The sequence below is a fragment of the Gobio gobio genome (genome assembly GCF_949357685.1).
Source record: "Gobio gobio genome assembly, chromosome: 10".
NCBI classification, from domain to species: domain Eukaryota; kingdom Metazoa; phylum Chordata; class Actinopteri; order Cypriniformes; family Gobionidae; genus Gobio; species Gobio gobio.
Window position 1 is genome coordinate 57289011 of NC_137116.1, and position 144179 is coordinate 57433189.

Here is a 144179-nt window from a genome sequence, read left to right on the forward strand (position 1 = left end):
TATCTATCTATCTATCCATCCATCTATCCATCCATCCATCTATATATCTATATATCCATCCATCCATCCATCTGTACACCCTTATCTATCCATTCTATCTATCCATCCATCCATCCATCCATCCACCCACCCATCCATCCATCTATACACCCTTATCTATCCATTCTATCTATCCATCCATCCATCCATCCATCCATCCATCTATACACCCTTATCTATCCATTCTATCTATCCATCAATCCATCCATCCATCCATCCATCCATCCATCCATCCATCCATCCATCCATCCATCCATCCATCCATCCATCCATCATCTATCTATCTATCTATCTATCTATCTATCTATCTATCTATCTATCTATCTATCTATCTATCTATCTATCTATCTATCTATCCATCCATCCTTCCATCTATCTAGCTATATATGCACCCTTATCTATCCATTCGAATCTATCCATCCATACACCCACCCACCCATCCATCCATCTATACACCCTTATCTATCCATTCTATCTATCTTTCCATCCATCTATCCATCCATCCATCCATCTATCTATCTATATATCCATCCATCTATCTATCTATATATCCATCCATCCATCTATCCATCCATCCATCCATCCATCTATCCATCTATCTATCTATCTATATATCCATCCATCCATTTTGTCCATTAGATTGAAAGATCTGGAAAAGCCCACACATTTACCCGCCCATAGACCCTCCCCATCGAAGAAATCAGGACAGAAGTGTTTGAGAGTGGACAAAAGAGACGGATGAAAACACCAGGTGTAAACGAGTCTCCCTCGTCTACTTGTGATCCGATCGACCAAACACATCCAGAAGTACACAGGACTGATCATATCCCCTCGCGGTCTCCATATTCATCAGCCCATTACAACTAGCAGCTCACTTTAATAAAAAGCATTTTAGTGCTTCAACACCACCCTAGAAATTATGTCTTTATTCAGCGACAATTACCGCCATTTCCTCCAGTGCATTGTTTATCATTTCAGCACTGATCTGATGATACAAGAGCTCGGCAGAATAAAGCAAATAAACCTGATGAACTCCGCCTCAGACTGGCTCAGAGATATGAGTGAGTCTGGCTGAGCTGAGTGAGGTGTGGTCTGGGTGCAATGCAGTGCTGGACTGACCCTGAGAGAGAGAGAGAGAGAGAGAGAGAGAGAGAGAGAGAGAGAGAGAGAGAGAGAGAGAGAGAGAGAGAGAGAGAGAGAGAGAGAGAGAGAGAGAGAGAGAGAGAGAGAGAGAGAGAGAGAGAGAGAGAGAGAGAGAGCACTGCAGATTCTGGGTGTGGTCTGTCAGGGAGCGAGAGGGTAAAGGTCAGGTGACACTGACAGCGATGGGCTACAGAATGCAGCATCTTTTGCACCAAATGCATGGTAAATAATTCACATGCAACCCAGGATCGTCCGGCTTTACTGGTTGCAGGGAAACGGCATTATGGGATGGGAGTGAGGCAGGTGTCCTGATACAGTCGTTTAATGATATGACAATAAAAGCCGGCGCAGATCTAGAGGATATTAATCATCTCGGCTCAGTGGCCTTACTTCTACCTGTGTGTGTGTGTGTGTGTGTGTGTGTGAGAGTGTGTGTGAGAGTGTGTGTGTGTGAGAGTGTGTGTGTGTGTGTGTCGGCCACACATGCATTTGTGGGAGATTTATATCCACTGCAGTAATGAAGTTACACTCGTTCTTTGGCAGAGGCATCACACATCTAATAAGAGCTCTGCAGCAGAGGATGATGGTCTTACCTCAGACTGCACCACATCACACACACACACACACACACACACACACACACACACACACTGCTCATTACACCTAGAGTATATTTACACTGATAAACGACAAGATCATCTATCTATCTATCTGTCTATCTATCTGTCTATCTATCTATCTATCTATCTATCTATCTATCTATCTATCTATCTATCTATCTATCTATCTATCTATCTATCTATCTATCTATCTATCTATCTATCTATCTATCTATCTATCTATCTATTGGTATGTCCATCCATCCATCCATCCATCCATCCATCTATCTATCTATCTATCTATCTATCTATCTATCTATCTATCTATCTATCTATCTATCTATCTATCTATCTATCTATCTATCTATCTATCTATCTATCTATCTATCTATCTATCTATCTATCTATCTATCTATCTATCTATTGGTATGTCCATCCATCCATCCATCCATCCATCCATCCATCATCTATCTATCTATCTATCTATCTATCTATCTATCTATCTATCTATCTATCTATCTATCTATCTATCTATCTATCTATCTATCTATCTATCTATCTATCTATCTATCTATCTATCTATCTATCAAATCAAGAAATCAAGTTTTTCAAGAGAGATCGGGGGCAAATCAAGAGAGCATTAAAATAAACGATGATGAAATTAAATAAATTATTGTTATTATGCCTAATAGTACACTGTAAAAAAAAAATCAGGTCTCCAATTGAAAATTTTCTAGCGACCGATCACATCAAAAATTTTCAGTTGGCCAAATTGAATTTCTTGAATTTTAATTTAATTAAATTGCATCAATTCACAGAAATTCAATTTGGCCAAACTGAAAATTTTTGATGTGATCGGTCACTAGAACATTTTCAATTGGAGACCTGATTTTTTTTTACAGTGTAGTTGATTTCATATTTAGTTTTAATTTTTTATAGTCCCATTGTGAAAACCTTTTTAAAAAGGACCAAGCCCAACCGCAAAAGTATAAAACTCCTTACATAAACTACGAACACAATCATTTACCCAAAAGCCCATTCAAATAAAAGAACAATCGCTTAAAACTATTACAATAAAATTACTGATTCTACTGATGTTCTTCTAGAAGCAGTTACTGTATGTCTTAAACAGTTCTGCAAATCCTTCAAAGGAAAGGCCCTGAACTCCTGAGTTTAGACACATTAACCCTCGCTCCTGCAGTGGTCAGGTGATTCTCTGCTACACCAATAGGAGGCACTGTACACACACACACACACACACACACACACACACACAGATGGACAGTGGGATCCAGAGGACAGACGCGGTTCTCAAACATCACACAGAAGGATTCTTGTTTCAAAGTGTGTTCATCTGAAGAGACATTTGATCAGAGAAGAACATCCACAGTAGAGCGATCGGATTATCCACTATTGATTGTGTCTTGTTGGTGATATATTGTTGGTGATATATTGTTGGTGATATATTGTTGGTGATATATTGTTGGGGGCAGTGTTAAGAGGTCATTAGGGTGAGTTTGAACACTGATCGATAGCCTTCTACAGTCAATTCATGAGGAATCATCTCCCTCTATTGTTTCACATTCACTGCATGAAAACATACTGTACATTTCAGAACTCAAAACTTCCTCTTTAGTCCAAAAAGAGCAGCTGTACTAATATAAATAAATATATATATATACTACCGGTCAAAAGATTGAGAACGGTAATATGTTTAAAGAAGTATCTTCTGCTCCAGGCACCACATTTTTTTTTCAGGATTCTTTGATGAACAGAAGGTTCAAAAGAACGTCTCAGATTACTTGCGTAACCTATGTTCTCTGAGTAGGGAACGAGACGCTGCGTCACTTTAATGACGTAATGGGACGCCCTCTGGGTGTGCCGATTGTCTGAAGCCCTTATAGAATCACGCCAATTGATTGGCTGATGGCGCGCACGTCGCCCCACTTGACGTAGTCACCTATATTAGCGCGCGCGCACCATCTGCTCCTCAGATTTCTCTGCCGAAAAGGAAGGCCTGTCGGCAGCGCGAGGAGCTTGGCAGCGTACGCAGCGTCTCGTTCCCTACTCAGAGAACATAGGTTACGCAAGTAACCTGAGACGTTCTCTTTCATAGGTTCACTCGACGCTGCGTCACTTTAATGACGTAATGGGAACGATATACCAAACACGCCAAGCTAAAGCGCTGCCGTATCTGGCTCAAAGAACACCAGATAACCTGCATGACTAGGTTAAGCAGACAGGACATGCGAACCCGGAGCCATGTCGAGATCCAAACTATAGAATCTCACAAAAGTGTGCGGAGAGGACCAACCTGCCGCCGCACAAATATCTTCCAAAAGAGCCCCTCTAAAAAGTGCTTGAGAGGAAGCCCCACCTCTGGTAGAATGCGCTCTAATATCAAGAGGTGAAGGTAAACCACGCACCTCATAAGCTAAGGAAATAGCCTCTGTCACCCAATGGGAAACCCTTTGCTTCGAAGCGGCAAGCCCGCGGCGGCCAGCACCGAAGCACACCAACAGCTGGTTAGATTTCCTCCACCCGTCGGAACGGTCAACATAACACTTCAACTCTCGAACTGGGCAGAGCAAATGAAGTTTCTTGTCTTCCTCCGAGCCAAACGGAGGGGGGTGAAAGGAGTGAAGAGTAATAACCTGAGAGCGAAATGATGTGGACAAAACTTTGGGCACATAACCCGGCCTAGGTCTTAAGGTAACCTTGACTAGGCCAGGGGCAAAATCCATACAGGTCCCGTTAACAGAGAGAGCCTGTAGATCGCCCACTCGTTTCAAAGAAGACAGAGCTAACAAAAGAGCAACTTTGAGAGTCAGAATTCGCTCAGGAGCTGACTCCAAAGGCTCAAATGGAGCCAACGTTAGCCCTTCAAGGACCACGGAGAGGTCCCAAGAGGGATTACCAGGGGAGCGTGCTGGTCTCAGGTGCCTAACCCCTCGCATGAAAGATGAAACCAGTCTATGCTTGCCTAGAGGGATTTCGTCCGACTCCCTACCGGCAGCGATAGCTGTGACATAGACCCGAAGGGTGGTGGCCGCTGCTCCAGCAGCAAACTTCTCCTGCAGGAACTCCAGAACCGAACCAACCGGGCAGTTAACTGGATCTGCTGCATGAGTCGAGCACCACGACTCAAAGACCCTCCACTTGGAGGAATAGAGCTTCCTTGTGGAGGGGGCTCTCGCATTAGCAATGATCTCCTGAACATCCGCAGAAAGACCAGCGTTTAGTGTCGTTGGCCCTTGATGGGCCATACCCACAACTTCCAAATCTCCGGGTGAGGGTGCCAAATCCTGCCCTGAAGTTGTGTCAAAAGGTCCTTCCTGACCGGTATCTCCCATGGGGAGAAGTCCAGGAGGAGAACCATCTCCGAGAACCAAGTCTGGGATGGCCAGTGTGGAGCCACCAGCAGGAGGCTGGCCCCACTCTCCCTTACTCTGTACAGAACCGCCGGAATCAGCTTGATGGGCGGGAACGCAAAGAGTTTCAGATTGGGCCATGGATGCGCGAACGCATCTATCCCCAACGGGGCCGGAGAGCTCAGAGAAAACCAGAGCCGACACTGGGACGACTCCTTCGAGGCAAAGAGGTCCACTTCCGCTTTCCCGAACATCTCCCAAATCTGTGACACAGTTTGAGGGTTCAGCATCCATTCCCCCGACCGGAGCTTCTGTCTCGACAGATAATCTGCAGCGAGGTTTAAGACTCCGGGTACATGGACTGCTCTCAGGGACAAAAACTTGTCCTGAGACCACAGGAGGAGTCGGCGCGCATGCCTGTCCAGGGTGCGCGACCGTGATCCTCCTTGGCGATTTACGTGAGACACCACTGCCATGTTGTCGGTCCTGACAATGACATGATGCCCCCTGAGTGAGGGGAGAAAATGTTGAAGGGCCAGGGATACCGCTCTCAACTCCAGGCAATTTATGTGCCAGGAGAGAACTTCCCCCTCCCAGATCCCCACAGCTGGTCTGCCCTTGAATACCGCACCCCAGCCGGTAAGAGAGGCGTCCGTCGTAACCATTTGGCGACGGAAAACAGCCCCCATCTTGACCCCTTTCTGAAGAAAGAGAGGGTCTCGCCACATTGATAGGGCACGAAAGCAGCTGCGTGACACCTTCAATAGGCGAAGGGCCGATCCTGTTGACCGAGCCCCTGAGCGTTTCATCCACCAGAGGAAGGGCCTCATATGGAGCAGTCCCAGGGGAAGCACCGGGGAAGCTGCGGCCATGAGACCCAGGAGCCTGCGACACGTACCCACAGAAACATGATGGCCTAGCCTGAAGCGGACCAAGCATGTTGTGATACTGGAAATCGGAGCAGGGGCCAAACGGGCCTGCATCGGAACGGAATCCAGACGAACACCTAAGAAGGTGGTCTGCTGAGCCGCAGTAAGAACGCTCTTGTCGGTGTTCACTCTCAAGCCAAGAGATTGAACGTGTCGAAGAACGACATCTCTGTGATGATAGGCTAACTCCCTGGAGTGGGTCAGAATGAGCCAGTCGTCCAGGTAATTGAGAATACGGATGCCCTGGAGCCTCAGCGGGGCCAGAGCAGCATCCATACACTTCGTGAACGTCCTTGGTGCCAGGGCAAGGCCGAAGGGAAGGACTTTGTATTGATAAGCCTTCCCTTTGAAGGCGAACCTGAGAAACTTCCTGTGTCGTCTGACAACCTGAATATGGAAGTAAGCATCTCTCAGGTCTATAGTGACAAACCAGTCCTCCGCACGTATCTGAGACAAGATAGTCTTTAGCGTTAGCATCTTGAACTTCCCTTTGTAGAGGGCGAAGTTCAGGCGGCAGAGGTCCAGGATGGGACGCAGACCGCCGTCTTTCTCCGGAACAAGGAAATAACGGCTGAAGAAGCCACATTTCTCCTCTGTTGCCGGAACTTCCTCTATTGCCCCCTTTAGGAGGAGAGAGGAGAGCTCTTGTTGTAGCACAGAAGCCTGAGAGGCGCTGTTTACTACCGTTTGAGTGACCCCGTCGAAGCGAGGAGGGTTGCGACAGAACTGAAGCGTGTAGCCCGACTGAATCGTGCGAAGGACCCAGGATGATATCCCTGGCAAAAGCTTCCACTCGTGGAAGAAATTTTACGAAGTGGGAGGTATGATGAGGTGCGGTGGACATACCTGAGATAGGGTGTCGAGCTGGACCTCTGAGGGGGGTGTGGCCATCCGCAGAGGAGGGCACGTGGCGTCCTGGCGTGGAGTAGGCAGTGGAAGGCTGGGCCGCTCTGGTTCCCGGAGAAGACCGGATGTGTCTCCGTCTGGACGAGCGGCGGAAGGTGAGCCAGTCAGACGTGAAGGGAGAAAGCAAACAGCGTCTCCTTCCTTCAGCGCCGGAAAAGGCGAGGATAGAGTCGGTTCTGTATTCCGAAGCGCGCTGGGCGGCGGAAATGACAGAGCTGGATAGGGAGAGCTGGTGGGGGGCGGGCAGAAACGCTTGCGCGGTCTGACCCAGCCCCAATCGTGAACTGCAGCTCCCCTTTTTCTGACCAGAGGGTCAGGAGCGACTCGAAGTGGCCGAAGCAGAAGGTTTGCTGGGCCGCTTTGGGTCGATGCGTCTGTGAGGACGTTGACGGGGAAGTTAGTTAGGCGGGCTGAGAACGGCTGCTTCCAGGATCTAGAAATCTCACTGTGTAGATCACTGAAGAATGGTAGCTTCCTACGCGGAGGCCTAGAATTAGGGCCGCTGAGGAATCTCTCATCCAACCGAGAAGATTGAGCTTCGCAGGGTTCATCCGGCCACTCGATGGCGAGCTTCTGTGTAGCGCGCGCGAGTACATCCACGAGCTCGTCATATGCCGCTGATGGCCGCGCTTCCTGGCCGCTTGGCGTGAGAGCGTCGTCAGTATTTGCAGCACCGAAATCCTCGGAGTCGGATGCTGCAGTGAAAATGACATCCTCCAGCCCGAAGGAAACCGCATCGCGTGCCTCCGGGCTGGGACAGAGATAATCGTGCGAGTATTCCACAGGCGGAGTCCCGCGCACGTGCTCGGGGGAGAGAGGGAGGGAAAGGGCGAGGCCCGTCTGCTCACACTCCACATCCTCGAGCTCTACATCCGAACCCCAGGTCGCGGATCCAAGAGAGGCCTGCGCGGCCTCGGGAGCGCGACGGGGAAAAACGGATGACTCCCTCTCAAAAACCGCAAGCCTCGAGCGGAGGGTTTTGAGAAGGAGATCATCGCAGTATTTACAGTTAGAGAACCCCTGAACCGCGTCGCGTACGTGAGGAAATCCCAGACTTTAACACACTTACTGTGGGGATCGTCGATCGCGATGAAGCGAGTGCACGGCGGTGGGCAACGTCAGAATTCCATAGCACTTCACCACAAGGAGAACAAAGTTTCACAATCCGCGGTCGCTGAAGTGCTGAGGTAGATATCGACTGAAATCCTAGAATTTTGGGCCAGAAAAATCGAGAACCGAAGGGCATGAAATGGCCGCTTCGTGAAGGCAGAGAAATCTGAGGAGCAGATGGCGCGCGCGCGCTAATATAGGTGACTACGTCAAGTGGGGCGACGTGCGTGCCATCAGCCAATCAATTGCCGTGATTCTATAAGGGCTTCAGACAATCGGCACACCCAGAGGGCGTCCCATTACGTCATTAAAGTGACGCAGCGTCAAGTGAACCTATGAAAGAGAACAGTATTTATCTGAAATATAAAGCTTTTGCAACATTTTCAAAAGTTTTGGGTCGGTAAGAATTTTCTTTTTTTGGGAAAGAACTGAAAGAAATGAACACATTTATTCAGCACAGATGCATTAAATTGATCAAGTGACTAAAGACATTCAAAAGCTTTATATTTCAGATAAATGCTGTTCTTTTGAACTTTCTATTCATCTGCATGAAGAAAAAAAAAACGTTTTCAACATTGATAATAATCATAAATGTTTCTTAAGCATCAAATCCTCGTATGAGAATGATTAGTGAAGGATCATGTGACACTGAAGACTGGAGTAATGATGATAAATTCAGCTTTGATCACAGGAATACATTGCATTTTAAAATATACTATAACAGTTAAAATGTTATTTTAAATTGTAAAAATATTTACAATATTGTATTTTGAATCAAAGAAATGCAGCCTTGGTGAGCAGAAGAGACTCAAACTTTTGACCAGTAGTGTAAGGATGGACGGATGGATGGATGGATGGATGGATGGATGGATGGATGGATGGATGGATGGATGGATGGATGGATGGATGGATGGATGGATTAGAATGGATAGATAGATAGACAGACAGACAGACAGACAGACAGACAGACAGACAGACAGACAGACAGACAGACAGACAGACAGACAGACAGACAGACAGACAGACAGACAGACAGACAGACAGACAGACAGACAGACAGACAGACAGACAGACAGACAGACAGACAGACAGACAGATAGATAGATAGATTAGATAGATAGATAGATAGATAGATAGATAGATAGATAGATAGATAGATAGATAGATAGATAGATAGATAGATAGATAGATAGATAGATAGATAGATAGATAGATAGATAGATAGATAGATAGATAGATAGATAGATAGATAGATAGATAGATATGATAAGTTATTTTTCATTCTGTAAAAGTGAAGTCAGGTGTGAGTAAAATGGCCTTTTTCCCCTTTTTTTTAAATGATCAAAAACATTTTGTGCAATGACTGAATGTTTTGATGTATTTCCCTTATTAAAACATTGGCTAAACATCTAAATATGTTATGATTTAAAAGTAAATGCGTGTTCTTCTATCAAAATAAAGATTCCAAAAGGAGGTTTTTATTCCAAAGAAGCTTCAGGTGAGCAGCTCAACATGTTTCCACTATACAGCTCTTTTAGAGGAAGGGAAAGCTCATGAATGTCAAATGTTCTTGGTGGAACTGAGCCACTAATGAACCTTTATTTCTCAGAGTTTAATGTGCAGAGAGAGATTCGCTTTGGTCTACACTCCCACATGAAAAAATACTATAGAATATTATAGTAAAATTACAGTAAAATTACTCTACTAAATACTATAGTGTTTTTGAACCGTACTATTAGTAAAGATACTACAGTAAATTGTAGTATATTTTAGTGTTTACTACGCTTTGTTAATTTTCTGTAGTATATTTACTAGAGTACGGTTCAAAAACACTATCCTCTGAATACACTATAAATCAACATCTCAGGAAAATGTTATGGGGTTTCAAATCAAAATATGACTTTCTGTTATAGAACAGGGCATTGATTTCATAAATGACCAGTGTAGAGACACCAGGAGTTAAATCATGATTATCAGGCATTTTGGAGACACAACAAGTGAATAGGGAAAGAAATCACATATCAATATTCCTATGAAATATTAGATATTATTATGAAAATGTTGCCAATTATTCCTCCCATTATTACACTTCTATTTTCATTACATGTTGCTCCAAGAACACATTAATATGCAGATTAGATGCAGTGAATTGTATTGAATGGGAAAATCCAAGTATGGCCATTTTACCCTCATATTGCATAAAGTAAAATGATATATCAATGCATTCCGTTATATCTTTCATAGCATAGTTCAGAATCATCTTTAAACAAAGTTTATTGAAACCTAAACATGTATTGGTGAATTAAAAATAAATCCCATTGTTTTTGCCTATAAATGCAATTTCATGTCATTTTATTTTTTAAACAACTCAGTCCTGGTGTCCACTACAGAGGACATATCATAACATATGAATACAATATCATTTTTCAAAAATTTTCATTTGTTTCTTATGCTTTAAACAATGTAATGGCATGAAAAAATACTAAATTCAAAACACTTTTTTTTCTGGGTCCCAGGATGATAGTATTTAGTAGAGTAATTTTACTGTAATATACTATAGTATTTAGTAGAGTAATTTTACTGTAATATACTATAGTATTTAGTAGAGTAATTTTACTGTAATATACTATAGTATTTAGTAGAGTAATTTTACTGTAATATACTATAGTATTTGTTCATGTAGTCAAATGTGGTGCAGCTCATGGTCCTCGCGAGTAAAACACTCAGTAATGAGCTGATAAAGAAGTGGTGTGGAGTATAAAATACCATTAGCTCATTATAAAACAATGCAAGTCAATGGAAATGACACATCGTGATTAAAAAAACCGCGTATTTGTGTGCAAGTCCTGCTGTTATTATAGTCTGGCACGGTTTGTAACCCGTCCGGCTCTGTGAATAAGTGATGTGCAGTCGTGCTGCAGAGGGTGGAGCCTCAGCACCGTGAAGATCCCCGAGGGGAGCGCGCGCGCGTGTGTGAGTCTGCAGGAAAAACCGTGCCGTCAGCCCGCGCGCGCGCTCCCGGTGCCGGAGAGCCGAAGATTGCGCGCGCTTCTGCTGGCTTTGAGTGGGAAATGCAATGCTCAAAACACATTATAGTAGTCCAAGTGTGCTTTAACCTCACGAAAAAACTCTTCTGCACGCTGATACAAATATCTTTCTACCGCTGTTTATGTTCCTCATCATTTTTTTGTTGCTCCCCCACACACAAACACACGCGTATATCGTGTCCTACTATCGGTCTTACATTCCCATCTGTGCAACAGTAATCGAGCTCGAGCTGCTCCGGCTCTCCAGCGCTGACTCAGCACCTCTGCAGCCCAGGATTGGCTCGCAGCCCGGGCTCAAACATCCACCGGCGCGCTGTCCAAAAGCATGACTGGGCAATTTTATAACCGGCAAAAAAGCAACTTTGTTGGGCTTTACAATTACACTGGAGCATCTAGAGTTTCACTGCGGCAGGCGATTCCCTATCAGGCGATCAACAACGACATATGAGACGATGCACAAACCGCCAGCTCAACATATCATCGCCAAGATAACTCAAACTACGCTATACGTATATATATATCACTGTAAACCCTAACGCTCAAAATAATCAATTGGTTTGAGTAGAGCCAACTCAGATTAAACACAAATAAACTTTTATGAGTATGACTTTCTTTTTCTTTTGAGTTCTCACAACTGACATATTTTGAGTCATCTGAACTGTTTCATTGTTTTGAGTTTTATGAACTTGTTTCTTTCAATTTAGACAAACTTGAATTTAACCGAAACTGGGATGAGATTTCTATTTCCCAGCATGCTTTGCCATGACACTCAGAAAATGCCAAAATTAAGTGTTATGTGAGGGGGTTTTGTGTGTGATTAACGTTAAGGTGGAGATTTAGGAGTGTTTAATGTTTTATACTACACTCTAAAGAATACTGGGCTAAAAATAACCCAAGTTGGGTTGAAAATGGACAAACCCAGCGATTGGGTTGTTTTAACCCAGCAATTGGGTTGTTTTAATCCAGCGATTGGGTTGTTTTAACCCAGGAATTTGGTTGTCTTAACCCAGCGATTGGGTTGTTTTAACCCAGGAATTAGGTTGTTTTAACCCAGCAATTGGGTTGTTTTAACCCAGGAATTGGGTTGTTTTAACCAAGGAATTGGGTTGTTTTAACCCAGCAATTGGGTTGTTTTAACCCAACGATTGGGTTGTTTTAACCCAGGAATTAGGTTGTTTTAACCCAGCGATTGGGTTGTTTTAACCAAGGAATTGGGTTGTTTTAACCAAGGAATTGGGTTGTTTTAACCCAGCAATTGGGTTGTTTTAACCCAACGATTGGGTTGTTTTAACCCAGGAATTAGGTTGTTTTAACCCAGCGATTGGGTTGTTTTAACCAAGGAATTGGGTTGTTTTAACCAAGGAATTGGGTTGTTTTAACCCAGCAATTGGGTTGTTTTAACCCAACGATTGGGTTGTTTTAACCCAGGAATTGGGCTGTTTTAACTCAGCAATTGGGTTGTTTTAACCAAGGAATTGGTTTGTTTTAATCCAGGAATTGGGTTGTTTTAACCCAGCAATTGGGTTGTTTTAACCAAGGAATTGGGTTGTTTTAACCCAGGAATTAGGTTGTTTTAACCCAGCAATTGGGTTGTTTTAACCCAGGAATTGGGTTGTTTTAACCCAGCAATTGTTTTGTTTTAACTCAGCGATTGCGTTGTTTTAACCCAGCGATTGGGTTGTTTTAACCCAGGGACTGGGTTGTTTTAACCCATGAATTGGATTGTTTAAACCCAGGATTGGGTTGTTTTAACCCAGGAATTGGGTTGTTTTAACCCAGCGATTGGGTTGTTTTAAGCAAACATTTAACCCAACCACTGGGTTAAAACAACCCAATTGCTGGGTTAGTCCATTTTCAACACAACTTGGGTTATTTTTGCTGAAGTTTAGAAGAGTTTCTGTTATGTTGTGTTTTTGTAGGGTTATCATCATCTATTGAATTTATGGAATTAGCTAGTCACAGCTAGTCAAGTTTCCACTACCATAAGTTAAATGTATGAATGAACTTACTCAAATATTTCAAGTTCAAAGCCATTAAAATATATGATTACAAAATGCCTGAACACTGAACATAAGTGCCATTAGCAACATGTTTGTGTTTTCTATATTGATTATATGGTTTGTATTGATCTACTCGGCAAAAGCTTCTTATAACCTCTGACATATGTGTGCAGTATTTCCCATCATGCCCCACTTCTTCCAGTATGTGTCTGCTCATTTTACTCATCATGGCTATGGTTAAATTATAGAAGAACTGCAATTTTATTGGGTTAGTCTTATTACTTTCATAATGATATTAATATAATAACATCTTAGCGATTTGCGCCCGACTAAAAAGTTTTTTAATTGTTATTAGTAATCAAGATGCTGTTTTTTTAGGTCCTTTGGGTACTTCCTTATGAAGAAAGTATAATTATTATTACAGGAAGGCTCTTGGTCTTTTATTAAGAATTGAGCTAAAATGACTCCCATGTGATCTCTAAAATGAATTAGAATAACTTTGGGTGTTTGCTGCATTATTGAACCTTTCTGACAACAGTGCCAAATCCTCGATGCATCACCGGAGGCTGGCGGCGGATTGGCTGCTTCGTCCTGCTCGAGTCTAAAGCAAAGAAGAAGAAAACACTTTATTAAAAGAGCTCAGTTAAAGAGGGAAACGTTAATCAGGGAATCAGGTGCATAAACACTTTGGTAAAAGCCTTTAATGGTCATTTAAGTTTGATTTATAGAAGTGGACTACTTTAGTTTGTGTGTATCTGTATAATCATCTATGAACTAGTAAAAAATTATTCTCTTGTAATTATTACATATGCATTTTTGTGAATGTAAATTAATACAAAGACTATACATGGAATATACTTTTAAAAAATATATTTCTCACACATATGTATTTAAAATACAAATACAGTGACCAGTTACAGCATCTAAAATTTTAATCTACAATTTAGGTATTGAAAAAAAAAATGTTTTTGTTTGTAAATAAGTGCTATATATATATTGTTCAGCCTGTGATGGATATTTGTTATATCTCTGCACGTTTGCATTTATCTGCAAGTGCAATAAACCTGAATTTGCTCAAGTTTGCATGCATAAAAATAACAAGAAATTACTGAATTTGAAGCAAAATTCACGTTTATTGGCAAATAAAGTTTGCTCTCCAAAGGACTCAGCAAAAATACCATAAGATAGATAGATAGATAGATAGATAGATAGATAGATAGATAGATAGATAGATAGATAGATAGATAGATAGATAGATAGATAGATAGATAGATAGATAGATAGATAGATAGATAGATAGATAGATAGATAGATAGATAGATAGATAGATAGATGCATTAAGTGCACTAAACAGCGTGTGATAGATAGATAGATAGATAGATAGATAGATAGATAGATAGATAGATAGATAGATAGATAGATAGATAGATAGATAGATAGATAGATAGATATAGATAGATGCATTAAGTGCATTAAACAACGTGTGATAGATAGATAGATAGATAGATAGATAGATAGATAGATAGATAGATAGATAGATAGATAGATAGATAGATAGATAGATAGATAGATAGATAGATAGATAGATAGATAGATAGATAGATAGATAGATAGATAGATAGATAGATAGGCAGACAGATAGATAGATAGATAGATAGATAGATAGATAGATAGATAGATAGATAGATAGATAGATAGATAGATAGATAGATAGATAGATAGATAGATAGATAGATAGATAGATAGATAGATAGATAGATAGATAGATGCATTAAGTGCACTAAACAACGTGTGATGCAGAAAGTCACAGCCTCTTGACTTCACCTTTCATGCTATGTTGAAAGACTTCGACCACTGAGGTGAATTGCTGAACATCCCAACGACCCAAAGTCCTCCTTCATCTTCATCGATTTTCCAGGGGGAGGGTGGCGCTCCTGCCTCGTTGACAAAGTAAGCGAGTATAAATACAAGAGGACAGAACTCAGCCATGTCCTCGCCACAGCACCGATTCACCAGCACCATCCACCATGGAGATGATGGGCACCTCCTCCCGCCGAAGGGCTCTGGAGACACGGACTACCCGCCAGCCGTCGTCCGCGATGCGCTCGTGGGCTAAACCCAGTCCTCTGTCTTTCAAAAGATCCGCAAACGTGACTGCATCGAGGGCTGCGTACAGCACGTCGGCGCTCGAGTCTCCGGAAGGGTTCGAGCTGAGCGCGGCGCTCAACGGAGACCCGGCGCGCCACAACGAGAAGGAGCAGCTCCAGGGACTCAACGACCGCTTCGCCAGCTACATCGACAAGGTCCGCTTCCTCGAGGAGCAAAACAAGCAGCTCGAAGCCGAGATCCAAGCGCTGAAGCAGCAGAAACTGTCGCAGTCCCTGCAGGGCGACGCGTACGACCGCGAGCTCCAAGACCTGCGCTGCGCCCTGGAGCAGCTCCACAAGGAGAAGACGCAGATCCTGCTGGACACGGACCACATGGACGAGGATCTCCAGCGGATCCGCGAGCGCTACGAAGACGAATCCAGGCTCAGAGAGCACATGGAGGCTGCGATCCGAGGCATGAAGAAAGACAAGGACAACTCGGTCCTGATGACGCTGGAGTTGGAGAGGAAAGTCCAGTCGCTCGTGGACGAAATGGACTTCCTGCGGCAGAACCACGAGGAGGAGATCAGCGAGCTCCTGGCTCAGCTTCAGGCCGCGCAGGTGCCGGTGGTGGAGATGAGGGACCTCCAGAAGACCGACATCACCTCTGCGCTCCGCGAGATCCGCTCGCAACTGGACGGGCTCTCCTCCAAAAACCTCCAGCAGGCCGAGGAGGTGTTCAAGTGCCGCTACGCCATGCTGACGGACGCCGCGGAACAGAACAAGGACGCGATAAAGTCCGTACGGGACGAGATCGGCGACTACCGCCGTCAGATCCAAGCCAAGAACGTTGAACTGGAGACTCTTCGCGGCACCAAAGACTCGCTGGAAAGGCAGCTGAACGACATCGAGGACCGCCACAACACCGACGTGGGCAGTTATCAGGTCAGTTCATAAAGTCCGAATAAAAAGCGAGTGCATTCTACGTTTATTAATATTTATATACATATAAATAATTACTATTACCTTAAAATGTGTTTATAGATTAGACCTAACAAACTCTATAGCGTAAGTATGCACACTGCACCGTTGCGCGTAAATACGCACGCAGTGCGCAACCCACCGCATTTTTCATACGATTCTTTTATGGTTTATTTGTTGATTCTAATATCTTAAATGGAAGCAAATGCACATGCCTGCAAAACAGAAAGCCCCCTCGATGGCCAAAAGTGCTGCTTACTAGGTTTTGAAACGCAGCCATTATTTCACAGGTGGTTGCGCACTGCGTGCGTAATTATGCGCAACGTGCAATGCGCATACTTACTTTTTTACTAGTGCTGCAGGACACTAAAGGCATTTTAGTGGTTTGTTGTTTTAGTGTCTGCCAGATCATAAAACAGATGCTACATTGAGCACAACACTGCAAAAAAATGCTTTTCTTACTTAGTATTTTTGTCTTGTTTTCAGTCCAAATATCTAAAAAATCTTTACTTTAAGAAGCATTTACTAGACAAGCAAAAGTTTTTGTCTTGTTTTGGGGGGAAATAACTAAAAATTAAGGGAGTTTTTGCTTAAAATAAACAAAATAATCTTGTTTTCTGTTTGAATAAGATAATTTTTCTTACCCCATTGGCAGATTATTTTGCTTATTTTAAGCCAAAACTCCCTTAATTTTGAGTTATTTTCCCCCAAAATAAGACAAACTTTTGCTTGTCTAGTAAATGCTTCTTAATGTAAAATCTTAATGTTTTTTTTTAAGATATTTGGACTGAAAACAAGACAAAAATACTAAGTAAAAAAAACATTTTTTGCAGTGAAGGAGAACCATCAAATGAGAACTTTTAATGGTACAATGGTAAGGGAACTGATTATTTATCACATCTGCTCTAACAGGAAATGATTCACCAATTGGAAAACGACCTAAAAGGAACAAAATGGGAAATGTCTCGTCATCTTCGGGAATATCAGGATCTGCTCAACGTCAAGATGGCACTGGATGCTGAAATAGCGGCTTACAGGTAGAGTTGTGCAGAACATTACTCTTTTACTGCGGCTCTTTTGCATGGCGTGTTTGATTTGTGACCGAATCTTCTCTTTCAAATGTAGGAAACTCCTGGAGGGCGAGGAGACGCGTTTCCGCACCGTCTCTGGAAGTCTCTCGAGCGCTGCGTTCGCCTACAGCCAGCCCAAATCCTCTAAGGTCAAGCATAAAATAGTGGAGGAGATCATCGAGGAGACTAAAGGAGAGAGTGACCTCGATGATGACCTGGCGGAGGTGGCGAAAGAGGTGGCGGAAGAAGCGGAAGAGGAGGAAGAGGAGGAAGAGATTGTGTCCGCCAGTCAGGCCAAAGTGAGCGCCGCCGCTCCTGAGGAAGAGGAAGAGGAAGGAGGAGAAGAGGAAGAAACAGCAGAAGAAGGAGAAGCTGCTGCTGAGGAGGAGGAAGAGGAAGAAGAGGGCGAGGAGGAAGAGGAACGAGTGGAAGTGATTGAGGAAACAAAACTGTGCGGAGAGAAATCGCCAACATCAGAGAAAGAAGCCAGTGACAAGGAGGAAGAAGGAAAGGAAGAAGAGGAGGAGGAGGGCGCTGAAGAACAAGAGGAGGAAGGTAAAGAACAAACCAAAGATGATGAGGAGAAGGAAGCAGCTGATGAAAAAGATGACAAGAAAGAGGAGACCAAATCCGAAGCAGAAGAAGAGCAGAAAGTCGAGTCTGGAGGAGAGGAAGCGAAGACGGACAAAAAAAGCGATACAGAGGAAGAAGAAAAGAAGTCCCCCGTGAGTGAAGAAAAGGAGAAAGCAGAGAGTCCAGTGGAGGAAAAGCAGCAAGAGGAAAAAGAAGAAGTGCTTCCCAACGGTGAAAAAGAGGAAGCCAGTCCCAAAGAAGAAGAAGAAGAAGAAGAAGAAGTCCAGACCAGAACAGTGGAGACCTTCACCAACGGAGACAAGCAGAGCAAACCAGACGCAGAGAAAGAGAAGCAGCCGGAGGAAAAGCCTCAGGAGAAGAAGAAAGTCGCCAAAAAGGTGGAGAAAGTCACTCCGCAAGTAAAGAAGGAGGTCAAAGGAAAAGACTGATGCGAATGAATGACGGGAAACTAGCTATAATCAATTGTTAGAGATTATTCTATTTGATGCAAAATGTGAAAATGCAGTTTGACGCAGCTCTAGCAAAAATCCCTGCATGCGTGTTAAAGGATTGACTTGCATGTGTGGTTTGGGGGCGTCGCCGCGCGCGCCGCTGCGTCTGAAACTATCGCGCGTTTAAAGTGCAAGTGCATTCTGCAGCTCGCGACTTCTGTTCAACACAGGTCCTGACGCCGCTTGGGCAATAATGGTGCTATCATCAATCGCAGGAAACTCCTTCACTTCATCTAGTATATACTTCTTGCCTTAAGACATAACGCATCGAATCATGATGAGTGAGAGTCGGGTTGTAAACGCTGTCAGCAATGATACTGTGAAAGCTGGTGCTGCTCTTTGCAATATCACATCAATCAATAAAAGCTCATCGAGTCCTTACAAAGATCTGCTGTGTTTGTGTTCATGCCACACGAGATCAGAAATACAGTCAAAACAGGGGAATATTATGGCAATTTTAAATAACTGTGTTCCAATATGCTTTCAAGTGTAAATTAAATCACTCGAATATGATGATTTACTGCTCAAGAAACATTATGTATTATGATCAATGTTAAAAAGAGTTGTGCTGCTTAATATTGTTGTGGAACCAACATTTTATTTTATAAATAGAAAGTTAAAAAAAAAAAAATCAATTTAATGCATCCTTGCTGAATAAAAGTATTATGGACATTTGCACTGCAACGATTTAAAAACAAATAGCATCCATTATAAAAGTGCATATATCCATCATAAAAGTGCATATATCCATCATAAAAGTGCATATATCCATCATAAAAGTGCATCTATCCATCATAAAAGTCCATCTATCCATCATAAAAGTGCATCTATCATCATAAAAGTGCATCAATCCATTATAAAAGTGCATCTATCCATCATAAAAGTGCATCTATCATTATAAAAGTGCATCTATCCATCATAAAAGTGCATCTATCCATCATAAAAGTGCATCTATCATCATAAAAGTGCATCTATCCATTATAAAAGTGCATCTATCCATCATAAAAGTGCATCTATCATCATAAAAGTGCATCTATCATCATAAAAGTCCATCTATCCCTCATAAAAGTGCATCTATCCGTCATAAAAGTGCATCCATGCATTATAAAAGTGCATCTATCCATCATAAAAGTGCATCTATCCATCATAAAAGTGCATCTATCCATCATAAAAGTGCATCTATTCATCATAAAAGTGCATCTATCATCATAAAAGTGCATATATCCATCATAAAAGTGCATCTATCCATCATAAAAGTCCATCTATCATCATAAAAGTGCATCTATCCATCATAAAAGTGCATCTATCATCATAAAAGTGCATCTATCCATCATAAAAGTCCATCTATCCATCATAAAAGTGCATCTATCATCATAAAAGTGCATCAATCCATTATAAAAGTGCATCTATCCATCATAAAAGTGCATCTATCATTATAAAAGTGCATCTATCCATCATAAAAGTGCATCTATCCATCATAAAAGTGCATCTATCATCATAAAAGTGCATCTATCCATTATAAAAGTGCATCTATCCATCATAAAAGTGCATCTATTCATCATAAAAGTGCATCCATCATCATAAAAGTGCATATATCCATCATAAAAGTGCATCTATCATCATAAAAGTGCATCTATCCATCATAAAAGTGCATCTATCCATCATAAAAGTGCATCTATTCATCATAAAAGTGCATCTATCATCATAAAAGTGCATATATCCATCATAAAAGTGCATCTATCCATCATAAAAGTGCATCTATCCATCATAAAAGTGCATCTATTCATCATAAAAGTGCATCTATCATCATAAAAGTGCATATATCCATCATAAAAGTGCATATATCCATCATAAAAGTGCATCTATCCATCATAAAAGTGCATCTATCATCATAAAAGTGCATCTATCATCATAAAAGTGCATAAATCCATCATAAAAGTGCATCTATCCATCATAAAAGTGCATCTATTCATCATAAAAGTGCATCTATCATCATAAAAGTGCATATATCCATCATAAAAGTGCATCTATCCATCATAAAAGTCCATCTATCATCATAAAAGTGCATCTATCCATCATAAAAGTGCATCTATCATCATAAAAGTGCATCTATCCATCATAAAAGTCCATCTATCCATCATAAAAGTGCATCTATCATCATAAAAGTGCATCAATCCATTATAAAAGTGCATCTATCCATCATAAAAGTGCATCTATCATTATAAAAGTGCATCTATCCATCATAAAAGTGCATCTATCCATCATAAAAGTGCATCTATCATCATAAAAGTGCATCTATCCATTATAAAAGTGCATCTATCCATCATAAAAGTGCATCTATCATCATAAAAGTGCATCTATCATCATAAAAGTCCATCTATCCCTCATAAAAGTGCATCTATCCGTCATAAAAGTGCATCCATGCATTATAAAAGTGCATCTATCCATCATAAAAGTGCATCTATCCATCATAAAAGTGCATCTATCCATCATAAAAGTGCATCTATCCATCATAAAAGTGCATCTATCCATCATAAAAGTGCATCCATGCATTATAAAAGTGCATCTATCCATCATAAAAGTGCATCTATCCATCATAAAAGTGCATCTATCCATCATAAAAGTGCATCTATCCATCATAAAAGTGCATCCATGCATCATAAAAGTGCATCTATCCATCATAAAAGTGCATCTGTCCATCATAAAAGTGCATCTATCCATCATAAAAGTGCATCTATCCATCATAAAAGTGCATCTATCCATCATAAAAGTGCATCCATGCATCATAAAAGTGCATCTATCCATCATAAAAGTGCATCTATCCATCATAAAAGTGCATCTATCCATTATAAAAGTGCATCTATCCATTATAAAAGTGCATCTATCCATCATAAAAGAGCATCCATGCATCATAAAAGTGCATCTATCCATTATAAAAGTGCATCTATCCATCATAAAAGTGCATCATAAAAGTGCATCTATCCATTATAAAAGTGCATCTATCCATTATAAAAGTGCATCTGTCCATCATAAAAGTGCATCTATCCATTATAAAAGTGCATCTATCCATCATAAAAGTGCATCCATGCATCATAAAAGTGCATCTATCCATCATAAAAGTGCATCTATCCATCATAAAAGTGCATCTATCCATTATAAAAGTGCATCTATCCATTATAAAAGTGCATCTATCCATCATAAAAGTGCATCTATCCATTATAAAAGTGCATCTATCCATTATAAAAGTGCATCTGTCCATCATAAAAGTGCATCTATCCATCATAAAAGTGCATCCGTCCATTATAAAAGTGCATCTATCCATCATAAAAGTGCATCATAAAAGTGCATCTATCCATCATAAAAGTGCATCTATCCATCATAAAAGTGCATCTATCCATTATAAAAGTGCATCTATCCATTATAAAAGTGCATCTATCCATCATAAAAGTGCATCTATCCATTATAAAAGTGCATCTATCCATTATAAAAGTGCATCTGTCCATCATAAAAGTGCATCTATCCATTATAAAAGTGCATCTATCCATCATAAAAGTGCATCATAAAAGTGCATCTATCCATCATAAAAGTAAAAGGATTATAAAAGGATAGTGAAAGAAAAATATCCACTATTTTGAACTGCGAGAGGCGTTACACTCTCTGCATAAGATGAATACGGAAGGCGGCCCGGATAGGATAATTTACTTTATAAAGTTTTAAATATGGATATTTTTCAGTTATTAACTATCCCTTTAACAAAGATGAACCTATATTTAATTTCTACATTGAACAAATAGAGTTCTTTTACATTTAGCAGCTAATAGGATAAGTGTGCCGTGTAAAGTGTGAGCACTAAGCAGCGTCTCCAGATGTTCGCTTGAGCACCAGAGCAGGACAGGGATGATGTGCACCTCTGGGCATGCGGATACAGAGCCTGCACATGCACAGCACAGACACCACTGCTACCCCTTTACTGTACATCTGAATCTAGAATCTAATTGCCTTCATGAAATGTTTCCTACATAATACAAATATTAAGATCACAAATTTGAACTAAAACTATTCCTTCCACTAGAAGATAAACTAGGATTAATTGTTGGCCATAAAACCTTCCTTTTTTCCACCTGGGCGAATGGAAGGAACACTAGCCTGACTATGAAGCATGAGCAGCCTCACAAACGTTTCATCACGGCCGGGACATTCATCACTTTTTCTTCAGACGAGACTCTAAACCCCGTCCATTAGTGGACCAGCCGTCAGTGTGCATTCTCAATCAGGATAATGGAGAGCATGTGCGGTTCCAGCTTGAGCCGAGTCCTCTGGATCATCCGCAAACCGCATTTCTGCCAAAGCATGACGCAGTAATTGGATTTGCATGCTAAGAAAACGCTAATTTAAATGATAAATCAATACAGATTTGTGCTGACTAGGGTTGCAAAATTCCATGAATATTCAAGGCTGGGTTAGGGTTAGGGTTAGGAATAAAAACCGCAAACCGAGGGGAACGCGGATATGATGTCATCGACAGGCCACGCCCTCACACGTCGCGGTTCCTCGGGTAAAATAGCATCTCACCATTTACAAATAGTTGGAAACATTTGGGATATTGTAAGTACTCAACTGCACAACATATATAACACTGGCCTAGTGGATGAAAAATGTACATAGTGCAGCTTTAATGCACTTTCAGTTGAATTTGTGCCCTGCACACTAACTCACTTCAGGACTAGGAAAAAAATACTAACAGTAAATATTGTGCAATAGTATTACAATTTAAAATATATTTTTTCTATTTGAATATATAGTAAAATATAATGTATTCCTGTGATCAAAGCTGAATTTATCATCATTCCTCCAGTGTCACATGAAATCATTCTGATATGATGATTTATTATCAATGTTGGAAACGGTTGTGCTGCTTAACATTTTTTATAACCTGTGATACTTTATTTCAGGATTCTTTGACGAATAAAAAGTTCAGCATTTATTTAAAATAGAAACGTTTGGGGTTTTTGAAAGAAATGAATCCTTTTATTGAGCAAGAGTGTGTTACATTGATCAAAAGTGATTTCTATTTTGAATAAATGCTGTTCTTTGTAACTTTTTATTCATCGACGAATCCTGAAAAAAGTATCCCCAAAAAAATATTAAACTCTTTCCAACATTGATAATAAATCAGCATATTAGAATGATTTCTGAAGGATCATGTGACACTGAAATAAATAGCACATGCATAGCAATTAGTGCAATAAAAATATATTTATTTTACATTTACTAGATTAGAAGTAATTAATTGGAAAATGTCCGCATATGATCAAATGAAATGTTGTTAACGCTTTATTCTACAGTGTCCTTGTTACATATGTACATGTACTACGTACCATAGTAGGCTAATAACAGTAAATTATGCATAATTACATGCAACTAATCCTCAACAAAACAATAACCCAGTAAGAACAAGTTGTTAAAATTAATATTACTCAGTACTTAAATATATTAGGGTGACCAAGGTTTTCCCAGGACATGTCCTGTTTTTGAGTCCTGTCCTGGCCCAAATATAAAAATTTTCTATCCATACAGAGGGGGCATACTTTAAATGTATTGAAATTAATAAGGAATCTTTGAGTAAACTTCGAGTATCATTTGAGTATCTCATTGCCCTCAGTGTCCTGGTTTTCGGTAATCAATATGGTGACCATAACATACACACTGAAACAATGGCACCTTAAAATAAAGTGTAACCAAAATGTTTGTATTATTATGGTAATATTTATGTTTATATTCACCTTATTCCTGCGCCCCATGATGCTTTGCGTGATGGGTGTAACTTCCGTTAAGCTGTAAACAATCAGTGAAACACTCGCTCTATGAACGCAATAATACGTTTTTTTTTTATACTGGGTATAAAGAGATGACATTATTCTGCTCACCCTTCAACCATCGAACATTAAAAGGACATTTAAAAGTGTAAAAGCATCATTAAGTACTTTCAACTGACCATGAATAACCCCAAAAGTGCGATTCTTTCCACAGCAGTAACAGACGGGTTAAATATGAAGGCTAACATCCGTTGCCTCAATCAAACATGTTCATTAACTTCAGCATTGCGTGATTTTGACAGATAATAAATTGTATTTATCTGTGAAAACAAACCGTGGAAAGAGACGTGAGGATTTGAGGTGAAAACGAGAGATTCATCCAGTTAATTATTAATGGGATATATCGTAAATTAAATCGGGAGGACAGACCACAAATGTGTTGTCCTTTTTCATGCTATTACAGTGAAATACAGGAGAAAAATTAAATAATCATGAGGAAACGAATGCAGCGACTGATAAGAGCTCTTACCATAACATAAAATATAGGCCTATAAACACCCACATGAAAAAATACTATAGTATAGTTTATTATAGTAAAATTACTCTAGAAAATAGTGTTTTTGAACCGTACTATAGTAAATATACTACAGTAAATTAACAAAGTGTAGTAAATACTAAAATATACTACAATATAATTTACTGTCGTATATTTACTATAGTATGGTTCAAAAACACTATAGTTTTTACTAATTTTACTATAATAAACTATAATATAGGCTACTATAGTATTTTTTCATGTGGGGAGATGCAAAATATGGATAAGAGATCGCAATTGGCTTTTAACAATGCTTATTTATAATAATGATAATTTTGAATGATTTAGATATCGTTTATGTAATTATTATACCCTTAATCAATAACACATGTATCATTTTAGTTAATCAATCATTACTAGGCACTTAGTTAAAATTAATATAAATAACCTATAAAGGTCATACAAATAAGCTTTAAAATCAATAAATAAAGCTATAAAATGTATTGCATTTCTCTCTATATATCAACCAAACTAACTTCATAACTTTTACTTGGATTGACGTATAAGATTTTTCTTTTTAAGTTGTCCTCTTTCATAGACAGCTCTAAATTTGTTATTTTTCAGTCATGTAATATTCTGCAGAAGAGAAAATTGAATCTCAGTTTCACTGATCCAGAGCGTGTGATTGGCTGTTCACTGATGATGTCACAGCTAAACTCCGGATCAAAGCCTGAGTTGACAGAGAAAGCTGAGGCCTGTTGCATGAAGCTGCTCTGAGTTTCAGAGGAGGTTTAGAGTTGACAAATCCAGATAAATCCAACCTGGTTTAGATCAAGTTCAATGGTCTCTCAAAGCTTGGTATAAACATTCTCTGTCAAAATCCAGAATTTGCGATTAACTCTGAAGCGCATGCACCTGAAAGTTTTGAAAAGTATCATGAAATTAAATGCGTTTACAAGGCAGGAATAAACACTGATGCTGCAGCTGAAAGAAAATCTGACTATATCAATGCATGATGTCAATCAAAGAAATATGCCTAATAATTATAGATTCACAAAGAGCTCAAATGAATGCATGTAAGAGAATGTATATGCTATTTGTCAATTAATATAATAATTATATGAAACTGAAACCAGCTTTGTGCAACAGGCCACTGATGATCAGCATCATGGGACCAAACAAAGCCTGAATATATTGGTTTGGTTTTGTCAACTCGAAACTAATCCTGTAACCCTGAGTTTGTTAAACTGCCATCATGGTACAGGCCCCAGGTCTGGCTGAGGATTATCCAACACACTCAATGGATTCAAACCTAAAGCGTTCCCCATTACCAGCCCAGATTTGAGCCTCTGTGCCACACTCACCTCGTTTATACTGTATGATCATGGGAACCAGAGGCCGGATTCACAAACATCTTCTTAAGAAAGAAGTTAAGAAAATTCTTGAGATAAATTCTAAGAAGTTTGTAAGAATGTTCCTAAGTGCAATTCTTGAAAAATGATCTCAAATATTTTCTTAAGAACATCTTAATTTTTTACTTAAGAAGAAAATAAAAGGTGTTATATTATTGAAAGGTATTACTGAACACTCGCTGAATGAAAAACACATTTTCAGGGGAAGTTGCTAAAGGCAGATCGAGTTGTTGCTAAAAGTTGCTAAATGACGTTGTGACGTCATTGCGCTATGACGTCATTACGTAATCGCAAGGCAAAACTACGGCATTATGTAACGTGTAGATATTATTGGAAATGCTAATTTAGATTTGTTTGTAAAATAAATTAAAGCAATGTGTTAGTCAATATGTACGGATCGAGCCCCACACAACCCTAACCCACAAAAAAAAAGTAAATTGTGCGCAAAATTTACAAATTTGTTCCCTCGATTTGCTAAACCGTCCATACGATTTACTCATTTGTTCCCTCGATTTATAAATCGTGTGCACGATTTAGCCTAGTAGTTTTTTTCCTGTCATATGCAGGGCTCTGTAAATATGCTGCCTGAATGATCTTCCGGTTTTTACAGCGAATTCCACATTTCCACAGCGATCTAAAGGAATTCTGAATGAACCGCTCGGCCTATTGAGCTAGCTTGTACGTGTGTAGTTTGGATTAGAGTCACTTTCCAGAAGTTGCTAAAAGTTGCCAAATACATTTTAAAAAATTGCTAAATTTGTTGCTAGGTGCTTTTAGAAAAAAAAGTTGCTAAGGTAGTCTGAAAAGTTTTAACAAAATTGCTAAATTGGCAACACTGCGTAGTTTTGAGCTTTCTGCAGATTACCGTAGATATTATAATAAGTGTGCAGATTACCGTGGATATTATAAAAAGTGTGCAGACTATTTTCGTCGTGATTGGCTTGACGGGAGTAAATCATTCAATGTCGTGTTTTTAATGTGCTGTGTCTGTAAAATCGTTATTTTATAAGAGCCTGGCCGTTTATCAAGAACGCTGCTCGGGGACCAAAGATCGGCCGTTAGATCTACACGAGACGAATCATATCTCAGAGACATCAGAGCCAGCGGCAGACGGCAGAAGGACTGGCCGAGGAAAGGCTTCTCTTGCCGGGTTAACGAGCTCTGAACACCCGCTAACCGCCTGGAGCTCACAACTCCGAAAACGGCAGATACAATTGTAAAATAGGCGCTCTCTTTATAATCAAACCACAGATTTAATCTTTAAATAAGTAGATTCTCACCTGAAAAAGTCTTAAAACTTTTTAACACATTAAAAGTAGAATTGGTATTTAAGATAGGTTGGAGGTTATCCTAACTTTTAAGAAGTTATTTACGATGATTTTAAAGAGCATTATTTTAAATTTAAATTTTATCTTAAGAACAATCATAAGAAAAAAGATAAGAACATTCTTAAGAAAAGTTTTTGGGAATATACAAAATATTCTTTTATTTTTCCTTACTCCGCCCACATGAAAAAACACTATAGTATATTATAGTAAAATTACTCTAGTAAATACTATAGTGTTTTTTAACCGTACTATAGTAAATATACTACAGTAAATTAACAAAGTGTAGTAAATACTATAATATACTACAATTTACTGTAGTATCTTTACTAAATATGGTTCAAAAACACTATAGTATTTACTAGAGTAATTGTTTTTACTAGAGTAAATTTACTGTAATTTTACTATAATATACTATAGTATTTTTTCATCTGGGCGGTGAAAAATGACCCTAGGGGTAATTAACACATGGTTACCGAGTAGATCGTTCTCTGGGATGCGTTTTCGTGAAAATCGAATGTAAAGAGTTTTATCTCTAAAAACAGATTAGCTTATAACGCTAGTCTATGGGGCATAGAATAAGTCAAATTAAATCACTAGTTAATAACACTAACAAGACTCAAAATAGCCTCACACTAACACATAATGAGGGTCCCTACATGCAAACCCAAGCATTGAGAACTTTGTAAGTGTACAAACAGTTTAATAAGAAGATACTTTCTAAAGACAGAACATTAGCGTATACAGACAGCAGCCATCTTGGAAAACAGTCTGGACAAGTCGAGCCACGAACGCTGTGCTCAGTGATGAACTGGAATCTCATATGGTTCGCTGTTTCCGGAAGAAAGCACTGAACTCAACAGAGAAAATAAATAAATACAAATAATTTTAAATAAAACTGAACGCAACAGATCTAGTGCTTCCAAAGGACACACACTAAAGAGACGGCGGATTATTCAACTGTGGCTCGACTTGTCCAGACTGTTTTCCAAGATGGCTGCTGTCTGTATACGCGTAATGTTCTGTCTTTATAAAGCATCTTCTTATTAAACTGTTTGTACACTTACACAGTTCTCAATGCTTGGGTTTGCATGTAGGGACCCTCATTATGCTCCCATGTTAGTGTGAGGCTATTTTGAGCCTTGTATTAACTAGCGATTTAATTTGACTTATTCTATGCCCCATAGACTAGCATCTAGCACTAATCTGTTTTTAGAGATAAAACTCTTTACATTCGATTTTCATGAAAACGCATCCCAGAGAACGATCTACTCGGTAACCATGTGTTAATTACCCCTAGGTTCCCCGGAGTTGTCCTTTAAGTTAGAAAATGAGAAGAAATTGGCAGTTTAGAATAATTTATCCTTAAGAATGTTTTGTGAATGCTTTGTCTGGATTCTGCTTCATGCTGAACGGGCACAAAATAGTCACATGACATCTCTCTAGTGAATCACTTTAGCTGAGCTCGAGGTTTCTTGCATTATATTGATTACAGCGGTCATGAATAAATAATCAATGCGCTGGAGCTGATGGCTTCATCGCAGCTTTAGTGTACCTGGATGGCAGTATTTCTAGTATGCATGATATGAGAGCAGGGCTAATATGAGATATCGTATCCCACAATGCACTGTGCTAATATGCAACTCCGCCATCTTCTGAGATCACTAGACATCACTCGCTGAATTATGCATGTGTTAGCAGCAAACAGTGGAAAACAACAGCACAAGGTTTGTCAAGACTTTATTGATAGGCAATGAGCCTTTCTTTGAGGATCTGGTAAGGCATTCTGTATATTAAGCACACTTGTGTTATCATAGGCAGTTGATAGTGTGATTAATGCTGAAGGCTCAAAGAATGTTTGCATTTTAATGAATAAACGACAATTAAACCAACACAACGTCCCTGCCAAGCGCACACACGTCAGGCGTGTGTTCATGCATGGGCTGATCTATTATTCTTGTCTGCTTGCGTGTATTGCGGTTGCGTCTCAAACGGAGTGTGTGAACTCGAGCAGCAGGACACACACACAGCTCTGATCTCCTCCAGCTGTGGCACCAGGGCTTTACTTCAGGGGCTTTACTTCTTGCCTTTCTCAGCTTTACTCTCTTTCTCATCGTCTCCTTTCTTTTTCTCCTCTTCTTTTCCAGCAGCATCCTTCTCCTCTTCTTCTTCACCTTCACCTTCTTCTTTATCACCTTCTTCACCCTCTCCTCCTTCTTCCTCTTTTCCTTCCTCCTCTTCCTGTTCTCCCTTTTCCTCACCTTCTTCCTCTCCTCCCTCTTCACCTGTAAAAGAGACAAAAGAGTACACGTCACTACAAAAATTATATTTAGGCTTTTGTCAAAATCTGCCATTTGTCGATATAATGATAGATAGATAGATAGATAGATAGATAGATAGATAGATAGATAGATAGATAGATAGATAGATAGAACAAATGATAGATAGATAGATAGATAGATAGATAGATAGATAGATAGATAGATAGATAGATAGATAGATAGATAGATAGATAGATAGATAGATAGATAGATAGATAGATAGATAGATAGATAGATAGATAGATAGATAGATAGATAGATAGATAGATAGATAGAACAAATGATAGATAGATAGATAGATAGATAGATAGATAGATAGATAGATAGATAGATAGATAGATAGATAGATAGATAGATAGATAGATAGATAGATAGATAGATAGATAGATAGATAGATAGATAGAACAAATGATAGATAGATAGAACAAATGATAGATAGATAGATAGATAGATAGATAGATAGATAGATAGATAGATAGATAGATAGATAGATAGATAGATAGATAGATAGATAGATAGATAGATAGATAGATAGATAGATAGATGATTGATAGATAGATAGATAGATAGATAGATAGATAGATAGATAGATAGATAGATAGATAGATAGATAGATAGATAGATAGATAGATAGATAGATAGATAGATAGATAGATTTTAACCAACATAAACATTTTACTTTCAAAATGTTAATGTACAAAAAATAAATAAAACAATTAACTTTTTTTCACTAAATGAAGATAAATATGAAAATATAAAAGGGAAAATAATATTCAGAATTTTACTGTATATGCACCAATGTGTCAAAACATAACAAATAGTAGAGATTTTTATATTAAAGCTCCACTGTGTGATATTTTCCCCATCTAGTGGTGAACTGGTTTATGACCATCCAGTGAATATTAGTTTCTCTTCCTCTCAATTCCGATTTAGTTTTAACTCCTACGGTGGCTGATTTAGTCCAAGATTAACATGGCTTCCAGTTCGACCTCGTCCACAAGGCGAAGCTTGAATTTACGGGAATGTCCCTCTTTGGCTAATGTACTTTCAAGATGGAGGATCAACATGGCGACCCGCATTCGAACCCTCACCCGTATGTGTTTACAATGGCATATTATAAACTTACCAGAATACTTTATTACTTGAAAGAAGTAAATATACATTAATGAGCACATATATTTCTGAAAGAACTAAGTGTTTTTAGCTAAGAATAAACTAAAAAAGTTACACAGTGTAGCTTTAATGAAATTAAAATATCTACATATCTATAAAAAACAAATTATCCTCACCCTCTTCTTTTTCCTCTTCCTCCTTCTCCTCTTCTTCCTCCTCCTCCTCTTCCTCTTCCTCCTCCTCCTCTTCCTCCTTCTCCTTCTCCTCCTCCTCCTCCTCCTCCTCTTCCTCCTCTTCTTTCTCCAGACTGGCCTTGGCCTCCTGCCCCTGACTGGCTTCTATAATCTCCTCTGGAGTGGCGCAGTAGCTCATGAGTCTGGTTCCCAGTAGATAAGGAGCCCCAGAGGTCAGACTGGCCTGCACTGAGAACACGGGGCGGCCGAAAGATGGCGTGGCAGCGATGGAGGGAGAAAACACACTGGACATCCCACCAATGCCGCCCACGCTGAAGCGGGTTTCTTCTCCTTCCAGAAGTTTCCTGTTGGAATGCAAATGGACTTTATATTTAAGGATGTAAAGGACGCCTGGTGCTCTTTTTTTTATTGCCTTTTTTTCGTACCATACATTTAAAGAGTTAGTTCACCCAAAAATGAAAATTCTGTCATTAATTACTTACCCTCATGTCGTTCGACACCCGTAAGAAAAAAAGTAAAAAACCCTAAATAACGACTTATATAGTGATGACGATTTCAAAACAAGGCATCATGAAGCTTCGAAGCGTTATGAATCAGTGAGTCGATTCATGATTCGGATCGTGTGTCAAACCGCCAAACTGCTGACATTTGGCGATTCAAACCGCTGAATCGACTCACTGATTCATAACGCTCTGAATCGACTCACTGATTCATAACGCTCTGAATCGACTCACTGATTCATAACGCTCCAAACCGCTGAATCGACTCACTGATTCATAACGCTCTGAATCGACTCACTGATTCATAACACTCCAAACCGCGGAATCGACTCACTGATTCATAACACTCCAAACCGCTGAATCGACTCACTGATTCATAATGCTCTGAACCGCTGCATCGACTCACTGATTCACAACGCTTTGAAGCTTCATGATTCCGTGTTTTGAAATCGTCATCACTATATAAGTCGTTATTTAGGGGTTTTTTTGCGCACAGAAACTATTCTCGTCTTCATAAAGTTATTGTAGAGCCGCTGTAGTGAGATGGACTTTGTAACTTTAGTCTTTAGTGTCTTTTAAGGGTCTTGAGAGTGTAAAGTTGAGCCAATGGAGGCCTTTCAGAGCATCAGATTTACACTAAAATATCTTCATTTGTGTCTGAAGATGAACGGAGGTCTGACGGGTGTCCAACCACATGAGGCTCAGTCATTAATCACACAATTTACATTTTTGGGTGAACTAACCCTTTAAGTAATTATCATAAGTTAGGTATCATTCGAAAGCTTACAAACTCAAAATTCATCCTGTGAAAACCGTTTTGAAATCTGACATTGTGTTACCATGGAAACGGTACTCTAAATTATTCTAGTGGGCTCCTCCCCCTAGTGGGCGGCGTCATGTTTCATATTACAACATTTATTTTAACTACTTTATAATCAAAATCTTTTCTAATCTTGACAAAACACATATCGTCGGAAAGGTCTGAGTCTCAAGGTTCCATATTTGGTGACTGTTTTGTGATGGAAGTGACAGAAATTTACAGGAAAATGCATTTAAAAAAAAATCAATGGAATTTGAATGACACCCGGTGGCTATTCTTGGTACAGCACCCTAAACAAAATCTCATGGGGACTTTAATTTTTGTGATATCAACTTCAAATTTGGAACACAACTTTGTTAGACATATGGCTTTGATTTTAGAGTAATTTTAGAGTAAAACAGTTTTTGTAAAATATATATTTTATATGAAATACAGTACAGTATTTTTCATTTACAGTAGATTTAACTTTTTCGTACTTTGAATCTGCCGAGTGTCTGCTTTAAAACAAGACCAAACGTTGGTCTATATAATCCAAAGCATTCTTGAATTACAGCCCTTTAAGTTTGGATAGTGCATTTTCACATGTATTCTCAAAAAGGGACAGTTAAGAGGTTTTAAGGCCTTTGATATATAGGTTATCCATATCAAATGCAATAAAGCATAACTGTTCTTCTAGAAAGCTGTTGGTGTTACTAACCTGTAAGCAGCGATCTCAATGTCCAAGGCCATTTTCACATTGAGAAGGTCCTGATATTCTTTAAGGTAACGGCCCATTTCGCTCTTCATGGTCCTTAGCTCATTCTCCAAGTCACCGATGTTATCCTGCCCAGACAACAGTTAAAGACACAGGTTTGGATTTGTGTGTACAACAGTGTATATACAGCATTATTGAAGGATGAAGCTCAAACAGTAGAGCACAGCACTAGCAAAACCAGGATCATGGGTTACAAGCAATGCAATGTAAGTCACTTTAACCCTCTGGGGTTCTGCATTTATGGGCCACACTCAAAAATGCCCCAGAGGGCGGGATTAAGATAAAAAAGATTTGAGTAAAATCAATGAAATATATTTTTGTTCAATAATATTTTTTCTTTTCTTTTTTGGTGTTTTGAGATAATTTTATGATTTATAATTAATATTTATGCAATAATTATCACCCATTTTTTCCCATTGAATATAATAAAAAATGTATATATATATTTATTTTTTATTAAAGCTGTATTTCATTTTAGAGTCAAGCCTAGGCCTCATGAAAGCGATTTTTTTTTAAATGAGATCGGTGTCATCCGGTGGACACATTGAGCATTTTTATCACGCAATAGCACATTTTTACCACTATAGTGGATCTTGCGTTTTATTAAAAAAATGTTAAAAATCGTAGCTTCATCGGAATGGTCTGAAACTTGGTGACTTTATTGGTACTTGGTATATGAACACACAAAAAAATGGGGACAGGATTTGAAAAGTCTAAATGGTTGTAAAAAAAAAATAGTCACACTCAGGACCTTCGGGTCAAAAATGACCCCCATAGGAAATGAATGGGAAATTACGTTTTTTTTTGTGCATACAATCTACAAATCAGCCAGGATGCAGAAAAAAAGGACTCAAGAGTGAAGGGGTGAATCTCTAAAACATCAAGAGTGCAAAACAGACAAAAAAACTCACACACACACACAAAAACACACGCACACACAAATTAACGCGTGCCATTCCAAAAGCTAATTGTGTGTGTGTGAGAGAGTTTTTTTGTCTGTTTTGCACTCTTGATGTTTTAGAGATCTTCACTGCTGAATCCTTTTTTTCTGCATCCTGGCTGATTTGTAGATGCACAAAAAAACTCTGTATTTTCATATTTTTGCCAATTTCCCATTCATTTCCTATGGGGGTCATTTTTGACCCGAAGGTCCTGAATGTGACTATTTTTTTAAGACCACTTAGACTTTTCAAATCCTGTCGCCAATTTTTTTGGCTGTTCATATACCAAGTACCAATAAAGACCATTCCGATGAAGCTACAATTTTTTTTTTATTATAAAACGGGTCATTTTTGACCCGAAGAACCCCAGAGGGTTTAAATTGAGCATCTGACCTGTAGCTCTGCGATCTCGGCGCTCTGTTTCTCCTCCACCTCTTGCAGCTGCCTCTCCAGAGCTTGGTTCAAGCCCTGGCACGCTTCGATCTCCAGGTCCCGGGATTTGAGCAGGCGCCGGTATTCCCCAGCCTCGTCTTTAGCGGAGCGGATGTTCTCCGTGTGTTTGGCCGTGTCTTCCGTCATGGTGCTGACCTTCCCGCGGAACCACTCCTCCGCGGCCTGGATGTTCTGCTGAGCCAGGCGCTCGTACTGACCGCGGATGTCCCGGAGAGCCACGGAGAGATCCGGTTTGGTCACCTCCATCTCCACTGACACCTGGGCGCTGTACTGGACCTGGGCCTGGAGCTCGGCGATCTCGCTCTCATGGAGCCTCTTGAGGAAGGCCAGCTCGTCTAAGAGAGTATCGGCTCGTTTTTCCAGCTCAGACCTGGATAACGCTGCATCATCCGCCCCTTTCCGGGCATCCGCCAACCGGCCTTCGCTTTCCTCGCGGCTCAGGACTTCCTCTTCGTAGCGGTTCTGCAAGGCCTTGAGTGCTTCTTCCAGTCGGTCCCGGCGTTCTTGAGCCGCTTGGCGTTCCCTCCGCGCCTCATCTACGGCCGCGCGGAGCTCCCTCGCCTCTTGCTCATACAGACCCCTGAGACGGGACGGCTCATGGTGCCTCTGCCGCAGCAGGAGCAGCTCTGCCTCCAGGGAGCGGTTCTGGAGCTCCAGGCCATGCACCCGCTCGATGAAGCTGGCGAAGCGGTCGTTGAGGCCCTGGAGCTGGGCTCGCTCCTGCGTCCGCACCACTTTGAACTCCGAGCTCAGCTGAGAGGCTTGGCTCAGGTCCAGCTCAGCCGATGCAGAGGAGCGCTGCAGACCTGCAGAAGAGGAGGAGAGAACCGATGCACGGGACGGGGACGAATAAGACGAGTAGACGGATCGAGAGCGGACGCTTCCTCCGCCGAACGGCGTCGCGCCGCGCGCCACCACGCGCCTCCGCTGCGCCGCCGGGATGTAAGGGTTGTAACTCATTGAGCTCATGGTTGTTGAAGAGAGGAGAGATGTTTCCGCAGAGCTGCTGCTGCTGATGTTGTGGAGGAGAGAGGCTGTGAGGACGCAGACGCACTGGCAGGGCTTTTTATAGCAGGAGGACGAGACTCTGACGCAGGGCTTTTTACTGACAGAATGAATCGATTACCTTCCTGTCCGGGCTGGGATGGGTTCTCAGAAGTGGAGGGGGGAAATGGATTAGCAATGCAATTTGAGGGAGAGAGCATTGAAAGAGAGAGAGAGAGAGAGAGAGAGAGAGAGAGAGAGAGAGAGAGAGAGAGAGAGAGAGAGAGAGAGAGAGAGAGAGAGAGAGAGAGAGAGAGAGAGAGAGAGAGAGAGAGAGAGAGAGAGAGAGAGAGAGAGAGTACAGCCAAGAGGGCAATGAGGACAAAACGCCTTGCAGAGGAAACACAATTCCTCATTGCACAGATCTAACAGGGGATCCAGGCCACAGAGAGCCGTTAATGTGTGCCTTTTGTATTCGTTTTTTTTATTCGCTTTGGTACTATTTTCACAAGAAAGGTGTGCATTTTCAAAACTCATGGTCACAACAGATCATCAAAAGTGCACTTTTTTCAAACATTTCAGCATATTGTGTTAGTACAATACACATATAACACCATAACATTTCTCTGTATAAATGTTTCATTCACAGTAATTGCCTTTCATGAAGCTCTTACTATCACACTTTTGATTTGCATCTCTTCTCGTTCAGTTTCATACATCTGTCTGTTATTTAATCCACTGATCTTAAATCAATCAATCATTTGGTACACCAATATATTTCTATAGCTATTGATTCTATGTACATATTTTCTACTTTGTTTGCAATTTCCAATATGGATAACCATATGTAATGAATTACTTTTACGTTATAACTACTATGTTCAAAAATGTGTGTGTGTGGCCTGGTAAACTCTACATTATAAAGATGGCAATATCCTAATATCCTTTGCGGGGACAGTTTTTGGTCCCCATGGCCATGAGGAAACAAGCTTATAAATACCGAATGTGTGTTTGTTTTTTTGGAAAATATAAAAATGTAAAAATGCAGAAAGATAGTGAACCAGAAATGTGGGTGTGAGTGTGTATATGTGAGTGAACATAGAGCAGAATAGAGTATAAGGGAAAGGAAATATTCAATGATGGTGTAACTTCAGACTGATCAGAAATGCATCAGAAGAAGAAGGGAGACAGATGGTATCAAATACAGCATTTTACATTACAGTATATGCCAAGTGATACTGTAAACAGATGACCATGGTAGAGACACATTAGTGTAACTCACCCTTATAAAGCTCAACTACAGTAGATTCAGTCATATATGGTACAGTGAGGACATTTATTGGCAGCAAACTCTAGCCCAGAACCTCAAGGCTGTCGTATCTTCATCAGATAACACACTGAATACTGTTACAAACATCATGGATTCAACGGCATAAGTCAGGTAATGTAAGTGTGTTTTCTAATGAGGCATTACTGCTGTTACTGTAGATAATTCAGCAATGAGGGAGATCTCAAACATGTTTATTGCATTGTTTGCTGTTGGATGAACTGATTGTTTAAACTGAAAGAAGATCACACTGTTGTGTTTCGGTGACTAAACCAAATGTTCTCATTACATATGACAATAATCTTACATATGACAATAATCTTGTGTTTGAAACGATGATTATGTGGTCTGAAGATATGTGCAAGTGTGATCAGTTTGGATTTTGTACCAAGAGTTTAGAAAATGTACACCTTACTTGTGAAAATAGTACCAAAGTGAATAAAAAAAACTGTAGTGAGATGAGAAATCTGCATATTTTCACTTTTGCCATCTTAAAAAGGAAAGGCTTTTCATTGGCCACTGTATATTCATCTGCATAGGCCACTGAAATTTCAGTCACCAGGTGCCCTAAAGGCAGATCTTACAAACTGGAGAAAGACATCAACAGAAGGACTTCCACAAGTAAATGCTTCTCTCTAGTGGTGGTTGAAGGTATTGTGAAATACACACGGTTGCTTGCATTGCTGTGAAATAATGCTGAGTCATTGAAGGAACAGATAACTACACAATAACCTGTAATAATAATAATAATAATAATAATCTGTTAATCCCAAAAAATAGGTTCCCAAAGAACAATATTCTGACAGAAATGCATTTAAATTATTGGACATTTTTGAGCAACCTTCTTAACTGCATTTTTCCTTTATTTATTCTTGCTTAACAGTTTTCTTTGAATATCAAACAAACATTTTTGTGATTGCTAAAGTCTCTTCAACAGTCAGACGGCTAATGCATGAGGCAGGAGATGAAAAAATTAGTTTATTAAACATTCTTAGCGTCTTGGTTAAAGCTCAGAAACAAGAGAAGAAAATGCGGCATGCCATCCATCATGTCAAATGTTGTACATATCTGAATAAAGGCACCAGATGAAAGTATATTTATGTAACGGAAGTGATGATAATAAAAAGAACAGTTTATTGAATAATCTTAGTCATATTTATATGTCAATGCTCTGACCAGTACAAATCCAACAATTGTAGTTATACCAAAGGAAAAGCAATGGGAAATTAATGCTTCACAACATCATCCTGTGACTTTAATAACCTTGAAATAGAGATTCTCTTACTGTATCTCTTACTCATGAAGACCAACATCCCTTCAAACCACACAATCGTTAACACAATGCAAAGGAAATATAGTGATACAAAATATACAAAAATATAAAATGACCAATGAATAATATCATTAATAAAAAAAATGATTAAAGGATAAATCAAATGGAAACTGCATAAATGACTGGTTATACAATGAAATCAAGAAAATAAAACATCATATGATATGTATATGTAAGCCTAAAATAATGGTCTATGGCATTGTGCCAGCAATAATAAAGAATAATAAAGAATTCACAACATTATATTATAATAGAGCAATGTACTTATTGTTTTGTTTTTGTATTTCAGGAGCTCACAAGGACAGTATACACTTGATATGTTAAATATTCATGTTTAAATTAATACATAAAATGTCTCGGGGATTAAAAGTGCAGTAAGCGATTTCTGAGAAACACTGTTGATATTTGAAATGAACACTCAAACAAACACACCCCTCCCTTCATTGCTCCGCCCCCAAAATAATGAACACGCTATTTAACACAGGAATCTTCTAATGCTGCGTTCACACCAAACACGAATCGAGCGAGTGATTTCAATGTTAAGTCAATTGACGCGCGTCTGGAGGTCCTGCGTGTTGCGCGTGGCGCGATGGACACAATTCCGCCTCATTTGCATGTCCAGTTCGCGAGAATGACGCAAATTGAGCGTCTTGCGCGTTACGTGAGAGTGGTGCTCTTTGTGCATTCAAGCGTTTGAAGCGAATTCGCGTCTGACGCCCGAGTTAATTTTTTTTTACTTTGGCGTCAATTCGCACCGCGTTAACCAATCAGGAGCCTGCTCGCTGAAACCCCACATAATTAAAAAAATACTAATGTTATTGTGTCACAAAATGTAGTTTTAAGACTTTTTCAGGCGAGAATGTAGTTGTTTAATACAGAGCCCCGCACATGACATGCAGGAAAAAAAAAGTTAAGCGTGCACACAAGTTACTAATTCGTTCCCTCTATTTATAAATCATGCGCATGATTTAGCAAATCGAGGGAACAAATTAGTAAAACATGCGCACGCTTTATAAATTGAGGGAACTAAATAGTAAATCGTGCGCACGATTTAGCCTACTAGTTTTTTACTGCATGTCACGTGTGGGGCTCTGTAGTTTAAAGCTCAAATCTGTGGTTTATTTATAAAGAAAGCGCCTATTTAAAAAAATAATCTTGTGTTTGTGGAGTTGTGAGCTCCAGTGGATCAGCGGTGCTCAGCGCTCATTAACCCCAGCGAGAGCAGCCTTTCCTCGGCCAGTTTTTCTGCCGTCTGCCACCCTTCTTCTTCCAATTATAGTCCTTTTTGGCAATATCTCTGATATCCCTCTTTCTACAGTCTTTCTACAAATATCCCACTTACTTTTTCTCCTCCCCTATCATGAGTGGACATGCCCCCTATTGCTGATTGGCTAAAAGAGTGTTTTGCTGCTCTGTAAATCGGTCCGATCCACTTAGTTTTTTCTCATATTCATAGTTTTCATATGACGTCACACCCTTATAGCAACACCTGGAGGGCAAAACTAGGCTATCCTCCATTGCCCGCTAGTCATTTTTACCAGGTTTGTAGTCAGTATTAATGCAGTAAGACAGTGATACTAAAATACCAAATTTAATATACACCTCATTGATGATGCATACATACAGGAAAGCAGATGAACACAGAATATTAATGCAACACAAGGTTTCTCAGCAACTCACCCTATAGTGTTTTTCACATTAAGCAAAACGTCCCGATGTTTTTAGCGACTGAAATACTGCAGCAGGAGCTGTATATGGATCATAAGTGCCCAAAACTTGCATCTTGTTCACATATTTTTGTTTAAAGATGGAAATTTGACAGGCTTATGCTGCCGTTCAATGGCGGTTTTGCCCTCCAGGGCTCCACGACTGCCAGGACTATGTACAGTTTTTTCAGCACACACACATAACAGACATCTAGCATATATTCACAAAATGTTTAATAAAATGTTCGACATATTCCTCAGAAATCTCTTACTGAACCTTTAATAAAATTGTATTGTATTGTATAAATGACATATCAAATAAATTACATCAGCGAAACAAGTAATTTAGCATCATAGTAATATAGTGATACATACCACAATATAGTAATCCAATCTGATATTTACTTATCAACTCGACTGATGTCTTGCATCACTAATATACAAGAGGTCATTATGAAATGTATTGTAAATGTTTCAGAACTCAAAACTTCCTCCCTAGTCCAAAATTAGCATATATGCTGTTAAGAAAAGAAATATGATAAATATATGTAAAAGAAAATACATCATGCATCTGTAATTTATTTTGGCAGGAACAATTACTTTTAAAAAAAAATGTAAACACAAGTTAAATTCTGAAATAATGTATTATTTCTCTGAAAATAGGACGAAAATATATTTTGCTACTCTTTGTATTTATACTGTATGTATTTACTAAAAACTAAGTAAAAAATAAAAAATAAATTGTGTTAGTTGTTATTTACCATCTCATGGGAATATGACTAGTGCAGTTAACTATGACATTTTGCACGTACTTCTATTTTTACTAATACTAATACTAATACTAATACTAATACTAATACTAATACTAATACCAACTTGTACACTCACAAACTCTCATGCTCTGGGAGTTACTTTCAGAACTCAAGTCCTCCCAAGTCCAAAAAGAGCATTTACTGAAACTAAACTGCAAAAATGACTCATTCTGAACCTCTGCAGTCCCACAGATGAATATGGGAATGCTAACAGTTAAAAAAAAAAATCATGTTCACTAACACATTTAACGCCACACCTCTACCGACTATTTAAGGTGTTAATTTAAAAACTCATTAACATGAAAAGCATTAAAATGAAACGTGGGAGAAAAGAACCATTCATTTGAACGCATCAAATTATATGTAAAAGTATATATCCTTGACATTTAAAAGTGTCTTTTTAAAAAATGAATACTGTTGTCTGAGGTCAACTTATGATGTTCGCGTGGTTTTTACATTCAGAAACATCTTAATGAATAAGTAATAGGCTATTTTCTGCCCTGGTTTGGAGGCTCTCTCCTGGAATGCTCAGTTTTTATGGGCGTGTCGCACTGAAGAACGCCCACTGCTATGATTGGATAACAGTTTTGCATATTTAATGAGCTTTGGCTCCCTCCTGAGTACACATGAGGAATTGTTTTGAAAGTGTGTGGGTAAACGGCAACTAATCGGAATTAATCGCCTACAGGACTCGCAAAATGTCTTTATCAAACAAACACAATGATTTATCTCTCATCCACCCGCAATTGATATGAATGTTATTTTATATTACTTGGCCCGCCCTATCAGTGGATATAACCGCGAACCGTGCATCACACACACACGGCAAGTACGTTGCAGACTGCATGATCAAAACTTCCGCGATTGTATTTTTCCTTAAAATATCAAGTCAAGAGAGTGAACAACGCACATCAGGAAAGGAATGTAATTTCACTATTTAAGATAATACGTATCGGTAGCCCGTCTGGAAAACACACAGCCACTGGATTTTGGGCTTTGTGAGCCCTGTGACAGTGGTTATGTTTAGATAGATATGTACACATAATCAATAGATATCAAACGATCTGTAACAATGCAATACTAACACATATAAACACGTTTATGTTTTACTCACATAAGTGTGTTGCTTCATTCATTCATGTAATCTCAAACTGTCTGCAAATCCAGTCTCTTGTTTACAAACGAATCCGCGGTGAAATGAAGCGAACAGACGCGCAATGTCTTCCCCACATGAGCTGGATATTCATTAAAAATAGAGATCATCCATGCATTTCTAATATTAGAATCTGAAGGAAGCTTATGCAGCGACTGTGTTCTTCTACAACCAGGCACAGCGTAATATCTTGCTATCTTCGGCATGTTTATTGCTCTGTAGCGCGATCCGTTTAGCTCCACGAGTCGGTGGGCGGGGCTACAAAATCAGGCGTCAAAATCTCCTTCTTTTTGTTATGTCAAGGGTCGACATATTCTGAGATTGAGCGTTTGCTGGGCCTGGGAAGTTATTTTGATTAAAGAGTACGATGACACGTGAATTATAAGTTCTGTCAGGATCACTATCGTCAAAGTGATAGACAATTAGCATAGTTTAGATTGGCGGTATGGTTCTGTTCTGGGCAAGAACTTCCTGCTCATCCATGCAGTCTAGCATGGATAAGAGCAGAGAGAGCAGTGATAACCCCCCCCCCCTTAGGGTAAACAGAACAGAAGCAACGATGTATTACAGATAGCATTAATGTCATATTAAAAAGTACAACCCAATTCAGGAATGTATTCTGATTCAGGGGGAATAAGAATGCCAAATCTTGACTGACGAGTGGAGGAGCTGGGGATGGAGGAGGGTGATTATCTCCGAAGAACTCTTTTAGTATAAGTCGACTCGTGTACCGCTGACCGCCGGAAGCTAGTTATGTTAGTCTATAAAGTTTTAAATATAGATATTTTTCTTAAACAAACGTGCCACTTCGCTTCAGAAGGCCTTTATTAACCCCTGGAGCCATGTGGAGCAGTTATATGATGGACTTTTATGGACTTCATAAACAACCCAACCATTCATTGCTATTATAAAGCTTGGATTAGCCATTTGTAATATAACTCTGATTGTGTTGTCTGAAAGAAGAATGTCATACACACCTACACTCTAAAAAAAAAAAGGTTCTATATGGCACCAAAAATGGTTCTTGGCTCGTAATCATAGGGGAACCTTTTTTAGTGCTATATAGCACCAATTTTGGTGCTTCAGTGGTTCTTCAGCGGTTCTTCAGAGGTTCTTCACCGGTTCTTTGACTAAGGTGCTATATAGCACCTCTGAAGAACCGCTGAAGAACCACTGAAGCACCAAAATTGGTCCTATATAGCACTAAAAAAGGTTCCCCTATGATTACGAGCCTTTTTTTTTAGAGTGTAGGATGACTTGAGGGAGAGTAAATCATGGGCTAATTTTCATTTTTGGGTGAACTATCCCTTTAAAAGCAGAAGGCTGTTCACCCTGACAGAAACACTGAACCATAAACTGCAAACCCAGCGTAAAGCGGTTCAGTGAACGTGGTGTTGAATGTGTGTATGTGTGTGAGGGTGTGTGTGTCGGAGACGCTGTAGAAGGACAGTGTGCCGGCCGGCCAGTCTAGATACACTGCTACTCTGTTTGAGGGGTCTGATTGGACATGTATGTCTGTGTTTATGTTATCGTGCCAGGCACTATATCTATCAGTAGGACAGAAAAGACTCCAGGACTTTTTATTCCACCCAAATCTACAGTCACTCCCTCCTTTCTTTCTTATGTCTTTATAGGTTACTGCAACATAAGCCGACCCACTCAATTCAACTTCCCAGTAACAGCGTCCAGACAGAGTTTCTCGACACAGAACCTGCTCATGGTGCACAAATCTCTCCGGATGATCGGGATATGGCTGGTCATCTTCCTCACGCGACACCATTTTGTTCCCCTTGGACAGAGAGAGACGAGTGTTTGCTGTGTCTGGATCCAGCGTGAGATCACAGGCGTCTGTACAGAACAAGAGAGATTAGAACAACACAGTTCACTCATCACAGTATTGCACGGCACTCTGGAATATAATGATATAGAACCTACATTTTCGCAGTCCTGGTTTGATCCTGAGATCTCCACAATGGTCTACACTAAAAAGTGAAAAAGAAAATATAGGAATGAAGTAGGAATAAGCAGTCCAGGTCTAGTAATTTCAGAAAAATCTGTACTTTTCCCTGCTGTTTTAAAAAAATATGATATTAGCAGAGATCAAATAAGATAATTAACACAAGCTGTAGATCATTACAAATGTAAACAGGAATATTTATCATAGCAAAACAGCAAACTTTCAAATCTAAATCTGATTGGGTCTCCAGATTTAAAAGGCTTACAAAAACACATACACTCAGGAACACATAGGAAGACCACACTAATACTGTGTTTGACCCGCTTTGGCCTTCAGAACTGCCTTAATTCTATGCTGCATTGACTCAACAAGCTGCTGAAAGCATTCTTTAGAAATGTTGGCCATATTGATAGGAGAGCATCTTGCAGTTGATGGAGATTTGTGGGATGCACATCCAGGGCACGAAGCTCCCGTTCCACCACATCCCAAAGATGCTCTATTGGGTTGAGATCTGTTGACTGTGGCGGCCATTTTAGTCCAGTGAACTCATTGTCATGTTCAAGAAACCAGTTTGAAATGATTGGAGCTTTGTGATGGTGCATTATCCTGCTGGAAGTAGCCATCAGAGGATGGGGACATGGTGCTCATAAAGGGATGGACATGGGCAGAAACAATGCTCAGGTAGGCCGTGGCATTTAAACCATGCCAATTGGCACTAAGGGGCCTAAAGTGTGCCAAGAAAACATCCCCCACACCATTACACCACCACCACCAGCCTGCACAGTGGTAACAAGGCATGATGGATCCATGTTCTCATTCTGTTTACGCCAAATTCTGACTCTACCATCTGAATGTCTCAACAGAAATCCAGACTCATCAGACCAGGCAACATTTTTCTTCAATTGTCCAATTTTGGTGAGCTGGTGCAAATTGTCGCCTCTCTTTCCTCTTTGTAGTGGAGATGAGTGGTACCCGGTGGGGTCTTCTGCTGTTGTAGCCCATCCGCCTCAAGGTTGTGTGTGTTGTGGCTTCACAAATGCTTTGCTGCAGACCTCGGTTGTAACGAGTGGTTATTTCAGTCAAAGTTGCTCTTCTATCAGCTTGAATCAGTCGGCCCATTCTCCTCTGACCTCTAGCATCAACAAGGCATTTTCTCCCACAGGACTGCCGCATACTGGATGCTTTTCCCTTTTCACACCATTCTTTGTAAACCCTAGAAATGGTTGTGCGTGAAAATCCCAGTAACTGAGCAGATTGTGAAATACTCAGAGCGGCCCGTCTGGCACCAACAACCATGCCACGCTCAAAATTGCTTAAATCTCCTTTCTGTCCCATTCCGACATTCAGTGTGGAGTTCAGGAGATTGTCTTGACCAGGACCACACCCCTAAATGCATTGAAGCAACTGCCATGTGATTGGTTGATTAGATAATTGCATTGATGAGAAATTGAACAGGTGTTCCTAATAATCCTTTAGGTGAGTGTATATGTGTCATGAAATCCAACATACTTCAATTCCTTCAGTTTGCAGTCTGAATTCTCTAGCAGAGCAGAAATGATTTTGACTCCTGTGTGATTGTAGCTGAGATCTAGCTCTCTCAGGTGTGAAGGGTTTGAACTGAAAGCTGAAGCCAGATAACAACAGCCTTTCTCGGTCACCATACAGCCAGACAATCTGCAAAGAGAGTATTAAAAGTGAGGTTGGGATTTAGATCTCTACTGATAATATTATGCTGATAAGGAAAAGAACTGCGCTGTGCAGTTGCCGCTTTCTCTCGTGTACCCCTTTTCCACCCTAACCCTAATCCGGGTGCTTGTTTAGCGCTAGTGCCAGTTCAGAGTTGGTTCGACAGACAAGCCTTCTAAGAACCGGTTTGCCTTTCCACATGCTAGAGAGCCGCCACAGAGCCAGGGGGGTATTCCAGAAAGCAAGGTTAACTTACGTCACATAAAGCCTGAACTCTTTTTGGGTTGATTAACCCAAACCTTGCTTACTCAAGGTATGCTGGTTCCAAAAATGAGTCCCGGAGTAAGTTCAGCCAACTCAGAGTATGTTCCCGGTTAACACACACAAGACATTCTCAACAGAGCGGCGAATCGATGTACAGACGCTAAGAAAAAGTGCACCATTATACTTCCTCTTCTTCTTTTGTTTAATGGTGATTTGCATAACCTACTTAGCGCACATCACCACCTATTTGGTGGTTGTGCAATCATCTTTATAAGTAATATTTATTCACTGAGAGTAAGGATTCTATTTTTTGTTTGATGCTAAATTAATTGAATGCAGATCCATGTGTGAGATGACCGTAAAATAAATAATAAATATATTTGAATTGAATTAACATTTAAACATTACCTTGTTGTAATAGTGCTTTAGAATTAATATGTAATATTGTATATTATATAACTGTAACTATATAACAAATTTGGTTATATTAATATAACAATATTAATTATATTACACACATCTGAATTCCTCTTAAGCAAACTAACTCTGGGTCATGAGCCGATCCGGAGCAGTTTATGTTCAGAGAGTGGCTGAATGGCTGGGGCATGCCCACCAGAGTTCGCCCGTGTTTTTCTTTTTTTAGTGTATGTCTCCAATTGAAAATAAACTACACACTCACAACTGCATTGTCCCATGTGAAAGGGCCTTTACTCACCTCAGTATCTCCAGCCGGCAGTTTGGACTCTTCAGTCCAGCACAGAGGAGCTCCACACCAGCGTCCTGCAGGTCATTGTTACTCAGGTCAAGCTCGATCAGCGGTGAATCTGATGATTGTAGAGCCGAAGCCAGGATTTCACAGCACTGATCTGTGATATTACAGCCTGCAAGACTGAAAGTTGAAGTCATTCAGATGATTAGTTAGAAGGTTTTGGCAAATAATATTTATTGCAAGATGGCGCCGCGAATGGCTGCCTCGGTATGGAGCTCTTCAGCTATTGTGTTGTTTTTGTTTGTTTGTTCTGCGTTTAGTCATTCTTTTCCGATCAGTTTTTCTTTTTCAGTTTTTCTTTCTTTTTCTTTTCCGATCAGTCCTGCCATCCAACCTGAGCTTAAGGTCTGTGTGGAGGATGTGAGCCGAGTCTTCAAAAAACAGAAGACTAGGAAAGCTTCAGGTTAGGTTAGATATAACCATTATATCCTGCAACATCTCCACAGACCTGGGACTTATGCAAGGATCTTATTTGTGGACTTCAGTTCGGCCTTCAATACCATCATGCCTGATCTTCTCTCAGCTAAACTGACCCAGCTCTCCATGCCATCCTCAATCTGTCAGTGGATCTCCAGCTTCCTGACAGACCGACAACAGCGAGTGAGACTGGGGAAACTCACATCCAGGACTCTCACATCCAGCACTGGCACCCCCCAGGGGTGTGTTCTCTCCCCACTGCTCTTCTCCCTGTACACCAATGACTGCACTTCTAAAGAAGCTCCTGAAATTTGCAGACGACACCACTGTCATCGGCCTCATCCAAAACGGTGATGAGTCTGCTTACAGACTGGAGGTTGAACAGCTGGCTGTCTGGTGCAGTTATAAAAACCTTGAGCTCAACACGCTCAAAACGGTGGAGATGATAGTGGACTTCAGGAGGAACAGCCCAGCTCTCCCCCACTCACCATCATGACCAGCACTGTGGAAGCAGTGGAGTCATTCAGGTTCCTGGGCACTACCATCTCTCAGGACCTGAAGTGGAACAATCACATTGACTCCATTGTGAAAAAGGCCCAGCAGAGACTGTACTTCCTTCGTCAGCTGAGGAAGCTCAACCTCCCACAGGAGCTGCTGATTCAGTTCTACTCGGCTGTCATTGAGTCTGTGTTATGCACTTCCATCACTGTCTAGTTTGGTTCAGCTACCAAATCTGACATCAAGAGACTACAACCAATCCGGACTGCGGAGAGGATTATTGGTGCTCCCCTGCCAACCCTCCAGGACCTGAACTCTTCCAGAGTGAGGAAGAGAGCAGGGAAAATCATCCCAGACTCCGCTCACCCTGGACACCGCCTGTTTGAACTGTTACCATCAGGAAGGCGACTCCGATCTCTGGCCACTAGAACATCTAGGCACAGGAACAGTTTCTTCCCAGAGGCCATTTCCCTCTTGAACAGTTAAATACAACCCCCCATTAGGCCCTGTTGGAGACGCGTTTAGCTGTATATGTAAAAATGTTGTACCGTATCAGCGTTTCGTCCAGATGGATACAGCGTTTTAGGATCCTGAAATGTTTGAAACCGGGTCCCAGAGTAGATAAATATGAAACACCCACATATTTAGTGAAACGGTGATGTCAACACACCACGTCCCGCATGGTAAAGACTAGAAGGGATACAACTACGGCCACTGGGCATGCGCACATCAATATTGCGTCATTTAATTACTGTATATGCATTATTGTAAGGGCAGGTTTAGGGTTGGGGTAGGTGTGGGCATTAATAAAACACAATCTGGTGAGAAGCACATTTATTTATTGTTATTTTTTTGTGAGATTTTGCCTCACTTCCGACCTGTATCCCTTCTAGCCACAAGTCATCTTCTCCATCTTTAGTGTATTTCTGTGGCAGAATTACAGCGCCACATACTGGCATGTGTACTACATCGTTTTGAGTTGGTTTCATTGCTCTTCTGTGTATGCAGATATTTCTTGAAACTAGGAATAAAACAAGATCGGATAGGGAAAGCTCTGGCTTTGTGTGGATGGGGCCCAAGAGTATTTTTGGTATTCCAATACTAAAAAAATGTGTTACTCACAGAGCTTTCCTGCAGTTCATCACAGCCGTTACCAGTCTCCTTCTGCCCTCATCAGATGCATTGTATTTTTTGATATCCAGCTCTTCCAGCACTTCGTCTGACATCTGGAGCATGTAGGCAATTGCTGAGCAGTGAGCAGGAGAGAGTTTTTGCTCTGAGTCTTTATTTGATTTCAGAAACTGCACAATCTCTCTGGACAGAGTCTGATCGTTCATCTCCAGCAGACAGAGAAGAAGATTGATGGACCGGTCAGCCGAGAGACCCTGTTCATGTTTGATTTTGTCTTTAATGTGAGCTGTGATTGTCCTGATGCTCTCTGCGCTCTTCTCCGTGTGTGTCAGCAAACCCTGTAAGGGTCTCTGATTGGACTCCAGCGAGATGCCCAACAGGAATCGCAGGAAGAGATCCAGGTGTCCATTCTCACTCCGAAGAGCCATATCAATCACTCCTTTATGCAAATTTGGGAGCAAATCAAACACTTTCAGAGCATCTGAAGTGTCATTTATAAAGATGTAGAAAACATAAAACGCTGCGAGAAACTCCTGAAAGCTCAAATGAATGAAGCAGTAGATTTTCCTCTGATGTATCACAGATTCCTCCTTAAAGATCTCAGTGCAAATCCCAGAATATATTGCAGCGTCAATGACGTCTATGCCGCTCTCTATCAGGTCCTCCTCGTAGAACATCACATTTCCCTTCATCAGCTGCTTGAAAGCCAGCTCAGCAAGTTTCACAATCACGTCTCTGTTGGACTGTAGGAGTTTCTCCGGATCTGTCTGATCTGCCTCTTCATACTTCTGGGTCTTTATATTTGTCTGGATGAGCAAGAAGTGGATGTACATCTCAGTCAGAGTTTGAGGGATTTCTGCACTGTCGTCTTGTCTCAGGAGGTTTTGAAGCACAGTGGATGAGATCCAGCAGAAGACGGGTATGTGACACATGATGTGGAGGCTTCTTGATCTTCTCATGTGTGAGATGATTCTGCTGGCTTGATACTCGTCGCTGATTCTCTTCCTGAAATATTCGTTCTTCTGAGGATCACTGAATCCAGTAATTTCTGTCACCCGATCAAAATATTTAGGGGATATCTGTTTGGCTGCTGCTGGTCTGGAGGTGATCCAGATGAGAGCATTGGGAAGCAGCTCTCCTCTGATGAGGTTTGACATCAACACACCCACTGATGAAGACTCGTTCACATCAGAAATGGTCTCATTGTCTGAAAACAGTGTAATTCTGCTTTCATCCAGACCATCAAAGATGAACACAACTTTAAACTCTTCAAAGATCTTTGAGTCCAGGTCCTGAAGTTCAGGATGAAAGTCCAGCAGAAGTCTGTGAAGACTGTACTGGTGATCTTTAATCAAGTTCAGCTCTCGAAATGGAAGCACAAACATGAAATCTACATCCTGATTGGCTTTTCCCTCTGCCCAGTCCAGAATGAACTTCTGCACAGAGACCGTTTTTCCAATTCCAGCAATACCATTAGTAAGAACCATCTTGATTTTGTCTTTTCTCTGCTTATCACATCCTCTCAGAGGTTTAAAGATGTCATTGCAGTTAATTGGAGTCTCTTGGAGCATCTTGTAATTTTTCTCCAGCTGTAAATTCTCATGTTCTTTATTCACCCCTTCAATCTGTCCCTCTATGATGAAGAGCTGCGTGTAAATCCGGTTCAGGAGAATTTTATTTTCTTGTAATTGAATTCCCTCGAATAGGCTCTCATACTTGCTCTTCATGCTTGTTTTGTGTCTCTCCATGAGCACATCAACAGATGTAGTGTAGTGGGGAGCAGAACCAGATAATCCACATTTGGACTGGATTGGAGTCTGGATCAGAACACCTCTTTCCACACTAGAGAAACACAGCAAGAATAACAACATTTCAGCCCACTTTACTAGATGTTCCAGAGTTTTAACTGATGGGACAACAATTTATGTTAAATGTTTGTTAATAGAAGAAATTATAGAAGTTTATGACTTTGATTAAAAAGATTTGTGAGATTCAGAATGGCAGCTGTGAAAAAAGCTGACAAGATTATTAGTTTTATCATAACCTACATAAAACGCTTACAGCTACTGTAGACAAGATAATATATAGATAATATATAACGCTACTGCTTGTATGCGTAGCAATTTACTCCTATATTGAGTGCAAGACAGTATAACGTGGCACTTGGTTTTAGAACTTGTATATATTTGCTAGTTTAGAAATGAAATCTGACAAACTCAATAATGCACTGAGATAAGGAGTGTTCAGGATCTAGCTGTCCTTAAGCGAGTATCTACTACAGTTACTCACAAATCAGGAAACCATCAGGACCTTATCTACAAACGATACTGCTCTACTGACAACACTTTAGTTACTCCATTGCACACCTCAGACCACTTTCTCATCACTCTTAACCTCATACTGACTCCTGACACAACACATACTCCTCTGCAGATCACATTTCGGCGTAATCTACGCTTGTTCTCTCCTTCTCGTCTATCCACTATGGTTTCATCCTCACTCCCTCCACCTGCTCAGTTCTCAGCACTGGACACTAACAGTGCTACTGACACTCTTTGCTCCACTCTAACATCTTGCTTAGACAACTTCTGTCTTTCTCTCTGCTCTCTGAAGCTGAAGTCTCCAAACTCATCCTTTCCAATCACCCCACTACCTGTCCACTTGATCCTATCCACACTCACCTCCTTCAGGCCTTTTCTTCTTCTGTTACTCCTGCACTCACTCACATTGTCAACACCTCTCTTCACACTGGGACTTTCCCCACAGCATTTAAGCAGGCTCGGGTAACCCCACTGCTTAAGAAACCCTCTCTGAACACAGCACTTTTAGAAAACTACAGACCGGTATCACTTCTGCCTTTCATTGCAAAGACACTTGAGCGGGTTGTGTTCAACCAACTATCTATGTTTCTTGAACAGAACAACCTCCTGGACAACAACCAATCCGGCTTCAAAGGCATTCACATGGGGCACCTCAGGAACTGCTGTGAAGTGTCTAAGTCACATCATCTAGCTACTGGAGTTCCCCAGGGCTCAGTGCTCGGACCACTTCTCTTCTCCATCTACATGCCATAACTAGGATCTGCAGCAGGCTCATTGGCTGCGAGTGTGACATGAACCAATCAGCTTGTGCCAAGTAGAAAAAACTGTAAATATCATCAGCTTGCATTAACGACCCATCAGCCTGTGCTATCTAGAGTTTCATGAAAATCAAAATGCATTTGAGTATATGCCACATGTCAGGAGCATTCATGTTAAGTGTCCTATGAGTCTGTAGGTGGGTTCCGAAGATACTGCTCTGTAATTTTCCTTCTAAAAATGTAAAACCTTTTTTTTTTACAGAAGCAGCACCTAGTCTTACCTGGGGTCAAAGGGCGCCGATCCATCACTGAATACAGGAGGTTCATACATGGAGTCTGTACTCTTCAAAGACACACAACTGGGCTCTGGAGATTCTGCTGTAATTTTCTTTCTAAAAAATGAAAATCAACAAAAGAGATTTAAATAAATGTTCTTTTTAAGCCTGCACAATACAACAATTTACAGAATCAGTGCCAAGTCTTACCTGGGGTCAAAGGGCACCGATCCATCACTGAATACAGGAGGTTCATACATGGAGTCTGTACTCTTCAAAGACACACAACTGGGCTCTGGAGATGCTGTTCTCTGTCTCTTTGCCTTTCCTTCCATAGCTGGCTCCTTCAAAAAGGTTTGAAGATGTCAACCACAACGAAGTCAAAATAAATTCTATATAGGCGGTTTTATTTTCAACCCACTTCTTATAGGGGTTGTATATACACTATAAGTGAAATCACAGAGCGGGGTCAGCGCATGCTGAGGGTCACAGAGCGGGGTCAGCGCATGCTGAGGGTCACAGAGCGGGGTCAGCACATGCTGAGGGTCACAGAGCGGGGTCAGCGCATGCTGAGGGCCACAGAGCGGGGTCAGCGCATGCTGAGGGCCACAGAGCGGGGTCAGCGCATGCTGAGGGTCACAGAGCGGGGTCAGCGCATGCTGAGGGTCACAGAGCGGGGTCAGCGCATGCTGAGGGTCACAGGGCGGGGTCAGCGCATGCTGAGGGTCACAGGGCGGGGTCAGCGCATGCTGAGGGTCACAGAGCGGGGTCAGCGCATGCTGAGGGTCACAGAGCTGGGTCAGCGCATGCTGAGGGTCACAGGGCGGGGTCAGCGCATGCTGAGGGTCACAGGGCGGGGACCGGGGCATGCTGAGGGTCACAGAGCGGGGTCAGCACATGCTGAGGGTCACAGGGCGGGGTCAGCGCATGCTGAGGGTCACAGGGCGGGGTCAGCACATGCTGAGGGTCACAGGGCGGGGACCGGGGCATGCTGAGGGTCACAGAGCGGGGTCAGCACATGCTGAGGGTCACAGGGCGGGGTCAGCGCATGCTGAGGGTCACAGGGCGGGGTCAGCACATGCTGAGGGTCACAGGGCGGGGACCGGGGCATGCTGAGGGTCACAGGGCGGGGTCAGCGCATGCTGAGGGTCACAGGGCGGGGTCAGCACATGCTGAGGGTCACAGAGCGGGGTCAGCGCATGCTGAGGGCCACAGAGCGGGGTCAGCGCATGCTGAGGGTCACAGAGCGGGGTCAGCGCATGCTGAGGGCCACAGGGCGGGGACCGGGGCATGCTGAGGGTCACAGAACGGGGTCAGCGCATGCTGAGGGTCACAGGGCGGGGTCAGCGCATGCTGAGGGTCACAGGGCGGGGTCAGCGCATGCTGAGGGTCACAGAGCGGGGTCAGCGCATGCTGAGGGCCACAGGGCGGGGACCGGGGCATGCTGAGGGTCACAGAACGGGGTCAGCGCATGCTGAGGGTCACAGAGCGGGGTCAGCGCATGCTGAGGGTCACAGAGCGGGGTCAGCACATGCTGAGGGTCACAGAGCGGGGTCAGCACATGCTGAGGGCCACAGAGCGGGGTCAGCGCATGCTGAGGGCCACAGAGCGGGGTCAGCGCATGCTGAGGGTCACAGAGCGGGGTCAGCGCATGCTGAGGGTCACAGAGCGGGGTCAGCGCATGCTGAGGGTCACAGAGCGGGGTCAGCACATGCTGAGGGTCACAGAGCGGGGTCAGCGCATGCTGAGGGTCACAGAGCGGGGTCAGCGCATGCTGAGGGTCACAGAGCAGGGTCAGTGCATGCTGAGGGTCACAGAGCGGGGTCAGCGCATGCTGAGGGCCACAGAGCGGGGTCAGCGTATGCTGAGGGTCACAGAGCGGGGTCAGCACATGCTGAGGGTCACAGAGCGGGGTCAGCGCATGCTGAGGGTCACAGAGCGGGGTCAGCGCATGCTGAGGGCCACAGAGCGGGGTCAGCGCATGCTGAGGGTCACAGGGCGGGGACCGGGGCATGCTGAGGGTCACAGGGCGGGGACCGGGGCATGCTGAGGGTCACAGAGCGGGGTCAGCGCATGCTGAGGGTCACAGGGCGGGGTCAGCGCATGCTGAGGGTCACAGGGCGGGGTCAGCGCATGCTGAGGGTCACAGAGCGGGGTCAGCGCATGCTGAGGGCCACAGGGCGGGGACCGGGGCATGCTGAGGGTCACAGAACGGGGTCAGCGCATGCTGAGGGTCACAGGGCGGGGTCAGCGCATGCTGAGGGTCACAGGGCGGGGTCAGCACATGCTGAGGGCCACAGAGCGGGGTCAGCGCATGCTGAGGGCCACAGAGCGGGGTCAGCGCATGCTGAGGGTCACAGGGCGGGGTCAGCGCATGCTGAGGGTCACAGAGCGGGGTCAGCACATGCTGAGGGTCACAGAGCGGGGTCAGCGCATGCTGAGGGTCACAGAGCGGGGTCAGCGCATGCTGAGGGTCACAGAGCGGGGTCAGCGCATGCTGAGGGTCACAGAGCGGGGTCAGCGCATGCTGAGGGTCACAGAGCGGGGTCAGCGCATGCTGAGGGTCACAGAGCGGGGTCAGCTCATGCTGAGGGCCACAGAGCGGGGTCAGCGTATGCTGAGGGTCACAGAGCGGGGTCAGCACATGCTGAGGGTCACAGAGCGGGGTCAGCGCATGCTGAGGGTCACAGAGCGGGGTCAGCGCATGCTGAGGGTCACAGAGCGGGGTCAGCTCATGCTGAGGGTCACAGAGCGGGGTCAGCGCATGCTGAGGGTCACAGAAGTGGCCAACTTTCTGCAGAGTCAAGAGCTCCAGACCGCCAAACTTCTGTGGCCTTCAGATGAGCTCAAGAACAGTGTGTAGAGCTTCATGGAATGGGTTTCCATGGCCGAGCAGCTCATCCAAGCCTTACATCATCAATAAATTAAGTTGAATTGACTTGGGCTTGGCCCCTTAGTTCCAGTGAAAGGAACTCTTAATGCTTCACCAAGACATGTAGGACAATTTCATGCTCTCAACTTTGTGGGAACAGTTTCCATGGCCGAGCAGCTGCATCTTCACCATACAATGTCCGATCTGCCCCAAACTTCACATGTTTGATAATAGTCCTGTCCTGAACACATCTACATGACAATATTCAGTTATAGTCAAAGCAGCACCTGCTGGCAGCAGGAAGTGCGGCACGTCAAAATTACTTTTTCTCCAAATTGTACATGTTTAAATGCATGTCACCCACTATTGGCTGTTTTCCTAAAGCCACCGGCTGGTGGTGGCCCCGGGTGTGAGGGCCCTTTCATCGCTGCTTGGAACTTTTAATGTATTCCTGTTGCCTCTGGCTTGGCTTGCTCAGTTGGGGACACTAAATGTTTCAAAATTTTTCAACTAAATATCCAAATAAATCGAATTATTAAACTAAATTACTGATCTAATTATTGATCTAAAGCCCACACTGTCACTGTATGATAATTTAAATGATCTGATGACATCACCGTTTTCTCCAGAACGGCTGAATAAAATTATGTTGCATTATTTTCCTGTTTAACACTGTGAAGCTGCTTTGAAACAATCTGCATTGTTAAAAGCGCTATAATAAATAAATAAATAAAGTTGACTTGACTTCCTGTGATCAAAGCTGAATTTATCATCATTCCTCCAGTCTTCAGTGTCACATGATCCTTCACAAATCATTCTAATATTATGATTTGATGCTCAAGAAACATTTATGATTATTATTAATGTTGAAAACAGTTTTTTTCCAGTATTCTTTGATGAATAGAAAGTTCAAAAGAACAGTTTTTATTTTAAATAGAATCTTTTGTAACATTATGAATGTCTTTACTGTCGATCAATGTAATGTGTCCTTGCTGAACAAATGTGTTAATTTCTTTAAGTTCTTCCCCAAAAAAATTGTTACTGACCAAAAACTTTTAAACAGTGGTTCAATGTTGCAAAAGCTTTATATTTCAGATAAATGCTGTTCTTTTGAACTTTCTATTCATCAAAGAATCCTGAAAAAAAAAAGTTTTAAAAATGATTTGTGAAGGATTGTGTGACACATAAGACTGGAGGAATTATAATAAATTCCGCTTTGATCGCAGGAATACATTACATTTTACAATATATTAAATAGAAAATGGTTATTTTACATTTTAACAATATCACTGTTTGTTTTTTTTTACTGTTTGGTGAGCATTTAAAAACATAAAAAAATCTTACCGATCAAAAACTTTTGTATATAGTCTATATGCCTATATAGTCAATATTCAATATCATTCTTCAAAAAAAAAAAAACTATAATATTGGATCAAATTACCCGAAATTACGCTTTAACCCTTTTAAAGTCTATGGTTTAAACCCTATGGAAAGCACGGTGCTATCTGAGACAGACCAGCCAAACCGTCACCGAGATAAGCGTTTTTTTTTTTTCAACTTTGAGTAAAACGCAGCGCTCATCACTGTCACTTTTCACCCAGCCGTCCAATCAGAGTGGAGGAGGGGCGGGACAAATACAACACAGACCAACCACCACATTCGGCTTGTACAACGTCAACAGATGAAAAAACAAGCAGCACAATAATAACAACAGAACAAAATAATTAAAAACAAGAGCCACTGCAAATACTTTACATTGTATCTGCACTTTTATATAGAATCAATACAGAAACAAACTATCAGTGATTCTGTGAAATGAGATACTAGTAATAAATGTTGGATATTCCGTTTCATAACAAACTGAGCTCAACTGAAATAACCGCTGCGCGCCGAACGCTCTCAAGCGCCCACAGCGAGATACGTCATTTGTTTACAAACTCCACTGCCTTTTCTAGTATTAAAAATACACATTGAAAAGGTTAACAAACGCGAAAAACAAAACGTAAACAAACATTTCGCGAATCGCGATTACATTTCACAATCTGATTAAACAATGTTAGATGGGAGCGTTCATCCCTTCGGTTGATATATTAAATATTAAACTATGTCGTTTCAATTTCTGACTGATAACGCGAAAACGAACTTACTATGATGTGATGAATGTGAAATGCTGTCAGTCCGGCGGTTTTCGCCTTTTTATCATCAGTCCTGTCCAACTGCGCACAACTGTAAAAGCTGCTTTCAGTCTGTTATTCTCAGTGATGTGGCGAAAGCGAAACCTAGGGCTGGTTGAATAAACCGCTAAGACTAGTCTTAAAGGTTAGTCGTCTATTTTTTTCTTCAAGACTGGGGCCAGTTGCATAAACTAAGCCATTATGTTAAGACAGGGTCTTAAGATCTAGTTTGAGCCACTAGCAGTTAGGCAAGTGGCATTCAGTCTTACTTTTCGTATCAAATTAGGCCAGTCTATGTGTTTATGTAACTGATTAAAAAAAAATTATGAACAGTCTTAAAGAAAAAAATGTATGTCTAACTTGTAATGGCTTAGTTTATGCAACTGGCCCCAGATCTGTTTTCTTTAAGTCGGTGTAAATATGGAAAATATCTTGCAGTGCAAGTGAAAGTTGTGAAATCAGTTTATATAGTCGATTATATATATATTTATATATATAGGTTAGTAGAGACTCGAACATTTTTAAAGCGTTATCTATTCTACAGCTTATTACATATTATCTGTATATAATTATATTAATTTAAACAAAATGCTTAATAATTTGTAAACTAACATTACTTGTGTGTAATGGATTAAGGGTATATTGATTATACATATCATTAATCAAGTATAAATCATATAAAATGTTAATATTAACCTCCTTATATATACCTTTAATTTGGAGCAAGAGAAACTTGCATTTTACAAACGAATAGGGAAAGAAATTACATATCAATATTCCTATAAAATATTTATGATATTAATATAAAAAATCTTGCCAACTATTACTCCCATTATTACACTTATTTTTTCATCACATATTGCTCCAAGAACACATTAATAAGCAAATCCAGTGTGTAAATGCATTGCACTGAATGGGAAAACCCATTCATACCATTTTACAAAGTATATCAAATCATTCAGTTATATCATAACATAATTGAGAATCATCTTTTCAAAATCCTGAAACCTGAAAATTGATTGCTTAATGGAAAAAAATTATAATTTCATGTCATTTTGAGATCAGGATGAAACCAAAGGCATTTATTCCTTTAAGTGAGGTTTGATACTTCAAAAGCAAGAGGACAACAACTGACAGCCTCATATTTTAAAGACGTACAAGATAAACAGCTTTAAACTATACACACACACACACACACACACACACACACACACACACACACACACACACACACAGACACAGACACAGACACACACACACACTACAATGCAACAAAGTCAAACAATACTCCAGCTGAAGTTGATCTTGTTAAGGCACATTAAGTATATCATATAAATGATAATGCAAAAAATGGAGACAATAACCCCGAATAACTTATGGCAGTGATGCTGCACATCTTTAAAAGAACACTCCACTTTTTGTGAAAATAGGCTCATTTTCCGAGTCCCCTAGAGTTAAATAGTTGAGTTTTACCGTTTTTGAATCCATTCAGCCGATCTTTGTATCAGCACTTTTAGCATTAGCTTAGCATACATCATTGATTCTGATCAGTGCAAATGAAGAGTTGTGATTTTCTACACCTCTATGGCTAGAACTACTTTCTCATTCCTGCGTAATAGTGGCGGATCTTCAGGGCCGTATCATGGCTACAGCGGCGCATTTTCAGTTGGTCTTAGCACACGGTGGAACTGTAGAAGAGTCAAGTTTTAAAGAGGAAAAATATTGAAAGTGTCTTTGGTCATTTTTTGAATGAGATGCTAATGGACTGATCAGAATCAATGATGTATGCTAAGCTAATGCTAAAAGTGCTGATACAAAGATCGGCTGAATGGATTCAAAAACGGTAAAACTCAACTATTTAACTCTAGGGGACTCGGAAAATGAGCCGATTTTCACAAAAAGTGGAGTGTTCTTTTAAAGATGCAACTGTAAACAATTATCACTTAAAGATAAACTACAATAGAGACAGGGCGACACGCATCATAATCTGAGGCCACGCCCACCAGGGGGAAACAGTCCAACGCTCTCCATTGACTCTGCATTGTGTGAAGCGGCTCATTGTCATTTCAGACTGATAACAAAACACAGAACAATGTCTAAAAGCTGATGTGTGACAGGGTTCAGCAAACAAGCTACACAACACACAACCAAAAACACAGACGTTTTTATAAGCTATTGATCCAAAAAACGAGCGTTTAACGACAAAAAGTAGATACAGGCCATTGAGCCCGAGCGGACATGTTATATTACACTGAGAAGTGCACACACTAGAGGAGAACATCATCTCAGACAGGAAATATCACACATAAACCTGACATTTGGAGACTTGACTAAACAGTGACAACATATTTACTGCACACACACACACACTGAGTGTCACACTGCAAAAAATGCTTTTCTTTATTAGTATTTTTGTCTTGTTTTCAGTCCAAATATCTAAAAAATCTAACATTAAGAAGCATTGACTAGACAAGCAAAAGTTTTTGTCTTGTTTTGGGGGAAAATAACAAAAAATTAAGGGAGTTTTTGCTTAAAATAAGCACAATAATCTGCCAATGAGGTAAGAGAAATAATCTTAATTCAAACAGAAAACAACATTATTTTGCTCACCCCATTGGCAGATTATTTAGCTTATTTTAAGCAAAAACTCCCTTCATTTTTTGTTATTTTCCCCCAAAACAAGACAACAACTTTTGCTTGTCTAGTAAATGCTTCTTAATGTAAGATTTTTTAGATATTTGGACTGAAAACAAGACAAAAATACTAATAAAGAAAAGCATTTTTTGCAGTGCAGGATCCCAAAATGTCCCCATTCTTCAACTGAAGCGTCACGTTTTACTGCCTTTATCCACTTTTATCTTCTTAAACTCTCGTTTTTTTGGATCGACAGCTTCTAAAAACTAACTTCTGTGTTGTGTAGCTTGTTTGCTGAACCCTGTCACACATCAGCTTTTAGACATTGTTCTGAAATGACAATGAGGCGCTTCACACAATGCAGAGTCAATGGAGAGCGTTGGATTGTTTCGTTGTGGGCGTGGCCTAAATACGACAGAATGAGCTAGTAATGTGTAATACAGTGGCATTTTTGGCACACCATTTGAATGACACTTATACACATATTTGCGTTTGTTGATTGAGATGAACTGCACATGTTCAGCGAGGAGAGCGGCGAGGCTTGAATCTTCCCCATCCGGGCCTGATCTCGGGGAGCAGCAGCTGCTTCAGCCGGGCCGGAAGAGGCAGAGCTTTCACCTTCTCCTCAAAGGGCCAGGGCTGGAGGCATGTGCGGATCTGTCTCCGGCAGAGGCATGTCAGAGGCAGCGGCCGGCTCTCCTGCTCCTCCAGCTTCCTGTAGAGCTCCAGCAGGGCCTGATGGGCGGAGGCCTGGCCCAGAGCCGGCAGCTGAGAGCGGGGCACGAGCGGAGGAGCGATCCGGCCCAGATCCAGCAGCACCTCCGCTTTGGCCAGAACATCGGCCTCTTCTGCGGGATCTGACGTCTCCCGGAGAGCCTCAGCGAGGCGTGTGAATATCAGCCCGGTCCAGCAGGGGGCGCTGTGGGGGCAGAAGCTCGCCCCCTGCTGGAGGAGGAGGGCGCTGAGGGGGAACAGCAGGTCGAAGTGCTCCAGGACGCTGTGGGTCAGTGAATGCTCCCACTCTTCCCCGTCCGCAGGGCTGAGGCAGGAACTGGGATCGGCTCCATGGCGGATCAGGAGATGGGCCACGCGGGTGCAGAAGCGGCCGATCTCCTCCGCATCCTCCAGGCTGCTGTCCAGAGCCTCCTTCAGCAGGAAGACCAGAGAGGACATCGCACTCTCGCCCTCGTCTGTGCTGGAGCTCACATCTGCACCTGCGGAAGAAGAAGGAGGAGAAGGAGAAGGAGAAGAAGGAGAAGGAGAAGGAGGAGAAGGAGAAGGAGAAGGAGAAGAAGGAGAAGGAGAAGAAGAAGAAGAAGAGGAAGGAGAAGGAGAAGAAGAAGAAGATGAAGAAGATGAAGAAGAAGAAGAAGAAGAAGAAGAAGAAGAAGAAGAAGAAGAAGAAGAAGAAGAAGAGAGAAGAAGAGAGAAGACATTGGCTGGGGTTCTTCATTTATGGGTCACACTCAAAAATGACCCGGAGGGCGGGATTAAGATAAAAAAGATTTGAGTTAAATCAATTAAATATATTTTTGTTCAATAATATTTTTTGTTTTGAGATCATTTTATAATTCATGCAATAATTATGATCCATTTTTCCCATTGAATATAATAAAAAAATGATATATATATATATTAGGGCTGTCAAAAGATTAATCGCATGCAAAATAAAAGTTTGTGTCTACATAATATATATGTGTGTGTGTACTCTGTTAATTATTATTTATATATAAATACACACACACATTCATGTATGTATTTAAGAAATATTTGCATGTATATACTGTATATACATTTATATAATCTATAATATATATAAATATATAATATATAAAAATAATATTTTTTCATCAATATGTGTGTGTATTTATATATAAATAATAATTAACAGAGTACACACACATATATATTATGTAAACACAAACTTTTATTTTGCATGCGTTTAATCTTTTGACAGCCCTAATATATATATATATATCATTTTTTTATTAAAGCTGTATTTCATTTTAGAGTCAAGCCTAGGCCTATCACGCAATAGCACATTTTTACCACTATAGTGGATCTTGCGTTTTATAAAAATGTTTTAAAAATCGTAGCTTCATTGGAATGGTCCGAAACTTGGTGACTTTATTGGTACTTGGTATATGAACACACACAAAAATTGGGGACAGGATTTGAAAAGTCTAAGTGGTCGTAAAAAAATAGTCACACTCAGGACCTTCGGGTCAAAAATGACCCCCATAGGAAATGAATGGGAAATTGGCAAAAATATGAAAATACAGAGTTTTTTTGTGCATCTACAAATCAGCCAGGATGCAGAAAACAATGACTCAACAGTGAAGATCTCTAAAACATCAAGAGTGCAAAACAGACAAAAAAACTCTCACACACACACACACACACACACACAATTAGCTTTTGGCTAGTTTTTTTGTCTGTTTTGCACTCTTGATGTTTTAGAGATCTTCACTGTTGAGTATTTTTTTCTGCATCCTGGCTGATTTGTAGATTGTACGCACAAAAAAACTCAAACTCAAAAATACTGTTCTTTTTAACTTTCTATTCATCAAAGAATCCTAAAAAAAATCATTTTACACATTGATAATAATCATACATGTGTGTTGAGCATCAGATCCTCATATGAGAATGATTTGTGAAGGATCATGTGACACTGAAGACTGGAGCAATGATGATAAATTCAGCTTTGATCACAGGAATACATTACATTTTACAATATTACAGTTTCAACATTACAAAAACAACTATATCAAATCTTTCAGTTTAAGATTTTACAATAAATCTGTTGCCTAATGTCAGAAGTGATGTTTTAAATGAAGCACCTCTTTGTAGAAGCGTCTCTATATTGCCCAGGTTATTGACCGTGAGTCCATCACTGCTGGCCAGAGCGTGAAGAAGCGGCGTTTTCCCTGCAAAAGCACAAACATGTGCAATAAACAGAGTTAGAATTGACAATGTTAAAGGGATAGTTCACTCAAAATTAAAATTAGCCCATAATTTACTCACCCCCAAGTCATCCTATGACATTCTTCTCTCAGATGAATATAATCTGAGTTATATTACACAAGTCCAGGCTAATCTAAGCATTAGAATAGCAGTAATAGTTGCTCTGTTTTTGAAGTCCATAAAAGTGCATCTATCCATCATATAACTGCTCCAGCGGCTCTGGGGTGTTAATAAAGGCCTTCTGAAGCAAATCAATGCGTTTGTGGAAGACAAATATCCATATTTATAACGTAAACTTTCGGCCTCCGCCTTCTGTGTAAAAGTGTTGAATGTTGAAAGTGAAACTCCAGATGTGTGTGTGTCGTCATGACGAGCGGAGCTGAGCGTTAGTCTTTCCATCCGCAGGAGAACTTTACACACTTTCTCCAGAAGTTGAACAGGGAAGGCGGAGGCCGAAAGTTTACTTCATACAGTTTTAAATATGGATATTTATATGGTCTTACACAAACGCGTTGATTCGCTTCAGAAGGCCTTTATTAACACCCCAGAGCCGCTGGAGCAGTTATATGATGGATAGATGTACTTTTATGGACTTCAAAAACAGAGCAACTATTACTGCTATTCTAAAGCTTGGATTAGCCTGGACTTGTGTAATATAACTCAGATTATATTCGTCCGAAAGTAAAATGTCACACACACCTCGGATGACTTGAGGGTGAGTAAATCATGGGCTAATGTTCATTTTTGGGTGAACTATCCCTTTAAGAAACCGTTCTATTTCATTAGATGAGTTAAATAAAATACCTTTCTTGTCTTTGGCATTCACATCAGCCCCCAAATCCAGAAGCAGACGCAGACACGGCAGCCTCTCCGCCTCTTCACTGGCCAGGTCGAGAGGGCTGCTTTCATGGATCTGAAGCACAGGAAAGAAGAGCCACAGGAAGCATCACCGCATGACTGTAATGGCGGACGCTGCTCTATCAGAAGCGTGTTCTCACCCGGTCCCGCTTCTCTATTGCCGCTCCGTGAGATATCAGCATCTGCAGCATGTCCGGCTTGTTCCGCAGCACTGCGACGTGTAAGGGGTTGTAGTACGAGACCGGGTCTGGAGCCATAACAGTTTAGAGATGATCATGAGGAAGAGAATCACTATAGTGCTGGGCGGCTTACCGCTTCATACCGGTATTTATTTTTGTTATGATATTAATTTTGATTCTAAAATTGTCACTTAAAGGGTTTCTTCAGTGATTTAGCATTAAGCTTTGTATCAGTAGAAACCTGGTAGTATATTCAAATTATGGTACTTTCCCCCCTCATATCCCCCTGAGACGAGAGAATTATGCATTTTATGTCTGGAAAAAATCCTCTGATGAAGTAAATATCGTCATTTTGCGTCATCTGAGGATTCTTTGGCCTGAGTCTAGAGACTACAGGAGCTAGTTCTGCATGTTTTCAACAGGGGAGGATCTCACTTATGATATGAGGGGGGAAAGTACCATAATCGAATACACTACCGGGTTTCTACTGATACAAAGCTTAATGCTAAATCACTATTTCATATCCTCTAGTGCTCGAAACATGAACCGCCTGCGTGTATGCGCACATATTTCATCACGTCTTCTTCAAATGAAAAGTATGCAGGCGGGTTTAACACGATGACGGATAGAGAAGGGATGGATTGATCGTAGATATCCATAATAAAGGCTAGATGTCTTACGGCGGGGTCTCTAACGCCATCACAGGCGGCCATCTTGTCACAGGCCAGCTTTCCGGCGGCCATCTTGTGATCTGAACACAAATACTCTTATCTCGCTGAAATCTGGACGGATTTACAAATGGTTTGGTTTCTTACAAACATTATTAACGTGGCTATAATTCTGGATGCTTGAACAAATTATGAATAAGTGTGCAGTGTCATAACTACATCTCTGACGTTTATAACAGACCAAACAGTTTGAAAATCGGTAGAACATTGAGCAAGTTATGGTTATTTAAAAAGTGCTGCACCATTAAAACACAATGAGTGAGCGAGCTGACTGTGACAAGATGGCCGCCAGGTGCAGACGTCCACCTCCATTGGCCAGCAGCGGACGAGACATCTAGCCTTTATTATGTATATCTATGGTTATTTATGAATAGGTCAGTGAATCTTTGATTCAAACGATTCGTTCAAACACTGAATCACTCAGTAACACACACTGATGCTGTGAGATGAGTTATGGTTCTGCTGTGATCTTTGTTTGGAACTATTTTCGCTGCTGAAATCGAACAAAAACGGTCTAACAGTTCTGAGATCAGTGAAACCGCACAGCTGAGAGATTTCTGGAGCTTCACACAACACAATCTTTACAAACTGCAATTAAATTAGTCTGCATTTATTTGATCATAAATACAGTAAAATTATGGAATATTATTATAATTTAAAATAGCTGTTTTATTCCAAAGCTGCATTTATTAGATCATAAATACAGTAAAATTATGGAATATTATTATAATTTAAAATAGCTGTTTTATACCAAGGCTGCATTTATTTGATCATAAATACAGTAACAATTATGAAATTTGATTATAATTTAAAATAGCTGTTTTATACCAAGGCTGCATTAATCTGATCATAACTCCAGTCTTCAGTGTCACATGATCCTTCACTAATCATTCTCGTACGAGGATCTGATAATCAACACACATTTATGATTATTATCCGTCTTGAGTTCATATTTCTGTGGATGCATTTTATTTCTCAGGATTGTTTGATGAACAGAAAGTTCAAAAGAACAGCATTTATTAGAAATAGAATCTTTTGTGACATTATAAATATAATAGACATTATAAACAGTCAATATTGCATCTAAAATGTAAGTGACTTGATGTTAATGAATTATTTATGGATCTGTCATATGAAATCAGTGTCGTGATGGTGTTCAGGAAAACAGCACTCTTGCTCATGTGGTGTTGCGTAACTGTATCATATGTTAAAAATATAAAAACTCCTTTTTAAACCCATTTTTACCGCAGTATATTAACTGAGTTTCTCTGTTTGAGCTGATTTGTTGTGATTTCTCCTCGAGAGGCTCAACAGCTCAAGCTTGTTATCGTCAGCTCATTATATTAAATATTATTATCCACTATCGATCGCCACTTACACTAATGACTGCGGAATCATTCTTGCGTTTTGGTGATTCCCTAGAATGATATTGTTTTGTTTTTGAAGTTTTGCTCACTTGTCCATCGGGCAAGTCAAATTCACTTTCAATTCACGCAATTTTGACGCGCAAATAATTTGGGATCGATGCCCGTTGATCACGCCTCTTGTGGTCTGATTGGTTGAAGGACTATCCAATTGCGTATAGAGTCATTTGAACTATGCCCGTTGATCACGCCTCTTGTGGTCTGATTGGTTGAAGGACTATCCAATTGCGTATAGAGTCATTTGAACTATGCTCGTTGATCACGCCTCTTGTGCAGTAGAAAATACAGACTAACCCCAGACCAATGTTCAATCTTAAATTGAGCTTGGTCTGGTGATAGCCAGACACATTTCCTCCCTCAATTAGTAGAAAATGTGGTTAACACCTGGTCATGATACCATTATATACCGCAAACATGATATAATTTAGAAAAATCCCATAAATCTTTGCTCATACCGCCCAGCCCTAAATCCCATTGATGTTGTGCTTAACATCTCCACACCTTCAAAGTTGAGATCAGCTCCGTAACGCAAGAGCACCTTTGCAGCGCTGACCAACCCGAGATCAGCCAGTCGAAACAGGCAGTAGCTGATTCCCTGGAGGAAGACGGGAGACTGGCACTCTCCATCCAGAAGCTCAGCCAGAGCCCTTTCTGCATCCCTATGAAGACAAGCACAGCTAAAGCAGAGCATTAGGGCGGAGCCGTATCAGACCCTCCACGATTATACCGATATACATTTCTACACGATACAAAAAGTGTCATATCACGATATCAATGATAGAGCGACGCGACGGCACATTTACGTTCCCGAGCGCGCACAACAACACAGAGCAGCATATCAGCCTCCGATAACCACTCCGGACCTAAAGAGGAGCTACAAGAGCTCAGCCCTCTTGACAACTGACGAAACATTGACTACTTAAAGGATTAGGTCACTTTTAAATAAACTTTTGCTGATAGTTTCCTCACCCTCATGTCATCCAAGATGTCCATGTCTTTCTTTCTGCAGTCGAAAATAAATGAAGGTTTTGGATGAAAACAGTCCAGGGTTTTTCTCCATATAATGGACTTCAATGGGCTCCAAACGGGTCAAATGACAGTTTCAGTGCAGCTTTAAACGACACCAGATGATGAATAAGGGTCTGATCTAGACAAACCATCAGTTTCTGAGAGAAACCCAGCAGTATTTATGATATTATTTTACCTCTTATCAGACGAGCGTGATCATCTCTGAGCTCAGACATAACTTCAGGAAAGTGAGGTCAAATACGAGCGTGGTTATAAATATATCGATCCTAGATGCCTCATTCTAATGATCCGTGCAGGCGCTAATGAGGCATCTACATGTACATCCATGACCACACTCGTATTTGACCTCACTCTCCTGAAGTTATGTCTGAGCTCAGAGATGATCACGTTCGTCTGATAAGAGGTAAAATAATAGCATAAATACTGCTGGGTTTCTCTCAGAAACTGATGGTTTGTCTAGATCAGACCCTTATTCATCATCTGGTGTCGTTTAAAGCTGCACTGAAACTGACATTTGGACCTTGACCCGTTTGGAGCCCATTGAAGTCCATTATATGGAGAAAAACCCTGGACTGTTTTCATCCAAAACCTTCATTTCTTTTCGACTGCAGAAAGAAAGACATGGACATATTAGATGATATGGGGGTGAGGAAATGATCAGCAAAAGTTGATTTAAAAGTGACCTAATCGTTTACTGGCGAGCCCTGCTCTGACCTGCACTGGTTCTCTCCTCCTTCAGTTCCCAGTACTCCCATCACTGCATCCACCAGCGGCTGATACTCATACACGATCCTCCTGAAGCCGTGGAGGAAAGGCATCGCTTCCCTTTGGCCCACAGTCTCTTCACGCTTTAAAACAGTACAAACTCATGCAAGACTCTAAAAAACATAATATAACATTCATTACATAACATACATAATACAATATATAATGCAGTGAAGATCTTGCTTGGAAACTGAATTAAGGCATATAATAATAATAAATATATTTTTTAAAAAAACAACCATTGAATGCTTTTCAAGGTTTAAAATAATGCAAAAATTAAGGTATATAATAATAATAAATATATTAAAAAACAACCATTGAATGCTTTTCAAGGTTTAAAATAATGCACATTCATGACCCATTTTATCAGATGGACCACACCTCAGATCCATGCAAATATTAACTCATTTAACTCTTTATAAGATGTCTTTAAAATTACAGCGTTTGAATTTGTGACATACACATATAACGATACACCCGATTTATTCATTTTGTTAGCTGTTTTATGTAACTTAGTGGGTTTTTTACTTGCCTGCTGGCTGTCTAACTTTAACTATACAGTAAGTAATCAGTGTCCAAGGCTCCTAAAATTATTATTTTTTAACAATATATATATATTTAAACCATTTGTGTTTTATTCGTGTTTGTTTGTTTTTCGCGTTTAGCTTACCCACTGTAGAACCGGAAGTAGTTCCTCCCACATCGTAGGTTATAGTGTGAAAGGAGCTTCTGGTTCCTTTCAAAATAAAAGTCCACGATAAAAGCGGGCTTATATATAGAGAACATCATTATATATATATCAGTGGCTTATGTATATTTATGCTGCCTTCAAGTGCTATCGGAAATTTCCAACTTCCCACTTCTGAAGTCGTGATTACGAGCTCATCGCATTCATGGTAATTTCAAAATAAAAGCTTCAACATTTAAAACATTACCTTAAAAATTATTCTCCGAGGCACAAGAGTGAGTCTAAAGTCACCAAATCTTTCATCGATTTCTTTAAATATTCTACTAAAAACATATTTAGAAAAAAAATCATTTTATACCCAAAAATTTTTATTTATGATTCTGGAAAATGCTTAAAAAATATTGAAGAATTAATTATTAGCACAAGGTAAATATCAATAACAAATAAATACCTTAACTTGAGGAGGCATATCATATTTCAAACTTGATAAAATATAGGCTGAACTTACACTGGAAATAAAAGTTTTCATTATAAAGCTGCTGTCCGTGACTTTTTTGTGTGTTCAAGATTTACAAAAAATTATATAATGAGAATGTACAACATGAATCCATTTTCCAAACCGTGTTTTTGTCTTACTCTGAATCATTATGGTACACTTATAATGAGTGTTTATATTGGGACTATTTAGGTTTGCAGCGGAGGAGCACAGTCCCTGCGTGACTCGCCATAGACATAAACGGAGAGAAGTAGTTCCGGCTGCAATGTTCTTCCGCTAGACGCACGCAGTTCTGTTTATTAACCGCCAAAGCGCTTCAAATTTCAAAACGTGAACAAATCCAAGGAAAACATAAATAGACCAAATGTAGCTTAGTGTGATTAAATGTATTGATTTCCACAAGGCATAAATACAGTAGTGTTACTGTGCAAGCTCTCGTTCACTTATGAGTGTTTATATTGGGACTATTTAGGTTTGGAAGGAACCGCTGCGGAGGAGCACAGTTCCTGCGTGACTCGCCATAGACATAAACGGAGAGAAGTAGTTCCGGCAGCAATGTTCTTCCGCTAGACGCACGCAGTTCTGTTTATTAACCGCTAGATCGCGTCAAATTTCAAAAGTCTCCATATACACACAATATTGTTCAAAACTTGAACTAAACTTCCTGCGTGCCTTCAACTTCAAAGCACCTTTGATTTGAGATTGCCATTAAAACGTGAACAAATCCAAGAAAAACATAAATACACCAAATGTAGCTTAGTGTGATTACATTTATTGATTTCCACAAGGCATAAATACAGTAGTGTTACTGTGCAAGCTCTCATTCTCACACACTTACTCACAAAGACACGCAAAGGTGAACAAATTATTATATTAAAGTCTTCTCTCTTAAGTTACACATTTATGACCACAAAGCACTGATGAAGTGCACAGTCGCAATCAAGCATCACATATCCCAAAACAACAACAATAGAAAGATCAGCCCTAAAACAAAGCTTAGAGAATACACGATTCTTCCATGGTCCACATGAGTTAGCTCAGACTCATTTACAGTAGGATTGCACGTGATTCAAGCCAGCCTGCATGGAAGATGCCATAGCCACAAAAGCTGGGAGTTGCGTGATTATTACTTCTGCTCGCGTCTCCAGATGATCACCATCCCTGTGGCATCTGAGGAGGCCAGAAGGCTTTCGTCGCAGTTGAAGCTCACATCCAGCACAGGTACGCTGTGACCCTGAAGCTTGTTAACGATGGCCTTAGTGTTGCGCTCGACGTCGAAAAAGTAGACACATGCGTCCTCACTGCCAGTGACTGCATGAGAGAAAGAGCAGGACGCACTTACACCGGCTTTGCTCCGAAACATAGACAGGGTTTAGTCAAATTTAAGACTTTTTGAGACCTTTTTTAAGACCATTATGAATTAAATTTAAGACCTATAAAAGGAAATGTAGCCACAAAATTACTTGCAAAGTAAATAAATTTATTCAAATTGAACAAATCAATAAACTTGCACTTCCTCATAGCGCAATCCCACCAGGATTTTGCGAAATTGTTTTGGGTGATTTTTGAGATGACTGAATTTCTGGTCATTTCCAGAAATTTGCATTTGCATTTTTGTCATAATTAGAATACCACATTTACCATATTATGTATTCTGTTAGATGCACAATAGTCACACATGACAATAGAACAAACTAAATATATAAATCTTGTTTATTTTGGTATAGGAATAATGCAGGATCTCAAACAAATGCATGTTGATTTTTCGTTGCATTTAGTAATCGCAGAAACATGAAAAACTGGAGGACGTTTTATGTGTCTGTGTGGTCCAATCTGAAAGAGACTCCAATAACATTAAAGCGGATTGGCTGCAATATAAACTGCATGTTGGTCTCATTTGTAGTCGTAATACAGCGAATTATATTTGGACTAGCAAAAGAAAGAACTACCAATAAAATAAAAAAAACATTCTAAAGTAGAAGTAGCGTTACATGGACGTAGGAAAATTAAGACCGGTTTAAAATGATTTAAGACCTAAAATAGAACACTTCAGCGAATATTAAGACTTTTTAAGGCCTAAAATTTAGATTTTGAAATTCTAGACTTTTTAAGACACCGCGGAAACCCTGATAGAGATCGATTGTTTGCCGTTAGCATGTTGCTAACCTAATAACATATAAAATAATGTACACATTAAAAGATTTGTCTTTCTATTAAAGCTGCACTATGTAACATTTTTGCAGTAAAATATCCCAAAACCACTCGGCCAGTGTTATATATTTTGTTCAGTTGAGTACTTACAATATCCCAAATGTTTCCAACTATTTGTAAATCGTGAGTAAATTGCTATTTTTACGTGTGGCTTCATAATAAAAGTCCCGCTGCTCGTGAGGCGTGTGTTGCGTTGATCTTATGATCAATGGCTCCAGCGGTTCCTCAGCTCCACAACACTCGTCCTGCTCTGCTTCACTACAGTAACGTTAATAATCACATCATCAACATGATTTCTGCCCGTCTTATCCCGATTCTTTCCCACCGGCTGAGGTGAAGACCACATGTCCCAAGAGTCTGTGTGCCGTCATCAAACTACGCCTTTGTTTTGAATAGACGACCTCTTGGGGTTAATAAAGGCCTTCGGAAGCAGAGCCATTCGATTTTGTAAGAAAAATATCCATATTAAAGGGATAGTTCACCCAAAAATGAAAATTAACCCATAATTTACTCTCCCTCAAGTCATCCGAGGTGTGTGTGACATTCTTCTCTCAGATTAATATAATCTGAGTTATATTACGAAAGTCCAGGCTAATCTAAGCTTTATAATTTGATTAATAGTTGCTCTGTTTTTGAAGTCCATAAAAGTGCATCTATCCATCATATAACTGCTCCAGCGGCTCTGGGGTGTTAATAAAGGCCTTCTGAAGCGAATCAATGCGTTTGTGGAAGAAAAATATCCATATTTAAAACTTTATCAAGTAAACTTTCGGCCTCCGCCTTCTGTGTAAAAGTGTTGAATGTTGAAAGTGAAACTCCAGATGTGTGTGTGTCGTCATGACGAGCGGAGCTGAGCGTTAGTCTTTCCATCCGCAGGAGAACTTTACACACTTTCTCCAGAAACTGAACAGGGAAGGCGGAGGCCGTAAGTTTACTTGATAAAGTTTTAAATATGGATATTTTTCTTACACAAACGCGTTGATTCGCTTCAGAAGGCCTTTATTAACACCCCAGAGCCGCTGGAGCAGTTATATGATGGATAGATGCACTTTTATGGACTTCAAAAACAGAGCAACTATTACTGCTATTCTAAAGCTTGGATTAGCCTGGACTTCTGTAATATAACTCAGATTATATTCGTCTGAAAGAAGAATGACACACACACCTCGGATGACTTGAGGATGAGGAAATCATGGCCTAATGTTCATTTTTGGGTGAACTATCCCTTTAATAACTTTAAAAAAACTATAATCACTGTCTTCCAGTGACGGCCATCCGAGTCTAGTGCTGGCTGAAGAGTGACCTCTGACCCGACGCATGAGGTTTAATGTTGGAGTAGCGTTAGCTTAGCTGAGAGCAGAAGCTTCACCCTAAAAGGGCTGGAGTAGGCCCTTATTAACCCCTGGAGCCGTATGGATTACGGTTATGAGGGATGGATGAGAGGTCTGCATGGAGCACGCGAGACGGGTTCGGGTCTATATTTTAAAGGGTCAGACGGGTCCGGATCGGGACTTACTGTTATAGATTGGGGTCGCGTCAAAACCTTGATCTTTAAGCCTTATGCTTTACTGACTACACCACTTATTTTTTCAATGGTTTGGCACAAACAGGCATTGTTCGGCGGAGCTAAAAAGGCCAAAAAGGCACATTATTTGCACTTGGTGTGAAAAGACCGTATTTTTTTATATAACTCTGATTGTGTTTGGCTGAAAGAACACAGTAACACAGGGTTCCCACTCTTTTCCAGCAACCATTTTCCAGCACTTTTCCAGGACGTTTTCAATTTTACTACGGCGGGAATAAAAGACAAGACTCATGCCAAATATTGCTTTCTAAATCTTTAAAAGCCGTAGTTTATCGCCATTACTTAACAATCCAGCATTTTTCAATATGAGCTCTTAATCATACATCATGACTATGGAAGCTTGTTTACACCACAGAATAGAAAGAAAAGGGAATTGTGACTTTATCTCGCTATTCTGACTCTCGCAATTGCGAGTTTACATATTTGTCATATAAACGCGAAAATTGTCGCAATACTTTTTTCCTCAGAATTTGACTTTATAACTTGCAGTTTGGATCTCACAATTCTGAGAAAAGAAGTCAGACTTACAAGATATAAACTCGCAACTGCGCAAAAAAGTCAATTGTGAAGAAAAGACTTGCGAGTTTATATCACGCAATTCTGACTATATCTTGCAATTCTGACTTTATAACACACAAATGTGACTTTATATCAAAATGATGTGATTAGGGAGCAACTTACGAGTTAACATTCACTGCACACATTTGAGCAGTTATAGCATTAGCATTAGCATTAGCTAACGGCTGCAAGTGGCAACACAAGACTAAACATCATTATTCAAAAATACTACACACACGCATCAAACTCAGTGTTTCTGAACATGTGCTTTCCGCAACTAGCGCTAATTGTTTGGGCCAGCGATAAACTCTTTATACTCGGTTAAAGAAATAACTTTTTTTAAAATAATTTTGCCAGACGACAACAAGATTTTCCAGGACATTTTCTCTAATTTTTTGGAAAATTTGTCATCAATTTTCCAGGTTTTCCAGGACGAGTGGGAGCCCTGAAATATACTCCTAGGAATCTAGGATGGCTTGAGGGCGAGTAAACGATGGGATAAGTTTCATTTTTGGGTGAACGAACCCTTTAAAAAGCCCCAGATTGTAAAGGTTCCCAGATCAGCTGCTTGGGTCTTACCGACGCAGGCTCCCTGTCTGAAGGACATGAGAGGACAGAAGATGCTGTGCAGTGGCTGCGACCCCTGCTGGATGGGGAAGCTCCTCTTCAGCTGCAGAGTTCCCTCATTATCCACCACCCTGCAAACACCAGTCACACACTCATCAATAATCACCTTAGCCCAGAGGAAGACGCTCTGATGGTGTGAAGTGCAGCTCACCTGTAGAGCAGGAGCTTGTTTACACAGGCGTTGACCAGCAGCGATGGATCTCGTGCCTCTCGACTGATCCACGAGCGGGCTGAGATACTGGAAATAGAGCTGCCCTCATTCACCACCAGCCTCTTAGCTTTGGTCAGCTTCCCTGAGGAACAAGAGCCTCGGCTTTACTGTACATCTCGATTACATTAAAGGGTTAGTTCAGCCAAAAATGTAAATTGTGTCATGAATGACTGAGCCTCATGTGGTTGGACACCCGTCAGACCTCCGTTCATCTTCAGACACAAATGAAGATATTTTAGTGTAAATCTGATGCTCTGAAAGGCCTCCATTGGCTCAACTTTACACTCTCAAGACCCTTAAAAGACACTAAAGACTAAAGTTACAAAGTCCATCTCACTACAGCGGCTCTACAATAACTTTATGAAGACGAGAATAGTTTCTGTGCGCAAAAAAAACCCCTAAATAACGACTTATATAGTGATGACGATTTCAAAACACGGCCTCATGAAGCTTCGGAGCGTTATGAATCAGTGAGTCGATTCAGCGGTTTGGAGCGTTATGAATCAGTGAGTTGATTCAGCGGTTCAGAGCATTATGAATCAGTGAGTCGATTCAGCGGTTTGGAGCGTTATGAATCAGTGAGTCGATTCAGCGGTTTGGAGCGTTATGAATCAGTGAGTCGATTCAGCGGTTCAGAGCGTTATGAATCAGTGAGTCGATTCAGCGGTTTGGAGCGTTATGAATCAGTGAGTCGATTCAGCGGTTTGGAGCGTTATGAATCAGTGAGTCGATTCAGCGGTTTGGAGCGTTATGAATCAGTGAGTCGATTCAGCGGTTTGGAGCGTTATGAATCAGTGAGTCGATTCAGCGGTTTGGAGCGTTATGAATCAGTGAGTTGATTCAGCGGTTCAGAGCATTATGAATCAGTGAGTCGATTCAGCGGTTTGGAGCGTTATGAATCAGTGAGTCGACTCAGCGGTTTGGAGCGTTATGATTCAGTGAGTCGATTCAGCGGTTTGGAGCGTTATGAATCAGTGAGTCGATTCAGCGGTTTGGAGCATTATGATTCAGTGAGTCGATTCAGCGGTTTGGAGCGTTATGATTCAGTGAGTCGAATCAGCGGTTTGGAGCGTTATGATTCAGTGAGTCGAATCAGCGGTTTGGAGCGTTATGATTCAGTGAGTCGAATCAGCGGTTTGGAGTGTTATGAATCAGTGAGTTGATTCAGCGGTTCAGAGCATTATGAATCAGTGAGTCGATTCAGCGGTTTGGAGCATTATGAATCAGTGAGTCGACTCAGCGGTTTGGAGCGTTATGAATCAGTGAGTCGACTCAGCGGTTTGGAGCGTTATGATTCAGTGAGTCGATTCAGCGGTTTGGAGCGTTATGAATCAGTGAGTCGATTCAGCGGTTTGGAGCATTATGATTCAGTGAGTCGATTCAGCGGTTTGGAGCGTTATGATTCAGTGAGTCGAATCAGCGGTTTGGAGCGTTATGATTCAGTGAGTCGATTCAGCGGTTTGGAGCGTTATGATTCAGTGAGTCGAATCAGCGGTTTGGAGCGTTATGATTCAGTGAGTCGATTCAGCGGTTTGGAGCGTTATGATTCAGTGAGTCGAATCAGCGGTTTGGAGCGTTATGATTCAGCGAGTCGATTCAGCGGTTTGGAGCGTTATGAATCAGTGAGTTGATTTAGCGGTTTGGAGCGTTATGATTCAGTGAGTCGATTCAGCGGTTTGGAGCGTTATGAATCAATGAGTCGATTCAGCGGTTTGGAGCGTTATGATTCAGTGAGTCGATTTAGCGGTTTGGAGCGTTATGATTCAGTGAGTCGATTTAGCGGTTTGGAGCGTTATGAATCAGTGAGTCGAATCAGCGGTTCGGAGCATTATGATTCAGTGAGTCGAATCAGCGGTTTGGAGCGTTATGATTCAGTGAGTCGATTTAGCGGTTTGGAGCGTTATGAATCAGTGAGTCGAATCAGCGGTTCGGAGCATTATGATTCAGTGAGTCGAATCAGCGGTTCATGAATCCGAATCATGAATCGACTCACTGATTCATAACGCTTCGAAGCTTCATGATGCCGTGTTTTGAAATCGTCATCACTATATAAGTCGTAATTTAGGGTTTTTTTGCGCACAGAAACTATTCTCGTCTTCATAAAGTTATTGTAGAGCCGCTGTAGTGAGATGGACTTTGTAACTTTAGTCTTAAGTGTCTTTTAAGGGTCTTGAGAGTGTAAAGTTGAGCCAATGGAGGCCTTTCAGAGCATCAGATTTACACTAAAATATCTTCATTTGTGTCTGAAGATGAACGGAGGTCTGACGGGTGTCCAACCACATGAGGCTCAGTCATTAATCACACAATTTACAGTTTTGGCTGAACTAACCCTTTAAAAAGGTGATGAATTGAGAAATCAACTTTCCCTTGAGCCTTTGATACATAAAAGTTCATCGTGATATTAGAATATCCTGTAAGTTTCAGAGCTGAAAACGTCCTTGTTAGTCAAAGAAAAGCTTTTATTGACACCAGGCCCAGAAAACGAGCTGCAACACACTTATGAGAGTGTTTTATATGTGATAGTAGTGCATTGTTATATTGTTTACTTCCAAGTCTTCAGTGCCGCACGCCCATCAAAACAGAGCGTTTTTCAGAGAGCCAGGGCAGAAAATAGCCATTACTGATTCATTATGATGTTTCTGAATGTAAAAACCATGCGAACGTCACAAGTTGACCTCAGAGAACAGTATAAACAAATGTAAAAAGCCCCTTTGATATGGTTTTCAGACTTTCCCCCAAAATCCGAGTCTGTGCCCGGCGTGAAACATCTGTGTACCTGTGGCCATGTCGAAGAGGAAGGAGAAAATGCTTCCCCGGTCATCGCCAGCCCACAGGATTCTCCCTGGAGCGTCGAACGAGAGGGAAAGCACTCGCCCAGTCAGCTTACTGGAGCCTCCTTTCACCTTCTTCCCAGTGGAGATGTTCACCACCTGCAGGTGATGCTTGCTGTTGCCCACCTGGGCACGGATAACAAAGGACATATAATAATATTAAAGAAATAAATAAAGAAATATAATAAGGACACATTTGATATATCAAAACCATCATGCAGTAGATGAAGGGTAGGACATGTGGCAGATCAATACACACATTTACCAAACATTTTCATATTTTATATTTTCACAATTCAAATATATATATTAGGGATGCACGATATTGGATTTTTGCCGATATGCCGATATTTTTCAACTAATTTTGGCCGATGCCGATATCGATACCGATATATGTTTATTTTTTCCTTTTGTTTGGAAACCACCATTTTGAGCAAAAAAACTATTTTTTTTTTCATTCTGGTTTCAAATTTTTGAGGTCTCCTTACTAAAAGGATACTTGTTAAAGATAAATAAATGTTAATTAAGTTATTTTTATAATAAGAGTATATTAAAAGCGCTGAAAATAACAATAATAAAGTCAGTCATTTTTCAACCCAGACAGATGCAGTTGTAATCTAAATATTGTATTTTTGGATGTAATGTTTGTGCACATGAAGTGGGGGTGGCGAGGGATCAGCTGATGCTGTATTTAGCTTCAGATACAACATTTTTACAATTATTTTAGAGCTCCTTGGATTATTTTTCATCATCAATTTCATAAAATTTTATTACAGATTAATAAACTGTATGTAAAAGTATTTAATTTACAAGTGCCATGCTTTGACTTCATTACTGCTTTATTTATTCAGATAAAGAAGTAACTTCTATTTATTTGTGTATTCTACTTTTCATTCACTATTACTGTAACAACAGCGCCTCCACTAAAGGCTATATAACATTCTCCCGGTCGGGCACTAGGACCTGGAGGAGCTTCAGCTGCTGTGGAGGCTGCTGCGCGCGCTAGAGAGATGCGATTGTGCTTGTTTTGGGCTAGTTTTGTTGTGAAAACCTGGCAATCCTGCGTTGATTCACAAATTCAAGGCAGCATTTAAAAACTATCAATATAAATCACCGTACATGCGATGCATTTGCTTGTTTTCACTTGAAGAATGAGCACACGGCTGACGTGATCTTATCGCTATAGCAGTCCTTGCACACGTGAGTTATTGCAGGCGCATATCAACACGTTATCATATCGGCAAGGCATATCGGCATATTTTTTTCATATCGGCCGATGCCGATTTTTATATTTTAAGCGTTTATCGGCCGATTCCGATGTCGTGCCGATAATATCATGCATCCCTAATATATATATATATATATATATATATATATATATATATATATATATATATATATATATATATATAAAACTCATTATACAGGAAATTAAACAATCATGCAAAGACTTCTTTTTGGTCTCGGTTAAAGGAGCAATCAGTCATTTTTGTTTGTGATGCAGTATTGTCAAAAAGAAAATATTTAAGGGTTACCAAGTGAGTGAATTTCCTTTTTTTAAAAGTATAATTACTTTCTTTAGGAGGTATTTCTTTCCAACTGTGCATTCTGAAATAAATATTTTCCCACTAGTCCAGTGCTCGTCTTCTCATTAACAGTGTTTTTCTCTTACAGATCATATTTCATACCTGTTGAGTTTACATTTTTAAATTAATTTGATTGATATAAAGGATTGCTTGTGTGCGCTGGTGCTTGCCTTAAATAAATGTAACAATGTTAAATATTTAAACAGTAGACTAACGCACACAGCATGAATGACTACTTCGAATTAGGGCCGAATATTTGAATATTTGTTCGGTGAGTTGATATGCGATTTTCAATTTTGGAAATATTCAGAGGATTCTCGCAAATCCGGCATCCCCATTAAAATGTTTATAAACCTTATTAATAAACTATTATTATGTATAAAACCTTATTAATATATAACATTTTTACATTTATCTTATAGCGTTTTTAATAGGATGGACAGTTGAATAGGAACCCAAACATTATATTTAATAAATATTCTTAGCTTATATAATTAATAACTTCTTAGCTGAAGTGTTCCCTACCAGTGTTGGGGGAAACGCATTACAAGTAACTTGAGTTACGTAATAATATCACTTTTTCCAAGTAACTAGTAAAGTAACTCATTACTTTTCAAATTTACAACACAATATCTGAGTTACTTTTTCACATTAGTTTGACTGACAGCTCTCCTGTCCTCATGTTTAGAAGAATATGTGCAGAGGTGTGTGTGTAAACATGATGGTTATTGTAGTTCCAGACTAAATTTATTTTATCTCACTTGCACAATATAGATTCTGTCCTCCTCAAAATGATTAAAATCAGTCAAATGCAAAATCAGAGTAATATGCAAACCTCCAATAATTAAATGTTAAATAAAACAGCTATTTTTATGCATAATCTACCTTTATATTTAATTGACCAATGTCTTGCTGCTGACCTTTGATGATGAAAATTACTAGATTTTTTGTTTTTATTGGTAAAACTTTTTTCTCCTGCATCTATTCCTCCATTATCCAGAGCTGCGCCCTCTAGTGTTCATGAGGGAATCTGCATCTTTACCTCAGCCTGGGGCGCATTATTTACATTTTGGTATGAAGAGGTCTTTACCGTTGCACAAAAATATAACTTTTGTTGTAAAAACAAAACAAAAACAAGCCCAGCCCAGGTGAGTAACGCAAAAGTAACGTAACGCATTGCTTTTCTAAAAAAGTAACTAAGTAACTCAATTAGTTACTTTTTAAGGGAGTAACGCAATATTGTAATGCATTACTTTTCAAAGTAACTTTCCCCAGCACTGTCTGCAATATTATGTTCATCAAAAAGACTAAAGAGGAAAGGCATTCCACATTTCTTACCTGTTCCAAAGAAACAAATATTAAGCATTTTGTCCACTAGAATAGGATAATTCTGGGTGATAGACTTATTATTTTTTGGGAAATGGAATTGTTTATGCTGATGAAGCTGCTGTAACAAATACCACCAGCCCTTTCAGTAATCCTATTAGGGTATGAAATTAACATGTGCCGCATGTTAAAAAAAGAGTACTTTACTGAGAGCCCAAATGTAGCATAATTCAGCTAGTGTGATTAAATGTATTGAGTTCAACAAGGCATGAATGTATAAATCTGCCTGCCACTGTGTTGGGCGAGTCGGGCGACCTATAAAACATCTCCGAATGACATTTGACCAGAAATGCCATTGCATAGAAGCAATGTTGCATGCTTAAAGAAACTCGGTTATAATAAAACTTGATTATATCTACATACTTTCTTTTGCAGTGATTTTGTCTTAATGCTCCAAACAAACTCAGACTCGTATGCCACAAAGCTAGATTCACTTCAATTTTCTACATTATCTTATTTTCATTATTTGCGTCTGCATATGTTACTTTACAAAGCTAACGTAACACAACAACATTTTAGTTATAGGTGAATTTAAAAACAGTGTGAATGTAAAAAAAAATGAACTGAGCTTTGTGACACACTTTGAACATTTTGAAATAGTACAATTTATTTATATATTTCCATATTTCATTCGTGATCAGACTCGGACTTGTAACACCAGCTGGCAAAGCCCAACGTCCTGGGCTATGTGTTTTTCAGGCGGGCTATAGTGAAATAACATTCCTTTTTGGCGCGCGCGCGCACGTGTGTGTGTGTGTGTGTGTACGTTTCGCGGTTATATTCACTGATGATCGGGCCAGCCAAGTAATACAAAAATAACATTCCAATCAATCGCGGGCCCTGTGAACGTTTCTCCAGACGCTTTCAAAACAATCCCCACATGGACTGAGGGGAGCTGAAGTTGGGTCGACCGATATGGATTTTTTAGTGCCGATACCGATTTTTTTCCATCAGCCTCAGCCGATGACGATATGGGCTGTCGATTTTCTTGAGCCGATATTTGGAGCCGATACTGCTTTTGCTCCCTCAATTTACATCATAAAAATGACACAATGATCAGGATGATGACAATTTAAAAATTAAAATTTAAAAAAGGAACATTTATTGAACTAAAAAAAACTATATTTAACAAATAGTAAAAACAGGTGAGGTAGAACAAGAAAAAAAAAGAGTTCAGTGGTGAAAATAAATATTTAAGCATAAATAAAATAATGACACTATTGGACACAGTATCAACAAGCGAGCAGCATAATAAAGTGCACACTGACTGTACTATACTTCATTTAAAACTATTTACAACCTAGTCATTTAATGCTTACACTCTAAAAAATGCTGAGTTAAAAATAACCCAAGTTGGGTTGAATATGGACTAACCTATCAATTGGGTTGTTTTGACCTATACTATAATAGGTTAAATGTTGGGTTAAATGTTTGCTTAAAACAACCCAGTTGCTGGGTTAGTCCATTTTCAACCCAACTTGGGTTATTTTTAACCCAGCATGTTTTAGAGTGTAGGTGCACTTCACTGAATCTCTAGAGCAACACCAGCGGTAATTCAGGAAAAATCTCCCAATGCTCCACGTGAAGCTTCAGTCTTTCCACCTTTACCATCGTGTCAATTCTCAGATTAATATGCGCGAGGGAGAGCGAGAGAGTTTGAAGACGGAGAGAGCTGCCCTGTGGACGCCTGTCTGGAAATAATGCAGGGGGAAAATATCCGATACACATAAAAATCGCAAATATCGGCCTACCACTAAGCTGAAGCTCATTAAATATGCAAATCTTATCCAATCCTAGAAGTGGGCGTTTACTTCCAAGTCTTCAGTGCGGCACACCCATAAAAACAGAGCGTTTTTCAGAGAGCCTCAAAACCAAGGCAGAAAATAGCCATTACTTATTCATTATGATGTTTCTGAATGTAAAAACCACGCGAACGTCACAAGTTGACCTTGAGAGCCAGTTCACGACCCCTTGAAAACAGAAAGAAGTTATACAATATTACAGTTTTTACTGTACTTTTTGATCAAATAAAATGTTTTTTGACTACCCTGACCCTAACCTTTGAACAGTAGTGCATACTGAGGCTCACCACAGTCAGGTTGTTGTTCATGGGCTGGAAGGTGCAGCACAGCAGCTCACTGGCCTCTGGGTCGCCCACCTCCCGGATGCAGCGGCCATCTTCTGTGTTCCAGATGCGCAGAGTGCCATCTTTAGACGTCGACACAATGATGTCATTGCTAAGCGACCAGGCAAAGTCCGTCACAGGCCCAGCATGGCCCTTCAGTGTCACCTTTACAGTTGGTGGAGGCGGAGACAGGGTCATGATTGACAGTGTCCCGTCCAATGAGCAGCAGGCGAGGAGGTGCTTGTCATCATTAGCAAACTGCAATCGGGGAACTGAGGAGGGAAAATAATTACAATGAGAGGGTAGAACAACAGCCCAGATGATCAAATGCAGCTGTTAGTCAAGATTGTGGTATTATTCATAAATACTGGTTATGTCGATAATCGATATATATGCCAAAATATCAGATTAGTGAAATAGACGCAATGCCGGAATTAAGCAACACTATTAATCTAATAACAAATGAAAGTTGCTGCTTTTCATTCATTTTGCTGTCCTTTGTCAATCAGTGTTTTTATTTATTTATAATTATTTATGAACGGTGGTTTTGTTGTGGCATTAAAATTGGTATCACGTATAGTGGCCGACTGGTCAATATATGCTATTTTTTATGCTGATTTTTTATCAGCTAATATACTTTTTGTTTAGCCGATGTGTCTTTTATTATGTAAAATACTATAATAGGATTACAAAATCAAATATAAATCTTTTTATTTTCCATGAAGTTTATTTAAATAAAAAAACATTGATGGAAAATGAAATGATTATAATAACTTAAAGGTCCTGTTTTTCGTGTTTTTTTTTTTAAGCTTTGATTGTGTTTACAGTGTGCAATATAACATGTGTTCATGTTTCACATGTTAAAAAACACAGTATTTTGAATCATGAATCGACTCACTGAATCATAACGCTCCAAACCGCTGATTTGACTCACTGATTCATAACGCTCCAAACCGCTGAATCGACTCACTGATTCATAACGCTTCGAAGCTTCATGAGGCCGTGTTTTGAAATCGTCATCACTATATAAGTCGTTATTTAGGGTTTTTTTGTGCACAGAAACTATTCTGGTCTTCATAAAGTTATTGTAGAGCCGCTGTAGTGAGATGGACTTTGTAACTTTAGTCTTTAGTGTCTTTTAAGGGTCTTGAGAGTGTAAAGTTGAGCCAATGGAGGCCTTTCAGAGCATCAGATTTACACTAAAATATCTTCATTTGTGTCTGAAGATGAACGGAGGTCTGACGGGTGTCGAGGGTAAGTCATTAATGACACAATTTACATTTTTGTGTGAACTAACCCTTTAAGTCGCTTCCATGTTGGATTTAAGAAAGAGAGCAGAAGGCTGCCGCTTGATCATAACCCTAGTTGTGTCATTAACCCTTCACTCACCAGCTGAGTCGACGTGCTGGTCAAAGATGTGGTGCATGCCGGCAAAGGCGTAGTTCTCACTGAGGGTGGTGTCGCCCGCCATGGCCCGACTGGCTTCTGCCACCGAGGTGGGCACCAGGCTACCCGGAGGCCTGGCACATAAGATGATATTATTATTAATATTTATACACAGTGCAAACACACAAATAATAAGTAAAATAGCTAGGGTTAGTGAGTAGAGATGCACTGATTGATTGGCCAGGGGTCGGAATTGGCTGATTTTCTGCATGATCGGCCTGATCACAGCCACGTGCAAACATGTCGTTGGCATGGAAGTTTTTTACTGTGAGCAAAGACACCAATTATGCCATTTGTAAAACTTGTAAGGTTAAAATAAACCGCGGGGGAAGACCAGGAAAACGCACAGCACGACAAACCTAATTAGACACTTAAACTCCATCACCCCGTGGAACATGCCCCGTTTGAAGAAGGTAGTAACGTTTGAATTGTGTGATATAAAGTCAGAATTGTGTGTAAAAAGTCAGAATTGTGTGTATAAAGTCAGAATTGTGTGATAGTCAGAGTTGAATTGTGTGATATAAAGCCAGAATTGTGTGTAAAAAGTCAGAATTGTGTGTATAAAGTCAGAATTGTGTGTATAAAGTCAGAATTGTGTGATAGTCAGAGTTGAATTGTGTGTATAAAGCCAGAATTGTGTGTAAAAAGTCAGAATTGTGTGTATAAAGTCAGAATTGTGTGTATAAAGTCAGAATTGTGTGATAGTCAGAGTTGAATTGTGTGATATAAAGCCAGAATTGTGTGTATAAAGTCAGAATTGTGTGATAGTCAGAGTTGAATTGTGTGATATAAAGCCAGAATTGTGTGTAAAAAGTCAGAATTGTGTGTATAAAGTCAGAATTGTGTGTATAAAGTCAGAATTGTGTGATAGTCAGAGTTGAATTGTGTGATATAAAGCCAGAATTGTGTGTAAAAAGTCAGAATTGTGTGTATAAAGTCAGAATTGTGTGTATAAAGTCAGAATTGTGTGATAGTCAGAGTTGAATTGTGTGATATAAAGCCAGAATTGTGTGTATAAAGTCAGAATTGTGTGATAGTCAGAGTTGAATTGTGTGATAGTCAGAGTTGAATTGTGTCATACAAAGTCAGAATTGTGTGTATAAAGTCAGAATTGTGTGTATAAAGTCAGAATTGTGTGATAGTCAGAGTTGAATTGTGTGATATAAAGTCAGAATTGTGTGATAGTCAGAGTTGAATTGTGTGTAAAAAGTCAGAATTGTGTGATATAAAGTCAGAATTGTGTGATAGTCAGAGTTGAATTGTGTGATATAAAGTCAGAATTGTGTGATAGTCAGAGTTGAATTGTGTGTATAAAGTCAGAATTGTGTGTATAAAGTCAGAATTGCGTGTATAAAGTCAGAATTGTGTGATATAAAGTCAGAATTGTGTGATATAAAGTCAGAATTGTGTGATAGTCAGAGTTGAATTGTGTGATATAAAGTCAGAATTGTGTGATAGTCAGAGTTGAATTGTGTGATATAAATTCAGAATTGTGTGATAGTCAGAGTTGAATTGTGTGATATAAAGTCAGAATTGTGTGTATAAAGTCAGAATTGTGTGTATAAAGTCAGAATTGTGTGATATAAATTCAGAATTGTGTGTATAAAGTCAGAATTGTGTGATAGTCAGAGTTGAATTGTGTGATATAAAGTCAGAATTGTGTGTATAAAGTCAGAATTGTGTGATAGTCAGAGTTGAATTGTGTGATATAAATTCAGAATTGTGTGTATAAAGTCAGAATTGTGTGATAGTCAGAGTTGAATTGTGTGATATAAAGTCAGAATTGTGTGATAGTCAGATTTGAACTGTGTAAAAAGTCAGAATTGTGTGTATAAAGTCAGAATTGTGTGTATAAAGTCAGAATTGTGTGTATAAAGTCAGAATTGTGTGTATAAAGTCAGAATTGTGTGATATAGTCAGAATTGTGTGATAGTCAGATTTGAACTGTGTGTAAAAAGTCAGAATTGTGTGTATAAAGTCAGAATTGTGTGTATAAAGTCAGAATTGTGTGATATAAAGTCAGAATTGCGTGTATAAAGTCAGAATTGTGTGTATAAAGTCAGAATTGCGTGTATAAAGTCAGAATTGTGTGATAGTCAGAGTTGAATTGTGTGTAAAAAGTCAGAATTGTGTGTATAAAGTCAGAATTGTGTGATATAAAGTCAGAATTGTGTGATAGTCAGAGTTGAATTGTGTGTAAAAAGTCAGAATTGTGTGTATAAAGTCAGAATTGTGTGTATAAAGTCAGAATTGCGTGTATAAAGTCAGAATTGTGTGATATAAAGTCAGAATTGTGTGATATAAAGTCAGAATTGTGTGTATAAAGTCAGAATTGTGTGATATAAAGTCAGAATTGTGTGATAGTCAGAGTTGAATTGTGTGATATAAAGTCAGAATTGTGTGTATAAAGTCAGAATTGTGTGATAGTCAGAGTTGAATTGTGTGATATAAATTCAGAATTGTGTGTATAAAGTCAGAATTGTGTGATAGTCAGAGTTGAATTGTGTGATATAAAGTCAGAATTGTGTGATAGTCAGATTTGAACTGTGTAAAAAGTCAGAATTGTGTGTATAAAGTCAGAATTGTGTGTATAAAGTCAGAATTGTGTGTATAAAGTCAGAATTGTGTGTATAAAGTCAGAATTGTGTGTATAAAGTCAGAATTGTGTGATATAGTCAGAATTGTGTGATAGTCAGATTTGAACTGTGTATAAAGTCAGAATTGTGTGTATAAAGTCAGAATTGTGTGTATAAAGTCAGAATTGTGTGTAAAAAGTCAGAATTGTGTGTATAAAGTCAGAATTGTGTGTATAAAGTCAGAATTGTGTGATATAAAGTCAGAATTGCGTGTATAAAGTCAGAATTGTGTGTATAAAGTCAGAATTGCGTGTATAAAGTCAGAATTGTGTGATAGTCAGAGTTGAATTGTGTGTAAAAAGTCAGAATTGTGTGTATAAAGTCAGAATTGTGTGATAGTCAGAGTTGAATTGTGTGTAAAAAGTCAGAATTGTGTGTATAAAGTCAGAATTGTGTGATAGTCAGAGTTGAATTGTGTGTAAAAAGTCAGAATTGTGTGTATAAAGTCAGAATTGTGTGATAGTCAGAGTTGAATTGTGTGTAAAAAGTCAGAATTGTGTGTATAAAGTCAGAATTGTGTGATATAAAGTCAGAATTGTGTGATAGTCAGAGTTGAATTGTGTGTAAAAAGTCAGAATTGTGTGTATAAAGTCAGAATTGTGTGTATAAAGTCAGAATTGTGTGATATAGTCAGAATTGTGTGATAGTCAGATTTGAACTGTGTATAAAGTCAGAATTGTGTGTATAAAGTCAGAATTGTGTGTATAAAGTCAGAATTGTGTGTAAAAAGTCAGAATTGTGTGTATAAAGTCAGAATTGTGTGTATAAAGTCAGAATTGTGTGATATAAAGTCAGAATTGCGTGTATAAAGTCAGAATTGTGTGTATAAAGTCAGAATTGCGTGTATAAAGTCAGAATTGTGTGATAGTCAGAGTTGAATTGTGTGTAAAAAGTCAGAATTGTGTGTATAAAGTCAGAATTGTGTGATAGTCAGAGTTGAATTGTGTGTAAAAAGTCAGAATTGTGTGTATAAAGTCAGAATTGTGTGATAGTCAGAGTTGAATTGTGTGTAAAAAGTCAGAATTGTGTGTATAAAGTCAGAATTGTGTGATAGTCAGAGTTGAATTGTGTGTAAAAAGTCAGAATTGTGTGTATAAAGTCAGAATTGTGTGATATAAAGTCAGAATTGTGTGATAGTCAGAGTTGAATTGTGTGTAAAAAGTCAGAATTGTGTGTATAAAGTCAGAATTGTGTGTATAAAGTCAGAATTGCGTGTATAAAGTCAGAATTGTGTGATATAAAGTCAGAATTGTGTGATATAAAGTCAGAATTGTGTGTATAAAGTCAGAATTGTGTGTATAAAGTCAGAATTGTGTGTATAAAGTCAGAATTGTTTGATATAAAGTCAGAATTGTGAGTATAAAGTCAAAGAAAGAGAAAAAATGGAAAAGAAGGGGGAAAAAATAGCCTTTTTGACAATGACTTGTGTTTATAAATAGCCCCTTTCTTTTTTCGTTTTGTTTTTTGTTTATTGTTCTGTTGTTGTTTTCTGTTTAGTTATTAACTTTTGTATTTTGACTACATTTTGGATGTGTATACTCTCTTTCCCCTACAGCAGTTTTGTATTTTGCCGGCTAAAGCTGGCCCGAGCTCAGAGCCAGCCACAGGTCTGCAGCCTCTCCTATCTCTCCTTGGCATAAGCAGCCAAAAGACCAAAGCAATAACACAGAAATGATGGACTTCATAACCAGCCGAACACATAAACCATCACTTCATGAGAATTCACCGTTTCATTTGAGAGAAATGTCGTATCATGAACACAGACACTCAAGGGCAACCCGTCAAAATAAAAGTTCGGTTTAAAAAAAATGTAATTGACAGAATATATTGGGCTACTTTTGTAGACTACAGTAGATTTAGCGGCGTCTCTATGTAATAATAATACGTCTCTACTAATAATAATAATTATGCCTAGATGGTTGATTCTTTTTCACTTGATATTTTAGTAAAAAGTTAAATATATATATATATATATATATATATATATAAGTAAAGAAAGCAAAAAAAAAGGTAAATTTATAATGTTTTGTTTCATAAAGCAACTGATTTTCAGTTATTTGTTATTTCTACTTCTTTCCAGGCACAGAACACTTATTTTGTGTGTGAGAGAAGTGAGAGAAGATCCTGTTGTAATGTTTAATCATTTATTTTGTAAAAAAAAAATTAGCTTTGAAGAAAAAGTGGATTTTTGTTTGTATATGCTGTCAATTATAGTTCTTAGAAAGAAAATCGGCAAAAAATCGGTATGGGCCGATCTCATTAACCCTAAATCTGAAATGGTAATCTGCGAAGTAAAGTCTAATGGGTGCACATCTGCACTGGTGGGTCTACCTGTCATCATACACTGCCCTGTTCATCTGGGCCTGCAGCTGGTATGAGCCACGGCTGACTGATCTGCGGTGGCCTCTGGCACCCTGAGCCCTGGGATCCTCATCAAAGTCCTGATGGAAAAACATGGAAAACACCATTAAAAAAGACCAAGAACAGAAGCACGCAGGGTGATTTTACAGTTTAGCACTAATGCACAAAAGAGCTCGCCATCTACATGCAGCTCAACACATTGACCTGGATCTGGATTATATCTAGGACTTTATAGATACTGTCTCGCCCTCTGAATGTGTTTCTGTGGGACTCAGTGTTAATTATGACAGTTTGATTTAGTTTTAGACGTAGTCTTTTGACTAAAATGCCATTTAGTTTTTAGTTTTAGTCTAGTTTTAGTCGACTTAATATCATACGATTTTAGTCGACTAAATCTACAGTAGTTTTAGTCGACTAAAATCTAATGAGTTTAGTTAAATTGTAATACATTAAGCATTACATAACCGACTGTCACTTGAACTGACATTTTGCTTTTGACATTAAAAATACACGAGAGCTCAATTCACTTTTTTGTTTGTTTTTTAAAACATCTGTATAGTTTTTAAAACTTTGTATTTCTGTTTTAGTTAGTATATCATGTTAAGCTAAAGCTTCATATACGTTTATTTATTTTTTTTAATTTCATTTAACATTTATTTAATTTCAAGTAACAAAGAATTTTTTTAATGGTTTTAGTGAACTATTATAACCCTGATACTTTATTGAATATGTGTCAAATACTGGTCTTTCCTCCTGACTATGAATTAAATGGGAATTAAATTAAATACAGTTTATTGTGTAAGCAAAAACGAATATATAATGCGTGACTTTTAATGATAAACCAGCTGGAAATACACCGGGACTCTTATTTTGAAATCTCGCCTTACTATTGCAGTTGCAGGAGCTCATTCAAGTTCAGATGAGGAGATAAATATGCATTGTTACAACCGTCTAAAACATATTACTATATAAACATCGTAAAGTAAACATTGTCATTATTCATCAGCATTAGTTCATAATCAATATCCTGGCATAAATGTGTGTTATTGATAGATTGAGCCGCTCTGGAGCTGGATTGGGGATGAGCCGTGTGTTTTCCAGCGGTTAGATCAGCATCTGTTACTCAGGATATATCAGTTCTGACCCCATCTCTTCCCTAATCTCGTTTTTATTTGTTGACGAAAATGACAGTTGATTTTCGTCATAGTTTTTGTGATCCAACTCTAGTTTTTATTTAGTTATCGTCTCGTTTTCGTCAGTGAAAAAAGGTCGTTGACGAAAATTATGACGAAAAAAATTATTTGTCAACGAAATTGAAGGGATAGTTCACCCAAAAACGAAAATTTGATGTTGATCTGCTCAACCCCAAGGCATCCAAGATGTAGGTGTGTTTGTTTCTTCAGTAGAACACAAATGAAGATTTTTAACTCAACCGTTGCTGTGTCACTCATATAATGCTTGTCAATGGGGTCTAATTCTATTAGAGTAAAAAAACATGCACAGACAACTTCAAATTAAACTCGTGACGACACATTGATGTCTTAAGACACAAAACCATCGGTTTCTGAGAGAAACGAACGGTATTTATGCAAATATATCACCTCATATCAGACGAATGCTTCAGCTCTCCAGACTGACATCACTTCCTGTGTGTGAGGTCAAAATTCCGGCCGGGTTACAGATATTAGGGCTGAACGATATGGACAAAATTACATCTTGATTTTCATGCAAAATATCTCGATATTGATACAATACGATATGACTACGTGTTCGGTGAAAACCAGAATCTGAATTAAAATGTGTTTGATTTAAGCCTACATTTCAAAAATGTGTGTCAGAAAATGTATTGTTTTTATTGCACGTACGATCACACAGGTGTGATCAGTCTAGGCTGGAGCTGGAGCGGATGATCAAGAGCATCACATGATCAAATGTTGAATTTAGCCAGAGACAGGCGCGCTCAGAGCTGTCATATAGCACTACTTTTCAGTGTTTTCAACCACATACTGTTTGTTTTAGGTTTCAAACACATAAATTCACAGAAGTACTAAAAAAAACAATACATTTACAGTTAGTAAAATACACACTGATGTCTATGGAAGAGGTAATAATAATCCTTTGCATTATAATTCGACACGTTTTATTCATATCAGATACACATTGTGTAAGTAACTTCAATGTTTACTCTATTCTATTCCCAGTTCACCAGCCACTTACTTTTAAGTATTTCGGGAGAAGTGGATGAATTCACGTGTTGTAAACATAGAGGTTGTAAATCCAACAAATCCGATTCTCTGAACTGCGTTTGCGGCGGCCATCGCGCACACAGCTCAACTAACGCCATCGCTATAAAGGTGTTTAAACAACAATATACTTCCACTTGCATGTATTTGACAATCGGAATATCAGATATTTCATGCCATAGCGAACACATTTGTGAATATTCTGAATAAAAAAGGAAAAAATGACATAAAAGCAGATCATCGTTCATTCAGCGCTGTTGCTGCTGCGGTGTGTCACGTGACAAGCAATGACGCGTCACCATGGAAACGCCGCCCCCCCTCTCACAATATAGTTCCCGCGCCCCTGCTAGTGTGTGTGCGCTGGCTTTAGCGGAGCATTCAAGGGCACTCGAAAAACTGATGTGTGTTGTGACTGCCAGAGTTGTGTGCAGGGGAAATCTATATCGTCTATATCGTTGCTTCTTTCGATTGTAATATCTTGAAAGATCATATCTAGATATAGATACGATAACAATATATCGTTCAGCCCTAATAGATATATACATAGATTCCTCATTAGTGCCTGCGTGGATCGCTCGAATGAGGAATCTACGTATACATATCTATGACCCGGCCGCTATTTTGACCTCACACACAGGAAGTGATGGCGGTCTGCAGAGCTGAAGCGTTCGTCTGATATGAGGTGATATATTTGCATAAATACCGTTGGGTTTCTCTCAGATCGTTTCGTGTCTTAAAGGGTTAGTTCACCCAAAAATGAAAATTCTGTCATTAATTACTTACCCTCGAGACCCGTAAGACCTCCGTTCATCTTCAGACACAAATGAAGATATTTTAGTGTAAATCTGATGCTCTGAAAGGCCTCCATTGGCTCAACTTTACACTCTCAAGACCCTTAAAAGACACTAAAGACTAAAGTCACAAAGTCCATCTCACTACAGCGGTTCTACAATAACTTTATGAAGACGAGAATAATTTCTGTGCGCAAAAAAACCCTAAATAACGACTTATATAGTGATGACGATTTCAAAACACGGAATCATGAAGCTTCGAAGTGTTATGAATCAGTGAGTCGATTCAGCGGTTTGGAGCGTTATGAATCAGTGAGTCGATTCAGCAGTTCAGAGCGTTATGAATCAGTGAGTTGATTCAGCGGTTTGGAACGTTATGAATCAGTGAGTCGATTCAGCAGTTTGAATCGCCAAATTTCAGCAGTTTGACACACGATCCGAATCATGAATCGACTCACTGATTCATAACGCTTCAAAGCTTCATGAGGCCGTGTTTTGAAATCGTCATCACTATGTAAGTCGTTATTTAGGGTTTTTTTGCGCACAGAAACTATTCTCGTCTTCATAAAGTTATTGTAGAGCCGCTGTAGTGAGATGGACTTTGTAACTTTAGTCTTTAGTGTCTTTTAAGGGTCTTGAGAGTGTAAAGTTGAGCCAATGGAGGCCTTTCAGAGCATCAGATTTACACTAAAATATCTTCATTTGTGTCTGAAGATGAACGGAGGTCTGACGGGTGTCCAACCACATGAGGGTGAGGAATTAATGACACAATTTACAGTTTTGGGTGAACTAACCCTTTAAGACATCAATGTGTTGTCACGAGTTTAATTTGAAGTTGTCTGTGCATGTTTTTTTTACTCTAATAGAATTAGACCCCATTGACAAGCATTATACGACTGACAGACAGCAACAGTTAGAGTTAAAAATCTTCATGTTCTACTGAAGAAACGAAGACACCTACATCTTGGATGCCTGAGGGGTAAGCAGAAAAACATAAAATGTTCTTTGTTGTGTGAACTATCGCTTTAACCCTGGTGGGGCTTATCCTCCTCCACATTTCCCAGTGTCTGCGAGCTGCTGACCTCCATGCGGTCCAGTGTAGTGCGGGAGCTGCGCACGCTGCTGGCTCTGAAGCTGCTCTGCTCTGAGAGAGGGCCGTAACGCAGGCCCAGCAGCTGACTGCGCACACGCAGATATTGCCTGCGCAGACCCGGCTCAAAGCCACACTTGGCGTTCTCGCGGAGCAGCTGGCTGCGGCGGCGGATGTACTGCGTGCGGAACTGGGGGAACGTCGGGGTGCGGTAAGCATTGTACCTGAGGAATAACACAGAGAGAATAATAGAACACATGATTAGTCCCTGCACATGTGACAAATGTATGCATGGTAGGGGTGTAACGGTACACGTATTCGTAGGGCTGGGCGATAAAACGATAACGATAATTATCGCAAAATCATTTTCCTCGATAAAACAATAACAACAGTTCGATAAAGGAGGACACAGATATAATTGACAAGAAACGTCACTCAACTTCAGTGGTTTGGGGCGATAAAACGATAACGATAATTACAGCGAAATAATTTTCCTCGGTAAAACAATAACAACAGTTCGATAAAGGAGGACACAGATATAATTGACAAGAAAGGTCACTCAACTTCAGTGGTTTGGGGCGATAAAACGATAACGGTAATTATCGCGAAATCATTTTCCTCGGTAAAACAATAACAACAGTTCGATAAAGGAGGACACAGATATAATTGACAAGAAAGGTCACTCAACTTCAGTGGTTTGGGGCGATAAAACGATAATTATCGCAAAATCCTTTTCCTCGATAAAACAATAACAACAGTTCGATAAAGGAGGACACAGATATAATTGACAAGAAAGGTCACTCAACTTCAGTGGTTTGGGGCGATAAAACGATAACGATAATTATCGCGAAATAATTTTCCTCGATAAAACAATAACAACAGTTCGATAAAGGAGGACACAGATATAATTGACAAGAAACGTCACTCAACTTCAGTGGTTTGGGGCGATAAAACGATAATTATCGCAAAATCATTTTCCTCGATAAAACAATAACAACAGTTCGATAAAGGAGGAAACAGATATAATTGACAAGAAAGGTCACTCAACTTCAGTGGTTTGGGGCGATAAAACGATAACGGTAATTATCGCGAAATAATTAGATTAGATTAGATTCAACTTTATTGTCATTACACAAGTACAAGTACAAGGCAACGAAATGCAGTTTAGGTCTAACCAGAAGTGCAATAGCAGCAAGTGCAGGATATACAACGTTTGCATAAGTGCAGGACATGGATATGTACTGAGTATATATAAATATGTCTATAAATAGAGAGATGGTTATTACTATAAACAGAATTTACAGGTGAATATGTACAGTGAATAATATACAGATGGTTAATACTATAAACAGAATTTACAGGTGGATATGTACTATGAATATAATATAATATACAGATGGCTATTACTATAAACAGAATTTTACAGATAGAGGTATACAATGATATGTTAGGCTAAAATTAGGAATATGGCAGTGGATTAAGGTAGTGCAATAAATTATGGACAGAAGCTATCCGAAAAAAAAGTGTAAAAGTGCAGTGGAAGTGATTGCATATTACAGTTAGAAGTACGGTGCAAAATACAAATGTAAACAGTAGGTACTGTAAATAACAGTCGGCAGTGCAAATGAGCATAATACAGTTACGGTGTGGTAGTGCAAAATGAATAAGTAAACAGTTGTTACTGTGATAAAGAGTCGGTAGTGCAAATAACAAAGTGAAGGTGGATGTGAGGTAGGAGAGTTATCAGTATATGAGGGGAGTGGATCAACGGGGGTTTGAGTTCAATAAAGAGACAGCTCTGGGGAAAAAACTGTTCTTTAGTCTGCTGGTCCTGGTCCGGTGGATCCTGAAACGCCTGCCGGAGGGCAGGAGAGAAAACAGTCTGTGGGCTGGGTGAGAGGAGTCCTTGAGGATGCTGCGAGCTCGATGCAGGCAGCGTTTCCTCTGGATGTGCTCGATGGCAGGCAGTGGAGTCCCTGTGATGCGCTGGGCAGTTTTCACCACCCGCTGCAGTGCCTTGCGCTCCGCAACAGAGCAGCTCCCATACCACACTGCCACACAGTTGGTCAGGATGCTTTCTATTGCGCAGCGATAGAAGTTCACCAGGATAGCAGAGGAGAGCTGATTCTTCCTCAGTGTCCTCAGGAAGAAGAGGCGCTGGTGAGTCTTCTTGACCAGGCTGGAGGTGTTGGTCGTCCACGACATGTCCGCCGAGATGTGGATCCCCAGGAACTTGAAACTGGAGACACGTTCAACAGCCATTCCATTGATGTGGATGGTGTTGTGTGTGCCTCTTGACTCCTTCCTGAAGTCCACGATGAGCTCCTTCGTTTTGGTGGTGTTGAGGAGCAGGTTATTATCAGCGCACCATGTGGCCAGGTGCTGGATCTCCTCCCTGTAGGCAGTCTCATCGTTGTTGCTGATGAGCCCAATCACCGTTGTGTCGTCCGCAAACTTGACGATAGAATTAGATCCATACACAGGCTTGCAGTCGGAGGTGAAGAGGGAGTAGAGAAACGGGCTTAGCACACAGCCCTGTGGTACACCAGTGTTGAGTGTGATGGATGTGGAGCAGGTGGATCCTGAACGAACATTCTGGGGTCTGTCAATTATATCTTATATAATTTTCCTCGATAAAACAATAACAACAGTTCGATAAAGGAGGACACAGATATAATTGACAAGAAACGTCACTCAACTTCAGTGGTTTGGGGCGATAAAACGATAATTATCGCAAAATCATTTTCCTCGATAAAACAATAACAACAGTTCGATAAAGGAGGACACAGATATAATTGACAAGAAAGGTCTCTCAACTTCAGTGGTTTGGGGCGATAAAACGATAACGGTAATTATCGCGAAATAATTTTCCTCGATAAAACAATAACAACAGTTCGATAAAGGAGGACACAGATATAATTGACAAGAAACGTCACTCAACTTCAGTGGTTTGGGGCGATAAAACGATAATTATCGCAAAATCATTTTCCTCGATAAAACAATAACAACAGTTCGATAAAGGAGGACACAGATATAATTGACAAGAAAGGTCTCTCAACTTCAGTGGTTTGGGGCGATAAAACGATAACGATAATTATCGCGAAATAATTTTCCTCGATAAAACAATAACAACAGTTCGATAAAGGAGGACACAGATATAATTGACAAGAAAGGTCTCTCAACTTCAGTGGTTTGGGGCGATAAAACGATAACGGTAATTATCGCGAAATAATTTTCCTCGATAAAACAATAACAACAGTTCGATAAAGGAGGACACAGATATAATTGACAAGAAACGTCACTCAACTTCAGTGGTTTGGGGCGATAAAACGATAATTATCGCAAAATCATTTTCCTCGATAAAACAATAACAACAGTTCGATAAAGGAGGACACAGATATAATTGACAAGAAAGGTCTCTCAACTTCAGTGGTTTGGGGCGATAAAACGATAACGGTAATTATCGCGAAATAATTTTCCTCGATAAAACAATAACAACAGTTCGATAAAGGAGGACACAGATATAATTGACAAGGAACGTCACTCAACTTCAGTGGTTTGGGGCGATAAAACGATAATTATCGCAAAATCATTTTCCTCTATAAAACAATAACAACAGTTCGATAAAGGAGGACACAGATATAATTGACAAGAAACGTCTCTCAACTTCAGTGGTTTGGGGCGATAAAACGATAACGATAATTATCGCGAAATCATTTTCCTCGATAAAACAATAACAACAGTTCGATAAAGGAGGACACAGATATAATTGACAAGGAACGTCACTCAACTTCAGTGGTTTGGGGCGATAAAACGATAACGATAATTATCGCAAAATCATTTTCCTCGATAAAACAATAACAACAGTTCGATAAAGGAGGACACAGATATAATTGACAAGGAACGTCACTCAACTTCAGTGGTTTGGGGCGATAAAACGATAATTATCGCAAAATCATTTTCCTCGATAAAACAATAACAACAGTTCGATAAAGGAGGACACAGATATAATTGACAAGAAAGGTCTCTCAACTTCAGTGGTTTGGGGCGATAAAACGATAACGATAATTATCGCAAAATAATTTTCCTCGATAAAACAATAACAACAGTTCGATAAAGGAGGACACAGATATAATTGACAAGAAAGGTCACTCAACTTCAGTGGTTTGGGGCGATAAAACGATAACGATAATTATCGCAAAATCATTTTCCTCGGTAAAACAATAACAACAGTTCGATAAAGGAGGACACAGATATAATTGACAAGAAAGGTCACTCAACTTCAGTGGTTTGGGGCGATAAAACGATAATTATCGCAAAATCATTTTCCTCGGTAAAACAATAACAACAGTTCGATAAAGGAGGACACAGATATAATTGACAAGAAAGGTCACTCAACTTCAGTGGTTTGGGGCGATAAAACGATAATTATCGCAAAATCATTTTCCTCGGTAAAACAATAACAACAGTTCGATAAAGGAGGACACAGATATAATTGACAAGAAACGTCACTCAACTTCAGTGGTTTGGGGCGATAAAACGATAATTATCGCAAAATCCTTTTCCTCGATAAAACAATAACAACAGTTCGATAAAGGAGGACACAGATATAATTGACAAGAAAGGTCACTCAACTTCAGTGGTTTGGGGCGATAAAACGATAATTATCGCAAAATCATTTTCCTCGGTAAAACAATAACAACAGTTCGATAAAGGAGGACACAGATATAATTGACAAGAAACGTCACTCAACTTCAGTGGTTTGGGGCGATAAAACGATAATTATCGCAAAATCATTTTCCTCGGTAAAACAATAACAACAGTTCGATAAAGGAGGACACAGATATAATTGACAAGAAAGGTCTCTCAACTTCAGTGGTTTGGGGCGATAAAACGATAACGATAATTATCGCGAAATAATTTTCCTCGATAAAACAATAACAACAGTTCGATAAAGGAGGACACAGATATAATTGACAAGAAACGTCACTCAACTTCAGTGGTTTGGGGCGATAAAACGATAATTATCGCAAAATCATTTTCCTCGGTAAAACAATAACAACAGTTCGATAAAGGAGGACACAGATATAATTGACAAGAAAGGTCTCTCAACTTCAGTGGTTTGGGGCGATAAAACGATAATTATCGCAAAATCATTTTCCTCGGTAAAACAATAACAACAGTTCGATAAAGGAGGACACAGATATAATTGACAAGAAAGGTCACTCAACTTCAGTGGTTTGGGGCGATAAAACGATAACGATAATTATCGCAAAATCATTTTCCTCGGTAAAACAATAACAACAGTTCGATAAAGGAGGACACAGATATAATTGACAAGAAACGTCACTCAACTTCAGTGGTTTGGGGCGATAAAACGATAATTATCGCAAAATCCTTTTCCTCGATAAAACAATAACAACAGTTCGATAAAGGAGGACACAGATATAATTGACAAGAAAGGTCACTCAACTTCAGTGGTTTGGGGCGATAAAACGATAATTATCGCAAAATCATTTTCCTCGGTAAAACAATAACAACAGTTCGATAAAGGAGGACACAGATATAATTGACAAGAAACGTCACTCAACTTCAGTGGTTTGGGGCGATAAAACGATAATTATCGCAAAATCATTTTCCTCGATAAAACAATAACAACAGTTCGATAAAAGAGGACACAGATATAATTGACAAGAAACGTCACTCAACTTCAGTGGTTTGGGGCGATAAAACGATAATTATCGCAAAATCATTTTCCTCGGTAAAACAATAACAACAGTTCGATAAAGGAGGACACAGATATAATTGACAAGAAAGGTCTCTCAACTTCAGTGGTTTGGGGCGATAAAACGATAACGATAATTATCGCGAAATAATTTTCCTCGATAAAACAATAACAACAGTTCGATAAAGGAGGACACAGATATAATTGACAAGAAACGTCACTCAACTTCAGTGGTTTGGGGCGATAAAACGATAATTATCGCAAAATCATTTTCCTCGATAAAACAATAACAACAGTTCGATAAAGGAGGACACAGATATAATTGACAAGAAAGGTCTCTCAACTTCAGTGGTTTGGGGCGATAAAACGATAAAGATAATTATCGCGAAATAATTTTCCTCGATAAAACAATAACAACAGTTCGATAAAGGAGGACACAGATATAATTGACAAGAAAGGTCACTCAACTTCAGTGGTTTGGGGCGATAAAACGATAACGATAATTATCGCGAAATAATTTTCCTCGATAAAACAATAACAACAGTTCGATAAAAGAGGACACAGATATAATTGACAAGAAACGTCACTCAACTTCAGTGGTTTGGGGCGATAAAACGATAACGATAATTATCGCGAAATAATTTTCCTCGATAAAACAATAACAACAGTTCGATAAAGGAGGACACAGATATAATTGACAAGAAAGGTCTCTCAACTTCAGTGGTTTGGGGCGATAAAACGATAACGATAATTATCGCGAAATAATTTTCCTCGATAAAACAATAACAACAGTTCGATAAAGGAGGACACAGATATAATTGACAAGAAACGTCACTCAACTTCAGTGGTTTGGGGCGATAAAACGATAACGATAATTATCGCGAAATAATTTTCCTCGATAAAACAATAACAACAGTTCGATAAAGGAGGACACAGATATAATTGACAAGAAAGGTCACTCAACTTCAGTGGTTTGGGGCGATAAAACGATAACGGTAAATATCGCGAAATAATTTTCCTCGATAAAACAATAACAACAGTTCGATAAAGGAGGACACAGATATAATTGACAAGAAAGGTCTCTCAACTTCAGTGGTTTGGGGCGATAAAACGATAATTATCGCGAAATAATTTTCCTCGATAAAACAATAACAACAGTTCGATAAAGGAGGACACAGATATAATTGACAAGAAAGGTCACTCAACTTCAGTGGTTTGGGGCGATAAAACGATAACGATAATTATCGCAAAATCATTTTCCTCGATAAAACAATAACAACAGTTCGATAAAGGAGGACACAGATATAATTGACAAGAAAGGTCACTCAACTTCAGTGGTTTGGGGCGATAAAACGATAATTATCGCAAAATCATTTTCCTCGATAAAACAATAACAACAGTTCGATAAAGGAGGACACAGATATAATTGACAAGAAACGTCACTCAACTTCAGTGGTTTGGGGCGATAAAACGATAATTATCGCAAAATCATTTTCCTCGGTAAAACAATAACAACAGTTCGATAAAGGAGGACACAGATATAATTGACAAGAAACGTCACTCAACTTCAGTGGTTTGGGGCGATAAACTAACCCTTTAAGACTTTTTAAGGCCTTAAAATGTTGATTTTGAATTTAAAGACATTTAAGACTTTTTAAGATCCCGCGGGTACCCTGCAGTTTAATAAAAATAAATAAAAAGTAATTTTGTAAAACTGCTGTACCGAACCGTAGTTTGGGCTCTGTTGTTAACCTTTAATATTAATGTGCAATCTTCAATTAACTTTTAGTTATAATTTAATTCATTTAAGGACAGATACTTTTTTTTCAGTAAACCACTGTTTAATAAAAATAAATAAAAAGCAATTTTGTAAAACTGCTGTACCGAACCGTGACTTAAAAACCGAACCGTGAGTTTTGTGTCCCGTTCCACCCCTGATGAATGTAGTCTCAGTCCTGTGGTGATCTTACACACACACACACACACACACACACCTTGCATCCACTGCCAGCACCTGCTGCCAAACAGCAGCCATCAGATCCTCAAACACACAGATGCAGGAAACACACGGGCTGAAGAAAACACACACACATATCCATTATCAGCATTATTAGTATCGCTCAGCTCAGCTGAGATATGATTCAAGCTTTCTAGATGCAATTGTTGTTAAAAAAATAATGCATGAGACACAAACAAACACAAATAAATCCAATAAATGCAAATCACAACCTAATAATCATCTAACAGAAAGATTTACAAACTGGCTAAAACCCCCAAATGTGATGATCCCATTGTGAGAGACCCTGTTTATAAATGTAAATGCAGCTTGATTGTCAAAATCTATTTATATTGTGTGAGGAAAATTGTGTTTGTTTTATTCGCTTTGGTACTTTTTCACAAGTAAGGCGTACATTTTCAAAACTCTCAGTACAAAAATGCAAACTGATCACACTTTTAACAGCTCTTCATTCTCTCAAAACCTGATCTCACGCTTTCATTACATATTACAACACAAGATTATTGTCAGAGAATAAAGAAATATTTTGAGATTAAAGTTGAAATATTTTGAGATTAAAGTCGAAATATTTTGAGATTAAAGTCGAAATATTTTGAGATTAAAGTTGAAATATTTAGAGATTAAAGTCGAAATATTTTGATATTAAAGTTGAAATATTTCGAGATTAAAGTCGAAATATTTTGAGATTAAAGTCAAAACATTTTGAGAATAATGTCGAAATATTTTGAGATTATTTTGAGAATAAAGTCGAAATATTTTGAGATTAAAGTCGAAATATTTTGAGATTAAAGTTGAAATATTTCGAGATTAAAGTCGAAATATTTTGAGATTAAAGTTGAAATATTTCAAGATTAAAGTCGAAATATTTCGAGATTAAAGTCAAATTATTTTTAGAATAATGTCGAAATATTTTGAAATTATTTTGAGAATAAAGTCAAAATATTTTGAGAATAAAGTCGAAATATTTTGAGATTAAAGTCAAAACATTTTGAGAATAATGTCGAAATATTTTGAGATTATTTTGAGAATAAAGTCAAAATATTTTGAGATTAAAGTCGAAATATTTTGAGAATAAAGTCAAAATATTTTGAGAATAAAGTCGAAATATTTTGAGATTAAAGTCAAAACATTTTGAGAATAATGTCGAAATATTTTGAGATTATTTTGAGAATAAAGTCGAAATATTTTGAGATTAAAGTCGAAATATTTTGAGATTAAAGTTGAAATATTTAGAGATTAAAGTCGAAATATTTAGAGATTAAAGTCGAAATATTTTGAGATTAAAGTCGAAATATTTTGAGATTAAAGTTGAAATATTTCGAGATTAAAATCGAAATATTTCGAGATTAAAGTCAAATTATTTTTAGAATAATGTCGAAATATTTTGAGATTATTTTGAGAATAAAGTCAAAATATTTTGAGAATAAAGTCGAAATATTTCGAGATTAAAGTCAAAACATTTTGAGAATAATGTCGAAATATTTTGAGATTATTTTGAGAATAAAGTCGAAATATTTTGAGATTAAAGTCGAAATATTTTGAGAATAAAGTCGAAATATTTTGAGATTAAAGTCGAAATATTTTTAGATTAAAGTCGAAATATTTTGAGATTAAAGTCGAAATATTTTGAGATTAAAGTCAAAATATTTTGAGATTAAAGGCAAAATATTTAGAGATTAAAGTCAAAATATTTTGAGATTAAAGTCAAAATATTTTGAGATTAAAGTCAAATTATTTTGAGAATAAAGTCGAAATATTTTTGAGATTAAAGTCAAATTATTTTGAGAATAATGTCGAAATATTTTGAGATTATTTTGAGAATAAAGTCGAAATATTTTGAGATTAAAGTCAAAATATTTTGAGAATAAAGTCGAAATATTTTTAGATTAAAGTCGAAATATTTTTAGATTAAAGTCCAAATATTTCGAGATTAAAGTCGAAATATTTTTAGATTAAAGTCAAAATATTTTGAGAATAAAGTCGAAATATTTTTAGATTAAAGTCGAAATATTTTTAGATTAAAGTCGAAATATTTTTAGATTAAAATCCAAATATTTCGAGATTAAAGTCGAAATATTTCGAGATTAAAGTCAAAATATTCAAAATAACCTGAACACTACGTTTTATATTTAAATGTTATCTCTTGTTTAGTGATATTTACTGTATCAGCCCCTGTTCAAATACACCAGCGGCTGCAGCGCTGTAGAGTGTGTGTGTGTGTGTGTGTGTGTGTGTGTGTGTGTGTGTGTGTGTGTGTGTGTGTGTGTGTGTGTGTGTGTGTGTGTTCCGTCAATGAGGCTGCGTTTCTCATTTTGACTTTAAATCTCACTTTTTTTTGTACAGATTTTTTTTTTTATTAAACTTTGCGGTTCAGGGTTTCCATACAGATACAATAATATTTTGAGTTTCTATTTATTAAACCAATTTCCTTCATTGTATTAACTAATTTTTTTAATTTCAATGAACTCAAAATTAAGGCAACCAGGTTACTTACTTTTTTAAGTTAAACCAACAATATTTTGTTACAGTGTATATGGCAGTCTCGGTCATGGTCATCTGTTTACAGTATCACATGGCATACTGTAATGTACAATGCTGTACACACACACACACACACACACACACACACACACACACACACACACACACACACACACACACACACACACACACACAGGCGTAATGGCTTCTATACTGTACAAACTGTATATTCTCTCCACTTACACTAAACCTACCCATCAAAGCTTTCTGCATTTTTACATTATCAAAAATACATTCGGTATGATTTAAGTGTTTTTCCTCATGAGGACCAAAAAATGTCCCCGCAAGGACAAGGATTTAGGATAATACCATCTTTATAGGGACATTTTGTCATTTTGTAGAGTTTACCAGGCCTTTGTGTAGTGAAATACTTTGTGGTTTTGTACTAACACAATTGAAAATATGCTGAAATGTTTGAAAAAGTGCACTTTTGATGATCTGTTGTGATATTAGCACTAAGAGTTCTGCAAATGCACACCTTGCTTGAGAAAATAGTACCAAAGCGAATAAAAAAACCTGTATTATTAAGACAACTAAAATAATTGTTTCCAAAATACAAATATGGCTTTAATATTGTTTGTCATATTACTATAACAAAGGGTTAAAATATTATCTGGAAGATATTTACGTTTAGTTGACAACTCACATGAGATTTTTCCAAAATTACTTTTAATTCTAAAAAAGGAAAACTTAAAAAATATACAAAATAATAGCAATTTCTGACCAGTATTTAAAAGAAGCAGAATGAAATTTATTGAATGCGATTATGAATAATTGTATAATTATAATTGTATAATTATGTGTAATGTATTTCATTAATATGTTAAGTTAACTTTGACAGCACTAAATATACATTTAGTATATTCTATTCTTGTTTCTCCCACTCACTAATAAATCAAAACATGACTAACGTAAACACAACATTTATAATAAATATGTACTCAACAGTATTCATATATATGCACAACCTAAACAAATAGTTTATTTTAAAATCAATGTTTTGACGCATTAGCCCCAGTTAGCAGGGATGCTAACAACAACAGCCGTTACACGCCGAGTAATAATAAAACAAAATCATGTCAATCCCACCAGAGCGACAATATCTCGCTAATAACCATTTCTGAATGCCTTTATCTCATTGAAATATAATGTTAATGTATAATTTTATACTTAAAGGACACCTACCGCGCGAGATTCTCACCGGTTCATTCTGTCTGAAGGGACTCTGGCGTGATCACGTGACCGACCCGCCCTGACTGACAGCAGCTGATCTGCATATCAGTGACGTCACTGCAGGACTGGCCAATGATGGACAGGCAAGGCCGGGTGACGTTTACATGGAGGAAAAACAAGTGTTTTCTTTAGGTTTATTTTTAGGGCATATAGAATCATTTGCTAGTAAGTGTGGACCATCAGAAAAGCCCTCTGTAGTGTTCAAGTTCAACTGTGTGAGGCAAATATCCATATTAATATATAAACAATTATCTACATATTTATCCAAATAACTTTTGTTAAATCAATATTTTATTTGTGACTAATAATTTAGAGCAGGGTATTATTAACCACACACACACAAAAATCCATTATTTTCTGATACACAAGATAACAGATTTTTATTATTTTTATTGTATTATTTTATTTTTTAAAAATGTTGTGCCCGGTTAGGACATATCAGAACATTTGGCTTTCCAAATATCCATATTAATATATAAAAATTATCTAAATATGTATCCAAATACCTTTTTGTTAATAAAATTAATATTTTATTTGTGACTAATAATTTAGAGCAGGGTATTATTAACCACACAAAAAAAAAATCCATTATTTTCTGATTCAGAAGAGAATAATTTATTTTTATATTTTTATTATTATACATTTTATTTATTTATTTATTTATTTATTTATTTATTTATTTATTTATTTATTTATTTATTTGTTTATTTATTTATTTATTTATTTATTTATTTATTTATTTATTTATTTATTTATTTATTTATTTATTTATTTATTAAAAAAAATTTAAATTATTTAAATAGTTTTATTTTATTGTGTTAATATTTGAATATTATAATTATAATTAATAACCACATAAATTCCATTATTTTCTGAATCAGAAGATAATATATTTCTTTTTATTTTATTTTACTTTATTTTATTTGCCCGGTTAGAACATATCAGAACATTTGGCTTTTTCAAATATCTAATATTAATATATAAATAATTATCTAAATATTTATCCAAATAACTTTTTAAAAATCAATATTTTATTTGTGACTAATAATTTAGAGCAGGGTATTATTAACCACAGAAATTCCATTCTTTCCTGAATCAGAAGATAATAATACATTTTTATATTTGTATTATTATAAATATTATTAACTTTTTTATTTTATTTTATTTATATATTTTTTGCGCCTGGTCAGAACATTTGGCTTTTCCAAATATCCATATTAATATATAAATAGTTATCTAAATATTTATCCAAATAACTTTAAAATATCAATATTTTATTTAATTTTATTAGGATATGTATGAACATTTGTGTATACGTGTCAATAAAATTCTTAGTCCCGACTCCCACTTCATTATATATAAATAATGAATATTATAATTAATATTATTAACCACATAAATTCCATTATTTTCTGAATCAGAAGATAATATATTTATTTTATATTTGTGATTCATATAAATAGTTTTATTTTATTGCATTATTATTTTTTTATATCTAAATAATGAAAATGAAAATGAAAATTAATATTATTAACAACACATTCCATTATTTTCTGAATCAGAAGATACTGGATTTTTATTTATTTATTTTATTTCTTATTATTTTTTGTGAACATTTGACTTTCCAAATATCCATATTAATATATAAACAATTATCTAAATATTTATCCAAATAACTTAAAAAAATCTATATTTGTGTCTTATAATTTAGAGCAGGCACATAAAATTCATGATTTTTTTAATCAGAAGATAATAATAATTTTTTATATTTGTATTATTATAAATGTATTTTATTTTATTATTTTATTAGAATATATCTGAACATTTGGCTTTGTGTATAAGGCGTCAATAAAAATAAATATTATAATTATAATTAATATTATTAAGCACATAAATTCCATTATTTTCTGAATCAGAAGACAATATTTCATTTATTTAATTTTATTTATTTAATTATTTTTTGTGAACATTTGACTTTCCAAATATCAATATTAATATATAAACAATTATCCAAATATTTATCTTTATAAAATCTATATTCGTGACTAATAATTTAGAGCAGGGTATTATTAACCACATAAAATCCTATAAAATCACATACAAATTATTTTTTTAATCAGAAGATAAGAATTACTTTTTATATTTGTATTATTATAAATATATTTTATTTTATTAGAATATGTCTGAACATTTGGCTTTGTGTATAAGGCGTCAATAAAAATAAATATTATAATTATAATTAATATTATTAACCACATAAATTCCATTATTTTCTGAATCAGAAGACAATATTTTTATTTATTTAATTTTTTTATTCAAATTTTTTTTTGTGAACATTTGACTTTCCAAATATCCATATTAATATATAAACAATTATCTAAATATTTATCCAAATAACTTTAAAAAATCTATATTTGTGACTAATAATTTAGAGCAGGGTATTATTAACCACATAAAATCCTATAAAATCACATATAATTTTTATAGTTGTATTAAATGTATTTTATTTTATTAGAATATGTCTGAACATTTGGCTTTGTGTATAAGGCGTCAATAAAAATGAATATTATAATTATAATTAACATAATGAACCAATTCCGTTATTTTAGGGTTACAATACATCAGAACATTTGGCTTTGTGTGTGCAAGTAAAAAGCTGAGTCCCTGCTTCATTAAATCTAAATAATGAAGATACAACATTACCTTGTAAAACTGCAGAACATTATCTAACTAGTAGACCTGCAGTTTCACACTAAAGTTCAATCTGAAATCTGAACATGTGAGAGTCAGGAGTTGTGTCGGTGTTGAGGAAAGTGTGTGTGTTCAGCAGAATATGCAGGATTAGCGGTCCACAGCTGTGATTGGTCCAGAGCTCAGGCTGGAGCTGACGGGGCTCTTTGCTTGTTCTGGTGCTGTTCCCGAAGGGCCCGTGGACTCAGGCCGGGGCCATAAATGAGGGCCGCTCCAGCTCTCAGCACTGCTTATTCTGACAGGACGCACCTCGGAGCGCAGACAAAATGCCTGGAACAAAAGGTAGATATTGAGTTTTCATGTGTTTCTTGTTAACTCATAAGAACCCGGACCAATTTATCCTTTTAGGAACATTATGGGGCATAAAAAACAGGCTTAATGGACACTTATAACATGTTTCTGCAGTTGTTTTTGAAATACAACGCCTCCTTGTGAAAGATCTGTAATGTCACATATATGTCACATTGGGCATTTATTTCTCGGTTAAAAAAAAAAAACATTTAATAATTTTTTTGCTAAATAGCAGTTTTTTCAGTTTCTTTTCTTTTCCACAACATTTATCAAAATTATGCGTATTATTAAAAAATTATTAACAAAACATATCAAGCCATAGGCGGATCTTCCAACACTTATCCCCTGCTCGCTGATGGGATGTCATTTTGTCATTTTGTCATTTTCCCAAGTATGCATGATTTCCTGACATTTGGTGCAGATCAATACCAATCAATATTTCAATTATATTAAACAGTGCTGTTAACATTTTTCTGAGTCCCAGAACACATAGAGAAAATATAGAACACTAAAAAAATTATTGAATCTGCTAAATGAATTGAGCAGCTCATTAATATTTTTCTTAATATGACAAATACATAACATCAATATTCCACCAACTGTTGTAAGGTTAACAGCCCGATGTGACATATATGTCACCACAATATTCTCGTAACTTGTTTTATATCAATTTGTTTAAGAAATGTATTAAAATCAGGTTAAGAGTAATCTATGATAAGTTATTAAAATGTTAGAATTGTTGCATGGGTTGAAACATACCTTTAGTAACAAAAACAAGCGTATTAAAAAATTGCTCACACTGCAACATGTGCTAACCAGACAGGCCACCATTTTGGAAATGTTGCCATGGCAACAAAAAATTCACAAACTGTCACATGACTGAATCTGGGTGTTCCTCATATGTCACTTAGGGACTTCCTGAGGATATTGCTTTAAAAAGATCTTTCCAGATAATCAGCAGTGTTTGTGACACCGTGTCACTGTGGGTTATTATGGGAAATCTATAACCAAAACATCATACTAGTAAATTAAACCAGACATGCATATGCAAAAAATAACGTCCTGAATGTTTTAACAGGTAACAAGACGGATAAGAAATCCACCACTAAGGTAAACCAAGCAAACCCAATGCACATGTTGGAAAGTTACCCATGCATAATTCATCTGTAAAATCTTCAAATGGATTGTTTTTGTCTTCTTGTAGCAACCTCAGAGTCCGAAGGAGCAGCCGAAGAAAGTTGATCAGAAAGGAGATGATGCCAAAAAGCAAGGAGGTGAATATTGACAACAGTATTCATAAAGATCCTCTCAGAAAACTCCTAATTTAGCTTCAACACTTTTACGTAGGAGTGTATTCGGGACTGATCTGAGAGCGAGTCTGAGCAAGGAAAATACACAAACTTTTATCTTAGTGAAGATAGTGTTATCTTATCTCTTTTGAAGACTGTGATTGGTTGGTTGTCCAAAAAGGGGAAAAAGGAGCGCTTTTAAGTATAGGGTCTATTTTAAGCCTTCACTTTGAAATTACAAGCGCAAATTGTCCTATTTTACCGTTCTCTCTCTCTCACACACACACACACATTATATATATGTATATAAACTAGGGATGCTACAATTCTCAATATAATATTGAACCGTTCTGTACTGCATTCACGGTTCAATACGCGCTTGTGAATTGCGTCGGTTTTGCATTTCATTAATTATTTTTCTACAAATTCTATCATTTTCCTCCATCCCAATACTGAACAACAACACACATTCACATCACAGGTCAGTGGTGGAGTTACACTCACAGAACACTAGAGTTATTCACAATCACCAAAGCTCATTATCTGCATGCGTTTTACAGCCTTGCCGGCATTATTTACTCACTCTAATATTGTTCATAACCTGTATTCATTTCTCGATGACAGAATTTTCAGTTTTGAGTGAAATATCCCTTTAATGTTAATACAACAACAAAAGACAAAGAGAAAATCACTTTTTTGACTGAAGAACTAATACAGCAGCTTTAATAAGAATCAGTGTATATTATAGTGAAGTCTGTGTAGTGTTTTTAGTTCCAGTGTAAATCTTCATATACATTTATTTTATATTTTACAACACACTAGGAATGTGTACAAGGGTTTTTTTTAGTAAAGTAAAGTAAAGTTTTAATTTTAAGTAAGGTTTTTCAATTATTTTAAGTAAAAGAAGGAAAGAAAATAAAGAAATAAAAAAAGTATTTTTTCTCTTTAACCTCTTGCTGTTCCTGTCGCTTAAGAATAGAAGAGTAAAAACTGATGTGACAAGCCATCAGAACCCAACCCAAAACCGTGGGTAAAAACTGAGGTGTGTATTGAACCGTGGACTAACTGTAGTGTTGCATCCCTAATATAAACCCTTTTATTATTTACCATTCTGTTAATTTCCTATAAGGTATTTGATTGGCTTAGAACTATAAACATTGTTCCACTGTTTCCAGTTGCACTGATTGCTGGCATGACTATTTAATTGGTGGTTTGAAAGTTGGGTTTAGTGCAACAAACATGATCTAATCTCTAGTGTCTGATTAACTCACGGTCCTCCATCGTCTGCAACACATTTCTTCTCCCTCTTCATCTTTCTGCCATTTTCTCGGCTGCTAAAGAAACTCTAAAGCCTCTTAAAAGTCCTTGTCTGTGCTTCTGACAAATCTGACCTTAAGAACTCTTTTAAGGGTTAAGATGCTTTCTGAATTACTGTTTTCTTTACCAGGATTTTTTAGTTAATTTTAAGAGTAAACGCCCACATTTCAAAGCATTTTCTTGGACTTTTGTCACTAGGAGCTGCTCTTTGCATTAAAGCTACACTGTGTAACTTTTTTAGTTTATTCTTAGCTAAAAACACTTAGTTCTTTCAGAAATATATGTGCTCATTAATGTATATTTACTTCTTTCAAGTAATAAAGTATTCTGGTAAGTTTATAATATGCCATTGTAAACACATACGGGTGAGGGTTTGAATGCGGGTCGCCATGTTGATCCTCCATCTTGAAAGTACATTAGCCAAAGAGGGACATTCCCGTAAATTCAAGCTTGGCCTTTGGCGTTTTAACACTCGATGGCTCCGTGTCCAATGTGGACGAGGTCGAGCTGGAAGCCATGTTAATCTTGGACTAAATCAGCCACCGTAGGAGTTAAAACTAAATCTGAATTGAGAGGAACAGAAACTAATATTCACTGGATGGTCATACACCAGTTCACCACTAGATGGAGGAAAATATCACACAGTGGAGCTTTAATATTCTTTATGAATACGGGCATCTAACACACACAGAGCTGAGATGCGTTTCATAGCTTATGAAAGTGAACGTTAGAAATGTGAATAATTATTCAGTGTGTGCGAGAAACAACATCTTGCACAAATGAGAGAGAAGATTGCACATGTTTTATTCCACTTGCTGTGTGTTTCCAGTCAAGCTCTGTGTTTCCCGCAGGACAGCCGAAGGGAGAGAAGCAATAACTTCCAGGCCTTCGTGAAGCTGGCTCTGGAGACTCTCCTGGGCTCTTGCCGCCGCAAGCATGAGGGCCCCAGCGGTAGGAGGACTGACGTCTGAGCCAATCAACAGCCTCCATCTATCGCTTGTCTCTTCTCACATCAATAGCGCTGCTGATTGGCTCATTGGTGTGGCTCACTCTGTGACCCCGCCCTCATCTGCTCACATTTGACTCCGCCCATGTCACGGTTCTCAACTGTGCTGTACATACATGAACTGAGTTACAAATAAACATGATTTCATACACTTGCCATAATTTGGGATTTTGACCTTTTTTGACCTCATTTATTATTTAGTCTTCAGCGTCCTTCAGAAATCATTCCAATATGTGAATTACTACTCAATTGGGCTGCTTAATATTTTTGTGGGGATATTTTCGGGATTCAAGCATTTATTTGACATAGAAAGCCCCATAACACCCTGTGACCCAAGACTGGTTTCCCACTGAAGCTAAAGCACACTCTAAAAAAAAAAGTTCTATATGGCACCCAAAATAGTTCTTGGCTCGTAATCATAGGGGAACCTTTTTTAGTGCTATATAGCACCAATTTTGGTTCTTCAGAGGTTCTTCAGCGGTTCTTTGACTAAGGTGCTATATAGCACCTCTGAAGAACCACTGAAGCACCAACATTGGTGCTATATACACTGTAAAAAATGATTTTGATTTTAACGGTATTTTACTGTAAAAATGCTACGGTGAAAAACAGTTCATTGATTAACAGAAAGTTTCCGTACTATATACGGTGAATAACTGTAATAGATCTAACCTTACATTTCATTTCATTTTACAGTAAAATACCGTTTACAGTAATACAGTTTTTGGAAGTGAAAAAGAACAAGTCATTGTGTAATTTACAGTGAAAACCCGTAAATTGACATTCCCAGAATTCCCTGCGTGACACTTCGCATTTGATGTATTTTCATTGCAATAACTGTTTCTTCTTTGTTTTTTTTCTAATCAGTTATGTACATTAGGGTTTTTATGTTACATCTGATGTTGTTAAATTAATGTTTATTGCATTTTTTTTATTTAAGTTTTACCATGATGGTGTTTAGTGTGTGTGTGAATGACTCTGAGCTCTTCTATATATTAGTATTGTCCTCTTAAAAGCTGCTTGTGATGAGCTTTGATTGATCATGTGATTCTCATCTCCGCTGTGATTGGTGGTTGTCCGTATATATCAAAGGTACATAACAGATATTAGTATTTCAATAGGTTGGTAATTTAACATTATTTCAGTTAATGAAATATGTTTTTTTACCGTAAATTGTTTACAGTGTAAACATGATCATTACATTATAAACCTTTAAATTATATGGTTTTGAACTGTAAAAGAAAACATTTTTAAACCGTAATTATTACATTATAAACCTTTAAATTATATGGTTTTGAACTGTAAAAGAAAACATTTTTAAACCGTAATTATTACATTATAAACCTTTAAATTATATGGTGCTGTCCCTAAAAACCTAAAACGTTACTGCCGTATTTTTTACGGTAAAGTTCACAGCTGCCGTTTTTTTACCGTAAATTTTACGGGGATTTTTTTACAGTGTAGCACTAAAAAACGTTCCCCTGATTACGAGCCAAGAACCATTTTTGGTGCCATATAGAACCTTTTTTTGTCTGGTCAGTATCCGGATGGGAGATGGTTTCTGCTGGAAGAGGTGTTAGTGAGGCCAGCAGGGGGCGCTCAGGGGTCTGTGCGGGGCCCAGAGACTGTAAAACAATATGGACGTAGTGTCCGTGACGGTCCCATAGGATTCTGAAGAGAGGTTCAGACGGAGCTGAGGTGTCACTCAAAGTGGCCACGCCCTTAATTATGCAGAGCTTTAAGGCTTTATATAATGTAAAGGAATGAGTTATAAAAGCATTCCCCCCCTCACAGTCGTCATGAAGGGCAACATTAGCCGTAGAGCCCAAAAGCACAGTTTGTCCCAGACTGTAAACATGTGTTCTTCTGCTGTAAAGTTGGCCATTTAACAGTTTTTCTCTGTTGCTTTGGTACATTTCTCGAATTATCCTCAACATTTGCAAAACAGTAAGTGCATTTCTCAAAACAATTCGTACAAATAGCAAAACACCATGGATGACCTGCAAAAGCTAGCCTGGATGCCAGCCGAATTTAGCCCCGCCCACAAAATGTTTTGCTCAGGCAATTCGGTCTGGACTCGCTCCATAGAGGAGGAATTATGCCAGAACAGAAACTGTTCGGACCAATGAAATCATCAGGGCGGGCTTTAGACGATGATGGACAGATGATCAACAGTAACGTCATCATCACGTCATCGAAGGCTCTTGGGTTGAATTTGCTCTAATCCTAAACGGAGAACTTGTTCGTATATGCGTTCACCTTCACTATTTCTCAGAAACGATGATCGTGTTGGTAAGTACTCTGTGTATCCTTAAATTATTTTATTACTGCCAAAGATCGTTTACACTCATGTTTTTCTTGTAACGTTACTTAATCCAGCGTGCGTGCAGACAGGGTTTCCAAGTGTTTTTGCAATGTCGCGCACAATTGCTACTCAAAACGTTTGGTTGGCAAAATATGTTATTTTGGCAAGGTTGCCTGCTAAAATTCGCATTCCTGGGTTTATATAATCACATAATTGGGGTCGCTTCAACCCGCGGACATGGAGAAAAACACGGACTTGGTAACAGTGCAGTTGAGTTCTGTTGACATTTGACAACTAACGTTACGCGTCGCTCCGTTGCTCTGATTGGTTGTAGGTCTATCCAATTGAGGTCTTTCCTGGCTCGGTTGAAACACGCCCCATAATCACAGCTCAATGGAGCAGCATCAGACTCATATTCTGACTAGAATTGAGTATGGCCACGCCAGGCTATGCAAAAGCCAGTCTCTTGCTCAAAATCCTCAGCTCATCTCTCAGAAGTAAATCTCTGTGTTAATGAACATGTCAGTGCCATCAGAATGACCAGAGCTTGTGTTATTGAGTATGAATAACACAGTCAAATCGCTCAGTCATGTTGTCAATATAACTGAACTCTGGAGGATGTTCTGATGTAAATTTGGCTAAAGTTTTGATGACAATTATTGTAAATTGTAGGTTAAACCTCAGTGTGTGTGTGAGTTTGATTGCAAGAGACTGGACAAGATTCACATTTACACTTTTACTGTTTGTGCTGTAATTTGTTGACAGATGTCATTGCGATACAGAAAGGAAAAGACAGCACTGCATAGCACAAAGAAAAAACCCCAGAAAAACAAAAGTAGAAATGTGAACGTCTAATGGAAATGTATAGAAATATGCTTGACATATTATGACAGCTTGTTCAACCATTTTGCATGTAAAGACTTCTGCTGAACTAATGGCTAAATGTTGTGGGGGTGAGACTATAAGACAGAGACACATTATAATACATTATGATCAACATGACATAAGCAGCTGATAATGGAGGAAACCGCAGAGAATTGTACATAATCATTTGCATGGATGTACACAAGCATTTGCAACTTGTTCAAAGAAATGAGAAACTGCTTTTTTGATGTGCACAAGTGACACAATGATGTGAAGATTGAACAGGTCGCTTTGAGAATTTCAATTCTGATCTGAGAAATGAACCAAAGCGACTGAGAAAAACTGTAACATGAGCTCAATGAGATTCTGCTCCTTCTGGAGTCTGCCTCTAGTGGCCAGTCCATGAACTGCAGTTTAACTCACTTCAGTATCGGCTTCAGGAGAAACTGCGGGAGAGCCGCTTGCTGGGTCCTAACGCCCCACTCTAGTGATGGGGACACTATACTGTAACAAGCACCGTCCTTCAGACGTTAAACCAAGGACTCTCTGTGTCATTATATCTCAGAATGTCCTTCAGAAAAAGAGTAGGGGTGTAACCCCGGCATCATGGCCTCTGTCCATCATGGCCTCCTAATCATCCCCATATCCTGATGGGCTTCATCGCTCTGTCTCCTCTCCACCAATCAGCTGCTGTGTGGTGGGCATTCTGGCACAAAATGGCTGCCGTCACATCCTGCAGGTGGTGCTGCACATTAGTGGTGGTGTTGAGGAGATTCCCCCTTCTTTAAACGCTCCCAGAAAAGTGCTATATAAATGTGACGAATTATTATTATTATAAATGTCACTTTTGATCAATTTAACGCACCGTTATATAGAGGGTATGTGCGTGATGACACCGTCAGCTGTGGTTACACACACTGAGTGGCAAAAAGACTGAGCGGCCGCATTGGTTTTCAGTGTGAATGCTGCGAAAAACACACGAAACACATCCAAAACGGGAAAGAGCTTTGAGGTTGACTGTACAGGTGTATTTTTACAGACTAATGTTGTCCTTCCTGACGACTGTGAGGGGGGGAATTTTTATAACTCATTCGTTTACATTATATAAAGCTTTAAAGTTCTGCATAATTAAGGGCGTGGCCACTTTGAGTGACAGGTGGATTGTCTGCTGTCTGTCAGTCATCACCTCAGCTCCGCCCACGTCCCGCCTCTTTCCCCATTTCCTGTTATCCGGAGAGACGCTGACAAGATGGCGACGGCCAGCTCGACCCGACTTTACACTTCAGAACTGCTCTTCAGAATTTATCTATCATATATCGTATTGACAGTTCATCAGTTAAATATTTACTTATATTCTAAATAATTGGATGTTTTTTTTTAAATAAACACAGACAAAAATATACAAATTTTAGGTCTGGATGATATGACGATAGCCTATTTATTTGCTTTATGTATTTCCCCGGCATCAAAATCATATAAATCAGGAAACACGATTCCTGGCTAATATCCATGGATCACGGGATCTGTGGTAAGTTGTAAGGAACAATATATCGAATCCAGTTTAAACTGATAATCGTTTGTTTTACTCATGTTTTTGCAGTTTCTAGCCTAGAAATTAAGAAAAAATACATAATAAAACTGTGTCTCTTTATCTTAATGAAGCTCAAGCCCCTCCAGGAGGAGATTATATAACCGGATGACAAGTAAGCAGCAGATTTATGGTGTATTGATGCATAATTTGGGGTATTATTTTTTAATTTTGTAAATGAATGAACATTACTAGCACCATACTGGTACATCATGTCTCATTTCCTTTTTAATAGTCATTTTGTTTCTAAATTTTCATATTATTGGTTTAATTCAGCTCTTCAAAGTGTAAAAAATAATAAAACCGTGTCTCTCGGTGGGACAGTGACGTCAATGCATACTCTATATTGATGAAAGACTGCATGTGAAAATTACTAAATATTTTTTCCTTTGGAATAACGTACACTAATTAATCATTTGCATGTACTAAAAACAGGTTAAATTGTAATTTTATGCTGACGTTTGATATTTATTTAGTCAAAAAATCCCAATTCCTCATGCAATAAATGTTATAGCTACATAATAAGAAGTTATGTTGTCAGGGGAGCACAGATATAGCCTCAGACATAACATTTGCCTTAATAAATCCATCCTGCATATCGCCCCATGTGACCCAGTGTGTGTCCAGCAGATGTTGGACTAAAGCAGGTGTGTGTGTAAGCATGCATCAGAGACCGCGCTCAGGGACTGATGCAATATTAAGCTGACACAGCAAATCTAAAGGATGCATTTGTGCCAGAGAACAAGTGAAAGGAGGAATGTAGTCTCATAACTAGATTATATCTGACACATGCACTGCTTCTGTTTTAAAGAATGTCACTCTTTCTCTTGATTTAACCACATCTGACAGATTGTGAGTGTGTGTGTGATCACATATGCTGAGCCATAAACCTGTCAGAGTGATGAGGGCATTTCTCTCCTGATGCAAAAAAGATATGCCATTTATTTTTAATCTCAAGTAATGAATATTTACTTACAGCAGCTTAACTTTATCATATGTGGCCATTTGACCAAAGATGTCATTGCGATGGATCCGGATAAACCCAGACTGGTTTATTGATTCACGGTTATTTTCAGGATTACACTCATATTGCAGGAGACCAGATGCAGGAAATATGACAGTATATTTAATTTATATATAATATCATATAAAAAATAATGATATATGTATGTGTGTATATGTGTGTGTGTGTGTGTGTGATGGGTAGGTTTAGGGGTAGTGTCTGTGTGTGTGTGTGTGTGTGTGTGTGTGTGTGTGTGTGTGTGTGTGTGTGTGATGGGTAGGTTTAGGGGCAGTGTGTGTGTGTGTGTGTGTGTGTGTGTGTGTGTGTGTGATGGGTAGGTTTAGGGGCAGTGTGTGTGTGTGTGTGTGTGTGTGTGTGTGTGTGTGTGTGTGTGTGTGTGTGTGTGTGTGTGTGTGATGGGTAGGTTTAGGGGCAGTGTGTGTGTGTGATGGGTAGGTTTAGGGGCAGTGTGTGTGTGTGTGTGTGTGTGTGTGTGTGTGATGGGTAGGTTTAGGGGCAGTGTGTGTGTGTGTGTGTGTGTGTGTGTGTGTGTGTGTGTGTGTGTGTGTGTGTGTGTGTGTGTGTGTGTGTGTGTGTGTGTGTGTGTGTGATGGGTAGGTTTAGGGGCAGTGTGTGTGTGTGTGTGTGTGTGTGTGTGTGTGATGGGTAGGTTTAGGGGTAGTGTCTGTGTGTGTGTGTGTGTGTGTGTGTGATGGGTAGGTTTAGGGGCAGTGTGTGTGTGTGTGTGTGTGTGTGTGTGTGTGTGTGTGATGGGTAGGTTTAGGGGCAGTGTGTGTGTGTGTGTGTGTGTGTGATGGGTAGGTTTAGGGGCAGTGTGTGTGTGTGTGTGTGTGTGTGTGTGTGTGTGTGATGGGTAGGTTTAGGGGCAGTGTGTGTGTGTGTGTGTGTGTGTGTGTGTGTGATGGGTAGGTTTAGGGGCAGTGTGTGTGTGTGTGTGTGTGTGTGTGTGTGTGTGTGTGTGTGTGTGTGTGTGTGTGTGTGTGTGTGTGTGTGTGTGTGTGTGTGTGTGTGTGTGTGTGTGTGTGTGTGTGTGTGTGTGTTTCTGTGTGTGTGTGTGCAATGTTTTAGAGAAACTATTGATTACTGATGAAAGTGTTTTTGATTTTTCTCTAAAAAAATACAGTGGTAGTACCACAATATTATGGCATCAGATGGTTATACCAATTTTGATATATACCATAATAGATAGATAGATAGATAGATAGATAGATAGATAGACAGACAGACAGACAGACAGACAGACAGACAGACAGACAGACAGACAGATGATAGATAGATAGATAGATAGATAGATAGATAGATAGATAGATAGATAGATAGATAGATAGACAGACAGACAGACAGACAGACAGACAGACAGACAGATGATAGATAGATAGATAGATAGATAGATAGATAGATAGACAGACAGACAGACAGACAGACAGACAGACAGACAGACAGACAGACAGACAGACAGACAGATGATAGATAGATAGATAGATAGATAGATAGATAGATAGATAGATAGATAGATAGATAGATAGACAGACAGACAGACAGACAGACAGACAGACAGACAGACAGACAGACAGACAGACAGATGATAGATAGATAGATAGATAGATAGACAGACAGACAGACAGACAGACAGACAGACAGACAGACAGACAGACAGACAGACAGACAGACAGACAGACAGATGATAGATAGATAGATAGATAGATAGATAGATAGATAGATAGATAGACAGACAGACAGACAGACAGACAGACAGACAGACAGACAGACAGACAGACAGACAGACAGACAGACAGATGATAGATAGATAGATAGATAGATAGATAGATAGACAGACAGACAGACAGACAGACAGACAGACAGATGATAGATAGATAGATAGATAGATAGATAGATAGATAGATAGATAGATAGATAGATAGACAGACAGACAGACAGACAGACAGACAGACAGACAGACAGACAGACAGACAGACAGATGATAGATAGATAGATAGATAGATAGATAGATAGATAGATAGATAGATAGATAGATAGATAGATAGATAGATAGATAGATAGATAGATAGATAGATAGATAGATAGATCATGTTTAATGTATCATGGGGTGCCATGTAAATACCATGATGCATGAATTTCAGTACTATAGTATTACCATATGAGAACTATCACTGCATCTGTACTCTGACTCAGTTCTGTATTTAATATTAAACTATGATATTACCATAGTAAGGCGGTATTGCTCCAAAACCTGCCATAACCACGGCACACGTACAGAAAAATATAGTAATACGATTGTGGTTCGTTTTCTTATAGTATTCACAATAGCCCTCCCACTCTCTTCTCTCTCGCACGCACACACACACACACACACACACACACACACACACACACACACACACACACACACACACACACTCTCACGATCCGAGGCTTCAGCCATTAGAGCTTCAGGATCGTCACCGAGAGGAGAATCCAGCGCTTCATCACAGGCATGGGTTTCCATCGCTCCGTCGGACGGACGACGGGACCGGCGGCTTTCTGCTCGGACACCGGAGAGATGTTCGGATAACTGCATCCGTGTTCATGTTCATCTTTCTGAAGTGCTTCAGGTAAACGCTACAAGTGACGCGCGCTTTGATTCTGCTGAGTGACAACTAATCGTGATTTGGCGCGTTTTTACCTGATATTGTGTTTCGATGAAGGTGGATCTCACGAAAACATGTTCACGTTTCAGCCCAAAAATCAAAAGGAAAATAGAATATGTTTTTGTAGCATTAACATTTTTGAGTTGTGACATTTTATTTGATTATCCTACAGTAACGCTGTAATGAGAACTATTATATTTGCTTTACTAATTAAAAATTAAATTAAATAATGTATGCATAGGCCTATTATAAATGTGTTTTTTAAATTATGGTAATAGGGGTGCTTGCTTAGTTGTCATGCATATCATGTCACAAATTAATGCACAAAAGAATTGAATGTTCTTTATTTTGAAAAACGCTATTTTAGATGTGGGAAATGTGTCATTTTAATTGAGAGTTTTTCTTGTTGTCTGGTTGGTGGACTATAATTAAACGCTATCGGGACCCTGTGGGCTGGAGATGCCCTGAACATGCTCTGTGTGTGTCTGAGGAGCAGAGAGATTGTGTTGCATTGGTGTACAAAGTCTTATAGGCCTACATTTACATTATATTTAAATTTTCTACATTTTCTATATGGAAATTAAACATTTTGCTGAACTTTAGTATTATGCATATCGTCATTTCCCCTTGTGTTTGTTCACCCAAAAATCATAATTCTGTCATTAAAGGAACTGTATGTAAGACATGTATTTCAATTAATCATAAAATGGCCCTGATATGTCACTAGACATTAAGAAATCATGTTAATTTCAAATACTTATATCACTGACAACGGTTGTCCGGCCAAGATATTGTCATTTTAAAAGTGAAGTTGCAGCCCTCAACTGATGTTGATGTTGACATGTAGTGTCATGCCTGAAGCCCCACCCTCCACCTATCGACCAATCACGAAGTCAGTAGTGTTTCTGCATTCGGGTTGCCAGCTCTGCTCTAGTTACCACAGCTGTAGCTACAAACTTTTTGGATAAACAATGTCTAACTTTACGAAACCTAAACGACCTCGTTATGAATCAGAAAAACGTTGTGACAGTGTCCGAAATAAAACAAGGATTTGAGATGCCTTTGAAAGATAGAGACGGCTGAAAACGGAGAATAATTTGAAGACTGATGCCAACGTTGCTAATTTTCTCCTGGACAGGTAAGGTTCATCTATGTTTGGCTAACTTGTACTTAATGTAAATGGACATTTCAAATATTTATGACAGTCGAACAAAGATATACATGTTCGTGCAAAGTAACGTTAGGTTAGCGCAGATGGAGGAGGTGGGTCATTGAATTGAAAAGGTAACGTTAAGGAATTGTTTGGTAAATAAAAACGGCGAGTCGTCATTGCTAACATTAGTAATGCATTATCAGAGCCCGTTTCTCTGTCATTATGCTAGGACGCTGAGGAAAACAACATTAGCACGCCTATTAGCACTGTGTAAACGTATTTGAGACAGTAGCCTAACGTTACCTCAGTAAAAATTATTCCTCATTCGTTCTTCGCATAGATAGTGGACAAAACATGCTGCAAGTGGACCTGTATGACCATTGCTAATGTTATTTAGCTTTGCTGTAATTTTACTATAGTATTTTTTCATGTGGGAATGTACTGTCACATACGAGCGTTCATATTTACGATTATATTTGGCTAATCGCCATTAGTAAATTTTTGCGATTCATAATTACTTCACAAAACATCGCTCTTGAAGCATAAACATAATTAACAGAAAGAAAAAAATCTTACTGTGTACGACTCGTCACTTGCCATTGAAAGCTCCGTGTAACGTTAGCAGCCTACCTTCCTGCTGGATCCTGCAGCCTATCTGGCAACCTCGAGTCAGGGGGAGGGGGGATACACCGCTCTACAGTCATTTGAAAGTGATTGCAGTACCAGTTTTGGCCACAGTCCTACATACAGCTCCTTTAATTCTCTCCCTCATGTCAAACCCGTAAGACTTTCGTTCATCTTCAGAACACAAATGAAGTTACGCAACTAAGACTTCATAAACTTCATAAAGAGATCGTAAAACGAATCCATATTAATTTTCTGAAGAGACTCGATCGCTTTATGTGATTAACAGATTGACTTTAGGCTTTTATTCACATTTACACGTTGATCAGCAAACACATCAGTTGAGGTAAACAGAAGCTCAAGCATGAGAACCAATGAGGTTCATTCTCGTGTTACGCATCACGTTTGAGCTTCAGCGAGAACCAATGAGGTTCATTCTCGTGTTACGCATCACGTTTGAGCTTCAGCGAGAACAAATGAGGTTCATTCTCGTGTTACGCATCACGTTTGAGCTTCTCAAGAACCAATGAGGTTCATTCTTGTGTTACGCATCACGTTTGAGCTTCTCAAGAACCAATGAGGTTCATTCTCGTGTTACGCATCACGTTTGAGCTTCTCAAGAACCAATGAGGTTCATTCTTGTGTTACGCATCACGTTTGAGCTTCTCAAGAACCAATGAGGTTCATTCTTGTGTTACGCATCACGTTTGAGCTTCAGCGAGAACCAATGAGGTTCATTCTCGTGTTACGCATCACGTTTGAGCTTCTCAAGAACCAATGAGGTTCATTCTCATGTTACGCATCACGTTTGAGCTTCTCAAGAACCAATGAGGTTCATTCTCATGTTACGCATCACGTTTGAGCTTCTCAAGAACAAATGAGGTTCATTCTCGTGTTACGCATCACGTTTGAGCTTCTCAAGAACCTATGAGGTTCATTCTCGTGTTATGCATCACGTTTGAGGTTCTGCAAGAACCAATGAGGTTCATTCTCGTGTTACGCATCACGTTTGAGCTTCTCAAGAACCAATGAGGTTCATTCTCATGTTACGCATCACGTTTGAGATTCAGCGAGAACCAATGAGGTTCATTCTCGTGTTACGCATCACGTTTGAGCTTCTCAAGAACCAATGAGGTTCATTCTCGTGTTATGCATCACGTTTGAGGTTCTGCAAGAACCAATGAGGTTCATTCTCGTGTTACGCATCACGTTTGAGCTTCTCAAGAACCAATGAGGTTCATTCTTGTGTTACGCATCACGTTTGAGGTTCTGCAAGAACCAATGAGGTTCATTCTCGTGTTACGCATCACGTTTGAGCTTCAGCGAGAACCAATGAGGTTCATTCTCGTGTTACGCATCACGTTTGAGCTTCTCAAGAACCAATGAGGTTCATTCTCATGTTACGCATCACGTTTGAGCTTCAGCGAGAACCAATGAGGTTCATTCTCGTGTTACGCATCACGTTTGAGCTTCTCAAGAACCAATGAGGTTCATTCTCATGTTACGCATCACGTTTGAGCTTCAGCGAGAACCAATGAGGTTCATTCTCGTGTTACGCATCACGTTTGAGCTTCTCAAGAACCAATGAGGTTCATTCTCGTGTTACGCATCACGTTTGAGCTTCTCAAGAACCAATGAGGTTCATTCTCGTGTTACGCATCACGTTTGAGCTTCTCAAGAACCAATGAGGTTCATTCTCGTGTTACGCATCACGTTTGAGCTTCTCAAGAACCAATGAGGTTCATTCTCGTGTTACGCATCACGTTTGAGCTTCAGCGAGAACCAATGAGGTTTGTTCTCGTGTTACGCATCACGTTTGAGCATCAGCGAGAGCCAATGAGGTTCATTCTCGTGTTACGAATCACGTTTGAGCATCAGCGAGAGCCAATGAGGTTCATTCTCGTGTTAGGCATCACGTTTGAGCATCAGCGAGAACCAATGAGGTTCATTCTCGTGTTAGGCATCACGTTTGAGCATCAGCGAGAACCAATGAGGTTCATTCTCGTGTTAGGCATCACGTTTGAGCATCAGCGAGAACCAATGAGGTTCATTCTCGTGTTAGGCATCACGTTTGAGCATCAGCGAGAGCCAATGAGGTTTGTTCTCGTGTTACGCATCACGTTTGAGCATCAGCGAGAGCCAATGAGGTTCATTCTCGTGTTACGCATCACGTTTGAGCTTCAGCGAGAACCAATGAGGTTTGTTCTCGTGTTACGCATCACGTTTGAGCATCAGCGAGAACCAATGAGGTTCATTCTCGTGTTACGCATCACGTTTGAGCATCAGCGAGAGCCAATGAGGTTCATTCTCGTGTTACGAATCACGTTTGAGCATCAGCGAGAACCAATGAGGTTCATTCTCGTGTTAGGCATCACGTTTGAGCATCAGCGAGAACCAATGAGGTTCATTCTCGTGTTACGCATCACGTTTGAGCATCAGCGAGAACCAATGAGGTTCATTCTCGTGTTACGCATCACGTTTGAGCTTCTCAAGAACCAATGAGGTTCATTCTGGTGTTACGCATCACGTTTGAGGTTCTGCAAGAACCAATGAGGTTCATTCTGGTGTTACGCATCACGTTTGAGGTTCTGCAAGAACCAATGAGGTTCATTCTGGTGTTACGCATCACGTTTGAGCTTCTCAAGAACCAATGAGGTTCATTCTGGTGTTACGCATCACGTTTGAGGTTCTGCAAGAACCAATGAGGTTCATTCTCGTGTTACGCATCACGTTTGAGGTTCTGCAAGAACCAATGAGGTTCATTCTGGTGTTACGCATCACGTTTGAGCTTCTCAAGAACCAATGAGGTTCATTCTGGTGTTACGCATCACGTTTGAGGTTCTGCGAGAACCAATGAGGTTCATTCTCGTGTTACGGATCACGTTTGAGCATCAGCGAGAGCCAATGAGGTTCATTCTCGTGTTACGCATCACGTTTGAGCATCAGCGAGAACCAATGAGGTTCATTCTCGTGTTAGGCATCACGTTTGAGCATCAGCGAGAACCAATGAGGTTCATTCTCGTGTTACGCATCACGTTTGAGCTTCTCAAGAACCAATGAGGTTCATTCTCGTGTTACGCATCACGTTTGAGGTTCTGCAAGAACCAATGAGGTTCATTCTCGTGTTACGCATCACGTTTGAGGTTCTGCAAGAACCAACGAGGTTCATTCTGGTGTTACGCATCACGTTTGAGGTTCTGCAAGAACCAATGAGGTTCATTCTGGTGTTACGCATCACGTTTGAGCTTCTCAAGAACCAATGAGGTTCATTCTGGTGTTACGCATCACGTTTGAGGTTCTGCAAGAACCAATGAGGTTCATTCTCGTGTTACGCATCACGTTTGTGGTTCTGCAAGAACCAATAAGGTTCATTCTTGTGTTACGCATTACGTTTGAGGTTCTGCAAGAACCAATGAGGTTCATTCTGGTGTTACGCATCACGTTTGAGCTTCTCAAGAACCAATGAGGTTCATTCTGGTGTTACGCATCACGTTTGAGGTTCTGCAAGAACCAATGAGGTTCATTCTCGTGTTACGCATCACGTTTGAGCATCAGCGAGAACCAATGAGGTTCATTCTCGTGTTAGGCATCACGTTTGAGCATCAGCGAGAACCAATGAGGTTCATTCTCGTGTTACGCATCACGTTTGAGCTTCTCAAGAACCAATGAGGTTCATTCTCGTGTTACGCATCACGTTTGAGGTTCTGCAAGAACCAATGAGGTTCATTCTCGTGTTACGCATCACGTTTGAGGTTCTGCAAGAACCAATGAGGTTCATTCTCGTGTTACGCATCACGTTTGAGGTTCTGCAAGAACCAATGAGGTTCATTCTGGTGTTACGCATCACGTTTGAGGTTCTGCAAGAACCAATGAGGTTCATTCTGGTATTACGCATCACGTTTGAGCTTCTCAAGAACCAATGAGGTTCATTCTGGTGTTACGCATCACGTTTGAGGTTCTGCAAGAACCAATGAGGTTCATTCTCGTGTTACGCATCACGTTTGTGGTTCTGCAAGAACCAATAAGGTTCATTCTCGTGTTACGCATTACGTTTGAGGTTCTGCAAGAACCAATGAGGTTCATTCTGGTGTTACGCATCACGTTTGAGCTTCTCAAGAACCAATGAGGTTCATTCTCGTGTTACGCATCACGTTTGAGCTTCTCAAGAACCAATGAGGTTCATTCTCGTGTTACGCATCACGTTTGAGGTTCTGCAAGAACCAATGAGGTTCATTCTCGTGTTACGCATCACGTTTGAGGTTCTGCAAGAACCAACGAGGTTCATTCTGGTGTTACGCATCACGTTTGAGGTTCTGCAAGAACCAATGAGGTTCATTCTGGTGTTACGCATCACGTTTGAGCTTCTCAAGAACCAATGAGGTTCATTCTGGTGTTACGCATCACGTTTGAGGTTCTGCAAGAACCAATGAGGTTCATTCTCGTGTTACGCATCACGTTTGTGGTTCTGCAAGAACCAATAAGGTTCATTCTCGTGTTACGCATTACGTTTGAGGTTCTGCAAGAACCAATGAGGTTCATTCTGGTGTTACGCATCACGTTTGAGCTTCTCAAGAACCAATGAGGTTCATTCTGGTGTTACGCATCACGTTTGAGGTTCTGCAAGAACCAATGAGGTTCATTCTCGTGTTACGCATCACGTTTGAGCATCAGCGAGAACCAATGAGGTTCATTCTCGTGTTAGGCATCACGTTTGAGCATCAGCGAGAACCAATGAGGTTCATTCTCGTGTTACGCATCACGTTTGAGCTTCTCAAGAACCAATGAGGTTCATTCTCGTGTTACGCATCACGTTTGAGGTTCTGCAAGAACCAATGAGGTTCATTCTCGTGTTACGCATCACGTTTGAGGTTCTGCAAGAACCAATGAGGTTCATTCTCGTGTTACGCATCACGTTTGAGGTTCTGCAAGAACCAATGAGGTTCATTCTGGTATTACGCATCACGTTTGAGCTTCTCAAGAACCAATGAGGTTCATTCTGGTGTTACGCATCACGTTTGAGGTTCTGCAAGAACCAATGAGGTTCATTCTCGTGTTACGCATCACGTTTGTGGTTCTGCAAGAACCAATAAGGTTCATTCTCGTGTTACGCATTACGTTTGAGGTTCTGCAAGAACCAATGAGGTTCATTCTGGTGTTACGCATCACGTTTGAGCTTCTCAAGAACCAATGAGGTTCATTCTGGTGTTACGCATCACGTTTGAGGTTCTGCAAGAACCAATGAGGTTCATTCTCGTGTTACGCATCACGTTTGTGGTTCTGCAAGAACCAATAAGGTTCATTCTCGTGTTACGCATCACGTTTGAGGTTCTGCAAGAACCAATGAGGTTCATTCTGGTGTTACGCATCACGTTTGAGGTTCTGCAAGAACCAATGAGGTTCATTCTGGTGTTACGCATCACGTTTGAGCTTCTCAAGAACCAATGAGGTTCATTCTGGTGTTACGCATCACGTTTGAGGTTCTGCAAGAACCAATGAGGTTCATTCTCGTGTTACGCATCACGTTTGAGGTTCTGCAAGAACCAATAGATTCAAGATTCAAGATTCAAGAGTTTTATTTGTCACATACACAGTTATATACACAATATACAACTGGCAGTGAAATGTAAACAGGTCCGCTCCATGGACAGTGCAAATAACAGTTACAAGAAATTAAATAGAAATAGAATAAAGTTAGAATAAAAAGTATTAACATAAGTAGAATTATAAATAAATCAAGTAAAAGATAAAAATAGGAAATAAGATAAAAATAAAAATATAAAAAATATGTGGATGATAAGTGAGATAAACTGTAGACTTAAAAATAAGTGGTTAACATAAAATATATAATATGTATATATAAAGAAGTATAATGTGCAAGGTTTATTACAGGTTGTTACGCAGTAACAATAGGGACGTAAAGTAAAGTGCAGTGCAATTGCAGTATGTGGATGTTAATGTTGAAAGACCGTATGTTTATGCGTGTGCGGGGGTGAAGTGAGTCACGTGACTGAGTTCAGGAGTCTGATGGCCTGGGGGAAGAAACTCCTCCTGAGTCTTTCAGTCTTTGCCATCAGGCTACGGAAGCGCTTACCAGGTGGCAGCAGGGTGAAGTGAGAGTTTGCAGGGTGATTAATGTCTCTGATGATTTTAGTAGCTCTACCTCTGCAGCGTTTGGTGAAGATGTCCTGCAGAGACGGGAGAGCTGAGCCTGAGATGCGCTCGGATAAGCGCACCACTCTTTGCAGGGCTTTGCAGTCGTGACTGGTGCTGTTCCCGTACCACGCTGTGATGCACTGAGTCAGGACACTTTCTATCGCCCCTCGATAGAAAGTTTTCAGGATGGCTGGTGAAACCCTGAATTTCCTCAGCTGGCGCAGGTGGTACAGTCTTTGCCTGGCTTTTTTCACCTGTGTCTGGATGTGTGTAGTCCAGGTCAGATCCTCGGAGATGTTCACACCCAGGTATTTGAAGCTGCTCACTCTCTCTACCGGTGTCCCGCTGATCATGAGAGGGGAGTATGACCGATGCTGTCTCTTCCTGAAGTCCACAATCAGTTCTTTGGTCTTGTTAACATTCAGAGAGAGACAGTTGTCCTGGCACCATGATGTCAGTTGCTCCACTTCGTCCAAGTATGCCGTCTCATTGTTGTTGGAGATGAGACCCAGGACAACAGTATCATCAGCAAACTTGATGATCGAGGTGGAGCTGTGTGTGGACAAACAGTCATGGGTGTAGAGAGAGTAGAGCAGGGGACTCAGCACACAGCCCTGTGGAGCTCCAACACTCAGGGTGATGGAGGTGGAGGTGAACTGGCCTACTCTCACCGCCTGGGGTCTGCCAGTGAGGAAATCTTCAATCCAGAGGCAGAGAGAAGAATTCAGGCCTAGATCCAGGAGTTTGTGTGTTAGCTTAATGGGAACTATGGTGTTAAAGGCTGAGCTATAGTCAATAAATAGCAGCCTGACATAGTTCCCACTTTTGCTGTCGATGTGAGTGAGGCAGGAGTGAAGGACGTGAGAAATGGCATCTTCAGTCGATCTATTGGGACGATAGGCAAACTGAAGAGGGTCCAAAGTGTCAGGAATGGAGGAGCAAATGTTGTTTTTAATGAGTCTCTCAAAGACCTTCATGACTAAAGATGTGAGAGCCACTGGACGATAGTCATTTAGGCAAGAGGGTTTACTGATCTTAGGTACAGGGATGATGGAGGATCGTTTGAAGGAGGTGGGGACAACAGATGTAGCAAGGGACTCGTTGAATATGGATGTAAAGAGCCCTGCGAGCTGATCAGCACAGGACCGCAGAACACGACCTGAAATACCATCCGGCCCAGCAGCTTTCCTGACATCCACACGTTTGAGTGCCCTCCGAACCTCGTCCTCCGAGACAGAGATCACGTGACCGTTGCTGCTCTGAGGGACTCTCTCTGACGCGTCACTCGCCGGAGTCGCGCTGCCGCGATTACCATCAAAGCGAGCGTAGAAAGGTTCATTCTCGTTCATTCGTCAATAAGGTTCATTCTCGTGTTACGCATTACGTTTGAGGTTCTGCAAGAACCAATGAGGTTAATTCTCATCTTACACATCACGTTTGAGGTTCTGCAAGAACCAATGAAGTTCATTCTCGTGTTACGCATCACGTTTGAGGTTCTGCAAGAACCAATGAGGTTCATTCTCGTGTTACGCATCACGTTTGAGCTTCTCAAGAACCAATGAGGTTCATTCTCGTGTTACGCATCACATTTGATCTTCTCAAGAACCAATGAGGTTCATTCTCGTGTTACGCATCACGTTTGAGCTTCTGCAAGAACCAATGAGGTTCATTCTCGTGTTACGCATCACGTTTGAGCATCAGCGAGAGCCAATGAGTTTAATTTTGTGTTACGCATCACGTTTGAGCTTCTCAAGAACCAATGAGGTTCATTCTCGTGTTACGCATCACGCTTGAGCTTCAGCAAGAACCAATGAGGTTCATCACGTTTGAGCTTCTCAAGAACCAATGAGGTTCATTCTCGTGTTACGCATCACGTTTGATCATTCTCGTGTTACGCATCACGTTTGAGCTTCTCAAGAACCAATGAGGTTCATTCTCGTGTTACGCATCACGTTTGAGCTTCTCAAGAACCAATGAGGTTAATTCTCGTGTTACGCATCACGTTTGAGCTTCTACAAGAACCAATGAGGTTCATTCTCGTGTTACGCATCACGTTTGAGCTTCTCAAGAACCAATGAGGTTAATTCTCGTGTTACGCATCACGTTTGAGCTTCTACAAGAACCAATGAGGTTCATTCTCGTGTTACGCATCACATTTGAGCTTCTCAAGAACCAATGAGGTTCATTCTCGTGTTACGCATCACATTTGAGCATCAGCGAGAGACAATGAGGTTAATTCTCGTGTTACGCATCACATTTGAGCATCAGCGAGAGACAATGAGGTTCATTCTTGTGTTACGCATCACATTTGAGCATCAGCGAGAGACAATGAGGTTCATTCTCGTGTTACGCATCACGTTTGAGCATCAGCGAGAGACAATGAGGTTCATTCTCGTGTTACGCATCACATTTGAGCATCAGCGAGAACCAATGAGGTTCATTCTCGTGTTACGCATCACGTTTGAGCATCAGCGAGAGACAATGAGGTTCATTCTCGTGTTACGCATCACGTTTGAGCATCAGCGAGAACCAATGAGGTTCATTCTCGTGTTACGCATCACGTTTGAGCATCAGCGAGAACCAATGAGGTTCATTCTCGTGTTATGCATCACGTTTGAGCTTCTCTAGAACCAATGAGGTTCATTCTCGTGTTACGCATCACGTTTGAGCTTCTCAAGAACCAATGAGGTTAATTCTCGTGTTACGCATCACGTTTTAGCTTCTACAAGAACCAATGAGGTTCATTCTCGTGTTACGCATCACGTTTGAGCTTCTCTAGAACCAATGAGGTTCATTCTCGTGTTACGCATCACGTTTGAGCTTCTCAAGAACCAATGAGGTTCATTCTCGTGTTACGCATCACGTTTGAGCTTCAGCGAGAGCCAATGAGGTTCATTCTCGTGTTACGCATCACGTTTGAGCATCAGCGAGAACCAATGAGGTTCATTCTCGTGTTACGCATCACGTTTGAGCATCAGCGAGAGCCAATGAGGTTCATTCTCGTGTTACGCATCACGTTTGAGCTTCTCAAGAACCAATGAGGTTCATTCTCGTGTTACGCATCACGTTTGAGGTTCTGCAAGAACCAATGAGGTTCATTCTCGTGTTACGCATCACGTTTGAGGTTCTGCAAGAACCAATGAGGTTCATTCTCGTGTTACGCATCACGTTTGAGCTTCTCTAGAACCAATGAGGTTCATTCTCGTGTTACGCATCACGTTTGAGCTTCAGCGAGAACCAATGAGGTTCATTCTCGTGTTACGCATCACGTTTGAGCTTCAGCGAGAACCAATGAGGTTCATTCTCGTGTTGCGCATCACGTTTGAGCTTCAGCGAGAGCCAATGAGGTTCATTCTCGTGTTACGCATCACGTTTGAGCTTCTCAAGAACCAATGAGGTTCATTCTCGTGTTACGCATCACGTTTGAGGTTCTGCAAGAACCAATGAGGTTCATTCTCGTGTTACGCATCACGTTTGAGCTTCTCAAGAACCAATGAGGTTCATTCTCGTGTTACGCATCACGTTTGAGGTTCTGCAAGAACCAATGAGGTTCATTCTCGTGTTACGCATCACGTTTGAGGTTCTGCAAGAACCAATGAGGTTCATTCTCGTGTTACGCATCACGTTTGAGCTTCTCTAGAACCAATGAGGTTCATTCTCGTGTTACGCTTCACGTTTGAGCTTCAGCGAGAACCAATGAGGTTCATTCTCGTGTTGCGCATCATTGGTTCTCATGCTTGAGCTTCCGTTTACCACAACTGTGTTCGCTGATCAATGTTTATATGTGAATAAAAGCCTAAATTTAATCTGTTCATCACATAACGCGATCGAGTCTCTTTATAAAATTTTGACTAAACCGCTCAATTCATACGGATTAGCTTTACGATCTCTTTATGAACTTTTTGAAGCGTCAGTGGAAGTTAGTAAAGTGAGTGCACATGAATGTAAAAAAAAAAAGTGCACTGATAAGTAATTTACAAGAATTGCTGCATATTCCATGAAATATTTCACCATTTCCTGGTGACTTTAACAGCTCTGCATCCCAAAAGCACTGTAAGATGACTCATTTATGTTCACGAGAACTACGGCAATAAAACGTGTCTTTCTGTGTTTAATGTCTCAGGGAGAGTTTCACAGCGTTGCAGTGGAAGAACTGTGCAATGAAGACATCAATGATGGATCTGAAAGTGGAACCCATGGACATGGATTACGACCAGCCGCCTCCTCTCCAAGTGTTCGCTCACACCTCGACTCTACACGGCATCTCTCATATCTTCTCCTATGAGAAGATCACGGCCAAATGCTGCCTCTGGGTGGTGTTTTTCCTCAGCTCTTTGACCTTTCTCATGTACGTGTGCGTCGATCGGATTCAGTTCTTCCTGGAATACCCTCACGTCACCAAGCTGGACGAGATCGCGACGCCCATGATGGTTTTCCCCGCGGTGACGCTTTGCAATCTCAACTCCATCCGCTTCAGCAAGATCACACGAAACGACCTGTACCACGCTGGAGAGCTGCTGGCGCTGCTGAACTCGAGGTTGGTGAGCGCGTGCGGATCAGTCAAGGGCCGTGGTTAAGGTTTAATAATGAGCATGAGTCACTCGCTCAGTAGATTATGCTCTCATATTCCCCGCATGAACACACAAGCACATTGGAGTGTAAAAGATTAGTGTGTTTTTATTAAAAATGGAAATGCAGAGCTCTGGGGAGTCCCTGTTACTGAAGCACTGATATTGTATATTTCCATCCTGCGTCTCCATCTTGAGTCACTAAGTGCTTTTCTGGCAAATGGAAAGATGCAGTTTGATTATTTTTCCATTTTAATCAAGGAAAGTGACCCGTAGACTGAAACGGCAGATGTGGCGGGTCTTTTTTGCGGTGCAACTCCAATATTAAAGAAAGGAAATCTTTGGCGTTAGCGGCAGGATTTGCTTCCATCTGGCATCGGGAAGTCGTGATTTAGTTACTGCAGTGTTGTAACACCCAGCAGCTGTGATGTGATGTGGGTTTGAATTGGACTTCAGTCATGCCCGCTTCTGCATTCCAAGTGCTCACACACACACACACACACACTGTCTCTCTTTCTCGGTTTTATTCTGCATTCGGTCCACTTTTCGTCATGTTTACAGAGAATTAACCTTGAATAATCATCGTCCTGAATGAAACATGCACAGCTTTTCTGCATCAAAGGCACAAAATAAATATTGACATTGTGCCATTGTTTGGGCTCAGAGATTTAACTATTCGAAAATTTGCCCTGATGAAGGCCTGTGCGCCGTTTATTTAATTTTAAATATAAAATTATATTTACAGCTTCAATTTCGGATTATTTTGATCCCTCCATTTCGCAAGAGTTGCTTGTATTGTCCCAAAAATGATTTCGCTTTTCTTCCACGCAACCTTGTTGATCGTGTGAAGTTGCTCCAGAATAGCTACACTACGTATTTGAAAATGTTTTTTAAATTAAAAATGTACATTTTATTTGCAGATTAGCAAATATTGTTCAGTTAAATCAAAGAAACACACTGAAGGTAAAAAGTAAAAAGTGAAAGGGGTCATGAACTGCATTGCTTTATTGTTTTATAATGTTTCCTGTGATGCACTTATAATGTTAGTATGATTTTTACATCACACATTGTCATAATTTAGAAATAAAAGGCATTTTCCTACCCTGATTTTTTCGCTCTTTTTGAAGGGGCGTGTCTGCCGTGAGACTTCAGTGTAAACGCCCACTGCTGTGATTGGCTGCTGCGAGTCTTCAGTGTAAACGCCCACTGCTGTGATTGGCTGCTGCGAGTCTTCAGTGTAAACGCCCACTGCTGTGATTGGCTGCTGCGAGTCTTCAGTGTAAACGCCCACTGCTGTGATTGGCTGCTGCGAGTCTTCAGTGTAAACGCCCACTGCTGTGATTGGCTGCTGTGAGACTTCATAGCTATGTGGAACTCTTTCGAAAACCTTTAGCACGTTTTTACTATTACAGCTCTCAAGATTAACTAATCGTGTAAAGTGTTGATTATAGCATTATATTTAGATTGTGGCATGAAAGTTTGCAGTGATAAGTTTGTCAGCTCCCGCTGACCTCTGGCGTCTGAGCAGATTCTGACTAACCTAAACGCCTCTGATTGGCTATCGTGTTCACACGCTCAACAGACTCACAGCTCAATGTTTGTGATTGGCTGCAAAAACACATCAATAGACACATTTGATGCTCTACACTAGGGCTGGCTAAAAAATAATGATTTCTCGATTTTAATTGATTCTTACTTTTACAAAACAATATCAATTCTTAAATCCCAAGAATCGATTAGTCATCCTGTTTTCAGTTAATGAATGAAATAAACATTGTAGCGCGCCTCCTATCCAATAAATCGCAGTAATGTTTGTGCTTTATTACTATTGATATGAAACAAAGTCTCAGATTTCAAATTACGTCTATTTTTTACGAAATTCAAAAACATAAATATCGTTTTGGCGCTGTGGCGCGAGATCGCTCTGCTGCAGCTCAGCTCTAGAGAACACAAGCTGATCTTCTCTTCCGCACTAATACCAGTAACAGCGCAAAATAAACACGAATGAGCTTCTGAAAGTGTGTTAAAGATACAGCACAACTTACCGAAATCCAGATCATGTCACATAGAATCGCTCAATCAGTGTTTCAACCGCAGAAAGACGTCAGTAAAACGGCTTGTAAACATCATATTTACCTCAGAAAAAACATATCCAGGGTCCATAAACTCATTACTCAACTAGAAAAATTACGTCTAGAGAGGAGCATTATGCTAATTATATGCACCACATTATAGGATATTCATTGCCAATGTTTAATGCATGTATGTTTGAATAAATCTGCCACGTTTTTATGACAGCCACCATTTAAATGTTTAGAATTGGAGTAGAATTATGATTATGTAATTGTAAAGTTAAAGGGTTAGTTCACCCAAAAATGTAAATTGTGTCATGAATGACTGAGCCTCATGTGGTTGGACACCCGTCAGACCTCCGTTCATCTTCAGACACAAATGAAGATATTTTAGTGTAAATCTGATGCTCTGAAAGGCCTCCATTGGCTCAACTTTACACTCTCAAGACCCTTAAAAGACACTAAAGACTAAAGTTACAAAGTCCATCTCACTACAGCGGCTCTACAATAACTTTATGAAGACGAGAATAGTTTTTGTGCGCAAAAAACCCTAAATAACGACTTATATAGTGATGACGATTTCAAAACACGGCATCATGAAGCTTCGAAGCGTTATGAATCAGTGAGTCGATTCAGCGGTTCAGAGCGTTATGAATCAGTGAGTCGATTCAGCGGTTCAGAGCGTTATGAATCAGTGAGTCGATTCAGTGGTTCAGAGCGTTATGAATCAGTGAGTCGATTCAGCGGTTCAGAGCGTTATGAATCAGTGAGTCGATTCAGCGGTTCAGAGCGTTATGAATCAGTGAGTCGATTCAGCGGTTCAGAGCGTTATGAATCAGTGAGTCGATTCAGTGGTTCAGAGCGTTATGAATCAGTGAGTCGAATCAGCGGTTTGGAGCGTTATGAATCAGTGAGTCGATTCAGCTCTTTGAATCGCCAAATTTCAGCAGTTTGGTGGTTTGACACGCGATCTGAATCATGATTCAACTCACTGATTCATAACGCTTCGAAGCTTCATGATGCCGTGTTTTGAAATCGTCATCACTATATAAGTCATTATTTAGGGTTTTTTTGCGCACAGAAACTATTCTCGTCTTCATAAAGTTATTGTAGAGCCGCTGTAGTGAGATGGACTTTGTAACTTTAGTCTTTAGTGTCTTTTAAGGGTCTTGAGAGTGTAAAGTTGAGCCAATGGAGGCCTTTCAGAGCATCAGATTTACACTAAAATATCTTCATTTGTGTCTGAAGATGAACGGAGGTCTGACGGGTGTCCAACCACATGAGGCTCAGTCATTCATGACACAATTTACAGTTTTGGGTGAACTAACCCTTTAATATTATAACTTAATTATTATTAAAAAAAACATGATTTAGTGTCATTTAAGTGTTTGCATACAAATCAGTTAATTTTTACCTTCAATATTAGTAGGCAAATGTAGTATCAACTGACTCGCATAGTTTACAACATTAGTTCAGAAATTAGTTTTCCTTGAGAAAATTTTCCCAGATACATATCCAAAATAATCGATATTGAATTGAATTGAAACGAATCGAATCGAAAGCTTGTGAATCTTGTGATAGAAGTCAATGGGGTCTGATCTTGTTTTGGACCCCATTGACTTTCACTGTATGAACAAATAACTGCTCACTGAAAGGTTCTCCGATGGCATCGCTGCGATAAACACTATTGAGAACCTTTATCTTTAGAGATGAACTCTTTTTGTGTCCGTCTCTATAGACATGAGATTCGGGACGCTCACCTGGGCGAAGAAAGCGTGATGGAGGTTCTCAAGAGCAAAGCAGACTTTCGCCTCTTCAAACCACGACAATTCAACATGTGGGAGTTCTACAACCGGACCGGACACGACATTAGAGAGATGCTGCTGTCCTGCCAGTTCAGAGGAGCGCCGTGCCGGCCCGAAGACTTCAGCGTGGTGAGAACCTCTACAGATGCTCAGATGTCTTTCAGCTCTTTTCACTTCAAGCCCCACAATGCAGCGCTGGTGTATTTATTTGATGCCAATCTCTCCGGTGTGCTGAGAGAGCCGGAGGCTTTTTACTAGGTTTCCTCCAAATGCTGGGGTGTGTTATTTGACAGTCCAATCATTTACGCCGCTGGAATGAAGTTTGTAGTTCTCGAGATTTCCCAGGGTTCACTCAGCTGTGCTGTCGAGTTGTTTTGTGGCTTTCATTTCACATCACTAAGAAAAAGTACCGAAAAATACCCATTTCTTTTATGTATCCGGCAACGTGGTGAAGCCAAGGCTCAACTATGAGGACGGCGTGATGGCCTGAGGCTAGTTTTAGAGAGGTTTGGGCCAGAGCTGTCAATTCAGTTGAGTTTGCGTGCATGTAGAGCGGCTGTTTTGTGGGCGAGACACACGGGATGAGCATTGAAAAACATTATAGCGATTTCATTCATACACTAGTGTTGTTGTACTCGAGATTTTTTGAAGGTCTTGGTCTCAGACTAAGAGGACTCAGGATTTTATCTCAAGACCACAACTGCAAGGATATCACTAAACTGCCGGTGCATTGTCTGATTTAACATCATTAATGTGATTTGATGTCAAACTTTCTCAAAAACACCCAAAATTAATATAAATACCCACAAAATTCTGAGATTTCGTTTTTTTTTATATAACATAGAATATAATTAAGCAATATCACAAGAACACGAGAGCTGTTTTCATGAATATACGCGTGATTGCAAATTATATTGATTTATACAAACGTTCAATAAACAAGACATTAATATTAAATTACATTTTAAACTGTCTTTGCTAATTCGGGCATGTTTCGTTATTAAATGAATCAGCTGCTTTGAACAAATCGGTTGAATAAAGGATTCCGTGACTGTTCAATAATGTTAATGTTTTAATGTTAAATGAATCTGAACATTATTTATTATTTATGGTGTAATTGTACCAATTCAGATGCAAGTAAAGTAAAGTTTCGGCCTCCGCCTTCCCTGTTCAGTTTCTGGAGAAAGTGTGTAAAGTTCCCCTGCGGATGGAAAGACTAATTCTCAGGTCATGACGACACACACACATCTGGAGTTTCACTTTCAACATTCAACACTTTTACACAGAAGGCGGAGGCCGAAAGTTTACTTGATAAAGTTTTAAATATGGATATTTGTCTTGCACAAACACATCGATTCGCTTCAGAAGGCCTTTATTAACACCCCAGAGCCGCTGGAGCAGTTATATGATGGATAGATGCACTTTTTATGGACTTCAAAAACAGAGCAACTATTAATCAAATTCTACTGCTTGGATTAGCCTGGACTTTTGTAATATAACTCCGATTTTATGTCATATACACCTCGGATGACTTGAGGGAGAGTAAATTATGGGCTAATTTTCATTTTTGGGTGAACTATCCCTTTAAGTTGGGCAGAGTGAGAGCGTGAGACAGAGCCTGAAAGTGTAAACTGGCTTAAACCCTTCTTTTTTGGTGAAAATACTAGCGTGCCGAAGACCTTTGCACAGTATCAGTGTGTACCATGGTTGAAGCCACTTCTATAGTGTGATTGTTATATGAGAAGCCATTGACTCAGACCCACATTTGTAACTGTGAGCGATGAGGGCAGATGTGAGCATCCGCTCATTACTGAGCATTGGAGTTCATGATGAAGACTATGGTGCTGAAATGGTGATGTAACCATGCTTCTCTCCAAGTTTCCATGGCGACGTGTGGTTCTGAATCCCCCATCCCCGTCTGAAGCATCTGTGTGGCGTGTTGGTGATAATGCCCTACTTACCCAAATGCCAACATGAGCATATTGCACAGGGATTTTTCCATCTCTAAATATAAATGCTTGTATAACAGCATTAGTAGTTCCCCGATGAGCAAAGAGTCTCCCAAAAAACCTCTGCATGTTTCTGAGTCCCCGATGATTTTGGCTTCACCTTCATTGCCAGGCTTTTGAAGAAAAGCCTACAGTCCCGTTTGCTTTAAACTCCCACAGCAGGTTCAAAATATCCAGCTGCCTTTAAAATAGGTCAGTGTTAAATATTAGATTGGGGGTGAAGAGCGTCTGGGACATGCTATTCTTTATCTCTGTCTTTACTGACTCAGTGCTTCGGGAAAAATAGCCCAGTGAAGTGCACCAGACTTTTTTTAATTGTTAATGGTGTTCGAGGGATGGATCTTCACGGACAGTTTTTTTGTGTGCTTTTGATTTTTTTCCAGCCCTGTGTAGCTACAATTAAACGCTTGATGGGTTTCGTTCTGGGAGGGGAATTGCTTGCTTCATTGGCCTTGATGTCGTTCGGCTAAGTGTTTATATACTCTCCAAAACTGCTTTATTTGGCACTTTCCACAGATAGGATGTGCTTGGTGATGCTTTACTTTTTTCCTCAAATCATTGGAGGCAGAAGTCCCATGGTTTTCTACCGTGAGAGTGAGACCTATTAAAAAGTTTCCACAAAAGTAGCTTGTTTTAAAGGGCTAGTTCACCCAAAAATGAAAGTTCTGTCATTAATTCCCAACATGTCCTCCAACCAATACGCCTATATACAGTACACTCTAAAAAAAAAGGTTCTATATTGCACCAAAAATGGTTCTTGGCTCGTAATCATAGGGGAACCTTTTTTAGTGCTATATAGAACCTTTTTTTTTTAGAGTGTATGTTATTTGTCACTTCCCTGAAATACGACCCATAGGAGCGCTTACTAAAGTTGCGCCCCAATCGACAACAGAACACTTTAATTTTAATGCTTTGTTTCCTTTTATTTGCATCGTATTTCTGGTTTTGCGTACCTCAATTGATAGAGCATTGCAAAATACAACATCATGTGATCATGCAAGCGTGGGTTCGATCCCAGGGAACGCTAGCCTAGAAATCTAGTCAAATAAATGCATTGGGACAAAATATAGATCTGTGTGAGATAAAGAACAGATAAAAATGCACAGACACACACACACACACACACACACACACACACACACACACACACACACACACACACACGTCTGCAGGGATTTCTTTAATAACCAATGCTTCAATGTTTCAGATCTTCAGTTGCAGATGAATAAATGATTTTGCAATGAATAATCCCACATGATAATGAGACAGTGATTAAAGCGGCTTTGCATGCCGTCTGCTCTCCCACCCCACGTAAATGATGTTTACAGCTAATCATGACAGCTAATTGCACTCCAGAGTGTTGCCGAAGGAGAGACCGGAAAACGCCAGGGTTTGGGGGCGTCGTTTGCATAAAGAATGAAGACCAATGAGAAAAACATGCACAGACTATCAAATACTGACTAATCTAGGCATCTTTAGTCCATTAAATCGCTGTTCAGACGTACTTTAATTAGTTGATAATGACAAAATAATAAGGCAAAGAGAATGTTTGTTTCTTTCTAAACTTTTTAGCATGTTATTCTTATGCAATAATTGTTGCTAAGAGGTTCTGAGTGTTGCTATGCAAAAATTAATTTGTTTATTTGTGTGACTTAGCTTTCTAAGCAACCAAAGTTACTAGTCTTTTAGCCTAAGGATGAAAAACAGGTAAAACTGGTAACACTTTACAATTAGATGCCATTACTTAACCCTCTGGTGCTCTTTGGTCATTTCATTTTCTGTTTTGAAATGTTAAAAATCACAGCTTCATCGGAATGATATGAAACTTGGTGACTTTTCTAGCATTAGGGATGTAAACACACAAAAAAATTAATTGGGGTCATGAATGATTCGAGCATGCTAATTGATCGTAAAAAAAAAAGTAGCGTTCATTGTCTTCGGGCATAAATGACCGACCATAGGAAATGAATGGAAAATCGGCAAAAACACAAAAATTCACCGAATATTTGTGTGTACAATCTACAAATCGGCCACAATGCTGAAAAAAGTACACAGCAGTGAAGGGGTGACACTCTAAAACATCAAGAGTGTGATATTGACACATCCACACACACCCACACACACACACACACACACACACACACACACACACACACACACACATACACGCACACACATACACACACACATACACACACACACACACACTCACACACACACACACACACACACACACACACACACACACACACACACACACACACATACACGCACACACATACACACACACATCCACACACACCCACACACACACACACACACACACACACACACACACACACACATACACGCACACACACACACACACACACACACACACACACACACACACACACACACACACACACACACACACACACACACACACATACACGCACACACATACACACATACACACACACACACACACACACACACACACACACACACACACACACACACACATACACGCACACACATACACACATACACACACACACACACACACACACACACACACACACACACACACACACACACACACACACACAGACACACACACACACACACACACACACACACACACACACACACACACATACACACACACACACACACACACACACACACACATACACACCTATGAAAAACTGAACCTATGAACCACATTTGACATTTTTTTAAATCACAGCTTCATCAGAATAATATGACACTTGGTGACCTTTCTAGCATTAGGGATGTAAACAGACAAAAAAAATTGAGGGCATAATCCGAGCATGCTAATTGGTCGTAAAAGAAATACTCCCACTTGTGTTCTTCGGTCAAAAATGACACCATAGGAAATGAATCGGAAATCTGCAAAAACACAAATTCACAGAAAAAAAATCTATATTTCTAACACAAAAAAAAAATATCTAAAACTTTATAATAAATAGTCTTTTTTTAAATATATATTCAAATCCATCAACAACAACAAAAATCATTAAATGTGTTCAAAACAGAACTAGTGAATGCTCAAGCCTCTCATTGAGTCCTCTAGTGGTTACACACATGGTTGCAGGATTTCTGAAATAATTCCAAAAGAGGGGCTAATCTGTCTACAAAAAAATGTATATTGAAGGCCTAATCTCTATGTACACGCATGAGATGATGGCGTTTAATCCAGCACAGCAGTGTTGTGAATGTTCGTAAGCAGCTCCGTCGGTAACTTTAGGTTCGCTGTTAAAAATGCCAGTGTCAATTCTAAGCGGACCTGCGGCCTGTACCATGATGGCAGTTTAACAAACTCAGGGTTACAGGATAAGTTAAGAGTTGACGAAACCAAACCAATCTATTCAGGCTTTGTTGGTCCCATGATGCTGATCATCAGCTTTCTCTGTCAACTCAGGCTTTGATCTGGAGTTTAGCTGTGACATCATCAGTGAACAGCCAATCACACGCTGTGGATCAGTGACACTGAGATTCATTTCTCTCTTCTGCAGAATATTACATGATTGAAAAATATTAAAAATGTAAACAAATTTACACAGCAAGAAGAAAAGAGCTGTCTATAAAAGAGGACAACTTAAAGAAAAAATCTTGCTACTTCAATGCAAGTAAAAGTTATGAAGTTAGTTTAGTTGATATATAGAGAGAAATGAACATTTAAGCTCACATGTAGTAATTTTTATAGCTTTATTATTGATTTTAGCTTATTTGTATGACCTTTATATAGGCTATTTATATTAATTTTAACTAAGTGCCTATTAATGATTGATTAACTAAAATAATATGTCTAGGCTAATTGATTGAGGATATAATTACATAAATGATATCTAAATCATTAAAAATTATTATCATTATAAATAAGCATTGTTAAAAGCCAGACGCTTTAGTCTTTATAAACCATTTGCTATGTAGTGACCTTTAATTTGGAGTAGAAAAAGGGGAAGTGGCTTTTTTGCATCAGAGGTGTGCTCACAGCTGATTGGTCCAATTTCAGTTTGAGATCTCTTATCTAGAACATAACCAGGTGAGCAGTGGAGTGTAAGTTACTATGGCGATGAACACTGCTAAAATCCAAACTACTTTAATGGTACCTAAAACCCCGGATTGGCACAAACTAAGCTTAAACATATCATGGTATAGGCCCCAGGACTATATGTTTTGTTTTTGTTTTTTGGTCCGGAACAAACAAACGAAACAAACCGAACTACAAGTGTGAACGCACCCTCAGAAACCCTCCACCTTCCCCAGCTCCACCTGTATGTTATATTGCAGTGTTTGTCATCTGGTGAGTCGCGACCCAAGAGTGATTCGCAGAATGTGCAGTCAAATAAACATCAACAACAAAAAATGTATTTCTAAATGTTGTTCTGAATCAAGACTTTTATTTTGAAAGATGTGCCTGATTCAGTATCTGCGGTCAGATGACATGTTGTCAGTGTCAGTATTCATTAACGTTATTTTTGTTAATTTATTACTAAATAAAAGGTCTCTCTCGCAAATGTGTAAGTGCACGCTGTATATCACTTCACTATGTATAAAGAGCTAAATAAATGAAGAGCATGAAAAATCAGAGTACGTTGTCAATTAGTAAGTCTTGAAATAAAAGTAAAGAAAAAATGTGGGCCTTGAAAGTGGTAATTGCTTTCGGGTTTCATCAGAAATATCTTCATTTGTGTTCCGATGATGAACGAAGATCTTACGGGTTTGGAAAGACATGAGGGAGAGGAATTCATGACAGAATTGTAATTTTGGAAGAACTATCCCTCTAACAACCGCTGGCAATCATCCACGAGTTCTGACATGCTCTGATTCCCGTGGATAAATATTCCCCCATGCTTTTATTTATGAGATGCAGCGTGGTGTGTGTTTTGTTCATAAGACATGATCATCCAGAACAAACTGCTTCTCTCCTGGCCGATGTCCTCCATCTATCTTAGTCTCTCCTGTTGGAGTGGTGTAATCATTTCACCTCACAGCTCCTGCGGCGCAAATCTCTCTCACACAGTGAGATTTAAATCAAGGCGCTCAGTCGGACAGCCCTCACGAGGACCCGCAGATCTCAGATAGCCACGATTCAGATAGATCGGACGGTGCTACAGGGATTGTGGCTATATAGGCGACAAAGCTCATTTGCATCCTGGTGAACAAAACTGCATGAGATGGTTTGTGCAAAACCTTCCTAAAGTCACCATGAAATCAAAATGGATCATTCTGTTTAGTTTTTTTAATGGAATATTGCAGTATTTATTATAAATGATTTATCTTGTGCACATAATTTACCCTCGTAAACATTAATCAAAAAGGTGACATCATCTCTTCTCTTTGATGAGGATATGTTTACTGGTGAGAGGGCGGGGCCACCTGTCACTCACATGAGACTGACCAATAACAAACCACAACCATCCAATCCATCCCCACAGACAAAATCAAGTCCCCACCTACATTGTTTTCGCAGCTCCTTTTTTAACTTTAAAACCAGCAAAACAGAGCAGGTTTTCAGAAACTATGATGAGGTAACCAATATTTTTTATTTTGAAGTTTAGGGTTCAATTCTCACTATTAACTAGTTGCTCATTAGCAGGCACGTGCAGAGGGGGGGGCTTCGGGTGCTCGAGCCCCTGCCCTTTTTCAAAATGAATCAAAAGTGCCCCTCTCAGACAAATATCAATGATAATATAGTGGTCAATAAAACTAAATAAATGTGATTATTATAACATGACAATGTATACAATAGTAACGGACGGCTCAAAAGTCGGACAATTTCTGTTGAGACGTTGCCATAACGCGTTGCTATGGGTTGCGCGCGTTTTGATTGACAGCTGATTTTCCACTGTTCGGAAACGGCTCTAGAGCCGAATATGGTCCTTTCAGAGAGTGTGTGGCCTTACGGGAAAAAATAAACCAATTTATTTTTTTTCATCCATAATCAGAGCTAATGTGTTGATTTAATTACAAATCTATATATTATATATTTTAAAGTATTACACAATTCACCAATGCCCGTTTGTCATGTATATACACCAACCAATCGTGATCTGGCAAAGCAGGTTCAAAGTCCATTGGGCGATGTGAAGCGGTAATTTTCTGTTCTTATTCATAAATCAGTTGAAAATTACATGGACAGACGAACTAACGTTTGTGGAGCGATTTCCTGCGGTTTGTCTCATTTTATAAATTGCATCACTGACAAAATGGATTTTAACTGACAACAAACAAATCACTGCACAAAACCATGCAGCAGCAAAAGTGGCATTAATGGTAAGTGTTAAATTCACTTGTATTTATATTGATACACCGTTTACTATTTCATGAAACTATCAAAGTTAACAAAACCCAAGTGCCAGCGGCTCCTACAGGCCTGTTATGTGAAGTGTAGGCTGGAGAAATGGTGACGTGAAAGGACTTTATTATATTAACTTACCATTTTTGAATATTATGCAGCATTATGAAAGAAGTCTCTTATGTTCATCAAGCCTGCATTTATTTGATAAAAAACAGCAATATTGTGAAATATTATTAAAATAATGGTTTTCTATTTTAAGATAATTTAAAATATAATTTATTCCTGTGATCACAGCTGTATTTTCAGCATCATTTCTCCACTCTTCAGTGTCACATGATCATTCAGAAATCATTCTAATATGAGGATTTAATGTCAATGATGGAAACTGTGATACTCTTTTCAAGATTCTTTGATTAATAAAAAGTAAAAAAAGAACATAATGTAAT

General features: G+C 39.4%; 6 protein-coding genes across 12 annotated transcripts in view; 2 read left to right on the top strand and 4 right to left on the bottom strand.

The window, feature by feature from the left end:
- Positions 1-15171: 15171 nt before the first annotated feature.
- Positions 15172-18304, top strand: nefmb (neurofilament medium chain b; the record flags this gene model as incomplete). Its single annotated transcript, XM_079826428.1, has 3 exons — positions 15172-16176; positions 17125-17249; positions 17338-18304. The coding sequence occupies 3 exons, from the start codon at positions 15172-15174 to the stop codon at positions 18302-18304; spliced, it is 2097 nt and encodes a 698-aa protein (XP_079682554.1).
- A 10876-nt stretch (positions 18305-29180) lies between these two features.
- neflb (neurofilament light chain b) lies at positions 29181-35618 on the bottom strand. Its single transcript, XM_079828266.1, has 4 exons — positions 34492-35618; positions 33101-33225; positions 31066-31427; positions 29181-29740 (listed from the first exon to the last, which is right to left on the bottom strand). The coding sequence occupies exons 1-4, from the start codon at positions 35518-35520 to the stop codon at positions 29532-29534; spliced, it is 1725 nt and encodes a 574-aa protein (XP_079684392.1). The 5' UTR covers positions 35521-35618; the 3' UTR covers positions 29181-29531.
- A 7441-nt stretch (positions 35619-43059) lies between these two features.
- Positions 43060-57095, bottom strand: LOC307132801 (protein NLRC3). The gene is made up of 8 exons (XM_079827377.1): positions 56962-57095; positions 52153-52286; positions 51949-52059; positions 48580-50430; positions 46489-46662; positions 45333-45497; positions 43802-43848; positions 43060-43714 (listed from the first exon to the last, which is right to left on the bottom strand). The coding sequence occupies exons 2-8, from the start codon at positions 52275-52277 to the stop codon at positions 43194-43196; spliced, it is 2994 nt and encodes a 997-aa protein (XP_079683503.1). The 5' UTR covers positions 52278-52286; positions 56962-57095; the 3' UTR covers positions 43060-43193.
- Positions 57096-58045: 950 nt separating this feature from the next.
- On the bottom strand, positions 58046-68287 carry asb6 (ankyrin repeat and SOCS box containing 6). 7 transcript variants are annotated; one of them, XR_013817300.1, is made up of 8 exons: positions 68240-68268; positions 67519-67652; positions 66277-66434; positions 63585-63691; positions 63391-63499; positions 62463-62549; positions 58885-60836; positions 58046-58436 (listed from the first exon to the last, which is right to left on the bottom strand). XR_013817300.1 is itself a non-coding variant. In XM_079826867.1 (7 exons), the coding sequence occupies exons 2-7, from the start codon at positions 67620-67622 to the stop codon at positions 60142-60144; spliced, it is 1260 nt and encodes a 419-aa protein (XP_079682993.1). In that variant the 5' UTR covers positions 67623-67652; positions 68240-68268; the 3' UTR covers positions 58046-60141. The 7 variants fall into 7 exon arrangements, 4 of the variants coding, with proteins under 4 accessions (XP_079682993.1, XP_079682991.1, XP_079682994.1 ...); XR_013817301.1 differs by having other exon boundaries at positions 66277-66452; XR_013817302.1 differs by having other exon boundaries at positions 58052-58436; positions 58885-60830; positions 68240-68287.
- A 1217-nt stretch (positions 68288-69504) lies between these two features.
- Positions 69505-104006, bottom strand: wdr13 (WD repeat domain 13). The gene is made up of 10 exons (XM_079826916.1): positions 103909-104006; positions 100160-100237; positions 92433-92664; positions 88287-88396; positions 83263-83393; positions 81838-82145; positions 76722-76902; positions 73886-74027; positions 73687-73805; positions 69505-70064 (listed from the first exon to the last, which is right to left on the bottom strand). Exons 2-10 carry the CDS (start codon positions 100198-100200, stop codon positions 69880-69882), a joined length of 1449 nt encoding a protein of 482 aa, XP_079683042.1. The 5' UTR covers positions 100201-100237; positions 103909-104006; the 3' UTR covers positions 69505-69879.
- Positions 104007-131129: 27123 nt separating this feature from the next.
- asic1a (acid-sensing (proton-gated) ion channel 1a) overlaps positions 131130-144179 on the top strand; it is a gene marked incomplete at its 5' end in the record, with an annotated part of 43918 nt that continues 30868 nt past the window's right edge. The window contains 2 exons of the mRNA XM_079826864.1: positions 131130-131506; positions 135348-135543. Of these exons, the coding sequence (XP_079682990.1) occupies positions 131130-131506; positions 135348-135543 (573 nt within the window). The remainder of the gene's footprint in view (positions 131507-135347; positions 135544-144179) is intronic.

What these genes read in the sequence shown, in the direction of transcription:
- neflb (XM_079828266.1), bottom strand. Translation starts at nt 35,520, where the DNA reads ATGAGCTCAATGAGTTACAACCCTTACATCCCGGCGGCGCAGCGGAGG. An exon ending in CCGAGATCGCAGAGCTACAG is followed by an intron (nt 33,226 to 34,491) that starts GTCAGATGCTCA and finishes TTGTCTGGGCAG; the next exon opens with GATAACATCGGTGACTTGGA. An exon ending in GGAAGAGGAAAAAGAAGAGG is followed by an intron (nt 29,741 to 31,065) that starts GTGAGGATAATT and finishes TCTCTTTTACAG; the next exon opens with GTGAAGAGGGAGGAGAGGAA.
- LOC307132801 (XM_079827377.1), bottom strand. Translation starts at nt 52,277, where the DNA reads ATGGAAGGAAAGGCAAAGAGACAGAGAACAGCATCTCCAGAGCCCAGT. An exon ending in TGCCGGCTGGAGATACTGAG is followed by an intron (nt 45,498 to 46,488) that starts GTGAGTAAAGGC and finishes CTCTCTTTGCAG; the next exon opens with ATTGTCTGGCTGTATGGTGA. An exon ending in CAAACCAGGACTGCGAAAAT is followed by an intron (nt 43,715 to 43,801) that starts GTAGGTTCTATA and finishes TGTTCTGTACAG; the next exon opens with ACGCCTGTGATCTCACGCTG.
- asb6 (XM_079826865.1), bottom strand. Translation starts at nt 67,622, where the DNA reads ATGCCTTTCCTCCACGGCTTCAGGAGGATCGTGTATGAGTATCAGCCG. An exon ending in AGCTGATCTCAACTTTGAAG is followed by an intron (nt 63,692 to 66,276) that starts GTGTGGAGATGT and finishes TTATGGCTCCAG; the next exon opens with ACCCGGTCTCGTACTACAAC. An exon ending in GAATGCCAAAGACAAGAAAG is followed by an intron (nt 62,550 to 63,390) that starts GTATTTTATTTA and finishes GTGCTTTTGCAG; the next exon opens with GGAAAACGCCGCTTCTTCAC.
- wdr13 (XM_079826916.1), bottom strand. Translation starts at nt 100,200, where the DNA reads ATGGCTGCTGTTTGGCAGCAGGTGCTGGCAGTGGATGCAAG. An exon ending in CTACACTGGACCGCATGGAG is followed by an intron (nt 88,397 to 92,432) that starts GTCAGCAGCTCG and finishes TTTTTCCATCAG; the next exon opens with GACTTTGATGAGGATCCCAG. An exon ending in AGGGCAGTGTATGATGACAG is followed by an intron (nt 83,394 to 88,286) that starts GTAGACCCACCA and finishes CTTATGTGCCAG; the next exon opens with GCCTCCGGGTAGCCTGGTGC.